This window comes from Gracilinanus agilis, chromosome 2 (genome assembly GCF_016433145.1).
Source record: "Gracilinanus agilis isolate LMUSP501 chromosome 2, AgileGrace, whole genome shotgun sequence".
NCBI lineage: Eukaryota > Metazoa > Chordata > Mammalia > Didelphimorphia > Didelphidae > Gracilinanus > Gracilinanus agilis.
The window spans coordinates 350,469,995-350,596,204 of NC_058131.1; the positions used below are offsets into that span (position 1 = coordinate 350,469,995).

Here is a 126,210-nt window from a genome sequence, read left to right on the forward strand (position 1 = left end):
GGGGGGGGGGGGGGGGGCAGCAATTCAGACATTGCATTCTGTCAAAGGAAATTTTGTGTTGGATTCAGGAAGATGAGACTTGAAAAAATACAGCCAAAGGTCCCCAATGCTGGTCGGCAAATGCCACAGTAGATACAACAAAGTTGTGGTGGTAGGGACAACTAGATAGCACAGGGGAGAGAGCACCAGGCCTAGAGGCAGGAGGTCCTTGGTTCAAATCTTAGATATTTCTTAGCTCTGTGACCCTGGGCAAGTCATTTAACCTCCATTGCCTAGCCCGTACTGCTCTTCTGTCTTGGAAAAGAACTTAGTTCAAGTCTGAGACAGAAGGTAAAGTTTAAAATTTAAAAAAAAAAAAAAAAGCTGTGAAGGTAAAGATCAAACAGGAGAAGTTTCTAGTATAGCCCTAGCTGAAAACTGGATCTCAACTTTACCACCTTCTCTTTCTTTTAGTTTATATGCCTTCTCCCCTTCTCTCCTCCCCTAAATCACTATAAGTGAGAACTAGACTTCAAAAGCAATTCTTGTGGGCAACTAGGTAGCTCAGTGGATTGAGAGCCAGGCCTAGAGACAGAAGGCCATGGGTTCAAATCTGATCTCAGGCACTTCCTAGTTGTATGACCCTGGGCAAGTCACTTGAACCCCCATTGCTTAGCCCTTACTACTCTTCTATCTTGGAATCAATACATAGTGGGAGCAGAAGGCATATGGAGGAGAAGAACACAATAGGAGTAATAGAAGGGGACCAGAGACAAACAAGTTTCAACATTTTGCCCATGTCCTGGAGCATTTGGGAAGAGGATTAGAGGAACTTATAGATCCCACCCTGATGGAAGACAGGCTGGATAATGAGAGTACTGAAAGTTTGAGGAAAGGAATCCAGGGGCAGGACCAGGGCCAGGAAGGAAAGGAGAGTGGGGCAATGGCTCGAGTGGCCCTCTGGGACATTCCATCATTTATTCAGGTGTCTGAGAGTGGGGAGTGGGGGAGTCTCTCCCCATCACCTGGGGAAAAGGGCTGTGGATTGTATCAACCGCATTCTATCCCTCTTCCTCATCTTCTTCTGCCAGACACAGGAAGTAGACAAAGGGCTCGTGTCTACGTTAAACTTCTTTTCCAGCAGTTGCAGCCGGGCTGTGGCGTCAGTCAGCATATCCATGAGAAGTTCTTGCTGGAGCTTCAGATAGTTGTTTTCTTCCAACAATGCCTTGTTCTTGCCCTGGGGGACAAGAGGCTCCCAGTAAGTGGTGAGGTTCAAGGGTTGCAAGTTGGTTCGGTAGCCTCCTTCCATCACCCACTTCCCAGCCTCGAAGATAAAGGCCTGGTCACTGAGCTGAGTTCGAGGAGAACCGTAATTGAGTCCCAGCTCAGCCTGGCGAGTGTGATGGTCCAGTAGGTAGAAGGTGGACATGGAAGAGATTTGGCGCAGTGGAGGCCGCCTGGGTGCGAAACGGCGGGAGAAGTGGTCAGCCCAGAACTGTCGAAGCTGATTCATCAGAATGAACAACGAATTGATGATGGGAGTTCGAGGAGAGGAATCCAGACTGCCAGGGACTGATGGATTCGCAGAGGGAGAAAGGGAGGAAAGATTAGAAGCCCCACACACTGGCCTGGGCTGCTCAGTGGGAGATTGTCTGGACGGGAGCCCCAGGATGGAGATCGCTCCAGCTGGCCAAGCAGCTGGATCCTGGATAAGTACCAAGGGTTTCTGCGGGGAGACAGAGGCAGGATGAGTCATTTCCTGTGCCCTGCAGTTCCCAGACATGGGAAGCTTCCTCTGGGCACTAATAGTAGCCCCTGTTCCATTGCCTTGGCCCAGCACAACCTTTTACTTCCATTCCCCTTACCTTTCTGTTTCCTTTCCTATTTCTGCTTGTGGATAGGGCACTGGACCAGCCATCAGGAAAACCTAGGTTCAAATCCCACAGCAGACACAATCTGTGTGACCTAACCCCTTACAGGACTCAATGTCTTCTAAGGTTCCTTCCAGTTTTTAACCTGTATTATCCTATGATCCCCTGACTTCCTTAGGCCTACTAGCCCTGGGGTAGCCCTGGGGGCTAAGAAGGCTTTGGATTCCTTCCTAAGTGTTCCAATAAGGCTAATCTGGCCGCCTGTGCCATCCCTATCCTAGGTCCTTTGGCTCCTTCTATGTCATCACCATTCCTGAACATTCTCATTTTTTTTATGCCTAGATAACATGATGCTGGGGTTTACAATCGTCTGTTATCTCTGCTCTCAAGAAGTTTATAGTTTCCAGCTTTCTAAAACTCAGGTATCCACCAGAGTTTGGTGGGGACACATCACTCCATGGAAAACCCAATGGGTGCCAGATCACCAAGGAGACACAGATTTTGTTTTAATCCCTATTTTCTAAGTCACTAATCTGTGCCTGGAAGAGCTGGGCTGGAACTGAGTGAATCTCAGTAAGTGGCACTGGTCTCACCGGAGTACTGCCACCTCCAGGAAAGTATCCTGCTGGGTCCCATTCAAGGGAGCCTTTCTGGTGCTGAGTCCACAGAGACTCTGGTTCTGCTGACATGTAGCATCTTTATTCATGAACCAACAGGCAGGACAGGGCCAAGGATGCTCTGGGGTTTGGGCCATCTCCCCAGAAAGGAATGCCCATTTCTGATCCCTCCCTCCATCTGCTCAGGCCCCCTTATAGCTCACCTAGAGTTCACACTTGCAGCTTCTCTCATGGGTCCACACCGTCAGGCCCCAGCTCAGCTCAGCTCAGGTCCTGACTGTCTCACACGACTCACAATGACTGACTGACCACTTACCTGGCTTTGGAGAGTCCACTACAGCTGCAGGGTAGCTGAGGGACAGTCACACTGGGAAGGCCTAGCCTGTCCCCTTCCTTACACCCCAGCTGGAAACATCCCAGTTCTGTACTCCTAACTGCATCACTGGACTACTCTTCCCGAAGCACCCTTCCATCCTGTACCCCGAGGCCCAAGAAAACTGGGGCCTGGAGCTGGGAAAGGAGACTAGAAGACAAGATGTAGTCTTTAAACCTCAGTGGATTTAGAAAAGGAAGATTAACATACATGAAATAAAAACCTACTTTAAGAAACCTTCCCAGCTATGAAGTAGTCACTTGCCTATATCACTCATGGTTTCTCTCCATCCATTTAATGTTTTTTTTTAATGGTTTTATGGTTTAATGGTATTACTATTGGAATTGTAGACTTGGAACTGCAACTTCGAGCTATAGTCATCATTTAATTCAATACCATCACTCCATTTTGTAAAAGGGGAAACTGAGGTGCAGAAATGGGAAGAGACTTGTCCAACATCAAATTAGTGACAGAGTTGAGACAAGACCCCAGGTATCATGTCCTGGTCTCTCTACTATCTCAGGTTTCCCATTTCCCGAGTGTTTGTAGATGGGCAGGAAATATTTGACTAATAACTTAAACTGATGTCCTAAAGTCAGGGTGGGAAGAAGACCCTCATCCAGGGGTATCCTGGTGCCTGTTCTAAGCAGCATCTGAGAGCCCCTTGTTAAATTTTCATTGTAATCATTTACCCCCTCCCCACCCCCACCCCCCCAGGGACTGGCAATGATTACAAATCAGGTCTTGATTGATTATTTTGCTTTTTTTGTCTAGAGTTTGTTGTTGAGTTGCTTTTCAGTCGTATCTGGCTCTCCGTTGACCCTTGCCAAAAAATCCTAGATTGGTTTGCCATTTTCAAGTTCTTTGGTTCATTTTACAGGTGAGGAAACTGAGGCAAATAGGGTTGGTGACTTGCCCAGGGTCATACAGCTAGTGTATGTCTTGAGGTCAGACTTGAACTCAGAAAGATGAGTTTCCCTGACTCTAGGTGCGGCACACAATTGACTTCTCACTACTTAAAGAGGTATTAATAATGCTGATTTACCTCAAAAGAGTATACATTCATTCCCCCCCCCCAAAAGTCCAATTGTTAAACATATATCAACACATCCCTGCCCTCATCCCATGATCAACAATCCATCCTTAGATATAGTGTTGGAAAAAGTTGCACATTCTCCACATTCTCTAAATGCTCTGGATTTCTTGGGGGGCTGGGAAATAAGCAAGAGAGGGCAGAGAAACAAGAAGCTCCTTTTCTTTTTAATTGATAAAACTCCTGTTGCCTCTCATCAGGACAGAGCTGGACACTGAAGGGGGGGGGAAGGAATCTGGTGCAGGAGGTGACCTGCCTAGTTACCTTTGCCAATATCATAATTATTGACATATTCTATGTGTCCCTCCCTAACATAGTCTCAGCAGAACAGCTGGAAAATGGGGCAGAAATAGGTCGTGACTAGATCTAAGCCAAGATAGCTGGCAACTTTTTTTAAAACGAGGTTGGACTTCCTTTGATTCAACCCTGACTTACTCTTTAGGAAAAAGGAACATATCCAAAATAACGTACAATTCCTAGTAGACTCGAATAAGGAACACTCAGGTGGTACAGTGGATATAGGGCCAGGCCTACAGTCAGGAAGTCCTGAGTTCAAATGTTACCTTAGACATTTATTAGCTCTGGGACCAGAGGCAAGTCATAACCCTATTTGCCTCTATTTCCCCAACTGTAAAATGAGCTGGAGAAGGAAATAGCAAACTACTCCAGTATCTTTGCCAAGAGAATCCCAAGTTAGTCACAAATAGAAAGACTAAACAACAGAGCAGAATAAGTACATTAGATCTTTGAAATTTAGGTTGAGCTCTCACCTCTGTTATTTCTTAGCTGCGTAACTCTACGTAAATCACTTAACCTCTCTGGGCATCCATGTCTTTATCTGTAAAATGAAGAGTTTGGACAAGATCAGGGGTTCTTTACCCTTTTTGTATTACAGAGTTTTCTTGGCAGCCTGGCAAAGCCTATGAACCTCTTCTTTATAAAATGTTTTTAAATGCATAAAATAAAATGCAGAAGATCATCACAAAGGTCAACTCTATTAAAATATAATTATCAAAATATTTTTTAAAACCAAATTCAAGGGCACTCCAGGCTCAGAATCCCTAGACTCACTGAAAAAAAATTTTTTTTCCAGTTACATGTAGAAACATTTTTTGACAATTATCTTTTGACATTTTAGGATTTAGATTTTCTCCCTCCCTCCTTTCTTCTCCCTCCTCCCTACCTAAGGCTATCAATAGTCTGATAACAGTTATACCAGTACTTTCATGTAATACATATTTCCATACTGCTCATGTCATGATAGAAGATTCACATTATACATACAATAAAAATCCCCTGAAGGAAATAAAGTGGAAGATGGCATACCTTGAGATACAATCAGAATCCCTGGAATAGTTCTAAAGGATGATTTCGAAAATCCTTTCCAAATCTAGATCCTAAAAATGCAAAAGGTATAAGTTTGGCCTGTAGCCTTCAGGGGGTGCTGAGGAGCTAGTTAGAGCAGCTTTGAGGTAAAAGGGGAAATAATTACAAAGAATGATTTGACTTTACTTAGGTGCACGATATTTCCACTTAGCTCTTTGCTCTCTCTCAGGTAGCCACGTGGGACAGTACTCATAGGGACACCCCTTTCTGGCAAGTAGAAAGGAGCACAAATACTGCTCTGTCCTCTCTGGTTGGGAACTGGGAGATCTACGGAATCTCATAGTAGTTTTACATATGAAATGATTGCCTGTATATGTTGTTGGAGTTATTATTTTTTTAGCCTTATCTTCTGATTTAGAATCAATACTAGAAGTAGGAAGGGCTAGGAATTGAGGGTCAAGTGACTTGCCCAGGGTCACACAGATAGGAAGTATCTGAGGCTAAATTTGAACCCAGGACCTCCCATCTCTAGGTTTGGTTCTCCCCCGACTAGAGTTATTCATAAGAATTATATCCCTAACTTGTAGAAGTCACTTTGGATAGAGTTGCATATTTGCACAAAGCTAGAGAGTTTCCTGAAAATTCATGTGCTTGCAAATGCTCATTAAATACCTGTTTATTCAGGGAACCCAGAAGAATATCATCCACTTGCTTTAAAAGATCTTGAGTTGACAGTTGGAAAGGGGTAGTCAAGTTGCACCGAGAGGCCTTTCCTTTGTGGTCAGCAAAGGGGTTGAGACTGGTAGAAGCCATTTCCAATATAGAAATAAAATCACAAAATCACTATGAAGTCTGCTCCTCCATGTCCTGTGCTCCTCAAATGAAGAGAGGCCCATTTTCCAAGGTCTGGCCTGCATTTTCTGTTCTTCCTCTTCTTCACTTGCTTTCCTTATGGATCAGTTAACACAGGGATCTGACTGGTATCTTTTAGGAGGGTAGCCCTGAAGACATCACCCGCCAGTCCTGAGTTCTCTGGGACTAGTCAGGCTGCTGCTATGACAACCAGGAATGGGTGTGAATCACAGAGGATGCTCATCAATGAGGCAAAGCCCATCAGATCCCTGGGCAAGAGCCTCAGGGCGACCACCGAGATCCCACTGGTTTCCATCTTCCCATTATGTTCTCTGCTCCATACTCCCCGAGTCAGGTCATTTATGGAGCTGGTGGAGCTATGGCTCTTTGGTCACTAGCTGAGAAGACAGGGTCACTTCAGTTAGGGACGATATGGCTAGTGGAGCTGGTCAGATCAGTTGGGTATTTAAAGTTAGGGAGGTTGGTGAGAGCTTGACTGCTACTATTTTAGCCACTAAGGAATAATTTGAGTCATTTGACCTGTTTCCTTTCCCCTTAAGTAACACTCAGACAATACCCATTCTGGGTTATACTGGTTCTAGATCTCCAGGAATAGGAACACAGCTTTGTGTATCAGTGTTACAGAAAACCACAGACAAAAAGGGCAAGTGTGTTGATAGGTCAGTTTGGGCTACTTAGAAAAGAAGCAACACAATTGTTAGTTGCAGGATCATCTGGGCTCCCCCAGAATAACAGACAAAGAGGCTGTTTCATACCGGTGGCTAGGTGACTCGGTGGATAAAGTGCTGAGCTTCAAGTTAGGAAGAATCATTGTTCTGAGTTCAAATCCGGCTTCAGATACTCACAAGCTATGAGACCCTGGGCAAGTCACTTCACCCTGTTTGCTTCGTTTTCCTTTCTGTAAAATGAGCTGGAGAAGGAAATGTCGGGCCACTCCAGGATCTATCCAGAGAAAACCCCAGATGTGGTCAGAAAGAATAAGATGTGACTAAAAACAGCTGAACAACTTTTATATTCAAGTGGATTTGCAGAAGGGTGGCTAGGTGTCTCAGTGGACTGAGAGCTAAACCCAGAGAGGAATGTCCTGGGTTCAAATCGGACCTCAGATACTTCCTAGCTATGTGACCCTGGGCAAGTAAGTCACTTACCCTCCATTGCCTAGCCCTTTACCATTCTTCTGCCTTGGAACCAATACTTAGTATCAATACTAAGATGGAAGGTAAGGATTTAAAAAAAAAAAAAAAAAGATGTAGGGAGCTGTTTCAAATGTACTAATTTTTTACTAAGTAGATCCCAGACCACCAGATTTGAATCTTAGCATGGCTCACTCTTTTTGTGGCCCTGAACAAATAATTTCACTTTCAGGGCTTCAGTTTATTCATTGGAATATAACTCTAGTCTCCAAATCCATTGGTATGATATCTCTCCTCATCTGTAAAGATTGTGTACATTTAATATAAATTATTATATATTTATTTTTAGATTATATTTTATTTATTATCATATATTTATTTATATTTACATATATTTATTATTATATATACACTTATTCAGTTTGAAAACTGATTCTTGATACCAGCCCTACCCTTTGACTGGCCATGCACATGAGGCTACATGGAGTTCTGGCAAAAGTCCCAGAGTGATGTGTTTGGAAGTCAGGCTCCAGGACTCAGGACTCTGACTATCTAATCAGACTCCCAGGAGGAAGGAGAAAAAAAACTGGCTATAACAATGATTTCTTCTGGGACTACAGTTCTTGCTCTCTCTCTCTCTCTCTCTGTCTCTCTCTCTCTCTGTCTCTCTCTCTCTCTGTCTCTCTCTGTCTCTCTGTCTCTCTCTGTCTCTCCGCTCTGGAGCATCTGAACACTGATGGCACTGACCTTTCCTGACTAGCCTAGCCTATCTCTATGAGTATGTATACTGCTTGCAAGCCACTGGGAGCTGGTGGCTTAGGCTGGAGCATAGGAAGCCTGGTTCAGGTGAGCAACTTTTTAGTTAGGGTAAACAGGTGATCTTTCTAGTCTTCAGAGAATTTTATTTTTATTAATTTATTTTTTAAACCCTTACCTTCTGTCTTAGAATCAATACTGTGTATTGGTTGTAAGGCAGAAGGGTGATAAAGGCTAGGCAATGGGGGTTAAGTGACTTGCCCAGGGTCACACAGCTGGGAAGTGTCTAAGGCCAGATTTGAACCTAGGGCCTCTTGTCTCGAGGTCTGGCTCTCAATCCACTGAACCACCCAGCTGCCCCTCTTCAGAGAATTTTAATCATTACAAGTTCAGTGCCTGGCACCTGTGTGAGGGGCAGGGCAGAGTTGGTAAGCACACAAGAGAGAAGAGCTCCAGACTCCACAGTCCTGTTGGGTCCTGCAGTCTCTTTGGGTGGTGTCCAGCTTTGAGAAAGATCTTTGAGGCCAACTCCACTTCTAATTGCTGAAGGGAAAATAAAATTTTGAAATGAATGACAATCTCCATCCATCATGTTCCTGTCCCCAACCTGCTACACCAGCAACTTCAGGAAACTTTGCCTTGAGTGAGATCCAGATTCTTTCTCTTGATTGAGCTGAGTTACTTCACTCCTAAGAGAAGAGTTCCTTCGCTCTGTATTGTCTGGTCCATATTCTCCTATGTACAGTAGGGCTCCTGTATCCCTAAAGGATATATGTCCCAAGACTTCTGTGGATAGCTTAAACTGCAGATATAAGCAAACACCTGTTGACTCCATATATGTGACTTTCTTGTACCCGTAGATGTATAATAAAGTTTAATTGATAAATTAAACATGTAGTAAGACATTACCAACATAAATATAGTAACAATAGAGTTCATTGTACATTATTATACAGTACTGTACAATAGTCCTCCTCTCACTCCGCGGGATATACAGTCCAAGATCCTCCAGTGAATGCTTGAAACCATGGATAGTGCCCAATCCTATACAAATAGGGTTTAACTTACTTTAACTTTTAACACCTGTGTTAACTTTACTATACAGTATTATGTTCTGTCTCCCCCCAACTCCTTTCCTTCAACTCCACACTCCATGACCTCCCAGATCTCCCTTCTCCCTATTTCTCATTGCAGTTTTGTGCAATTTGGCTCACTTGCCCTCCACCCCATATATGATAGCCCTATGGATTTATGGTCTGGATTAATAAAAAACTTGAGTGTCTGCTACAGCTTTGGAATTCTACCTGAGACCCCCAACAACACAACTGTGAAAAAATTAATTGAACCTGTCTGCTGGCTATGCTGTGGTCTTGTGTATGCCACAGCAGATCACTTCCAGCCCAGGATTAGGATTCTGATCCCTACTTTATTTTCATGAACTTTCTTTGGGGTCTCATAGGTCACTCTGGCTTTTTTCCTCAATGTGTCCCTCCTCCTTGCTCTGTAGAAAGGATATAGGTTGCTGAGACCACATCACACACCCTCCACTGGATTTTCTAGAAAACAAGTCTTTTCTTCTTCCTCATTAGGCATTGTCATCTTCTCAGTGCAAGAGTCCAAATTATAATTGTTTTGGGTAGACACTTGGAATTTCATCAGTGTAAGTAACTCCCAGTGAGAAAACTCCTACTGTCAATACAGATCAGCAGTTCTGAAATTTATAGTTTCAGAGAGTTGCCTGAGACACCAAGAGAATAACTGACAGTGTCACTAGAGTCTAGGTCTTCCTGACCCCAACCATAATGCCTCTTATTATTAAAATGGACTAAATACTACATTTCTGTGTTTCCAATCTGATTTGATCCAATCCAACAAATATTTATTACTACATAATTATTCCATGAAAAGTACCTTGGTAGGCACTGGGGTTACAATGACAAAATGGAAAATAGTCCCTACTTCAAAAACTTTACATTCTATTGAGTAGGATACAATATTTAAATTTGTAAGTATTTATAATTTGAGGAGGAAACAAGCACCTACAACAAGGAAGATCAGGAAAGGCCTCCTGTAAGTAGGAGCACCTAAACTGAACCTTGAAGAAAGGTAAGGATTCTAATAGCTATGTGGGTACAGTAGATAGAGTGACGGACCCAGAGCCTGGAAGACTCACATCTCTGATCAAATCTGACCTCAGACACTTACTAGCTGGTGACCCTGGACAAGTCAATTCACCCAGTTTGGCTCAGTTTCCTCATATGTAAGATTTGCTGGAGAAGAAAATGACAAATCATCTCTACCAGGAAAACCCTATATGGGTTTATGAAGATTCAGACAGAAGTAGAACTGATTGAACAACAAGGGAGGGATTCTAGAGGTCAGAATGATGAAGGAGTACATTGGATGCACAGAGCACTACCTGGAGATTCAGGAGAAAGTTTCATCCCAGAGCCTAGCACAATGTCTAGCACATAGTAGACACTAAATAAATGTTTATTAGCTTATTGATAAAAAAAATAAAACCTCATATCCATGTCAGACAAGTTACTTATGTGTCCAAGAGAAGAAAGGAGAGTGGGAACAAAGACCCGTGGGTCACATTCCAAGAGTTGGAATGCCAAGTTCAGGGAAGAGCCAGTAATGATATGTGTTTCTTGATTTAGGCTCCCATAAACTATCATGGTCAATAGTAACAGATTTCAGGCAGCTACTATTCTCTGTCAACCTAAGGGATCAAAGATCCTACGAGTGACTAACTTCACCAGAAATAATTTCTATCACTACAAGAAAATGAACTCCAAGAACAACTGGGTATTTCTATTTTGAAAATATACCAATTCCATGAAGTCTTTATACACAAAAATTAAGTTCATATAATTACAAAATTGTTGCTCTAAAGTCTCCAAAGGGATTAAACCTAAAGTAAGGAATCCAGTCCTGCCCTATGAAGGTCCTCCTACACTGAAATGAAATCCTTTACATAAACAAACTTACAGCAGAAAATTCTCCAATTTAGCAACATTATTATTATTTCTTAGTGAATCTGTAGGCAGTCAATAAGAATTTATTAAACTCCTGATATGTGCCAGGCACTGTGCTGAGTGTTAGGGATACAAAAAAGAGATAAAAGGAGCTCACAATCTAAGGGGGATAGGGAACAACAAGCAAACAAAAACATACAAACAAGCTACATCCAGGCTAAACTGGAAATAATTTAAAGAACCATAGAGCTGATCAAACCAACTGACCAGAAAGAAAATTATTTTTAGTCATTTTTTCAGTTGTATCCAACTCTTCATGACCTCATTTGGGGTTTTCTTGGCAAAGATACAGGAATGGTTTGCCCTTTCCTTCTTCAGCTCATTTGACAGATGAGGAAACTGAGGCAAATAGAGTTATTAAGTGTTTTCCCCAGGGCTGAACACCTGGTAAATGTCTAAGACCAGGTTTGAACTCAGGTGGATGAGTCTTCCTGACTCCTGGCCCAGCACTCTGTCTGCTTTGCCACCTAGATGTCCCAGAAGGACTAAGAGTTTGAATTACTATTCATTTGTCCACCTGTAATAAATATGCTTTAAAGGGATTTTTCTTTTGTGATCTGGACCTAGGCTTTCTTTGACATAAGAACCTCCTTCTATCAATATAGATCCAGCAACTATGGTGTAACTTGTAAGTATTGTAACTTGAGGATACTGAGAAAGAGTTAAGTGATTTGCTCAAGGTTGCACAGCCAGGATATATCAGTTGGATAGACATGAAATTGGGTCTTTCTGACTCAGACCTGCTCTCTATTATGTCACATTTCTAGAATGTCTGGGAGTAAGGCAGTTAACAGGCATTTATTAAACATTTAAAATGTGCCAGGCACTATGCCAAAGGGGATACAAGAAAGGCAAAAACCCCATTTTGCCCTTGGAGAGCTCATATCTTAACAAAAAGTCCTTGAGAGTAGGGAGATTAATTCTTTGTATTTGTAACTCTGGAATGCAGTATAATGTCTGGCACATAGAAGACACTTAATAGATGCTTTTTGGCTTGTTGATTAAAAAATAAAAACTCATACTCATATCAGACAAGTTACTTATGTATCCAAAGGAACAAAGGAGAGAAAGAACCAAGTCTCTTAGATCTGTATGTTCCCTTTGTTGAATAGCATGACACCTTTTGTGAACTTTGACAGATGTGCTCCTGGCTCCAAATGTGTGATCTTAAAATTTATATATAGTTAGAAATAATAGCAACTTCCTCTGCTGCCTTCCCTGACCTTCTGTGCCCATGTACAGTCAGCCTAGAAGAATAAATGATTACCAATACATGTTATCATTCATGGTTGCTTTCTTTGTTCATTCTAGGAAGAAGAATCTCTCCTTTCCCTAAGGGTCAGTTGGGTGGGATGCTGAGTGAGGTACAAAGAAATGGGAAATCAATTCTAGTTATTGACTCCGAAACATGAAGAATTTCCTCCTTGAAACTGTTGGCCGAAACCAGGGCATTTACAAGGGCTCTTACGCCTTCTTGCTTTCAGCAAATATCCATACCGCCCCCTCCCCAATATATTTTTATTTCCTTAAATATTCTCAATTACATGGAAAAAAATGTTTAACATTCATTTTTTTTAGATTTTCATTTCCAAATCCTCTCCCTCTTTGAAAAGGCAAACAATTTCAGGTAGATTATATATGTGAAGTCATGAGAAACATTTCCATGTTAGCCATGTTGGAAAAGAAAACAGACCAAAAAAAAAAAATAAACAGGGAGAAAAATAAAGTAAAAAAGTATGTTTCAATCTGTATTCAGACTATCAGTTCTTTCTCTGGAGTTGGATATTTTTCATCATAAAGACCATAAGGATTTTCATTATTGGATCATTGGCTCAGAATAGCTGTCATACACAGATGATTAGAATAATGCTGTTACTGTGTAATGTTCTGGTTCTGCTCCCTTCACTTTATACCAATTCATTAAGTCTTTCCAAGTTTTTCTGAAATCATCCCATTTGCCATTTCTTCTAGCATAATGGTGGAGTATATGGGGCGTTCGGGGAGGATTAGTGCGTCTGGCATGAAGGCTTGCCAAGTCCTTTTCAGGGCTACTCATCTACCTTTGGTGTCTACCTTTCCTCCAAGTCTCACCCGAGGCTCCCAGAAGCCACAAGAAGCTGTAATATGCACAGCAGCCACATCCTGGTAAAGCCAACTCAGTCAGCAGACTAAACCAGATTGAGAGTAACAGACAGGCTCCAAACCCTTTGACAAATTAAGGGGGAGGATGCCTGTACCAAGCATGTGAAGACTTTCCCCAGTGGGATGGGCAGATGAGAACAATTTGTTCCAGTGGCCATGAAGACGCCTAAAACAGGTGATTTGGAGGGCTCAGAACTTGGTCAGACACAGAAGATGCCAAGGTGCATCCACTGCTTGTCACTCTGACTTATGTCTTCTCACAGGACTTCGATGACTCTGGGAAATAGTGAAGCTAAAGACTGTGCAACTCTACCTCACTTAAATCAAGTTCAAGCACAACCTAAGACATCACTCTATGATGCCATTGGATCTCCTCTAAAAAAAAAGAATGAACAACAGTAACCCTTGTAACCTCACCCACTACCTATTTAATTCAAATTCAAGTTGATTCAATCAAAGCTGTTTGGACTACATCCATATCCATGTTTGTAGAATAAACCTACCACTTAAAAAAAAATTCTTATAGGGGCAGCTAGGTGGCTGGCTCAGTGAGAGAGCTAGGCCTAGAGAGGGGAGGTCCTGGGTTCAAATCTGGTCTCAGACACTTCCTAGCTGTGTGACTCTGGGCAAGTCACTTGACCCCCATTGCCTAGCCTTTACCACTCTTCTGCCTTATTCTGAAGGTAAGAGTTTAAAAAAAATTTCCTACCTTCTGCCTTAGAATCAACACTGTGTTTTGTTTGGTTCTAAGGCAGAAAAGCAGTAAGGGTGAGGCAATGGAAATTAAGTGACTTACCCAAGGTCACATAGCTAAGAAGAATCTGAAGTCAGTTTTGAACCCAAACCCAGGGCTGTCAATCCACTTTAGTCACCTAGGTGCCTCTGCTAATCCTATCACTTGAAGATTACTCCCATCTCCCAGTAAGAAAGTAATGGGAAGGAGCCAAGACTTCCCCTCAAAAAGCAAGCAATGAACTTAGATTTTCAGAATGAGGCTAAATATTAAAAGGGAATAAAGAAGACAGCTAGATGACTCACTGGATAGTCACTTCTAGACAAGAGGTCTTGGGTTCAAATCTGATCTCAGACACTTCTTAGCTGTGTGACTTTAGACAAGTCATTTAATCCCAATTGCCTAGCCCTTACTGCTCTTCTGCTTTGGAACCAATACTTAGTATGGATTCTAAGACAGAAGGTAAGAATTAAAAAAAAAAAAAAAAAAAAAAGGAAATACAGGGCCAGGTCTGAGGATCAGCTGGAGGAAAGGCATTTTTTTGCAGTTGGGAAAGTACAAGGCACAGTGATTGGCATAGTTTGAAGCATTTTAGCAAGAAAGGTTAAACTTAAATGGGTCATTAATCTCATCAATCTGAAAATTCCCTCCACTTTCTCAGGACACCACCTAAACCATGCCTGGCCAACCTGTGCCATGCTAGTCAGTGTCCTCCTGGAAATCTGCCACAAGGGTCTGCCTAACGAGGCCTTTCTCAATTTCTTCTGAAATCATGATACTTATGGAACAATATGGCTAACTGTCATTCCTTGATCTCAAAAGCTCAGCATCTTTTCTTACTATTATCCAACTCTTTAAATGATATTTCTTACTACTGTTCTTCAAATTCCTTATTGGTTATATGTTATAGTCTATTCACACCAACCATACAACTCTGATTGTGCTCAATATATTTTTATTTATGTCCTTAAATATTTCCTAATTACATGTATTTTGATCTTCCTTATCACCACAGTAATTATGGTCAAGTAATTATTTTTTCTTTTTTTTTCCAGCCCATTTTGTGACTTTAATTTTATATAGAAGTTGGGCTCTACCCTTGGGGTAGGCCTCGGGGTGTGTGGGGAATGTCAAGATTTTCATGCAGCTGTTTTCAGAGCTAATTCTGGGGACCCATTAGTTTTTAGGTCTTCCAAGGTGGTATGATTTAGAGAGAGGTGTGGTCACTGCTCTTCAGGCCTGTGGTCTGATCTGTGAATGACCACAAACACTCTTTCACCCTAGAACTGTTACCAGGATCCCTGTTCACTGTGGGGTGCACATTCTAGTGTGCTAGTGCTCCTCTTCAGCTTGAGATTGTGATCTGAGCCTATGACCTGGGTAGCATTTTTCTTTATTGGTTCTTTGGAATAATTTTTTATTTTGAATATTTTCCCATAGTTACATGTTTCATGTTCTTTTCCTCTCCCCCAATCTCCTCTAACCCTCCTTAGCTGACGCAAAATTCCATTGGGTTTTACTTGTATCATTGATTAAGATCTAATTCCATATTATTGATAGTTGGACTAGAGTTATTGTTTAGTGTCTTCATCCCCAATAATATCCCCATCAGCCCACGTGTTCAAGCAATTGTTTTTCTTCTGTGTTTCTCCTCCCACAGTTCTTCCTCTGAATGTGGCTAGTTTTCTTTCTCATAAGTCCCTCAGCCTTGCTCTGGATTCTTGTATTGCTGCTAGTAGAGAAGTCCATTACATTCGATTTTACTACAGTGTATCAGTCTCTGTGTACAACGTTCTCCTGGATCTGCTCCTTTCACTCTGCATCTATTCCTAGAGGTTGTTCCAGTTCACATGTAATTCCTCCAGTTCTTTATTTTTGGAATCATTTTTGATCATTGAGTTGATAAAATTCTTAAGTCTTTCAGAACTGTTAAGTTTTACAGAATTGCTATTACAGTACAAATCATTTTTCTGCTTTTTACTTCATCTGCATCAGATAAAACAAGTCTTTCCAGCTTTCTCTGAATTTGTCTTTCTTTATTTCTTATAGCACAGTAGCTTTCCATTCTATTTATATTCCATAATTCATTCAGCCATTCCCCAGTTGATGAGTACCCCCTTTATTTCCAGTTCTTTGCTACTACAAAAAGAATTGCTATCATTATTTTTTTAATAGAGGACCTTTTGAAGGGGCACAATTCCAAATTGTTATCCAGAATAGCTCACCAATTCACAATTGCACCAAGAGTGCTCTAGTGTGCCTATTTTCCCACAACCCCTGCAATATTTGTCGTTTTCCCTTTTTATCAGTTTTGCAAAACTGACAGATGTGAGATGAAACTTCAGATTTGCATTTACTTATATGTCTCTATTAGCAATTTTTTCATATGCCTATCAATAGCTTGAGTTTTTCACATTTTTTCATATTAATTTAGTAAGCTTGATTTTTTCCACTGAAAATTACCTGTTTAAATCTTTTGACCTTATATCAAGTATAGAATGGATCTTATTTTTATAAATTTAAATCAGTTCTTTATTCATCTTGGAAAAGAGGCCTTAAGGAGAAACTTGCCACAGAATTTCTTTTTCCCCAGTTAACTTTTTTCCTTCTACTATTAGTTACACTGGATTTATTTGTACAAAAACCTTTCAATTTAATGTAATAAAAAATGTCCATTTTAGTCTTCTATTATCTTTTTAATTTCTTATTTTGTCATTAAGTAATCACTTTCTTATTCCTCTAATTTGTTTATTATGTAACTGTTTATATCTAGGTCATTTATATATTTGGAACTTATCTTGATATATACTGTGAGATGTTGACCTTGAAAGGAAAATTGTTTTATATTGCTTTTATATTATTGATCACAAAGCAAGTGTCATATATAAATAATCCTTTAGGTAGATAACTGCAACTATGATTTTTAGAAAGAGACCCAGTTATCATACTAATGTATAAGATATTAACTAGAATATTAACCATGATGTTAGAAAGGTTATAATTTGGTGCATTAGAATATTATAGCAGCTACCTAGATTAAGAGCTTCTGTTGGAGGAATAAAAACTTTAGGTCTTTTTAGTTATCTAGGAATCTGAAACCCATGCAGGAGGAGGTGAGTTCATTTAGAATGATGAGTTGGCCAGATGAGATAATATGAAAACAATCTTCAAATGTCTAGGTGTTGTTTGATCCTGTAAGAGGGAGATTTTTAGGTATTTTATAAATATATATTTAAAGTGTGGCCGCCAGGAATCAAAAATTCAGATTGATTCCATAATTAAAATAGACCCAAGTCAGCATCCAGTTTAAGGTAGTTTATTTACAATTAGGAAGGTAAATGTAAATAATTAGAGAGAGGGAGAGGCTGGTCCAGGCCTGGAGAGGCCTGGACGGGGAGAGAAAGTTAAAAGGCTAATTAAACTAGGTTACAAGCCACAAGACTATAGCAATCAGAGAGGCTATAAGCCTACTTAAGGCAGAGTTTGGAAAAGCCAAGGTAGGCCAAGGAAGTTAGCCTAACTTACCCACGTGACAATTGAGAGTAGAAGCAGTCTGAGGTCTCAGCCGAGCACCTTCGGCCCCAAGTCCAAAGCCGGAAGTCCTGAACTCCTGAACTCCCGAACTCGCTGAACCTACTTTACCAGGTTGTAACCCACGTATTTAAAGAGATAGCGTCTCCTGTCATTTCCTGTGGGCCACCTCTAATTCAAGTGGACCAATGGCAGCGTCTACACTGATTTTGGACTGCCCAAAGGGCAGTCCCTTGTTCTTGATTTGATACTTATTGCCATGTGTGATTAAATTATCTCCCCTCCTCTACTGATGGAGGTGGGGATGATATCATCTTTATGCCTAGGGTAAGTAGATTTTTGACTATGAATGGGCTAGAGTTAATTTCATTTACACAATCCTTTGAAGATTTATGCCAACTACAGGCTCCTTCTAGAGTTGTATGGCTGGCCAAGAAAGGTTACTTTGGCCTAACCCTTCCCAGAAGTAATATGATAATTCTGGAGGATTAATTAAATTTTCTTATCTTAACCTTGTACTGGAAGTTATGACTTCCTGTCAAATATTCCAAACCCTTGTTACTAATTGCTGTAGCATGTTTCTTAATACTATGTACCTTCTGCCTTATTAATGGCAAATGTTAATGTGTTATTTAAAATCACTTGGGATACTTGGAACTACATTTCCCGTGATCCCCAATGGGTTTCCTGTTTTGGATTACGTATTCAAGGTGAGGGACTGTTTTAAAATAGGGGGAAGTGACTTTGAACTTCCTCTTTTAGTGACCTGAGCACGAAGGTACAAAAGGTAAAATGGCTGAGGCAGGAGTTTGAATACTTACAGGCGTGTGGTCTAATGATTTTATCTCTATCAGTATGGCTTTTATTAAAATACTATTCTCCCTTATAATCTCGGCCCTCATCATTTTTAATAACAACACTAATTAATTGTCAAAAAACCTATAACACACTATTGAATATCTAAAGGGGGTTTTTGTCACAAGTTGGGCCTGATGAGACTGCCAGCTTTAATTTATCACAATTAAAATTTGGATCTTTAGCTCAGAATGGTGACCCAAAGATTTCTTTATTTCTTACAATCTAAATCTAAATTTTGCCAGACAATTGTTCAATTTTCCCAGCAATTTTGTCAACTAATGAGCCCTATCCCCAGTAATTGGGGCCTTTGTATTTATTGAACACTAGACTACTAGAAGTTAGTCATTTTAAATCCTTCAAAGACTTGTATGCTATGTCTTGTGTCAACAAACTCTGAGTCTCCCAAAACCCAGTTGACACTTCCTACTTTATAGTAATACAAGTAAAATGATGGCATTAAAAAGTTGGTCCTCTGCTTTCATTAAAAGAATTTTACAGTGGGCAGCTGGGTAGCTCAGTGGAGTGAGAGTCAGGCCTAGAGACAGGAGGTCCTAGGTTCAAACCCGGCCTCAGCCACTTCCCAGCTGTGTGACCCTGGGCAAGTCACTTGACCCCCATTACCCACCCTTACCACTCTTCCACCTATGAGACAATACACCGAAGTACAAGGGTTTAAAAAAAAAAAATTTTACAATTTTAAGAGGACAAGCCAGAGGGCAGCTAGGTGACTCAGTGGATTGAGAGCCAGGCCCAGAGACAGGAAATCCTGGATTCAAATCTGACCTCAGATACTTCCTAGCTGGGCGACCCTGGAGAAGTCACTTGACCACCATTGCCTAGCCCTTACTGCTCTTCTGCCTTAGAACCAATATACAGTTTTGACTCTAAGATGGAAGGTAAAGGTGGAAAAAAAAAAAAAAAGACAAACCAGTTTGTTTTCTAACTGCTCAACTCTAGGCCCAAATCACTATCCATCTGTATTGTCTGTCCCAGATAGATATGCTGATGGGTTTACCCATTCTATAGGTTGTCCATGCAAACTTATGATGTAATCTGGGCAAAAGACATTCTTTATCTCCTTGGCCTTTCCAGTACAGATGGTCAGGCCAAACTTCTTTGAGTGACTACAGATTTCTTCTAGGAGATTCTACAATGTTTTGGGGCTTGATACAATCTATCCTGATGTCTTCACAAAAAAGGAACATCTGAAGAACCTCACCATTCACATGGAATCTCTCTTTGACTTGAACTCTAGACTGTATTGCTTCCATCATTGTGGCAAAACATCTTACTAAGTACATTATCTCCCTCTTTTATGCTTAATATGACTTTTTTTTTTTTTTAAATCAGAGGGTCACTGAATAACTAGTTGGCAAAGTGGATATAGAACTTGGCTGGAGTCAGGAAGACCTGAACTCAAAATATTTGACAGAAGACCAGCCTCAGACAGTTACTATCTTGTGACTCTGGAGAGATCACTTAACCTCCCTACCCTTAGCCTCAATTTCCCTGATTGTAAAATAAAAATAATAACATCTTCCTTCTACCTACATACCTATTGTGCAGAACAAATGAGATAAAGTTTGTCTATTTACCAACTTTAAATGTGCTATGTTGTTGTTGTTCAGTTGCATCTAAGTCTTTCTGACTTCATTTGGGGTTTTCTTGGCAAAGATACTGGAATGGTTTGCAATTCCTTCTCCAGCTCATTTTACAGATGCAAAACAGGGTGAAACAGGGTAAATGACTTGACCAGGGTCACACAGCTAAGTTTTTGAGGCTGGATTTGAATTCAGGTTTTCCTGACTCTAGGACTGGTTATTTATCTACTGTGCCATATAGCTGCTAGCTATATAGATACTAGCAATTATTATTATTATTGAGTAGGGTCATTTCTATCAATCATAATAGAAATGTAGGAGGTCTGAGATACAAAGGCAAATGTTGTGAACACTCTTTGCCTTCAAGAAGTTGACCTTTATTATTATCACTTACAACAAAGCTAAAATAATACATGAAAGGGTGTTCTGTAAGGTAAGACTGGTTGGAGGTCAGATTGTAAAGGTGTTTAAATGCCAGGTGAATAATAATAACAAACATCTATACATACTCTAAGGTTTGCTTTACAAATATTATCTTATTTAATCTTCATAACACCCCCAGGAAGAAGGTACTGTGATAATAAGATTAAATCTACCCTGCCTATCTTTAGATTTAATCACCAAAGGTGAAAACATCTCCATTTAACTCACAAGTTGGGCGGTCTGTAACCCACGTGTGCTAGAGTGAGTGACAAATCAGAATTTACTGAATGCTTCCTGGGCAATCCTAAGAAAAGCATCTGTTGTGATTTGACACATAAACTAAGAGGAAGGCACAGGAAGTGATGCAAAAGAGGCTCCTTTAAAAAGAGAGAGTTGAGTGAGCCAGGGCCTTCTGGTTCTTGCTTGGACATGGAAGAGCCCTGGACCCTGAGACCTTGGAATTCCAAGTGATAAGTGAAAAGACTAACTCTTCCTGAACTTCCCTTAGGGAACTTCCCTTTCAAAAGAGACTCTCTGACTGAAGCTTTTGCTTCATATGCCTCTGGGGCCTTTGGGCCTCAGCCCTAGGCTCAAGGCTTGCCCTTTTTCCAATTGAGGACTAGTTAGATCTGCTTGGGTTAAACCAGGGACCTAAGCGAATTATTTAGTGTAATATTTAGAAATTAGATATTATATAGATATACATTTTAAGGTGTGGTCGCCAGGAATCAATAATTCAGATTGATTCCATAATTAAAATAGACCCAAGTCAGGATGGGTTTTATGGTAGTTTATTTACAATTAGGAAGGTAGAAGGCAGGGAAATAGAGGGAGAGGCAGAGGCCGGGACAAAGAGAGGGTTAAAAGGCTAATTAAACTAGGCTACAAGCCACAAGGCCTTAGCAATCAGAGAGGCAAGAAGCCTACTTAAGGTAGAGAGTCTGGAAATGCCAAGGTAGGCCAAGGAAGTCAGCCCAACTTACCCACATGACAATTCAGAGGGGAAGCTGCCTGAGGTCTCAGCAGAGATCCTTCAGCACCAAGTTCAAAGTGGGAACTGCCTCAATAGGAAGTTACCAACATACTTGAAGAGATAGTGTCTTCCTGTGGGTCCACCTCTAATTCAAGTGGACAAATGGCAGCCTCAACACTGTTTTGGACTGCCCAAAGGGCAGTCCCTTGTTCTTGATTTGTTACTTATTGTCACATGTGGGTAACTCATCTCCCCTCCCCACTAAAAGAGGTGGGGATGACATTATCTCTGGTGGCTAGAGTTTTAACTATGAATGGGCTTGAGCTAATTCCATTTACACATTAGTATGTCAAGCTAATTATCTTACCTTATCCTCTCTCTAAATTTCTTACTTTTTCTCTCTTCTCATTTGTAAATAAACTTCCGTAAAAGTCATTTTGATTTGAGGTTATTCTTTAATTGGGGATTGATAATTATTCAATTCCCTGGTGACCTAACCTTTTAATATTCACCCAATCAAAACTCCTTTTTATCCCTTACAGTACTATTATGATTCCTATTTTACATATGGGAAAACTGAGGCAGGCAAAGGTTAAGAAATATGTTCAGGGTCATACAACTAATAAGTGTCTGATTCCAGATTTGAACTCAGGAACTAAGATTTTCCCGATTCCAAGTCCAACACACTCTCCATCGTGCTATCCATGCCAAGAAGATTGGATATGATGGTCCATGAAATATCTTTAATAAAAGAATCTTAGAATTAGAATGTATTTCACAGGTCACCTCTTTGAAAGATGAACCATGTAACTACAACATCCCTACCAAGTAGTTAATAAGCCTCTCTTTGAAGATATCCAGTGACAAGAAACTCAGTCTATTCCAAACTAATGCATTACATTTATTTTTTTTTATTTTTTTATTTTTATTTTTTTAAAACCCTTACCTTCCATCTTGGAGTCAATACTGTGTATTGGCTCCAAGGCAGAAGAGTGGTAAGGGCTAGGCAATGGGGGTCAAGTGACTTGCCCAGGATCACACAGCTGAGAAGTGTCTGAGGCCAGATTTGAACCTAGGACCTCCCATCTCTAGGCCTGGCTCTCAATCATTACATTTATTTTTAAAAATCCTTTCCTCCTATTTTAAAATCAATACTAAGTATTGGTTCCAAGGCTGAAGAGTGGTAAGGGTGAGGCAATTGGGGTTAAGTGACTTATCCAGGATCATGTAGCTTAGAGTGACTGAACCCAGAACTTCCTATTTCCAGGCCTAACTCATTTTGAGAGAACAGAATAAATCTCTTCTATGTGACAACATTCCAAATATTTTAATATAATACCCATGTTTTAAGTTATATCCATCAAATGTGATATCCTCTGGAAGGTAGAATCAGGTAGCTATATGGCTTAGTGAATAGAGCAATAGGCCTATAGACAATAAGGTCTAGTCTTAGACATTAGCTTTATGACCTTATACAAGTCATTTAAACACTGTTTGCCTCAGTTTCCTCATCTATAAAGTGGGGATGATAATAGCACCTTCCTCAGAGTCATTGTGAAGATGAAATGATAATAGAGGGCAGAGGTGTCAAACTCATAGTAACTACCAAGTGTGACCTAAAGCAGATTAAAATGTAATTGGGAAATAATTACAAAATAAATAAAAATATAAAACAGCACAGATAATGTTAATTTGCTGTTTTCTAAGTAAATATGCAGCCATCAGGAATCTATTTCTATTTTAATTTGACATCACTGATGTAGGACTAGGTGGAGTTCTGCTTCTAACACATTCTTGTTATGTGACTATAGACAAATTACTTTACCTATCAAAGTCTCAGTTAACTCTAAGACAAGAAGTTACAGATTAGTTGCTTCATTGGAGATAGCTTTCACAGAATTCCCCACACTGATGAAATAATAGGCCAGAAAAAATCTCCCCTAAGTTTTCTCTTTTATCATACACAGTTCTTTCAACTGATCAGTTTCAATTCCTTTCGCTAGTTAATTGCCAGATGACATGTTCCAGTTTGCTAATGGGGTTCCTAAAATATAACATCCAGAACTGAACAGAATAGTTAAGATGTGATCTGACCAGTGCAAGTACTGCCAACTCCCTCATTCTGGACATTAGGCTTCTATTAATGCAGGCCAAGACTGCACTAACTGTTCTGGCTGCTATGTCATACTGTTGATTTAGCCACATGATTAGAGCTGTGTATTAGGAAATTACTCTAGAATAGAGTACATAAGTGTGCAGAATAGATTGGAGAGAAATTTGAGGCAGGGAGAGCAATTAAAAGTCTATTGAAACAGCCAAGAATAATAAGGGCCAAAAACAGGAGGTGGCAGAAATGGAGAGTTAACAAATGTAAAATATTTCAGAGGTAAAATCTATAATACTAGTTGACTAACTGGATGTGGAAAAAGAGAGAGGGTCAAAGGTAACACCATATTTAAATCCTAGCTATCTGAGTGAAAGGTCCCACCCCTGACACAAACTAGGAAGCCAGAAGGATCAGTTTTAGGGAAAAGGTGACAAGGTTTAATTTAGACATACTGGATTTGGGGTGTTATAGGACATGTAAGTGGAGGCATCCTGTAGGCATTTGGAAGTGCACCCTTTTAATAAGAGTGTACCAAATGGAAGACAGAGAAATTGGTAGGCATTCCTGAAGGACCATTGTAGGCATACCCTTTTCCAGCTCTATTAACAATAGTTCTCAAGAAAAAGGATAGTTCTTTCCCAAAGCAGAGAGGTATCTTGGGTAACTCAGTATTAGTTTAAGCCAGAGAAGAGGTTCAGGAGAGGACCAAAGTGATAGTGTTGGTTTATATTATAACATAGTCTAAAAAGTAAAGTATTTCAAGGGAAAATATATCTTAAATGTTTAAATTAGCTCCACTTGAAGTGAGAACACTGACCCTGGAATAAAAAAAGTTCTATATTCAAGCTTTGTTCTATAAAAGATTTGTCAAACTGCAAAAGCTCTATATTACTTTGATTCCCTAAAAAAGCCAAAAAGATTACATGAAACTGAAATAACCTAGAGTTGAAAGGAAGAGAAATATTTCCTAATCGTCTCAGCTCCAAAAGCCTGAGAAATCACATCAGGTACCTCAGGAACAAAAGAAATGTGATGAGCCAACTCACTTGAGGGTTTTGTCCAATTATTTGGACACAAATAAACTCAATCCATTGTTTATTAGACCTTATTATGCCAGCAAGGTTTCACTTATAGGGTAGTAAGTACATACTCTGAAGGAGAGTAGGAATCAAAAGGCTCAAGTATGGAAGGAATACATTCCAGATCTAAGATAGGAACCATGCATGGTTCCTAAGGTAGGGAGGCAAGAGATGGAAGGCCCCTATAAGGAAATTATAAAGCCAGCAAGACTGATGTGCTAACACCGAAAACCTCATTGCAAGTCACTTAATCTTTACATTTTTGATCTCCAAGCGACTGTTTCCTACTTGTAAAATGAGTATATTAACCCCATTTTTAAAAGTTGTACTACCTATATCAAAAGAAAGTTGGTTTTGAAACCTCAAAAACGATGCCAAAACAGGTACCATGATTGCCAGTTACAAGGCCAGTGCCTTTCCAGGCCTGTTTTCTGTCAACTTGGAAAAACACAGAAATCTATGAAATGGGCTAATAAGAAAATTGGGGTGAGGGAGGAGGGCAAGTATCATGCTGTACTCTCACTGGAAAGAGAAATGACCCGAGGAAGGCTTGGTAAAGCGAGCTGGTGTTCCGGGCCGGTGAGCGTTTATTAATGCCCACCAGGACGCCACATCCCAGACCCAGGAGCAGCACTGGGCGGGTAGTCTGGGACGCACGCGCGCGGGAAACCTAAGGGGCGGGTTGGGGGAGGGGGAGCTCAAATTCTAGGAAATTTGCGCCACCGCGACGCAGAGTAAGGCAACAGACCCTCTCCTAATCTCCCAATCCCAGCCCTCCACAGGGGGCTGACAGGCGGAGTCCCATCCCACCACCTAAACGCAGTCACCGCCCAGTCTAGTCTATTCATGGCCAACAGTCAGTAGGAAGGGTCTTTCCTCTTTACTCTTGGCTCCCCTCCCCCAATAGCTATTTCCAACCCAATCAGCAGGTACTTCCTGTCCTCCCTTCTAGCCAATCTGAATCCTCCACGAAGAGTAGCCCTAGGGGGCGTGTGGAAAGTTATCTGGAGCGATGGTTACACCAACCAACCGAGTGCTAGCACGAGAAGAGATGGGCGGGGTGAAGGCCCAACAGTGACCAATTGGCACCCAGGGGTTGAGCTTGTGCTGGGCGCCGCGCGCGGTGGGGCTCGCTTGGCGTCCTCCTAGTCCTGAGGCACGTGACGTTCGCTTCGGGCCGATCCGCTGCTGCAGCCGCGGTGCTGGGCGTGGGGCGAGGGGGTGGGAAGTGGCGCCGGCGCCGGCCGCGAGGCACGAGGTGAGGTGGACGCAGCTCCAAGGAGGCCGGGAGATGGGGAAACCGGGGCTTGGGAGGTCGGCTTCACGTCAGGGGCGGAGGAGGGTTGGCTTAGACGGGCCTGGTCGAGAAATGGGGGGAAGAGGCCTGGGGGCTAGGGGCTGGGGCCCGTGTTGGAGTGACGCGGCCTGAGGCCCGAGCTGCTGAGTGGCGGAGCGGGATGGATCTAGGAGCCGGGCCCATGGGGATTTGCGTGGGAGATGAGCGGCCCGAAGAGGGATGCCGGGCGGGAGGTCAGTGGGCTGGGGCCCCGAGGGGGCGTGACCTCTGGTCGTGGTCGCATCCGCGGGCGGCGGCCCAGGTGCCTTGGAGGCCCGCGGGCCCCCGATCTGTTAGCTCATCTTCTGACCGGTCATGCGCGGCCTGGCCCGGCCTGAGCGAGAAGGCCTCTGGGGAGACACAGGCCTGGGGCGGCGCGAGGGAGAGAGAAGCCATCTTCCCCTGTCTGGGCAGGAGCCCGGGAGCGTACCGGACGAAGAAGCCAAATTCTCCGGGGCACGAGGTGGCTGGGGTGTTGGGAAACAAACGATCTCGAAACGGGAGGGGGATGGTGGAAAAGAGGGCCTCGATCTTGGGATTAGGTAACCTGTAGGGAAAGAAACTGCTAGAAGACAGGCCGAGAAACATGTTCATAGGGTTATAAATGTATGTATCTCAATGTATAGCAATTCATATACTTTTTTAACTATTCCAAAGAGTTTTCGAATTTTCTCTCTGGAAGGACACTTTTAGAGGTCCCAGGTTCTATGTTTTACAAATAAGAAAACTGAGGCCCAGAGAAGGGAAGTAACTTGCCCAAGGTCACACAGCTAAGGAAAGCTGGAAATAGATTCTAATTGTCCTAGCTATTCAATACTCTTTAAGCTCACACTGTTCTCTAGGTCCCTTTAGGTGATACAGTACTTAGAAGTAATAGGTTCTCTATTTTGGGCATGACAATTCTTTAAATTCACTGCCTTCCTTAGGCCCATTATGATGTGGGTGCTCTCCTGGAACTTATTGTCCTTAGACTTCCTCTCTGCAATGCCATTTCCCAAGCTTTTTCCCTTTGCAGATGATTTGTAATTTATACCTCTAGACACATTTCCAAGTACCTAAGCAATATCTTCACCTGGATGTCCTACAGGAACTTACCACCCCACAGGCCCAATGCCAACTTTCACCTGAAGTGTTTTCCCTCACCACTATTTATGTTTGTAACTTTAAAAGTCCCCTCAGGATAGCAGCCTTTTTGCACTGGCAGGTGTTTAATAACATGTTTGTTGAATTGATTCAAATCATTGGAGTCAGTCGGTGACTAGGTTTTCTGGAATCCATTCTTAAACTCTTTAGCTCTCTTGGATCTTTCATTCCAGTGCCAAAAAGATCTTTTAAAATGGATCTGGTCATGGCAGATTTGACACTTCCCCCAACCCCCCATTTCTTTGTCACTTATTCACTAGTTGTTTTTTTTTTTTTTTTTTGGTGCCAGACATGGTAATAATACTTCTGACCAAAATGTTTTTTAAGTGGTTGCCTAATGCCTACAGAATAAACTTCAAATTGGCCTGGCGTCCCAAGATTCCAAGCCTGAAATTATCGCATCCACTTTCCCAAACTTATATTATTTTCTAACATGTTGTAATCCAGCCAAATTGGTGTTCTTGAACACACACAGTTACCTTTATGCCTTTTTAAAAGTTAACTCTATCTCCCTAGTCACCTTTTGAAATCCTTCCAGTCTTTTAAAACCCATATTTAAATATTACCTCCTCCTGGAAGCCTTCTTTGATCATATTTTCATCAGAACTCATGACAATTTTGCTTTCTTATTCTTCAAAGTACATATATGATAATTGTATTAAAGCTATTGGTGGTGTATTTACCTTTTAGAGAATAGGCACTGTATCTTTAATTTTATAACTTCCCATACATATATCATTACTCTGTATTAATAGGTGTTTAAGAAATGTTTGGGGAAGGGAACAAGCATTTATTAGGCATCTGCTGTCTGCCAGGCACTGTGCCAAGCATTTTACAAATATCTCATTTGAGAGTTTGGGTACTAGGAATAGAAATTATCAATTGTTTACCATAATCAAATACATTTATACTGGAGTGGGGGAAAACTTGGAGTTGGTGTGGACCTTTTGCCACTAAAAGAGAAAAAGAAGGAAACATTGGGCCATGTGTCTACATTAAAGAAAAAAAAAACATGCTGAAAGGGAAATTCCATATTTGAATTTTGAATTATTATTTTTACTTGGTTTTGAATAGTGTTTTGAAATCAAGTTTTTGGGGGAGGGTCAATCAGTAGTGCAATTAGCAAATATAAAATGGCTCTTGAGCCATATGAGGCAATTTTTCTTTGGATTTCTTTCACTCTAGTCAGAGGGATTGTGAATTGTATGGCAGTTCTTACTTTGCACAATTTAATGTAGGTGAATGAATTATAAAGAAGCTATATGTCCACCATATGACCCTGGGCAAAGTCTCTTAACCCCCATTGCTTAGCCCATACTGACTCTTATGCCTTGGAACCAATACATAGTATTGATTCTAAGACTGGATGGCAAAGGTGTTTTTTTTTTTTTTTTTTTTTTTGTGGTGGTAGGTTTTCTTTTAAAAAAAATATATTTCAGCTTTGGTTAAAAAATCTTAAAAGTAGAATTGAAGTGAGTTGTGTGACTCATTGGCACTTAAAAGTGCATGCAATAAATAAGGTTAAATTTGAGACTTATGGATAGGGCTTTTTTACTTTTAAAGATGTTTGGGGACCTTTAGTATTTTTCTTTTCTGACTATTAATACACAAGTTGTATCTATTGTAAATGCCTTTATCACAGCAAACAGATCCTTGGTGTCAAAATATGGAGACCAGACTTTTGTTTTTGATAACTAGCATTAAATTTGACGAGTGATAATCTTACAGGGCCTGTAGGATTAAGTGGTCCTTGGAGAGGGGAAAATTTTTGCTTTTATTGTGTTAAATAATTTTAGGTAATGTATTTGCCCCCTAAACTAAGGTAATTTTGAATGGTAAGATGGTAGCTGACACTAGGGCTGAGTAATGGATGGATCTTAATGTGTACTAGATTTCAAATTTCAGGGGTGTTTTTGCTTTGTTTTTGTCACTAGTTCATTATTCTCTTCTAAGGTAATTTATCTGGTCCTCAGTTTTTTTCTACAACATAGATGATATGAAATTCAAATCAAATGATAGCTCCAAAAATATTTTGAAAAGCAACAAGTGCTATTCAAATATAAACTAAAGTCACTGTAAGATAGGATAGTAAACCCAGAAAAGATTAAAAATACATGAACAGGGGCAGCTGGATAGCTCAGTGGATTGAGAGCTAGACCTAGAGACCGGAGGTCCTAGGTTCAAATCCAGCCTCAGCCACTTCCCAGCTGTGTGACCCTGGGCAAGTCACTTGACCCCCATTGCCCACCCTTATCACTCTTCCACCAAGGAACCAATACACAGAAGTTAAGGGTTAAAAAAAAAAAATACATGAACATGTAAAGTAAGGTTAAATCTTATATTCATGAAGCATTGGAGGGGGGCGGGTCCTTAAAGAGTAATCAGGTACTTGAATGTGAAATAGCAATGCTACTTCACAAATACAATTGAAAAGAGTGAACAACCAAGTCTTCTATTATTGGCAAAGGCCAATGAAAGGGAAGTGGTGGAAATTGCTGTTGCCGTTGATGGTTGTTAGAAAATGGAAAGGTGTCAATCTGAGAAATGTAAAGGACCCAAGTGAACATAGGGTTCAGTCCTCCCATTTTTGCAGAGAAGTGAACAGAGATCCAGAGGAGGTGAATGACTTGCCCAAGGTATCCAAGTTAAGTGGCAGAGTAGAGATTCAAGCCTCCATCTTCTGACTCTAGATCTCAAACTCTTTTCTTTTATGTATCACTTTTTACACTCATTTTTTTTCTCTTTAAAAAAAAAACTTTTTCTATATTAGTAAGAACTCTAAGAAAATGGCAGGGGCTAAGCAAATGTGGTTAAATAATTTGCCGAGTCACACAATTAGGAAGTGTCCAATATCAGAATTGACCCAGGACCTCTAGCCTCCAGGCCTGACTATCTGAATCACCTGGCTGCCCCCTGAGTTTTATTTTTAACATCACCAAAGTTTCCCCCAGGATCCTCCAGCAACACATTTTACATAACTTTTTTTTGGGGGGGGGGGCTTTTTTGTTTGTTTTAAACCCTTACTTTCAGTCTTAGAATCAATAGAGTATTGGTTCTAAAGCAGAAGAATGTTAAGGGCTATGCAATGGAGGTTAAGTGATTTGCCCAGGGTCACACAGCTAGGAAGTATCTGAGGCCATATAACTGTTTTTAAGAAAAAGAAAAGGAGGAAAAAGTCAAAATTGATAAATACACTCTTGAACTTCCTCTCTCTGCAAACGTTGGGGAATATCTCTTACTTTGGAACTTGTTTAAAAATTTCCAACAAACTTTTGGTGTTTTTTATCTTCCCATTTATGTTGTTGTCATTGTATATGTTTTCTTGTTTTGCTTTTTGACTGTATTCACTATTAATGTAAATCTTTCTGTGCTTTTGCATCACCATCATTCATAATTTCTTACACATAGTAATATTCTATTACATTCTGGTATCACAGTTTGTTAGCCGTTCCCCTGGTGATGACTATTTTCTTTGTTTCCAGTTCTTTGCTATCATAAAAAATGCTGCTATATAACTATTTTGGTGTGTGGAACACTTTGTTTTTTCCTTTATTAAATGTCTCTGCTTTTTATTGGACCCTGAAGAAAGGTTAAGCTTTTGAGAAAATTTCCGGCCCAATTCTTTACACAGAAAGATGTTTACTATTAACCTACTTATCCTTTAACAATAACCAAAATATGATATGGACTAACAACCTTAGAAAACTTCATTTTTGTACTTTTTGGCCCTCTGAGGAAGTTCTGGTATGTTAGAAAGACTGAGTTTCTAGAACTAGCTAGTTACTTTTACTGTACCCTTGAGGACAAGTCATTTTTCATTCCATGAGCCTCAATTTCTTCATTTATATAGTGTGTTAGACTGTATGATTGTTCCTTCAAGTTATAATATTTAATTCTCCCATATTAGCTTGAGATTTATTCATTGAGGACCAAAAAGCTGCTGAAGAATAATTTTTCCTTCTGGTGAGAACCAGATCCTTGTAAATTAGGGAAATAGCCACTTAATAAATAATTGTTGACATTGTACAATGTTTTATAATTTGCAAAGGGCTTATATAGTCATTTGAACTTCACAAAAGTCCTATGAAATAGGTAATAAGGATAACATTGTCCTCATTTATTCTAGATAAGAACATTTTGGTTCAGAGTTAAATGAACTTGTCTGGTGATCACTGGATTGGAGGTTGTCAGTTAAGACACCCCTTACCTGAACAGAAATGCATTCTGTTTACTAAACAGTAATGCTGTTTAAGAGACAGATGCTGAACTCTCCTGCAAGCAGGAAACTAGCAATGAATATAGTGAACTATAATTATCATCCTTGAAAATATAGTTCTATGTTTGTGTTATCTTAGACTTTAAGCTTCCAGTGGGGCCTGTGTTTCTCTTTTGATTGAGTACCTAATTATGTTTGATTTGACAGTGGTATTATCTATGTTTTATTGTATTTTTAAAATTTTGTTAATTTTCCTAATTGCATTTTGTTGTTTCCAAGTGCATTTTGAAGTGTCCATGTTTGACACTCATGTAGAGGGCCAAATTTTTAAAAAAAATCACTTTGTAGATAAGATTAAGTTTTTTTTAAGTCACCTTCACTAGGTCTGTTAATTTTCTGAGCTTCCAAAATACCTTTTTGGTATATATAAAGGGGCATGGGGTGCATTCTTTAGTAGTTTAGATAAACTATAATAATTAGTATTTGTGAGAACTTAGCTTTTTTTTCCCCATGGGAGAAGAGAAGATTGATGTGTTATAAGTGCTGTTTGACATGCCCTTGGAATTAATTTCTAGATTTGAACATTTCCTTTTAAGGAAATCACTTGAGCAATTGACTACTAGGTTGACAATTTCCTTTATAAGAGGTGGAAGAAGTCTTGTATAAGAAAGTAATTTCTAGTTTTGAAATTAAAATACCCAGGTACCTTTATCATAGATCCACATTCAGCCATCTTCTGGTTTTAACCAATCTAGAATTTAAGATGGCCTTGGGATAGAAGCCATATTTTTTTTCATGAGATCTTCATTCAAATGCTTTGTATATTGGTTTCTTAGTTTAGTTGTCTCCAGCAGTGAAGCCACTTTATATACACTTGGTTCAGTCTGGCTGCTTTCCCTAGTTGTTATTTTTATACTTTTGAAGTATATAAGTGCCATTTCTATCTCCTCTAGCCTAGAATGATAATTAATGTATGGGACAAAAGGTGGTGGTTCCACTGTCTTTGATAGATAAAACAATTGTTTTAATTTTTTTTTGCAATTCTTTACCATTATTTCTTCCATTTTTTTCTTTAATTGTCCTTAAGATGACTTTACTTGGGATATCTTGTCAAGTTTATTTTAAACCCTCACCTGCTTCTCTGCCTTATTGACCCCACTCATAATCTTCTGTTATCCTTTGTAGCACTTTACAAAGTAAATGCCAATGTTTCCTTATTAAATAAACTCAAGTTGCTCTCTTTTAACCTCAAGGATCAAATATAAACTCCTGTTAAGCATTGAAAATACTTCAAAATGTGACCTTAGGCCCACCTTTATAACCTTATTTACCTTTTCTCCTGTAGTCCAGCCACACTGGCTGCTTTGCTGTTTACAAGGCACCTTCCTCTCCTGCCTCTGTGCCTTTGTACTAGTCCTGCATGCACATAGTACACTTTTGTATTCTAACTTTATCGGCCATCTTTCCCTTTTTGGCAAATTGTCAGATGTTTGCTGACTAAGGTATTTTCTGGGCTATTTTGGTATCCTTGTGGCAGTTAAATTTCTCCATTAAAAGCATCATAGTCAATGTCAAGGTTTTTGTTGTCTCTTTTTTTTCAATTTACTTTTTAAAATAGTTGAAGGTTAAGGTGATTTACTTGAAGGCCTTTCCCCTCATTTGTCTTTTTTTTATTTTTTTTTATTCTGGTTTTAGCTCTGACTAAGCCAGTGGACTGACTGTTCCTAGCTGCCTCAGGGATAACTCCTACATAATTACCAAGTCTTCTCTTATCCATTAATATATCATCCAACTTGTTCTTTGTGGTGTTATTTGGTGCTCACTATGTCCAGTGCCTACCATTTATCTTCTTGAAGATATGTAGAAGCCTGAGGCTTCTTTACCATCTAAAAGTCTGATATTCTTTTTTCCTAAACCATGCTTTCCACCAAGAGCTAAAGTATCCTTTTCCCAGTTCTACTAAAGCAGTGGTTCCCAAACTTTTTTGGCCTACTGCCCCCTTTCCAGAAAAAATATTACTTAGCCCTCTGGAAATTAATTTTTTTTTCTTTTTAATAGCAATTAATAGGAAAGATAAATGCACCTGTGGCCATCACTGCTCCCCTAGATTGCTGCAGCACCCACGGGGGAGCAGTAGCGCCCACTTTGGGTATCGCTGTACTAAAGCATCCTTATTTCTCTAGTTCCAACCCCCTTGAGATTAATGTTTTGTCATTTTTGTCTTTCTGCTTTTTCCAATGGACCTTTTCCCCCTCTTGCCTTAAGTGGATATGGGTGTTTAGCAAATGTTTGTTTAATTGAAAACTATTTGAAGAAAAGTTCAATCATAATTAGTGGGTAGTCCTTACTGAAAGTTTGCTAACTACCTAGAAATTTATTGTCTAGCATTATTGATTAGGATGCCTCTTTGTGCTGGGTGTTCCATGTTGAGCGGAGGATTGTTTTCATGTCATTGATAAATCAGTATTCAATTTAACTAAATCACTTTTACTGTTTTTCTTAACAGCTAATATTAAAGCATTGTTGTTTTTTTTCCAGTTTCAATGGGCTGAATTAGGAAACTTAAAATCCAAAATATTTTCTTTTTAGAAAATATATAGGGGACAGCTGGGTAGCTCAGTGGATTGAGAACCAGGCCTAGAGACGGAGGTCCTAGGTTCAAATCCAGCCTCAGACACTTCCCAGCTGTGTGACCCTGGGCAAGTCACTTGACCCCCATTGCCTACCCTTACCACTCTTCCACCTATAAGTCAACACACAGAAGTTAAGGGTTTAAAAAAAAAGAGAGAGAGAGAAAATATATAGAGGGCAGCTGGGTAGCTCAGTGGATTGAGAGCCAGGCCTAGAGATGGGAGGTCCTAGGTTCAAATCTAATCTCAGACACTTCCAGCTGTGTAACCCTGGGCAAGTCACTTGACTCCCATTGCCTACCCTTACCACTCTTCTGCCTTGGAGTCAATACACAATATTGACTCCCAAGACAGAAGGTAAGGGATTTTTATATATATATGTGTGTGTGTGTGTGTGTGTGTGTGTGTATATATATATATATACACACACACACACACACTAGATTACAAACAACTGGCAAGGTTTCAGAACACAACTAGTTCATAATTATACATTTTCTGTACGTGACTGATCTGATTATAATAGCCCTAACTAAAGACTTCTAACAAGCCACAGTAATTATTTTGACTCTGTAGACAGTGGTAGAATATATTCCTGGTGAATAAATTTGGGCTTCAATTAATGTATGTTTATGTAATATGCATGTAAACCTAGTGTCTTGGAACTAGAAGAGAACCAAGTTCAAATTCTTGATACAATGTGATCTATGTACAACAGAGGATTACAATCCCTTTCAGTGGTGGTTTCCTTTTCTGAAAAATGGGGGATAATACCACCTATAGGTCAAGGCTGTTATGAAGATCAAATGGTTGGCTATTTTGATAATTATATTTAGGCTTTCCTTTGAAAACTACATAGCACCCTTAAAGTTTATCGTTTGCATAAAAAATGTTTTATAAACCAGTTGTAAGGATGCGAGCTGTTACTATAATGGACTTATAATTGATTCATACAGCTTTAGATTTGGAGGCAGGGATGGAAGATAACTTTAAATCACCTAGTCCTAGCTTACCCATAACTATAAGACCCAGGACTTAAGGTTGCCTAGTAAAAGTACACCCAACTTTAAACCAGCTTTATGTTAAATGTCTAAGTAGAAAGCAAAACATTGGGAAGTATATTCACTTTATATAGAATTCCTAAGTGTGCAGAGGAACTTACTGGATTCAGCAACTTTTCTCTAATATGTATGGAATAATCTGATTTACACAATCTTGACTAAAGTCCCAGTACTTCCTCATGCTGTGAGAGGTGAGGAGTAAGGGAATATTGGGAGATTTTTATCATTGGAGTGAGTGCAAGATTTGGCACAGTAAATATGGACCTAACAGTGGTCAAGGACCAACCTAGCTAAGTACAGAGGCTTAAGCAGAGGGATTAGGTCACAACACATGAATCTGTCTACTTGGTTAGAGAGAGAGTACCCAAACCGTTAAATTTTGAATTTTGAAGAACTGGAAATTTACACAAACTTCTTAATAACCCATTTATTGTGTGAAATGGAGTATATACATTTTGGACACTGTTGTGTGTGAATCAGGACCTTGTGTTCATGAAAGAATAACTTACCTTTTAGTTCTTTTCTAGTTAAAGATCAGTAGAAGTGTTCCTTCTGTGATTGCAACCTTGTTGAGTATTTGTTAGGCGATTTAAAAAATTTGCCATGCCAAAAAGTCATTTCAGCCAACCTGGTAATGAAGTTAGTATTCGACCCTTCCAACTTGTTACAGTACCTGCCAAGGCTTATGCTATTTTGGCCTAGACTTTAGGAATCCAGAGTTACCTTAGAGTGGTGGACCCAAGTAAAGAAGGTAAATTAATCAGGCTAAGACTTAGGTTCATCTGTGGTGAACTGGAGACTTTCTTTGCCAGTTTTTTATCTTTTGTATTCCCTTCACCTCCATTTATACCTTTAGCATTTAGCATTGAGGCCTATCTGGAAAACTGGTTTTAGGAAAATGTGCTTAGCCATGGAAACCAAAATTAAGTGACATATTTTGACCAAGGTTAATTGATTTGAGTGCTTTTTAATATTCTAGCTATTGAAAAAGGCATTTTTTGCCAGAGTTCAGAGATTGTTCCACAGCAATTTAAAGGATTAGCCTTTAAATCTAGATGAACACGAGAAATAAGCTCTATAGATGCCCAACTAGGTGGGGCATTTAAGAACTTGAATCTGACTAAAAAGCAGCAGGGGACACATCCTCATGCTTCTAAATTGATTGGTCAAGACCCTACTTAAATTATATAAAATCATCTAGAGCATCAGGTCTGGTAAGGTATATTCTTTATTGTTTGTAGACTATTGGTCTATTTGTAGTGGAGTAGATGAAATAGACTTAAAAAAAATTCCCATGCTCTCTTGAGATTAAGATGTTTTACCATCATTATTTATGACTATATCAAAATAGCTTTTTCATAAGTTCTTCGGAAGCTAGTGAGGAAATGACATTTGAGTAGATGGTACTTTTTACAGGACTTTTACAATGGAGATTGTGATTTGAACTGTAACTTATAGAGCTGGGAAATCTTTTTATTTTTACTCAGTCTATCTTTTAAAATTGTTTATGTGGTGTAATGAGAACTAGATTGGTATAACCAAGGAGAGATTTGTAATATAAGAAACTCCAAGAGACAGAAATATTTTGTTGTTCTGGGAACTTTGTAGTATCCTTCCTCCTCCCTGGCAGAGTTTAAAAATTAAAAATAAATTAGCTATCCACCGAAAATTAGAAAATTATTTCTCATGTGACTTACTAAAGAAAAGAAAAAACAAAACAAAAAGCAGTTATAATCTTACCTGATGGGGAACCAGTTAGTTTTGGGTAGGATTCTTTCAGTACTTTCAAGAATTTATTCTTCACTCTTTAGCATTCCCTTAAACAACCTTTCCCTTTTTAGCCTTGGGATAAAGTGGAGTGAATGGAATGAAGCCCTTTTCAGTACCTACACTAAAGGCAAAGCATATGTTGGGTTCTTTTTTTTTTTTTTTTTTTTTTTTTTTAATCCTTCTGTTAGAGGCTGGGGCTAGGCAATTTGGGTTGAGTGACTTGCCCAGGGGTCACATATGTAGGAAGTGTCTGAGCCCAGATTTGAACCCAGTTCTGATGCTATATCCATTTTGCTACCTACCTGCCCACACATATGGGATTCTAAAGCAGTTTCTGCACTAGAAGTTTATGAGCTAATAGGGATTGGTACCAGGACAAAAAAAGGGAGTTTTGTAAAAGGGAGAGAATATACCCATATCTAGTTGGAAATAGATTAGGAAAGGCTTCTTGAGGAAGATATGGTATTAGAGCTGGGCCTTCAAAAATGGGGTAGATTTATCAGATTTATCAAGTAGCAGGAAGATAGGAAGGATAATTAGTATGTTTTGTTGGACTAGATCTAAGAGACAGTTTAATAGAAATTTAAGTTTTTTTAAAAAAGCCAAACCTTTTTTAAAATCATCTGCACTAAATGGAGAGTACAAGCTAGCCAAAATGTGATGCAGAAAAGGCCTGGAGATTTTAGTGAATTACAGGCTTAGCATGAATCTGGTGTGATTACATTTGCCAGTAAGGAAAATCAAATGTATTGCTATGGAGGTTGGAAGGGAGGGGACTTTGACTATCTTAGAAAATGACAACTTCATCATGGCTTAAAGATAAATCAAAGTTACATATTCTTTCAGAAATAGATTCCTTATTTTGATCTTTTGAGTTTGGTTCATAGTTATGTAATCTATAATACTAAGTTTTTGTGATCTGTTTTACAATATGTATACATAAAATTGTTTTATGTTTGATGTTGCATTTTCTACCTAGCTTTGTTATGAGTGTGACTATGGACAAATAATTTATTTTCTTGAGGCTGTTTTCTCTCTTATAAAGGGGTTGACCTAGATGATCAGTAAGGTCATGCATGAAAATAAAGAAAAGGTTAAGTTATGCTCTCAATTCTCCCAATTGCCTCTACAGACCATGGAACCAAAGTGGTGGTTATTTATGGTTTTGCTGCTCCTTGGAACAGTGGTTCAGGCACATGATGGACGTGATGATGAAGATGATGATGATGATGACGATGACGATGATGTAATTGATGTAGAAGAAGACCTAGAAGATGGCATTGAAGAAATAGAAGACTCAAAGCTTGGAGATGGTGCCACTCTTCCTCCATCACCAAAGGTTGGAACATCTTTGATAATGCATGTTTTTTCAAAGTCAGCAATATGTATCGAGCATCTATAAAAACAAGTCTCAAGAAATTAAGATAGATTTAAAAAAAAACAAACACAAAAACTTTATCTTTGACCTGCCTAAAGGAAAATATGGCCAGTTTTAAGAGAGTAGATGAGAGACTTATTTTTAAATACTGATGATGTTTAAAGAGATTTGGGTTGGTTGGAAATAAGCAAAGAAAGTGTCATGTCACTTGCCACTGGAATAGGAATATCACTGAGAATTCAGTATTGATTTTTATTTTGTTATTGTTAAACTCAGGTTACCTACAAAGCCCCAGTTCCAACAGGAGAGGTTTACTTTGTTGATGCCTTCGACAAGGGAATGCTGGTTGGGTAAGCATGATTGGGAGAAATTGTTTTGTTTTTTTTAAAACATTTATTAATAATTGTTTTTTAGAAAAGTTAACATGGTTACATAATTCATGCTCTTACTTTCCCCTTCACCCCCACCCCCCATAGCCGATGCGCATTTCCACTTTTTTTAACATGAGCCATTGATCAAGACCTATTTCCAAATTGTTGATAGTTGCATTGGTGTGGTAGTTTCAAGTCTACAGCCCCAATCATGTCCACCTCAACCCATGTGTTCAAGCAGTTGTTTTTCTTCTGTTTCCACTCCTGCAGTTCTTCCTCTGAATGTGCCACCACAAAGAACGCAGCTATAATATTTTCGTACAAGTCTGTTTATCTATGATCTCATTGGGGTACAAACCCAACAATGGTATGGCTGGATCAAAGGGCAGGCAATCTTTTTATAGCCCTTTGGATGTAGTTCCAAGTTGCCAGCCAGAATGGTTGGATCAGTTCACAACTCCACCAGCAATGCATTAATGTCCCAGTTTTTTTTTAACCCTTAACTTCTGTGTATTGGCTCCTTGGTGGAAGAGTGGTAAGGGTGGGCAATGGGGGTCAAGTGACTTACCCAGGGTCACACATCTGGGAAATGTCTGAGGCCATATTTGAACCTAGGACCTCCCGTCTCTAGGTCTGACTCTCAATCCACTGAGCTACTCAGCTGCCCCCTAATGTCCCAGTTTTGCCATATCCCCTCCAGCATTCATTACTCTCCCCTTCTTTCATTTTAGCCAATCTGCTAGGTGTGAGATGATACCTCAGAGTTGTTTTGATTTGCGTTTTCTCTAATTATTAGAGATTTAGAACACTTTATCATGTGCTTATTGATACTTTTGATTTCTTTATCTGAAAATTGCCTATTCATGTCTCTTGCCCATTTGTCAGTTGGGGAATGGCTTGATTTTTTTATACAATTGGTTTAACTCCTTGTATATTTGAGTAATTAGACCCCTGTCAGAGTTTTTTGTTATAAAGATTTTTTCCCAATTTGTTGTTTTCCTTCTGATTTTGACTACATTGTTTTTGTTTGTACAAAAGCTTTTTAGTTTGATGTAATCAAAATCATTTATTTTACATTTTGTAATTTTCTCTAACTCTTGCTTGGTTTTAAAATCTTTCCTTTCCCAGAGATCTGACAAGTAAACTATTCTATGTTCACTTAACTTACTTATAGTTTCCCTCTTTATATTCAAGTCATTCGTCCATTCTGAATTTATCTTGGTTAGGGTGTGAGATGTTGATCTAAACCTAATCTCTCCCATATTGTTTTCCAAATTTCCCAACAGTTTTTGTTAAATAATGGATTTTTGTCCCAAAAGTTTGGCCCTTTGGGTTTATCATACACTGTCTTGCTGATGTCACTTACCCCAAGTCTATTTCACTGATCCTCCCTTCTGTCTCTTAGGCAGTACCCATACCGTTTTGATGACCGCTGCTTTATAGTACAGTTTAATATCTGGTACTGCTAGGCCCCCCTTCCTTCACATTTTTTTGTTATTCCAGATGAACTTTGTTATAGTTTTTCCTAATTCAGTAAAAAAGTTTTTTTGTAGTTTGATAGGTATGGCGCTAAATAGGTAAATTAATTTGGGTAGAATGGTCATTTTTATTATGTTAGTTCGTCCTACCCATGAGCAATCAATGTTTTTCCAATTGTTTAGATCTAGTTTTAATTGTTTGGAAAGTGTTTTTAGTTGTTTTCGTATAATTCCTATGTTTGTTTTGGGAGAAATTGTTTTGAAGAAACATGTTGTATAAATTGAAGTTAGAATAGCATGATATGGAACTCATACCTTTTATATATCTAGAATTTTGCAAAATTATTGCAAATTAAGGTTCCCTTCAACTTTTTTTATTTTGAAGTGACCATTTATCTTAGGTCTTGATGTGTGTATGTGAGAGTTGTTTTATAACTTCTAAATTTAGGATTGTGTAGTTGAAAAAATGTACTTAATAGATTATCTATTTGTCTAGTGTGTAAGTGAGCATTATAAGAGACTTCCTCTCTGTGCAAACACATTAACTTTGTACCAAAAAGGGAGTGGGGTTCAGTAAAACCAGCCAATATTTCAACTGATTCTAACAATAATATATGCAATATTCCAAGTGTTTACCCTCTCATTTCTTCAGTTAAAAAGGGCAATGCTTTTTTCTATTACATTGTTGTTTTACTTCCTTTACTCTAAATCAGTTCATTTATCTTCCCAAGTGTCTCAATTCTTAATAGTTATTGTTTCTTACAACAAGATTAGAATTTCATGCACCATAATTTGTTTGTCCATTTCCCAATTTATGGGAATCTGTTTTGTCTTTACAACTTTACTACCATGAAAAATTTATACTTTCAATTATTTTGGGAATCTTTAAACTCCTAAAGAATATATGTCTAACAGTGAAATTGCTGGGTCAGGAAATCTTTCTAAGAATGGGAATAACAGAAATGTGGATTCTTGTACTTTACCAGTATCATTGTTGGTACATGTATCAAAGATTATCTTCAAGGATTTAACTTGAGCTTTATCTTAATGTTTGTTTGGGTTTGTTTTTGCTGCAGATGGGTTTTATCCAAAGCCAAGAAGGATGATACTGATGATGAAATTGCCAAATATGATGGTGAGAATTCTGTCTTAACAGATTGGAAATTTATGACTTGGGGAAAAAATAATTTCTTGCTTTTGCTTTGCTGTAGCTCACAGGGCAAGTAGTGTGGGCAAAGAAGTTGATCTCTTAGGCAGTAATTTGAGTCTTACTGTATTCTTAACTTCACATGCATCTTTGAGCCTTTGTTTGGTTTAAGAGCATAAAACTCAAAGTTTATTTGTAGCATGATGTGAATAGGAATTTTCAAACACCCGTGACCTCCTAATTGAGAACTAGTAAATGCTTCAACAGTGAAGACAGCCGTAATTGACTTCAGATTCATTATTGATGAAGGGTTACTTAGTTTCATATAAGAGCTTTGCTTTGAACAATAGTAAATTTTTGTGGGAAAAGCACTGGATTCAGGATCTGGAAGACTTGGATTCTGGCCTGTATACAAATCACTTCCTTTTCTGTAACTCATTTTTTGGATTTCCTCATTTGTAAAAAGAAAAGGTTCAAAGGATTTAGAGTTGGAAAGGGCTTTTAGAAGGCATTTAGCCCCATCTCATTTTATAGATGAAGAAACTGTTCCAAGTCATGTGATGTACCTGTAGTAGTCAAGTGACTGAGGAGGCATTTGAACTATCTAAAGCCACCCCTCTTTACACTGCATTATGCCTCTTTCCTAAACTAGATTGGACTAGGTGATCTCTGAGGTTTTCTTGAGCTTTAGATTTTGTTACTTAAAGCAAATAATATGTCTTATCTTGCAGGTAAATGGGAAGTGGAAGAAATGAAGGAATCTAAACTTCCAGGAGATAAGGGGCTTGTGTTGCTGTCACGAGCCAAACATCATGCCATCTCTGCAAGGTTGAACAAGCCATTTACATTTGACACTAAGCCCCTCATTGTTCAGTAAGTGAAAACTAGCCTGATTGAAATTGGAGGTGGAGGGTGGAGAAGGTATTTTAAAAGTTATCTTATTGGCCAACTGGGGTTATTCTTCCCAGTATGGGGTGAATACATGAGCTTTTCAGTCATTTCATTGTCACTTCTAAAGTAAGTGCTTGAGGGATAAGAAATTAAGATGTAATATCTGAAGTGCACGCCTGGGTTGAGTAGACTTTTGACTATTTATGGGATCTGGCTAATTCTATTTACACAATCCCCCCTGATGATCATTGGGTGCCTAGTCACCCCAAGTGATCATGTTACACAAACATCTTCTACCACAAAGGTCCTTCTAACTACAATAGTTAGAGATAAGAGGGAAATGGAAAAGAGAGAAAGCAAAACCAACATTTTGCTAAGCGCGTTGACAAGAAACCAATTGGGGGCAGTCCCCAGTCAGCATAACATGTACAATTAAAGTAACTGTTCAAAAACCCATCAGTTCATTCATTAGTACCCAAAGTTCGTTCTGGATCACTTGATGCAACAAACCCCATCAGTTCAATCAATTGCAACCCAAAGTTCATTCTGGATCTCTTGATTAAATGTAGGTTCTTCAGGCATCTCTCTGCAAACAGTTCATTCTCTGGATTTAAGGAATCAGCAAGTTTCTTTCCCTGAGAATTTTCTCAAACAAAACCAAAAATTAAATCTTGGATATAATAAAAATACGATTAATCTTGGATTTTATAAAAATACAATCCCCCCTGACGTGGGTATTTAGAAAGAAATACCCAGATCAGCTCAATATATACAGTTGAATCATGGGGTTGTATGAGTAAATTCAAAAGAAAAAAAGAAAAAATAGAAGAAAATTGAAGCTTTTGAAAAAGAAAGGCATTAAAATCAAAATCAAATATCAAAAGTTATGTACATAAAAAAATTTTGAAGAAAACAAAATAAAATTATAACAGGCCCTTGTATTAGGGTCTAATCAATTATAATTTCCATCCTACTAGTCTGTAGGATACAATGCAGTAATACTGCACTTACCCATTTGCAGCTAAGACTACAGGAAGTTGCCCTTCTATAAGAGAGAAAAAAGGACCAGATTTAAATGCAAGGGAAGCGTCTGTCATTCCCTTTACTCTCAGGAGTATATGGGTGAGCCAAATAATAGCCAACCTGCGGTACCTGACTGGCAGTGTAGTTCGGAGAGTCCTGCGTCGCAGCTTCGATTCACTGAGTTCAAGTCCTCAGTGTTGGCGTGGGAGTACCTCAATCCCACCTGTATATGTATGATCTCTTTAACCTTGTGCTCCTAGGCACTGTGCAGATGTTCTCAGAAATCCCATTGGATTTGTCGGTCGGTCTTCATGACCTTGTGCTTTCCTTAGCACCATTAATGGCTCATGTGTTCCCTTCTCCTGGAATTAGACAGAAGCATTAATCACAGTCCCATAACATTTAACAATATATGGCAAGTTCTTGGAGTCTAAACCTTGTGAGTAAGCATTAATATTACAGCAATTATATATATATTAAAATTATAGCATTGCAAAAAATAATGAAAAAAAAGTGATTATATGTACTCAAGTACAAGAAATGAGAAAAAAGACAAAATATCAATTATTCTATTAAAAGATATTAGGTAAATCAATAAGAAAATTAAAAATAAAATCAGGGAAAGAATCAAGACAAACCAATGATTCCAAAGTAACATCCACGAGTCCATGAACTGTTATCTCCAATGCAGGTAACAGGAAACAGTCAATCAGGTTCAATAGAAGATGCCCTCTTTACATGTGAGCAATGAATCCAAGAGTCCTTTTCTCCGATCTTTATAGCTGTTGGGGTGGTTATTAAAATTTCAAACGGGCCATCCCACGAAGGCTGGGTTGCGCTGGAAGTTCTTTATATACACTTTGTCTCCTGGATTCAGGTCGTGAAGTGAAAAGTCTATTGGTCCTGCTTGTACTGCAGTTCCAGATTCATGGAGTTCGCGCAGTCTGTGTTGCAATTCCTGTATATAGGAAGCAATAGAAGTATCTCATATGGTGAGATGTGTAGATCTCCCCTAGGTCTGCTTCTAAGATAAAATAGAGCTAGAGGGAGAATTTCAGGCCATTTTAGATGTGTCTCAGTACATAATTTGCCAATCATGGTTTTAAGTTCTCTGTTCATCCGTTCAACTTGGCCAGAGCTCTGGGGGTGATATGGTACATGGAATTTTGGAGTTATCCCCAGGCATGAATATATTTCAGATAACCAAAACGAGGAATGATTTCTTTTAAAAGCACCTTGGCGCTTTCATAGGAGGAATCCTCGAAGGCAGAACTATTGAGGAATAATTCTCTCTTTTGTTGGAACTTCTTTTTAAACTGTTTCCTCCTTCTTAAATGCTTAGCATGGTTTTTTATATAAGCCAGCAGTTTCTCTAGGCCCTCCTCCATATTCTCCATTCTCTTCTCCATCTTACTAAATCTCTCTGATTTAGTGTCATCCAGCTTCTCTGTTATATTTCCTATTTCCTTCTCTATCTTACTAGTTCTCTCTGAGTTAGTGTCATCCAGCTTCTCTGGCAGTTTCTTTTGAGAGAAGTAAAGATAAACTATTCCGCCTACAATGAGTATTATCACACTGACTATCACACCTACATACAGTGCATCAAACAGCCCTTGAAATGTATTGTCTGGTGTTACCTTTCCAAAACAAATCATTGTAACAGTCCATAATATGGACTGGATCCAGAATCTTATAGTTTGAATTCTAGTATTTATTTCCTCAGTAATGCTTCGAAACCACCACATTCTTACTCACAGTAGATATCACTAGTGGGTAAGGTCTTCCTTTCACTAAGGGTTGGGCTATAGAACTAGTTGTATTGTTTTGGGTCAAGACTTCCTTTTGTTCCTGCCTGGCTGAGGACAAAGGCTATAGCCTGAGGCTGAGTACTAGAGATAAAGCTCTTTGAGGGTAGGCAGGGTTTTTTGCCTGAGGCAAAAGTTGGGAGTGTCTTTCAAAAGCTAATTTTGGTTCTGGGAGGCTCTATTGGATTATAAAAGTCTGAAGAATTTCTTTTCTTTAAAGTTATGTGCCTTCTACAGTGGGGGAAAAAGAAAATGGCTTTTTAAATTCTAGCTGGCCCCACCAGACTTTTGCTTTTTCTAAAGATTTTAAAACTAAAAGTACGGTTTGAAATAGAACAGAGTTTTAGCCTATTTGTAGCCTAAAAAAAAATTTACTCTCCCTAATTCTACTAAATAAGTCTAGTGCCTCCTGCTTCTATTTGGCTGCTTTTAAATCTCATTCAGGTGTGCTCCTGGCCTGGCTAGGAGAACTGAGCAGTCCTTCCCAGGTATGGCCAAGGCCTCCTACTAGGCTTATTTCTTTCCTTAAGACAAAGAGGCAACCTAGCTAAATTTTCAGGGTCCCCAGGTTTTTTGATCTCACCAATCTAGCAGCTTTATATCGACCGAAGCTCCACGGCGTGCTGTGAGAAGGCTGACTTAAGGATAGGTATAAAGAAGAATTCAAGAAAATTCAGAAAGATTGAGGAAGTTCGAGAGACCAAGTGGTCAGCCAAATTGTAAGAATTAAAATTTAGTTATTATATCTATATATTAAAAATATGTGGCCGCCAGGAATCAACAATTCAGGTTGATTCCGTAATTAAATCAGACCCAAGTCAGCATCGGGTTGAGGAGTTTATTTAAAATCAGGAAGGTAAAGTAGGGATAAAGAGAAGAGGGAGGTTAGAAGTCTAAATAAATGAAGCTGTAAGCCACAAGGCCCAACAGCCAGATAGGCAGAGTTTAGAATTGGCCCAGCTAGGCCAAGGAAGCCAGCCTAACTTACCCACGTGACAATACAGAGTGTAAGCTGTCTGTGGTCTCAGGAGATGCTTCTTCCTCCAGTTCCAGACGGCAACTGCCCCCACAGGAAGTTCACTCACTTACTTAAAGAGATCGTGTCTTTCATCACTTCCTGTGGTCCACCTCTAATTCAAATGGACAAATGGCAGTTTCTACATTGATTTGGACTGCCCAAAGGGCAGTCCCTTATTCTTGATTTGTTACTTATTGTCACGTGTGGGTAACTCTAAGGGAGGTGGGAGTGACATCATTAGCACGCCTGGGTTGAGTAGACTTTTGACTATTTATGGGATCTGGCTAATTCTATTTACACAGAAGTATTAAAGGATTGCTTCTTTTGGAGAAAGGAAGGACACCATCAGTGTAGGAAATCCCTTCTATAGATATAGATGAACACCTGGCCTCTGACTTACTCCTAGCTGCCTGAGGCACTGAATGTTTAAGCAACTATAGATATCAGAGGCTGGACTTGATTATACCATGGCCCTTTTTCCACCATGCCATGATTCCTCCCCCCAAAATATTTTATTAGTTTTAAAGCTAGAGTGGGTTTTGTGTCTATGTATAAAATTTGTCCCTGTGAGACTGCTGCACTCATGATAATTATTACCCCATCATTATGATTTCCATGGTTGTAGGGCATAAGCTTTGAGATTGCCCTCATAGGTGTGGGGCTGGGATTGTGCTGTTAGATACCCTATAACAAGCAGCATGTACTTTTGAGATTACTTTTTAAATTTGTTTTATGCCAGCAAAAGAGTGCCTTTTTCTCTAGAATGCTTCTTAACATAGTCAGAAAGGGGAAAAGTCAATTTTTAAAGGTCCCCCACAAAAAAATTGAGTGTTACATAATGTTCTGACTTTTTGTTTAAAATCAGGTATGAGGTGAATTTCCAAAGTGGAATAGAATGTGGTGGAGCCTATGTGAAACTGCTTTCAAGAACTCCAGAATTGAATCTTGTATGTATTTTTCATTTCCTTTAACCAGATAGAAAGTTTTTTTCCCTCTCCAGAATCTAGGGATAGGAAATATTTTTAATCATTTGAGAATGAAGACGACTAGGTGGCACATTGGATTGAGTGCCAGTTCTGGAGTCAGGAGATTCCTCTTCCTGAATTCAAATCTAGCCTCAAACACTAAATGTGTCCCAGGGCAAGTCACTTGACCCTGTTTGCCTTGGTTTCCTCATCTGTAAAATGAGTTGGAGAAGGAAATGGCAAACTACTCCAGGATCTTTGCCAAGAATAATTTAAATGGGTTTATAAGAGAGTTGGACACAACTGAAAAAGTACTCAAGAACAGTATTTTTCATTTCCTGCACCAGATGGAAAGAGTTTCCCCCCTACCTCTAGAATCTCTAGAAATGAGACATTTTAAATCATATGAGAAGGCTTATTTCATGAATCTTTTAGAGCTACTGTCAACTTTGAGCAAAACTAATGTTTTAAGATTTATAAGAAGTGGTGACCCTCTGTCAATATGGATGCCTAATGGTTTTTCTATATCTCCTTTTCAAGTTAGAATAGCTAAATAACATTTTACTACATACAACTCTTTTTATAATCAGTGCTGATTACTTTGGATCTTCAGCATTGGAGGTGTCTTTGGAAATGTGTTTAAAGACTCATTGGCCCCTTTGGTTTGCCATTAGTCTTTATTTTTTTACCTTTGACTCAATAGAAATTGAGAGTTAGAGAATTAAACAATTGAAGGGAAGCAGAATAGGAGAGGTGATTGAATCCTAATGGAATCCTTCAAAATTAATCTGCTTTTATCTCCAAAAGGATCAGTTCCACGACAAGACCCCTTACACAATAATGTTTGGTCCAGATAAATGTGGAGAGGACTATAAGCTGCACTTCATCTTCAGGCATAAAAACCCAAAGACAGGCATCTATGAGGAAAAGCATGCTAAGAGACCAGATACGGATCTGAAGACCTACTTTACTGATAAGAAAACACATCTGTATACATTAGGTAACAGCCATAAGGCTGAGTCTGGTGGGAATATCAGAAATCCTCTCTTATTTGAATGGGAGCTACCAAACAAGAAAAGGAATTTAAGTTTAGTAAAAGAAGTCTGTATTGACCCAATTTTTTAGAGACAAAACAGTTGTCAGATTTTTTTTTAACCACTAAAAGTTGAAGCATGACTATTTGAAGAGCAGACTTCTCAAAACAAATGTTTTTCTGAGTGATATTTCTAGTGAAGAGAGTACTAGGTGACCTATTTTAATTCTTTATACTCATCTTATTTTCCCTCGGGTTTTGTTTCCTTTGTTGCTCTGATAATGTTACGGTAAACTTAAATGGTTACCTGCATATGGTAATTTTTCTTGCTAGGCTTTTAACACAGTCTTTGCAGTACTCTTCTAGATGACTTCTAGATTCATCTGCTAGTAATGAAGCATCTGAGATCATCTAATTGAGTTAAGTCAGTGATTCTATTCTTCATTTGACTCTGAAAAGACAGCACTCAGAGCTCCTGTAATTCATTTGTTTAAATGATAAAAATATGCAAGAGTACAGAATATAATTTTTTCACTGGTTTGAAACAGATTTTTTCCCCCCATTAATTTAAAGTTAAGATGAGTAATGCAGTCCCCAAAACTTCTATACCATTTCCCTCTAGAGTTATATTGACTCTTTTGTCTTGCTATGGGGTGTAACAATTTGTGCCATATTAGTTTTAAGTAAGGTAAAATATAAGCTATCCTCCTTTCCCTTTAGATCTTATGTTGGATAAACACTTTAGAATGAACATTATATTGACTAGGTCTTGGGCAGAATGGAGCTGGCTAATAAATAATTGATCAATACAGCCTTTCTGTATTGGATGGGAACCAATAACAATAGGACCATTATATTTTGGACAGTGGGTGGAAGAAATGGTAGAAAAAGCAAAATTCCTCTTAACTGTTTAGTATTTTCCTGAATTTTTTTCTTCATAGTCTTGAATCCAGATAATAGCTTTGAAATATTAGTTGATCAAATGGTTGTGAATAGTGGGAATCTTCTGAATGATATGACTCCTCCTGTGAATCCTCCCCGGGAAATTGAGGATCCAAATGACCAGAAGCCTGAGGACTGGGATGAGAGGCCAAAGATACCAGATCCTGATGCTGTCAAACCAGATGACTGGTAAGTGAGGGCTGAGTGACTTGAAGTACTTTTTTTATTTCTTGGGTAGTCAGTCTTGCCCCTAGTAAATATTTGAATACGGGATGGGGGCTATTGTTATGCAACTTCCTGTTTTTGCTTTTAAGAATTTTATGATTGGAGTTTATCTTGGAATACTTCCATTTTGCATTTTGGAAAACTGTCTCAAGAAAGATGAAATAAGTTTCTGAGGGTCATAGAGTTGGTTCTAGTATCTTAAGTAGGAATAGAACTCGGACCTCCTGTCTCCTGGACTAATCATCTTTCTGCTGTACCAAGGCTGATTCATATTATATTGAATAATTCAAATGTGAAGCAATATAGGAACATTTGTGAACCACCTACTGCTTTCAGTATCAACTTAATTACCCTTTTTCTTTTGGTAAGTGGCCAAAATTTATTTTAGATCTCACTGGCTTTGGAACTATATTTTAGAGAAACTAAACAAAGCTAAATTAAAACAGTACAGTTAATTTGCTATAGTCTTTGACTTTTTCAATTCTGGATGATTTTTTAAAAATCTGTTTTGGTTTACTGTAAAGAACAAGAATACTTAGTACTTTGGATCATTTAATAAATATTTGTGCTGTTCAAGATATTCTTCTAGATGTCTTGAGTTTACAAAGATGAAAAAAAGGAATTTTTGTTCTCTAAAATAGAAGGGCAATATATCAAATGATAAGTGTTTATGTTTACTGTGTGCCAACACGTGTGCACATATTCAGTATGGTTCATATAAATACAAGGATGTTAAGGAATGAGAAGAACATTTACTTAAATTGGGGAGATCAGGAAAGGTTCCATGTAGAATGTCTTGGAGTCAAGATTCTGAGGAGGAAGAATATTGTAAAAATGGAAAGTAAGGTGGCCAGTAGTGTAGGAAGAACAAATTGGGAGCGGTGTGTGCATCTAGGTAACTCAGTGGATTGAAAGCCACGCCTGCAGTCAGGAGATCCTGGGTTCAAATGTGGCCTCAGATACTTCTGTGCGACCTCGGGCACAGTTGCCTAGCCCATAATGCTCTTCTGCCTTGGAACTGATCAATTCTAAGACAGAAAATAAGGGTTTTTAAAAAAATTAGAGGGCAATTTGGCTAGACTTAACAGTATGTTGGAAAAGAGCTGAATGATTTATATATTTAGGCTGAAAAGATAGATTAGGGCCAGATTGTGAAGAGCTTTAAAAGGCTCAACAGAAACAACAGGAAGTCAGTGGAATTTGTTAAGTTAATGACATAGGCTTTGGGAACCCTGTCACTTTGGGAGCTGGGTTAAGTTTTGGATTGGATTAAGAAGAGACTTAAGTTAGGGAGACAATAAGGAAGCTACTGTGAATAGATAAGGTAAGGTGAGATGAAAGCAAAAAAAAAACAAGGTAGCTCTGTACACAAATAGTATAATAGAAGTGTATTGTGTAGAGGGGAGATCAGGGAAAAGTGTTAAGAAAATTAGCACCTGGTTCTGTTACTTGAGCTTGAGTAGTGGGAAGAAGCTACATGGTGTCCTGGAGGGAATACTGCTTTCAATGCTGATTTAACAATGTAAGCCAGTCACTTAACTTCTTCATCTCTAAAGTACTACTTGTATCACTTACTCTACAGGTGGGTTATGAAGAAAATGCTTTGCAAATCTTATATAAATAGTAATGTTATGGCAGATGGAGCCTGAGGTTAATAAGTCTTTAACAAGTAACTAACCTTATATGTGTTTTCCCTCTTACTCTTAAGGGATGAGACTGCTCCTGCTAAGATTCCAGATGAGGATGCTACAAAACCTGAAGGCTGGTTGGATGATGAGCCTGAATATGTATCTGATCCAGATGCAGAGAAGCCAGAGGATTGGTAGGTCTAAACCCCATTCCACCTCCTCCTTTTTTTTTTTTTTTTTTAAAGAATTCTGGGAGCAGCTGGGTGGCTCAGTGGATTGAGAGCCAGGCTTACAGAAGGGAGGTCCTAGTTCAAATCTGGCCTCAGACACTTCCTAGCTGTGTGACCCTGGGCAAGTCACTTAACCCTCATTGCCTAGCCCTCACCACTCTTCTGCCTTAGAACCGATACCCAGTATTGATTCCAAGATGGAAGGCAAGGGTTTAAAAAAATTCTTAGATTTTTGTTGCCATCAGCAGAGTATTTGAACTACTAAAACTACTAAACACAGCACTATAAAACTGGATTGTTTTATACAGCTTCTTGGGCAAAAGCAATGAATATTCCATGTATAGAAGAATATATTTATAATCCTAAATTTTTATCTCTAGGGATGAAGATATGGATGGAGAATGGGAAGCTCCCCAAATTGCAAACCCAAAATGTGAATCAGCCCCTGGTTGTGGTGTCTGGCAAAGACCTACCATTGACAATCCCAATTACAAGGGCAAATGGAAAGCACCTATGATTGACAATCCCAACTACCAGGTTGGTACTAGCCTTATGTTGGTTTGATCTCTTGACTTGACAAATGTTCATTTTGTTTAGAAAGTGGCTGCCTGATGTCTTTGATTCTGAAAATGAATTTCATGTTAATCCTGAGGTAGTTGAATGGTTTCAAAATGTGATCAACTTAGATAATAGAGAATGTGACACTGTCATTTTATAATTTAGTGCAATTTAGGAATGCTTCCTCCAGGTGGCAGTGGTGCCTCAAGCCTGTGGCTGAACAATAGACCAGGAATCAGAAGACCATTGGCACTTCTTTTAAAAAGCTAGCTATTTATTCATGGACAATTAATGTGATCTCTCCTTACCTTTATTTTCCTTTTCTACCTTAAAAATAAGAAGGGAGAGGCCAGCTAGGTGGCTCAGTAGATTGAGAGGCTGGCTTAGAGATGGGAGGACCTGGATTCAAATCTGGCCTCAAGACACTTCCCAGCTGTGTGACCCTGGGCAAGTCACTTAACCCCCATTGCCTAGCCTTACCACTCTTCTGAAAGAAGAGGGAAGGTTGCAGCTAGGTTGGATTTGAGATTCAAGTCTAAAGACAGGAGGTCCTCGTTTCAAATGTGTCTTGGATACTTCCCGCTGTATGACCTGGGCAAATTACTGGATCCCATTGCCTAGCCCTTACTTGGCATTCTTCTGCCTTGGAACTGATATTTAGTATTATTTCTAAGACAGAAAATAGGGTTTAAAATAATAATAATAATAATAATAATAATAATAATAATAATAATAATAATAATAGAGATAGAGGCTCAAAAGAAGCTATGTATGAAATTGTTTTATCTTTTAAAAATTACTTCTATTAAAACAAGTGAACTTCTATAACATCAAGTAATATATTGAAGAGATACATATATTTTGAGCAGCTTTGAGGCAAACAGTCTATTCTGATTCATTCTCTTATTTTTGTTATATTCTCATGTTTTGTTAACTAAAAAGACCTTTGTATAATTATATAATAAAAGTTTTTCAGAATCCTAAAAATACCCATGTCCCTTATGAAGATTGTCTTAAGTAAAAGTTTTATAGCACTACATAAAAAGAACTTGAAATGATTTTTTTTCTTAAAATGATTTTTTGAGGGACAGAAGTAGGAATCTTTGAGTAAGAAAAATCTCAGCACTTTTGAGGGACATCTTGGTTTAATGGATAGGATATGAAATTAAAAGCATAACCTTGACTTCTTTGGGACAAAATCATATAACTTTTATCATTCAAACCATAGAATAAAAGCATTTCCATTTGAAAGATGGGTGATTGTATAGGTGTTGGATGTTAAATTTTTATATAACTTTTTTTCTGTGGTGTATTTCAAGTAATTCAAATCAAATTGGGTAGTTTAAAAACAGACTAAAATCTATTACCTAAGGGTTACTGTTCTAGTGATCTTAAATTCAATTTCCCCATAGATACTGAAACCTGTTTGCTTCTTTTTTTAGAAATACTTGTTTTGTTTTCATGATGAGAGATGATTTGTAGTTAATATATCTGCTTTGGATATTTTTACAAAGGATATGGAAAAGACCTTGATTACATTTTAATTTCCTTGTTATTTCTTTCTAGGGAATCTGGAAACCAAGGAAGATTCCAAACCCAGATTTCTTTGAAGATCTAGAGCCTTTCAAAATGACTCCTTTCAGTGCTGTGGGTCTGGAGCTGTGGTCCATGACATCAGATATCTTTTTTGACAACTTTATTATTTGTGCAGACCGAGCAGTTGCAGATGATTGGGCCAATGATGGGTGGGGTCTGAAGAAAGCTGCTGATGGGGCTGCAGAGGTTGGTGATGTGCTGTTGAGGAGATAAGAGTTCAAGGAAATGTATGGGTCATTCATCAAAATATCCAAAGGGACTAGAAAATTTGAGGCTCACTGTTATTCCATTCAGAGAAGTAACAGTTCCAAAATGAGAGGGGAGATGAAGGCAAATTTAATTAGATCTTCTAGTAGTTAAGGCTCCATTATAGAACTATTATTTGGATTGGTTTAATAGTTTGCTTTTTAGTTGTCTCATTTTTGTGAATTATTCTTTGGAAAGCTACACACTCAAGTCACAGATTGAGGCCTTAATACAGTCTTTGCTTTTAATAGGATAGATTTTGTAGAATTAGAGAAGCAGAATCGAGTGGACTTGTCAACAAGCATTTGTTAAGGAGTTCCTATATGCTATGAATATGCTAAGTGCCTGGGATACAAAACTACCCTCAAAGGGATTTTGTGGAGTGTATGATAATAACCAAAATTTTAAATTGAATCTCTTATGCTTGTATTTTAGCCTGGTGTAATGGGGCAAATGCTTGAAGCAGCTGAAGAACGTCCATGGCTTTGGGTGGTCTATATTCTCACTGTGGCCTTGCCATTGTTCCTTGTGGTCCTCTTCTGCTGTTCTGGAAAGGTATGAGTTTCCTTGGAGGAAATTATTTGGGAAGACACTAAATTTTTGTGGCTTATCTGAAGGTAAAAGTAGGGCTCTCCTGGACAACTTTGGAGAAATATCAAAGCTAAAAGGGCCATATAGTTTCTACCCTAGTTTGGCTCATCAATTCAGGAGGACCTTCCTAATTTAAATGATAATATCCTAGTTAATGCACTGGAAATATGTATACCTTTTGTCAACTTCATGGGGGTTTTGTTATGTTTCAGAAACAACCCAGTGCTGCAGAGTATAAGAAGACAGATGCTCCTCAACCAGATGTGAAGGAAGAGGAGGAAGAAGAGGAGAAAGAGGAGGAAAAGGAGAAGAAAGATGAAGAAGAGGAGACTGAAGAGAAACTTGGTGAGAACACATCAAGCATATCAGATCTGTAGCACTGAATAGTGTCTGTTGAAGCTCAAGATTTAAAGACTTATAAATGCCAACTGATTTAATTTTTAAAAAATATTTTCAGTTATATTTAGGAACAATTTTTGACAGTTGTTTTCTGACATTTTAGACTTAATAATGTGCGTGGCCGTGGTGCGCCCCCCCCCTTCCCCCATGCTAAATAGTCTGATATAGCTTATACCTCTACTTTCATGCAATACATATTTCCATGTTAATCTAGCATTTAAAAATTGTTTTGAAAGAAAATATTTTTATTTCATTAAATACTTACCAATTAATATGTCAAAAAATTATTCATTTTCACAAATTTTGAGTTGCAAAAATCTCTCCCCACTTAATCCTTTAAAAGACAAGCAATGTGATATCTATTATTATACGTGATCAGAATAGCTCAGTCATTCAAAGTCGATCATCATATAATATTGCTGTTACCATGTACTCTATTCTATTTTGTTCATTTCATATCAGTTCTGATAAATCTAAGCAGTTTTTCTGGAACCATCCTGTTCATCACTTGTTTTTCTTCTTAAAAAGAAGAAAAAATTCTTACCTTCTGCCTTAGAAGCAATGCTATATATTGGTTCCAAGGCAGAAGAGCAGTAAGTGCTAGGTAGTGGGAGTTAAGTAACTTGCCATTCTACTTAGGAAATGTCTGAGGCCAGATTTGAACCCAGGTCTTTCTGACTCCAGGCCTGGTAATTTATCCCTATGCTAGCTAGCTGTTCTTTGCTCATCATATCTTATGGCATTTCTTACCTTATTAAAGCATCCTTATCACTTATACTTCCAAAATATCTCTTAGCTGTAGCCATCTTAGTTCAGGCTCTCATTTCCTACCTAAACTATCTATTGCAGTAAACTATATGGGCTTTCTTTTTTGTCCTTGAAGCCTGTTAGACTAATTTTCCTTATGAAGAAATCTCTCTCCTCAAAAGTGTTCCATGATTACCTATTGTCTATGAGATAGCTTTTTTGGTCTTGTATAGTCTGATACCACTGTCCCTTTTTGCTCTCATCTCATTGTTTAGCTCTTTGACTTTATTATATTCTTCCTCCTTGTTGAATTCTTATCCTTCTTTTAAGACTTCAAATGCCGGGGGCAGCTGGGTGACTCAGTGAGTCAGGCCCAGAGACTGGAGGTTCTGGGTTCAAATTTGGCCTCAGACACTTCCTAGCTGTGTGACCCTGGGCAAGTTACTTAACCCTCATTGTCTAGCCCTTACCTCTCTTCTGCCTTGGAACCCAATACCCAGTATTGATTCTAAGATGGAAGGTAAGTGTTTAAAAAAAAAAAATTTCAAATATTGCCATCCCTGACCTCTGCTTTTCATTCCATCTTTATTCTACAACTTCGCTGATGCATTTTCCATGTAATGTCATTATATTTGTTTTTTTGTATAAGCTACATAAAGGCAGGGACTTTTTCTGATTGTAACTTACCTTCTGTCTTAGCATTAATACTAAATATTGGTTCCAAGGCAAAAGAGCGGGAAAGGCTAGGTAATTGAGATCAAGTGACTTGGCCCAGGATCATATAGCTAGGAAGTGCCTTGAGAAGAGATTTGGACCCAGGACCTCTTGTCTCCGGGCCTGGCTCTATAATTTTAACTTTTTCTATCCTTTCCAAGCACCTGGCACAGGGTAGTTTCTGAGCAAGTAATTGTGTTAATGTTTGCTGATTTTGTTTTATTTAGAAGATTTTCTTAATTTCTTTAACTTCTTACGTAGAAGAGAAGCAAAAAAGTGATGCTGAAGAGGATGCAGGTACTGTAAGTCAAGAGGATGAAGATAGAAAACCTAAAGCAGAGGTAAGAAAAGGCCAGTTTGGAGGTAACAGCAATTTTTATTTCTTTGAAATTTGTATTAAAACAGTTGCATCATAAGGTGCACTTAGAGCCTATTTCATTCTGCAGGTAATAAATAGACTAGTTGAAGAGATCAAGTTCTACATACTTTGAGATTGTATAGTTGCAGTACTAATGCTGAAATCAATTTTTACGATAAATGACATGAAAGATATATTCTTTAGTTTTCCTAAGATTTCAAAGATTGCCCTTAATCTAAACTAAAAGTTTAAATTCCTTCCAACAATAGATTCCTTTTCATCCAAAGTATTTAAGTCTGGCAATATTTCACTACAGCTTTACACAGATTAAATAATCCTGTTTTGCAGATGCTGCATTGTCCCTTGAGGAACTTGTCTTATATTTTTGTTTATGCTAATACCTCTCTATGAATTTATCTGACTCCTACCCAGCTTAACACTCATCTTTTCCTTGAAACCCTCTGTGTCCGCCCTAGTGAGGACATGAGAGATACCCTAGTCTCTCATGTATCTGGCATTTGGTATGTGAAGCCCTGTATTGCTTTTTTGGTCCCCAATGTCCACTAAAATTCTACACGATGACTACATGTCAGGGCCTAGCAATCTGGAAAGGTTTTGTTCAAGCATGGACCTAGTTCTCTCATATTGATCCGAGAATAAACACCCATAAATAACAATTATTCAACCTAAAAATTGGTCAATGGCCAGAACAGAAGTCTTTCAGGTCACTGTTATTCAAAAGTGTGTCTCGTATATATCATATGGCCTGTCTCCTTAACTAGATTCTGATCCTTAAGAATATCAACTAAGGGGGAGGCTGGGTTGCTCAGTGGATTGAGAGCCAGACCTCGAGATGGGAGGTCCTAGGTTCAAATCTGGCCTCAGACACTTCCTAGCTATGTGACCATTAACAAGTCACTTAACCCCCATTGCCTAATCCTTACCACTCTTCTGCCTTGGAACCAATACAAAGTATCAATTCTAAGGCGGAAGGTAAGGGCTTAAAAAAAAAGGAATAGCAACTATGTCTTAGCTGTATAAGCACCACACACATAGCCAGGATTCAGAATGCATTTGTTAATGATAATGATGGATTTCTTTTGAAATTCTTTTCAACCAACAGGAAGATGAAGTTTTGAACAGATCACCCAGAAACAGAAAGCCACGAAGAGATTGAAAGAATTTAAGAACTTGATCTGTGATTCCCTTTTTCCCCTACCCTGGATGTGATCCTAGGAAGAGGACCTGGGATACACCTTATATGTTGAAACCCAGAAAAACCTCAAGACTTCACTATCAACAGATTCCAGTCAAACACTATCCACTGAAATTTTGAGCATCTAGCAGTAATTAATTACAATTGTGATATAAAGAACACCATTCCTGTAGAAAGAAAGCGTTTAATGTATGGGCTATGGATTCTGGATGTAACATGAAGCAACTAACCTGGTGGTTTTTTTTGTTTATTGTTTTTGGTTTTAAAATGCTAGAATATTGCCAATCTTCAAGAACTTTGGCTTAATTTAATGTATTAATCTATCCATGGAAAAATAACAGCAAAGTTTAGAAAATGCTAGGTGATGAATTGCAGTTTTTATAACGTAGTTTTTTTTTTTATAAACTTCGATATTCCAAAACATTGAAGTGTCTATGTCCCTTAAAATTGATAATCATGTTTAAAGTGAAGTCATTTGTGTGCATAATATTGATTCCTCTCTCCCACTTTTTCATTCTTCCACTTCAGGAGATTTGAGATTGGGGGAGAATTCCAAAACCATAATAGATACTGTTTGATTAAGCTGTATTAAAAAGAGAGCTATAAAAAAGGCCCTTCTTTTTCCACTCCATGTTGGAAGGAGCATGATTAGGCCACAATATGTGCGTGTGTTGTGTTGCCTTTGGTTGCCTTTGGTTACTACTAAACTCCCAGTATTCCATAGTTGGCACTGAGAATATATAGGAGGTGGGGAGACTTACCTTTGGTACTTAGGCATTCAGGCTTCCCAGGCTGCTTGTCTGGGCTCTAACCGTATGTGGTTTCTCTAGACTTTGAGCACTACTCATTGGGGTTTTCAGGGGGTATGCAAGTGTGTATGTGTGGGGTTTTAACAATTTCTCTTTCCACTCTGTTGATATTGTTTCCCCCATCCCATGCTTTTCCCTGCTGCTATGCAGTTTCTTCAGAGTGCAGCTTGCCCTCCATTGCTGGAAATTATTTGCTCAGCACAGTGTTAAACTTGAGGGGTTATATATAGGGTTAAAAAAATAAATAAATAAAAAAGACCGAAGTGTCTTCAGTGTCCAAATACAGAGTAGAGCATAGTTGATTCTTCTTTTTTCCATTTATGTCTGTAGAGATTACAGTGGTCAGAACAGACACAAGCAGATTCAGATTTGATTTCAAACTGAAAGCATGTGTTAAAAGTATTGGGCTGGACAGTGAAGTTGCCTAGGGTTTTTGTAGCATGAGCTACCTGTTATATATAACTGTTGAATTTTTTCAAGTCTTCATTTGCTTTTCATGTAACAATGCATCTTAAGTACACTGAATGTAGGGGATTCCAATTCAAACAAAAAAGCTTTCTAAGTGGCTTAGTGTATTGCTGGTCTTGGGTCTTTTGGGGGGTGGGGGGTGGGGTGGATAAAATGCAGGTCAGGGTTAACTGAGCATTTACTCCAAAGAGTCAGTGCTTTATAATGACATCACACTCTACTGAAAATATATTGGGAGCTGATGTTGCTATTTTAGCTCTATTTGTTTAGAATAGCTTGAAATGTACTGATTCACTGTACTTGCACTGAATATGTAAACACTTCACAGTGTTTTTATTAGGAACAGCAGGAGGTGATAGAGAGAATTCTCAGAAGGAAATGGTGGTGTCACCTTATTTTGCAGACTATACTACTTCATGACTGGCACCTTTCTTTAAGGGTTGAGAGGCAACAGGTAGAAAAATAGATAATTTTTTCTCTGCCTATTCAATTCTATCTCCTTTCATGTTATCTTGCTCTAGGTCAAAGTGGCCATAACTATAGCAATGAAGTCCAGTTCAAATAAAAACCTTTGTTTAGTAAGGGCCTGAAAGCATGTTTACAGGTTATCTACTTGAAGCAGAAGTATGGGACCATTGCACTTCCAACTAACTGTGTACCTTCAGAACATATTGTGTGCCTCTAGTTGAGTTTTGGTGGTTTTCTTCCTCCTGGGCTATGAAAACTTAGGCTGACCCTGCATTATTTTGTTTCTTTAAATTAGGCATCTTTATGTACCCTTATGTGACCAGGAAATTTTCAGGACTTGTCCCATAGACTCCATATTATTTCATAACAAGTGTTTTTATAAACAGTATCTCTTCCTGGGTCTTTCTCTCCTTTTCCAGTGTAAGGTGAGGCCTCCTTCAATATCTGACAGCTTTGTCATGGGTGAACAGCAGCTCTTTGCACAGCAGCTCAACAAGAGGCAACAATTTAGTTATTTACACTCCAGTTGTCTGGTTCATTAATGTACAAATTCCTGTCCTCCACCAGATAGATGTGCTCCTCAGTTTCTCCCATTCACAGAAAAAAGTGCTATTTTCCATTTGTCAAGCTACTAAGTGGTGTTGCATTAAAGCTACATGTCAATCTCTTCTGCTTTTGACTAAGCTTCTTTACCTTAATTGTGCATGTTTTCTCCTTTGGTGTGCACTATTTTGATTTTTATGGGGGAAAGGGTGTTTTAAAGGCAGTCTTCCCCTTAATTTTACAGCACATTGTGGGAAACAGTTTATAGATCTCAAGTCAACAAAGTATTAGGAACTGTCTTAGGAAAGTTTTGATTTCTAGATAATTGGAATTTCGGTTCAGGAAAGGAAGCAGGGAGCCTGAACAAACAAATAAGCAAAAATGCTTGTTTAGTATTGTTGGTTAGATCATAGAATTTAAATTTTTTATTTTTAATTGTTAATTTGTTTATAGGTAAGGATTTGGAGGGTCAGTGATGTTTTTTTTTTTGTCAAAAAGCAAACCATTGTTTCTCCAAAGCAGATAATAGACTCCAGTTTTAGTTTCTGATACTAGTACTTCTGAAAACTATGCCAAAAGGAAGTTTTTTCTATGAATGGTGGGGTTTTTTATGTTGCTGTACTAAAGGGAGGTGCCTATAAATGCAGGAAGACTGGTTCTTATTACTGGCTCATTTTGTTTTATCTTTAAATGAAGGAAATGGAGAACATTTCCAACAATTTAATAGGAAATCTGCCCTGTGATGTATTTTGTGACCTTTTAAATTGGGAAGAAAAGTTAGTGAACAGGGATGGTGTTATTGATAAAGGTGTTGGTCATGCAACGTATGTTCTTCCTTATGCCTCCACTAGGGCAGTCAATTGGGTGCTCTTAGCCAGTGGCTTTTTTATTTTATTTATCTTGATTTGGGCCCATACAGTCTCACAATGCCAGTATTGCCTCCATAAGTCCCTGAGAGCAGTTTCCTTGTATTGCTAAACAGGAATTGTTCTCTCAGCAACCACTCCCATATCTGTTGTGGAAGGATAATTATAGATGCAATATGCATATATAAATATATTGGATAAGTTATAATGTAACAGTTTACTCTAATAAAGAAAATTAAAATCTATTCAGCTTTTCCCTTTTTATTTCCCATCGGCACCAGACCTGAGCAATTGGAGGTGTGCCTAATGACCCAAGATGGGCACCATCCTTGGAGGCAGAGACAGAAGTTTTTATTTTTAAAGGAAGAAATTAGCAGTCTCAATTTAATGTGAGATAATCATGTCCCTAAACAAAAAATTTGGCATTCTTTTTGTTTCTGCATAGAAGCAACAGCAGTTGTTTTCTGCCATAATTCATTATGCATTTCCGAATGCTCCCATTGGTAAAGAGTTGTATGCATCTTCACAACCACCCCTTTTTGTACCCGGGTTAGGGTTTTCAAAGGCTAATGTTCTTCGTGAAAGAAATTTGTAAATTGACCAACTAGTAAGGAATAGTGCAAACATCAGAATTTACCTTGATATTTGAAGTCAAAGCGTTTTTAGGTTTAGTATATATTGGCATTCTATTAAAAATGTTAATTTCTAGAGGAGTTACATGGGCTTTTTTTTTAAGGGTTCTCCCTCAGCAAAACGAAGTTTTGATTCAGTTCTCTTCGCTTGGGAGTGTTTGGTATATAACAATGGTGGTCCAGCCCCTGAAAAGGAGGGAGGGGGAGGACTATACGCCGGGTTCAGAACAGCTAATCTGGGTCTAGTGGACCCCTGGAAAGCGGGTATTACCTCACTGGTGGGAGGCCGCAAAAAGCTATCTTTTGCATGTGTATTAAGGTTTATTTTCCACCAAAATGACTACTAAGTAAAGAATGACCATCGAGCGACTGGCAAAATCGGGGACTCTGAATACTGATAAGAAAAGAGCTTGCCCTCGCTGGCTACTAACCCTGTCAATCATTTTCTATCTCGCCCAGTTCCTTCCAACCCCCGCTCCCCCTACCCAGACTCAACCCTTAACCTGTCCCAGACCCTCATCTTTTCATTGGTTGCCTTCCTTTTCCTTCTCTTTTCAGTTCCTTTTAAACATGATTTCCGTTCCATTCCTTCGCCTTCTTATTGGTTGTTTTCCTTTCCCTTCTTTTCAGTTCCTTTTAAACGCTATTTCCGTCCCAGACCTTCATCTTCTCATTGGTTACCTTCTTTTCCCTTTCCTCCAGTTCCTTTTAAATGCTATTTTCCAAGCCAAAATTCCGCCCCCTACACATAGCTCAAAGTACGTAATCGCTCTGCTCCTTTTCGGTTGGGTCAACGACCTGTCTATCCACTCATGACGTCGAACGTAAGCTCCGCCGCCGCCGGCGGAGGGTCCGCCCCCTGCCGAAAGCGTCCCGAACAATTTCAAGATGGCGGTGGCGGAGGCGGCGCGCAAAACAATGGAAATAGGGCCGCGGGGGTCGGACGGGCCCTGAGGCTGGGGATTGTGGACTCCGCTAGGGAGACGCGTAGCGCCCGGGCCTGCTGGGCCGCCGCTTCGTCTTCCGTGCGCGGCGCCTGCCTCAGGGTTATGGCCCGATTGTGAGAACAGCCACCGCTGCCGCCGGGAAAGAGAAGGGGAAGGAAGCAACCACAGGGGCCCGGGCCCGACTCGGGCTGCTTGGGTGAGACAGCGGAGAAGGCGGCGCGGCCCGGCGCCCGCGGCGGCCCATGGTGCTGCTGCCGCCCCCCTGCCCCATGGCGGAGTTCGCGATACCGCGGCACAGCGCGGTCATGGAGCGCCTCCGCCGCCGCATCGAGCTGTGCCGGCGGCACCACAGCACCTGCGAGGCCCGCTACGAGGCTGTGTCGCCCGAGCGCTTGGAGCTGGAGAGGCAGCACACTTTCGCCCTGCACCAGCGATGCCTGCAGGCCAAGGCCAAACGCGCCGGCAAGCACCGGCAGTCTGCGCCGCCTGCCCCAGCCCCCGCCGCTGCGCCGCCCGCTCCGGCCCCGGCTCCCGTGGCAGCTGTCGAGGGCACGGACAGCAGCGCCGCAGAGCAGAGCCGCAACAGCAGCTCCCTCATCGCGGTGAGTGAACGAGCAATCTGGCTTCTGCTCCCGGGGGCGCGGCTGGAGGGGGACCCGGCTTCACAGCGGGTTATCGCCTGTTGCCGACCCCGGAGCACCTTCCGGCCGCATTTCTTGGGCAGTGTTCGAACAACCCTTCCCTTTTCGTCTCGAGGCGCAGAAAGCTGCGGGGGAAGGCACCGCTTTGTGCGTTGGGCGGGTGGAGGTGTGAGCCGCAGCAGCGGCTCAGGGAAAGTGACGAAACCGACTCTGATTTGCAAAGGGGAGGCTGCCCCGGCCTAAATCTATGGGGATGAAATTCTGCTAGGCCGGGAGGAGGTGAGACCCCCAGGTCTGTGGGGGAGAGAGAGGAACCTTGGGAAGCGTTCTCCGAAACGTATTCTACAAATGTGTGTCTCTCCAGGCAGTTCCTATAGCTTAGATCGCGGTCTCGAACCCAACCATGCATTTCGTGGAAAGTGGTCTTGGCTTTTTTATTCCCCGGGAATGGTATTGGGTAATGTCTTATTCCATGTTTTTTATGAGGTAGTGAGTCACGTTGATATAAAGCCCTTAAGGAGTTAAAAAAGGATTTTATTTGCAACAATTTCAATGGGGTAGTGCAGATGTTTCCCCCCTCGTTTTACAGATGAAGAAACTGAGGCCCAGAAACTGTCTTGCCCCAGGGTCAGACAGCTAGGAAATGGAGATTGGAACCAAAGCCCTTTGAATGAGAACTGTTTTTATCCCCAAACCAGACCTACATTTGAGAATCTTTTTTCCCACAGACATTGAAGTAGACTCTGAAGAATATATTTTATAAATATCTGACAAATATTTATGTAAATGTAACCTTTCAGCACCAAAGAAAATTCACTGGGAAACTTGACTTTTGACTCTTGGTAGCATTTGACATGTATGTCACAGTTTTGAGACTCCTGTGAAGCTAGGGGCAGTCCTAATGGAGGCCTTGGTGTCATTTTCTGTATGGCTGTAGAGTTTCAGTAGACAATATTAAGGAAACACTACTTGGCGCTTAACTAGGTTTTTTACAGTTTGAATATACTAATGTATAGTTTTATTCTAAAGCAATTGTCAAGGAAATTTCTAATTACATAATTCCCCATTTAGAATGGATGTCCAGTTTAAACTTTGTGTATAATGTGATTCCTACCATGATTCAGTAGTGACAAAGGGGTATTTTTAGGTACAGTTAGAATCTCTAGTGTGAAAGGTAATTTGTAGTCACATTTATAGCCCAGTGTACAAAGGTAATTTATAGCCATATCCTTCAGTCAAGCAGCATATATTGGTGAGCTTTGTTGATATAGAGTTTTATTTCCTCCCTGGAAGAAATAAAACAAGAGAAGAAGCACAGGAAGGGTGTTTTTTAAAAAACAACTTAGTGATTTTAAGAAAGGAAAATGGAAGTACCTATTGAAATTCATTTTTGTGTCAGTAGCTATAATATGTTTAAATTGGTTTTGTTAATGTTTAAGTTCCTAATTTATAAAATGAGGACTTATTGACCAAATTTGGCATTTGTTCAGCACCCTCATTCATATTCTTAACAGGTCACACATACCTGGACCAAAATATAACACAGTGCCTGGAACTGTATTAGACACCTAGAAAATTGATTGATGAATAATTGCTCAGTCATTCTTTTACCTAGTATTTCTCCCTTACATTCCATTTGTATACAGAAGCCAGAATAATCTTTGTAAACCACCTATTTCATCAGAAAATTTGCTGATATGATAATGTTCAAAATCTTTAGTCTGTAAGACTTAAATGTAATCAGGCCACAATCTTACCTTTCCAGTCTTACTTTCTACCATTTGTCTCTTTATCAATCCACCTCCAGCCATCCTGAAATACTCTACCTCTCCTCCCATTTTGCCTTTCATATTCCCCTCATCATTCTTTGCCTATATTCCTCTTTCCTCATTTTTGCATCTCTGAATCCTACTATCCTACAAAGCTTAGCTTACTTCCCATGCTCTCTGAAGCCCTTCCTCACCACCCAGCCCACAGTCTTTCTCTCCCTCTTTCTAGAGATCTTCTGTCCTACTCCAGTCATTGACACCAGTCATGTAAGTAACTTGCCTTTACAGTTTGTATTGGTTTTTGTCTTCCCAGTGAGATTTATAAGCATTTTTTCCCCCTTAAGCCCTTACCTTCCATCTCAGAATGTCTACTGTGTATTGGTTTTAAGGCAGAAGAGTGGTAAAGGCTAGGCAATGGGGTGACTTGCCTGGGGACACACAGCTAGGAAATGTCTGACTCAGATTTGACCCTAGGACCTCCCATCTCTAGGCTTGGCTTTCAATCACTGAGCCACCCAGCTGCCCCCAGATTATAAACATTTTGAGGGCAGAAGTCTTTTGTATCCCCTCATTGGGCCTTGCATTGATGGATCACCTTATTTCTCTTTGTTTCTGTCAAGAAGGATTTTTCTTTTATCAAAGTACAATACTCAGTAAACTAATGCTCCCTACTTTTTCAATAAGCGACTTTTTTCAATGAGTAAAAATTGTTTTAAGAACATATCATAATGTGTATTATGTTGTGGGTTCCTCTGTAATGATACTGTGCAGACAAATACTGGTAAGACTACATGGTCCAGAGAAGCTGGGCAGGAACCTTGCCTGGGAATTTGCATGGACTTCAGGCAAGTTACTTAACCTCACAATGGAGATAATAATACCTACACCACCCAACTCACAATGTTATTAGGAAAGAATTTTTGCAAACCTAAAAGGTTTATTATCAAAAACTTGTTAACATTTATCTCTAGTTAATTATAGGAAAATCATTACAGGCTTGAACACCTTTTAGACATTTTATTTAGACAATAATCACTTTATAGTAGATTCTTAAATATAGCATTCCTTGTTACTGTCAAAATTCATAGACCTCTTCCTTTTCTTTCTTTTTTTTTTTAAAGTCCTTCCTTCCATCCTAGAACCAATACTGTGCATGGGTTCCAGGGCAGAAGAATAGAAAGGGCTAGACAATGGGGTTTAAGTGACTTGTCTAGGGTCACACAGCTAGGAAATGCCTGCGGTCAGATTTGAACCCCAAACCTCCCATTTCTAGGCCTGACTTTCAATCCTCTGAATCATTTAGCAGCCCCTACCACAAAATTTTCGATCTGAAGTTGTCTCAGAAATTGATGATTTGTTTAAAAGGACAATCAATCAAAAATTATTAAGCTCCTATAATTAATGACAGCTACTTTGCCAAGAAAATGAGTACAAAAATGAAACAATCCTTACATTCTAATGTGGGTGGAGATAGAGAGAGACATAAAATGAACAAATAGAAATATCTACAAAGTAAATACAAGATAGTGTGGGAGGGAGGGCACTAGCTGTTGTGGGGGAATTTCGAAAGGTTTCAGGCAGGACTACCTCTAAAAGGAGAGGAACTTTCTGAGGTGGGCTTAAGAAGTTTATTCTAGGCAATGAAAGAAGAGATGGAATGTCATGATTGAAACATATAGAGAAAGTCTGTATTTGGATCCAAAGAGTAATGCCCAGTGAGCTAGGAAAGATAGGTAGGTGCCAGGTAGCAAAGGGTTTTTAAATCTAACTAAAAGGGTTTATAGTTTATCCTAGAGGCAACAAAAACTGGGATTGATTGAGTGGGGGAGTTACATTATCTGAGTTTTCCTTAAGGAAGATTACTTTGTCTTCAGTATGTAAGGTAAACTGGAATGGAGTGAGCCGGATTTGAGAGACTGGGAGACAAATTAGGAAGTGGTTCCAGTAATCTGGGTGAAAGGTGATAGAGGACCTAGATAATGGCTTTGTGAAAAGAAAGAAGAATCTGATTGGCAGAAACTAGACCTGGTAACTAATTTGCTTTCTGGCTAAAAGAAAAGTGAGAAGTCAAGATTAATACTGAAGTTAAAATCTGAGAGACTAGAATAGTGCCTTCTAGGAAAAAATAGAAACGTTTGGAAGAGGGAATTTTTGAAAGGAAAGGTAATGAACTGTGTCTTGGACATATTGAATTTGTTATATCCAGACACCCAGTTTGAAATGTTCAGTAGGTAATTGATAGTGCAGGATTAAAGCTCAATGAGATACGTGTGTATCTTCTGAGTTATCTGTATGGAGATGATCATTAAACTCATGGTGCTTAGAGAGAAGTATTAGTTGGTATCATATGATTGTGTGTGGCCTGTTCTTTGGAAGTGGTGGGTTGAATTCAGTTGGATTATGGATGTGCAGAACCTGATTAAGTGTTATCTTGTCTTTTGGTTTTAAATTTAGATGTCATCTCCTATAAAGAAAGGTCTGTGCTGTGTTGTGTTGATTGTTTCATCCCACTGGATCCAGAGTCATGGACCCTGGGTAAAAGTCTTTGTGATGAGGCCCTGAGTATATCTCTAATGAGAAAATGCATTGGGTTTCAGGTTCAGAAGTTCTTAGTTGCTTGCTTTTCAGACCTGGGATAGAATTATAGAATATCATGAAAGAACACTGGAACTGGGAGTTGGGAGGCCTGAATATTGGTTCTCTTAATTAGTTGTGTAACACTAAAAAAAAGCAAATCACATGAGTTCCTTTGATCTTCATTTTCCTCATGCAAAAATGGGAATACTACTACTACTTGTATCATATTACCTCACTGGAGTAGTAGTATAGAGAAAACCAAAGAGCTTTAAATGTAACATCAGAGATGTTTCTGTTTTTCAGGCTTTCATTTAAGTGCACTTAGTGCTTAGGCAGAACCTATTTTTGCTCCTTGAGACTGAAAACTGAAAGTATCTATCAATTGCTATTGTTTATTTTATGGCAGCTTCTTGTGTGAATTTAATGGTATTTTAATGAGATCCCACTGTGGTTTTTTTTAACCTACTACTTCAGCTCTAGCCCTGACAAGCAAACCTTTTTACACAACAGAAAAGGGGCTTCGCATATGAAAAATTCTTTCCTGTAAAGCCTTTACTTCCTTCTACCACAGATACTACTGTTTGCTTACTTTACTAGCTAGTCCTGAGTCAGTAGCAAATTTCAGATTTTTCTTTCTTTTAAAGCATTTGGAGTGTATTATGGTTTCTTTATAGTTCCCTTTAAAAAAAAAAAAGGGCAGAAGTAGTTCACTGAGAGTTAAGGTTAAGTTGTTTATAGTAGGTCTAGTAGATTGTGGAATTTTGCCCTGGAATGTTCACCTACCTTCATTCTGTAAACAAAAAATAGTAATTCAAAATATTTTAAGCACTTCCTTTTAGTATTGTAATACAAAAATCTTTAAATGGTCTCTTCAACAACTTTTACAATTCTGGGTCTGTGAAATTTATTGGATGTGCAAAGGATAACAAAATTTCATTTTCTCTCTCCCACCTATCTCCACCTCTCCCTCTAAAAAAAATAAAAACGAAACCTTTGTAATAAATATTCACAGAAAAGGAAAATTAATTCCAGTATTGGCCACACACAAAAAAATACATCTCATCCCCACCTGAGTTTATTATAAGAGGAAAACATAGAAAATGAATGGTATGCAAATAAACTCACCATGTTTTTCAAATGGGGAGAACTTTCTAAATAGTTCTACACTGACTCCATCTTTTTTATGTAAAATAGTAAAAAGAGTGGACTACTGTTTTTTAATGACAGATCAGCAGTCATTTAAGGAAGTATTAAGTATTGGGGTGCTCATCACAGAATTTAACCACTTGTTGAATGGATTATATAAACTGTTAAGTTGAATGTCAAATTATTTTGCTATTTATTTCTTGAACTTGGTGTTGAACAAAAAGGATCATCATAATATCATTCTTGATTTGGTGATGATGTCTGGGGAAATTCATTTTTACCATAATGATTTAGAAAAGATTTATGTCAAGAGAAAACTTACTTTCATAGTTCTACATTAAAAAATACAGGATACAAATAAAAAAACCATTAGGTTCTGGTTGTGACCTTTCTTCTTTAAGTGTAATAGTTTTAATAGTTCTGGCTTTCAGAAGCTGCAGAGTATTTACCTTTGCACAGTGGTGATACATTTTCAGTGGTTTGACTTTGATCTTTTAAAAATAAATCAACTTGATGACCACATCATCTCCCCTCTGGTGAAAACATTCAAAGGAAAAGGAAGATAGGGCAGGAGGTGGATGAAGATTATTTTTTTTAATGTGAAAATATGTTAGCAAGGAAAAACAATCCTAAAGTCATGTAGAAAAGATTTTTAAAACGTTAAGGAAAATTCATCATCTTGATGAGACACACTAAATATGACTACTCAATATTAAGCTTCTTTTTGTTCATGGACTAGAGTTGATTAGAGGTGTTTCTAATTCATTTTCCTGTTAAAGCTTGTGATAGTCATAGAAATTAGAGCTTGGAGTGTTCCCAACTGAAGTCCTTGATGATCACTTTACTAAGTGAAGTTTACAATCCGGTGCCACACAATGAACTAATAGTGGCAGAACCACACCTAGAACCAAGGTCTTCAGACTTCAGCTCTACCACAAATTTTTAGTTTTCCTGCAGAGTACCTTTATAACATTTACTCTGAAATGAGCTTCCTGTGCATCTCTAATTTTCACTATACTTTTGCCCAGACTTGAATATGTGATATCCTAGGGATTAATGAAAATGGAAATGAATAAGGAGATTCAAAATATTCCAAATTACCATTAGTTATTTCATTTCCAGTGGCCACTAGGTGGCATAGTGAATAGAGCATCAGGCCTGGTGAGCCAGGAAGAGTTCAAATGTGGTCTTCAGATGCTTCCTAGCAGTGTGACCCTGGGCGAGTCACATAACCCTGTTTGCCTATCACTTACCCTTCTGTCTTATAGTTGTTACTAAGACAGAAAGTTAGGGTTTAAGAAAGAATTTATTTCCAGCTATTACTTTCAGAGAAGAATATATGTAACCAAAAATCCTGAATGCAATACTGATCTAAATAAAAACTAGACTTCCCCCTCCCAAAATCTGTCTTCTAAAAACTGAGAGGAGGCATTAGATGGCTCCGTGAGTTGAGAACCAGATCTAGACACAGGAGGTCATGGGTTTAAACGTGGCCTTGGATACTTCCCAGCTGTGTTTTCCTGGACAAGTCACTTAACTCCCATTGTCTAGCCCTTACCCACTCTTCATTCAACCTTGGAACCAATACACAGTAGTGATTCTAAGAAGGAAAGTAAGAGTTTTTTTTTTGTTTTTTTTTTTACTTCTTGACTTCTCTGCGAATAAATTTTCACCACAGATTGCCTTTTAGCTAAATTCACAATGAAAAATACCAGCAGATCTGTAGTATTCAAGGAATTGTGAAAAATAAATTGATACTTAACAGTATTTCAGATGAAGAATGTAAATTATAAGAATCAATCACAAATAAATATATACACATTTATTGAGTAATTCTGTGAAAGACACTCCCCAGGTGTTAAATTGGGCATGAAGATATGTAAGGTCTGTTGATAAAAAACAAATAACTCTAATATGTGGCAACAAAAAAACAATTTAAAACTGTATACTAGGTAAACATAAAGACTTTTGAAGATTTCTTCTCCTTCAAACCTTATATGCAATAGTGGAAAATGGTGGTTTATATTTCATTTCTTTCTCTTTTTCTACTGTAAACAGGGTTTCCTTTCCAGAATCATGAATTCTCTGCCTTTTCCCATTCAATGATAATGGATATATCTTAGTGAAGTAGAAGGAGCTCAGGAATTGGAATCTGAAGATTTTGTTCCAAAAACCAGCTCTTTTCCTTGCTTTCTATGGGACCCTATGTATGGTTCTTAAATTCTTTGCTTTTTGGTTCTCTTGTCTGTAAAAATTAGGGCATTAGACAGTGTGACTTGATATCCTTTCCAACTTCCTATGAACCTAAAATTCCTTCTTCCTAACTTATGTTCTACATACTAAGCTCTGATTTCTTCCTGATTAGCATTGTTTTGTTTTGTTTTGTTTTTTTTTTTGACTCAACAAATCCATAAATTTTCAAGCTCAGTTTTGTGAATTTTTTTCTGAGTATTTTTACTACCTTTTAAACTGCTTTAAGCAGTTATTTACTAGGTTACCTATTGCTGCATTTGTCTTTTGTCCTGTTGCTTTATACTATACTATAATAGGGAAAAATTAGACATCATATAGATATATATTAAGGTGTGGTCGCCAGGAATCAATCAGATCTAGATTGATTCCATAATTAACAGACCCAAGTCAGGATGGGTTTTATGGTAGTTTATTTAAAAATTTGGGAAGGTAGAAGGTAGGGAAATAGAGAGAGAGAGAGGCTGGCCCAGACCAGCAAAGGCCAGACGGAAAGAGCACGTTAAAAGGCTAATTAAACTAGGCTACTGGTCACAAGGCCTTAGCAATTAGAGAGGCAAAGAAGCCTGCTTGAGGCAGAGATTCTGGAAACGCCAAGGTAGGCCCAAGGAAGTCAGCCTAACTTACCCACATGACAATTCAGGGGGGAAGCTGCCTGAGGTCTCAGCCGAGATCCTTTAGCACCAAGCTCAAAGTGCGGACCACCTCAATAGGAAGTTACCATCATACTTAAAGAAATAGCATCTTTCGTCACTTCCTGGGGGTCCACCTCTAATTCAAGTGGGCAAATGGCAGCCTCATACTGGTTTTGGACTGCCCAACAGGCAGTCCCTTGTTCTTGATTTGTTATTTATTTTCACATGTGGGTAACTCATCACCCCTCCCCACTAAGGGAGGTGAGGATGACATTATCTCTGGTGGCTAGAGTTTTAACTATGAATGGGCTTGAGCTAATTCCATTTACACAATACTCGTAGTAGCTTGTGGCCATATTATAATAGTACTAATAGGAAGCAATTATTGCATTCCTTATTCCAAAGATCTATGGTTTCTTTCGATACTTCCTGCACTAATGCATATGGGGACCACTCTGAACCCGCAGCAGATGGACTTCACAAGTTACTATAACAAAAATAAAAAGAAATGAGCAATTTGTGGCAAACTCTGTGGGGATGAGTGTCTTCATTTTTAAGATAGTCTTTAGGTGACAGGCTTACCATAGTGTGTACTCTCATGGTATAAGTTTTGAGAACACAGACTTAAATCATAACAAGGCACTGCAGCAGTGGAAGATTCTATACCTTGCTCACCATTTAATAGATGACTTTAGTGGGAGAAGTAATGTATTCGTTTAAAAAAAAATAAAATTATTTTCTATATCTAGTTTCTGTGAAATTGACTAATACCTATTCTGGACATCTCTGGATGACATGTCGACATTGATTGGTTTAGACAAAATGTTTACTTACTGGAGATTAGAATCTTAGCATTTAGAAATCAATTAGTGCTTGGCTTTGTTAACTCAAGTTAATTAGGCACCATTCTACAGGTCTGATCCAATCCATGATGTAGTGGAATGAGCATTTGCCTAGTAATCAGTAGTCCCCTGGAGCCTTTGAATTAAATAGTTAATCTTAGGCAAGTTTCCTTATCTTGAAAAAGGACACCTCTCTTAACTTTTAGTGTTATGGTAAGGATAAAGATGAGCAAATATGTGTGAAATAACTCTTAAAAAGAACTGATGTACATATAATGCTAGTCTAAGAACTGTTCACCAAAAAATCGGTCCTTTATTTTTGATAGAGTGATTTGGTGATTATGGAAGTCCTGTACTGCTTTCTGGTTTGATGTTTAAATGAGGCAGAGCCAGAGTCCCATTTCTTTTTTAAAAAAATTTTAAAAGTTGTTTTAATCAGCCATAATCTACCTTCTCACCCTTCAAACTGAGAACACAAGAAAAACAAAATCTATTACAAGCACTAGTTAATGAAAATATTCCCACATTGTCCATGTGCTTTCTCCCTCCTCCATTTGTATCATTCTGATTTCTGATTCCTTCACTTGGGAGATGGATAACATGTTTCCTTATTAGTCCCCTGAAATCTAGATTGATCATTTGCTAATAAAGAATTCAGCATGATGGTATTACATGTCATAATTTGTTTATCTGTTCTCCAATTTATGGTGACACCCTCAGATTCTCATTTACCACCTGAAAAAGAGCTATAAATATTTTTGTACATTTTTAGAGTTTGATTTGCTCCCCTTTTCGTCCTTTTTCCCTGTTGAAATGAAATGTATTTCTGTACCATTGTGTGCGTGTGTGTGTGTGTGTGTGTGTGTGTTCCTTATTTTGATCCATTCAGATGAGAATGTGGGTTGAGTGTCAGCTGATCTCCCTCTCTGAGAGAGAGAGAGAGAGAGAGAGAGAGAGAGAGAGAGAGAGAGAGAGAGAGAGAGAGAAAGAGAGAGAGAGAGAGAGAGAGAGCGCGTTTTCCTTATTTTGACCCATTCAGATGAGAGTGAGGTTTGTGTTGGCTGCCTTCCCTCTTTGTTTCTATAGATGTCTACTTGGCACCCTGATTATGTGAGATAATTTGCCCTAATCTTTTCTTTTTCCTTCTTCCTCCACCCTACTCCCCCAGTATATTCCTCTTCCCTCTGTTTTCCTAAATTATTTTTTTAATCATCAAGACATAACTGAATGATTTCCAGGTCTTGTCCGATTGGACCCTCATTGAGAACTCTTATGATAGGATTCAGAGGGAAAGCCTATATTATCTCCATATTTGAATGTAAGCAATTTATCCTTATTCAATTTAAAACATTTTTTCATTCCTGTTTTCATTTTTATATTTCTCTTTGTTCCTATATTTGAATTTCATAGTTTTACAACAGCTCTGGTCTATTCATTAGGAATTCTTGGAAGTCTTAAAAAAAAATTTTTTTTTTTAAATTAAGGATCCATTTTCCCCTATGTAGCATTATACTCAATTTTGTTGGGCAAGTTATTCTAGTCTTTTAGCTTATATCTTTTGCCTTCTGGAATATATTCCAAGTTCTCCACTTCTTTCTAGTAATAGCTGCTAAATCATATGTAATCTTTACTGTGGCTCCTATGCCACATGAGAGGCAATTTTTTCTTTCTGGAAACCTGCAGAATTTTTTTCTTTTACTTGGTTATGATGTTCCTGGGATTTTTCATTTGGGAATTTCTTTCAGGAGGTGAACAGTAGATTCTATTTTCTGTTTTGTCTTCAGATTCTAAGAAATCTGGGCAGTTTTAAGATTCCTTAAAATGAGATTGGGTAGGCTCTTTTTCCTTTTTTTTTCCTTTTTTTTTCCTTTTTTTTTTTTTTTTTTGCTCACCATGGCATTCAGCTATTTCAAAGATTGTTAAATTTTTTCTCATTGATCTGTTTTCCAGATTTTGCTGTTTGTGCTGATACATTTTACATTTTCTTTCTTTTTAACCTTTTGGCCTTGTTTAACTATTTCTTATACCTCGTGAAGTCATTGACTTCTAAATAATTCAAATTTTCAGGGGAGTTTACGACTTAGGCAAGATTTCATACCTCTTGTGCTAAGTTAAATCTCTTTTTAATTCTTCCATGGCTTTCATTTCTTGTCCATTTTTTCCCTTCAAGTGTTCTCATTTCACTCATAAAAATATTTTTAAACTCTTGCTTCATATCTTCCAAAAATTCTAGTTGTTTGTGCTCCACCTGTGTTTTCCTTTGAGGCATTGTTTATAGATGTTTTGAAGTCATTCTCTCTTTCACTTTCTGTATGTCCTGACCTCCATAATAGATCTTTATAGTGGAATTCTTTTTTGGTTTGCCTATTCTTCCACTTTGGACTAGGGCTATGCTGTGCCACATTTTTGTACAGAAGTTGAATTTCTGCTTTCTTGGGAATTTCATGTTATTCCAAAATCTCAGAGACAGGCAGGGAACATGAAACTATCATTGCTCCCAGAGTTGTCTGATTCAGAGCAGAATTTGATTTCTGCCTCCTTATCTAAGGTCTGAAAATTCCTGACCTGTATTTGGGTTTGTGTGAGAGTAGTCTGCTTCTGGACTCTGCCCCTGTTTGCTAGCTGAAAAGCTTTATTGGTTCAGTGACAGAATTGAGACTCCTTTTTGGTCTGGAATTCCTGCCTTGGTTATTATTCTACATACTGGGCTAGATGCTGAAAGAGAGAGACTGCTCTGTCTGAGCTGGGGGCTGAGGCGTACCACTATTGCTGCTGACTTTTGTACTTCCTTCTTTTACCATATACAGCTAGCTTGGATGGCCGAGGAGTGGGGAGTGTTAAAATCTTATTTTCAGTGTGATTGATTTCCTTTGTAATCCTGTGTAGTTTTTACAGTTAAAAGCATGACTCTGAAAAGGGCACCATCTTGCCAAAGGAATCCATGACCCACAAAAATGTGAGAATTGGCATGATTTTTTAATATTTAAATTATTTTCAGTGATCAAAAGATAATTTCAGTTGGAGCAGGAGATATGACAGATCATCTAGTCCACATTATTCCAGACTGTCTTTTAGCATCATTGGAAATTGGTTATCCAACCTCTGCCTGAAAACTACTCATAATGGGGAATCAATTAATAAGCAAGCATCAATATTTAGTTGGCCCACTCCACTTTTGGACAGCTCAGTTATTAGAAACTTTTTCTCAGGTTGACTCAAAATTTGCCTCTGAAACTTCTCCCCAGGGCTCAGAGTTGTGCTCTTTTATTTCTTTATTTTTATTTTTTAAATCCTTACCTTCCATCTTAGAATCAATACTATGTATTGGTTCCAAGGCAGAAGAGTGGTAAGGGCTAGGCTGGTGATGGCAAGCCTATGACATGCGGCCGCATAAAGAGAAGTATGGGGCTGCATGCCAAGGATGAAACATTTGCTGTAGTGTAGATGACAATTCTACCTATATTAATTTACCCATGTTGTTTATTAATTACAGTTATATATTACAATTATATATTTTTTAATTTAAACTATAAATATCGCAAAATTATGGTTTTTTTTTCTCGAAGTGACACACTGCCCAAGTTATGCTCGGTTTTTTTGGCGAATTTTGACACACCACGCTCAAAAGGTGACTCATCACTGGGCTAGACAATGGGGGTTTAAGTGACTTGCCCAGGGTCACACAACTAGGAAATGCCCGAGACCAGACTTGAACCCAGGATCTTCCAGCTCTCAATCCTCTAAGGTACCCAGCTGCCTCGAGTTCTGCTCTTTTAGCCAAACAAAACAAATCTAATACTTCTTATAGAAGATAGTCCAATCCCTCAGATATTTGAAGACAGTTTTCATGTCTCCACTTAGTCTTCTGTTTTCCAAACTCAGTGGACCCAGTTTATTCAGTTAAGCCTCAAACAACACAATTCTAGTTCTCAATACTATTATGGTTGGCCCCTTCTGGACCCACTCAAGCTTTTTCAGAAAACGTAGCTCCCAGAACTGAATAGAATACTTCACATCCTCTGACATTAGCAGAATGCAACCCTCACTTTAGAAACAGCATAATGGAATGGAAAGAGTCCTAGTTGTAGAGTTCAGGGGCCAAGTTTTAAATCCTCTCTCTGTTAGCTTACAACTTCTACTTCTCCCTGTGCCACCTTAGGCAAATTCTTTAACCTCCCAGGGCTTCAAGCATTCTCAACTATAAAAAATAGGAGAGGGAACACAATGTCTTTTCAGACTCTAGAGCTATGATTTTGTTATTACTATAATAGCAGGCATTTACATAGTGGGTTTAAGTTTTGCAAAGCATTCTATGTATGTTAACTCATTTGATCTTCACAATAACCCTATAAGAATAGATGCTTTTATTATCACCATTTTATAGATATGTGAAGTCTTTTGGATAATTTTGACTTCTCTTTTCCTATGTTTATTCTTTTAGTTTCCTTCTCATTTCTCATTTAGTTTCCTTCTCATTGATAGCATTTCTAGAACTGTGCCAAATAATAGTGGGAGCATCCCTATTGTATTTCTTGGGGAAGATTTTTGTGTTTTCTCATTGGAAGTCAATCAGTAATCATTTATCAATTGCAAAAGACAGTTCTGTCTTCTAGGAGCTCACAGTTTAATGGAGAAAACATCAAATAAATATGGAGAACAAACTATATATGGGATAAGTAGGGAATAATTAAGAAGGGGAAAGCACTAGAATTAAGGGAGGTTGGAAATGGCTTTTTGTAGAAAATGGGCTTTTAATTGGGACTTAAGGAGATGAGGAAGGAGAGCATTTCAGGGGGGCAGCCAGAGAAAATACCCTGGAGCTGAGAGATAAGTATCTTGTTTGGGGAGCAGCCAAGAGCCTGTGTCACTGGATGAAAGCATGAAGTAGGGAATAATGCTCACTTTCAGTTTCTCCCCTCTTCCCTTACCCATTGGTTGGAATAAGATAAGCATATAATAAATGCTTATTAACTTTATTAACTGCTTAAATCTCTTTATTAAAGTTTATTTTTGACATGTAGGATGATGTAGTAGAATAGAATTGTACCAAATTAGGAAATTTAGATTAAAATACCAACTTTCCCTGAGCAAATGGTTGTTTCATAAATCAAACAAAACATACATGTAAAAAAGCATAAAGTAGGAGAGCTAAATGGCTCAGTGAATAGAGCACGAGGCCTGAAGACAGGAAGTCCTGAGTTCAAATGTGGTCTCAGACACTTCTTTACCTATATGATCCTGGGCAAGTCACTTAACTCTCATTGCCTAACCCTTACCGTCTTCTGCCCTGGAACTGATTCTCAAGTATAGATTCTTAGGTAGAAGGTAAGGGTTTTATAAAAAACATAAAAGTGCTATATAAAATATGCTGGCCTTACATGTGCATTTTGAACAGGAAGAGAGGTAGCAAAAAGGAAACAGTACAGGTAGCAATATGGTGCAAAAGAACTTCTAAATATCAGTTCCTTCACTTTTTGTTTCTGTTCCTGGGGATTCATCCCTTCTGGCTGGGCCCCTCTGACCCATCTGACTGTGGCAACATCATAATCCATTTACAGCAATATTATATAAAAGAGCTTTACTGTAGTTAGTCTCCTCATTGTTGAGTTATTCTAACACTCAGTGAGTCAATTAATGTGGTTACAGAAGGCATATTTGGAGAGATATGGTCTTTTGGAGAGATATGGTCTTTCCGAGACCTCCTGCCACCTACCTTGGGCAATCTGCCAAAAACCTTTCTCTATCAGATTTCACAGATTTGCTGGGTTTTTGTTGTTGTTGTTGTTTTTTAAACCCATACCTTCTTAAAATCAATACTGTGTATTGGCTCCAGGGCAGAAGAGTGGTAAGGGTAGGCAATGGGGGTCAAGTGACTTGCCCAGGATAACACAGCTGGGAAGTGTCTGAGGCCAGATTTGAACCTAGGACCTCCCGTCTCTGGGCCTGACTCTCCATCCACTGAGCTACCCAGCTGCCCCCTTAAGAGTTTCTGAGAAACTCTTAAGACCTAGGAAGAAAAAGTATTACTACATTAACACTGTAGAGTACTTATTCTGGGTAGTTAAAATTAAAAGTACTCTATTACAAATTCTGTGATCAGCCATTTGTCTTTCTGCCATACTCCCTCTTTATTATCTTCTCACCTTAATGTATGTGGTCCAAAGGTCTGCCTTTGGCAATTCCTCTCATTCTGGCTTTCACTCTTGCCTCTATGCAGGTAAACTCCAAACCTGTATCATCATTCATGCAGACTGATCACAAACTGTAATAGTTAAAAGGGACCTGAGAGACTATGTAGGCAATCTGATCCTGACAAAGAATCCCTTCTATAACATTTCTTATGTCTCAGCAAATATTAATATTAAGTACCTACTGTGTGCCAGGCATTGAGGACAGATATAAAAGTAGGACAGTTTCTTCCCTCAGGGAGCTTACAGTTTTCTGAGAGGATAACCAATAACATCATATAGACTTTGAAAAATTAAAACAAGTGGGTCAGGGGGGTGAGTCTCTAACAACTAATGAATCTAGAGCTTGAGGGAGATAACACTTGCACTGGGCTTTGAGGACAGCTAAAAATTCATCAAGAGGCAGAGACGAGGAACAGGAGAAGAGGCATAGAGGTCATCTATATCAGGGCTTTTAACCTTTTTTTATGTCATAGACCCCTTTGCAGCTGGTGAAGTCTATGGACCCCTTTTCACAATTATTTTATATATTTGTATATATTTATTTATATATTAATTATATCTATTTATATTTGTAGTATATATAAAATATATACATTTATATATAAAAAATTTTTTTTTCCTTAAACCCTTACCTTCCACCTTAGAATCAATAACTTTGTATTAGTTCCAAGGCAGAAGATTGGTCAGGGCTAGGCACTATCTACTGAGCTACCTAGCTGTCCCCTAACAATAATATTTTTAATCAGCATAAAATGAAAGACATAGAATTACAAAAAAATAATACAGAATTACAGTTATCAAAATATTAAGAAAAAAAGAACAAATTCTTGGACCCCAGCTTGAGAACAAAAGCCCAGAAATAGGATAAGGTGTGTAGCATAAGGGAAGCTCTAACCTGAGGTTAGAGCATAAGAGGAGTAATGCATAATCAGCTTGGGGAAACAGGCCAGAGGCAGACTATGAAGGCCTTTAAATGCTAGAGGAGGTTTGTATTTTACCCTATTGGCAGTGGGTAGCCCCTGAAGACAGATCTGAGCTTTAGGAATATCCGTTTTCATCTGGATAGAGAAGGAATGGAGAAGGGAGAGATTGGATGAAGAGAGACCAGTTAGACAAATGGTTCTTTAGTTTCTACTTTAAGACTTCTAGTGGGGGGAAATCCTCTAACTCGGGGTTTAACTTGTGATTGATTTCAGGGGGTCCATGAATTAGGATGTTCAATAATTACATCTTTATTTTCAGTATAATTGCTTTCCTTTGTGATCATTCAGGAAACATTTCTAAGTGCCTACTATGTACCAGGCACTATACATTTTTTTTTTAAAGGAGGACATTGGCACCAGCCTCCTAAAGGAGGTCCATAACACAAAAAAGGTTAAGAATCCCTGCCTACTTAGTCTGGTGCTGCTAATGCCTTGCCAAGCCTCAGCCTAGGTTATTCCTCTCATCTGTTTTTACTCACCTGTACTGCTGGAAAAATTCATGCAACTGGGCTGGCTGGCTACAAAATTTCATCTCAAATGAGCCCTTACAGCAGAGCAATTCTTTTACTCCTCCCTAATTGATTCTCGATCCCATTCACCACAGAGATTGATTGTACAAACTCTCCTCTCAAGCTGCCCACACCACTCTCTCCCCTACTCTCACTTAAGGATACTTTATTTTTATTTTATTAAGACTCTCACCTTCCCTCTTGGAATCAATACTGTGTATTTGTTCCAAGGCAGAAGTGTGGTAAGGGCTAGGCAATGGGGGTCAAGTGACTTGCCCAGGGTCACACAGCTGGGAAGTGTCTGAGGTCAGATTTGAACCCAGGACCTCCCATCTCTAGGCCTGACTCTCAATCCACTGAGCTACCCCGCTGCTCCCCCTCAAACTTTTCTGAAAGACATTTGGTGATCTCCTTTTTCTACATCTTGGAACCCTTTGGTGTACTCATTCTCTTCTTTGCTTCAATCTCTCAAGAAGAGGTCATGCTTTTTGCTAGGTCCAACCATTATATATAAATTCTTCATCACATGCCCACACATTACTTCACAATCTCCAGCATATTGCTTCTACAATCATTCATTTCCTTTCCTCTCTAATCTTCAATTTCTCTCTAGTTACTGTTTCCTTCCCTTCTTAACAACCTTTCAGAGCTCTCCAAAACAGAAATTATGTGCCAAAGATAAAACTAAGTTGCTATCTCTATGGTCTAGGATACCAGAATCCAGAAGGTTTAAAAAAAAAAAAAGAGAAAAAAACCCAGGAATATCATGACACTCACTGACCCTGATTCAGCACCCCTCTCCCTCCTCCCATGCTACCAGCAATGAGGCCTTACTCACAGATCCCAGGGGCTTGGCATAGACTTATATCACAAAACATATCTTCCCTCCCTCTTTCTGGTGTCTTGGGTCCTTGGAATCTAGGCTGCAGAAGTTTGCTTGGGCCTCAAAAACCAGCTTGCCCATATCCCTGCAGGAGCAAAAGACAACCAAGAGCCTCAGTCTAGAACCGCTGGCACTGCAAAGTTTTGTACTGTTAGTGCCAGGCCAGAGAATTGAGGAACAGAGAGAGAGTGGAACAGGTCACCCAGACAGGACATTATATATGTGGGGGACTATGTAGCACTTCTTCAAGCCTGAGGGAAAGAGCACAGCATCTCCCACAGGGACAACTCTGGTTACCCAAAAGTCAGTTGGGGCAGTAGATCTAAACTAGTGAGCTGTGAATTGCCCAGTGTGGAAGGAGACTGAGATGCTTTGAGATCCACTCCCCAAGGAAACCACAATTAGAGGGGGGAAAGGTCAGGAAGTTAGTGATAAGAAAAATAAGGAGAAAAAAGACTGAAAGCCCCAAAGATTTCAGGCAAAAGAAGACTAAAATATCTTGAACATAGATAAATCAACAGGAAAGACAGTAACCATAGAAGGAAACATTGTCCCCACAGCTAGTAAACAGTTAAGACATCTATGAATAAATGCTATGAAATAAAGAAAAATGATCCAACATTCAATGAGACAGAAAACCCATGGAATTTGAGAACATGGAACCCATAGCACATTAATCATGAGTGGTTTAAAAGAGAAATCAAAATTATGAGAGCAGAATTTATATCTTGCACAGCAGAATAATGCCTCACCAAAAAACCAAAAGAGAACAATTGATTGGGAATGCAAATACACCAAAGTGTAGGACATTCTAGAAGAAGAGAATTAAAAACAATAACATTAAAAGAAAATATGTTCACTATGCAAGCAAAACATACTGAACTTGAAGACAGGATGTAAAGACACAACCTAAGGATCCTAGATCTCCCAAAACAATACAACAGGACAAAAACCTCAATACCATAATGAAGGACATAATAGAAGAGAACTGCCCAGAACTTATGAACATATAAAATGAATTCCAATTCAAATAATTCACAGGTCACCTCCAGGGGGGAAAAAAATGCTAGGCTGCAGACTCAAAGACACATAATGGTTAAATTTAACAATTCAGTTCACAAATAAGTTCTCTAAACCATCAAAAGAAAGATCTTCAAATACAAAGGAAAAGACATTCAGATGATGCAAGGCTATTCCATACCCCCTAGAAAAAGGAGGGATGGGAATGAAATGATGTGTTCTAAAGAACAATGGAGCTCAAGATACAATTTAGTGTGACCTGTTCTAGTAATCTGAGCTTAACAATACAGGACAACAGATGGACTTTCAATAATAAAAATAATTTTAAACAGTTTAAAAAAGAAAACCAAAACTAAAGAGATTTGCCTCTCAAACATGCCAGACAACAGAAGTAACAGGAGGAATGAATAAATGTAGCAGTCAAGTACAATAACAGCAACAGTCAAATAGATAGACTAGTAAGAGACTTTTTTCTAAATGTAGACAAGGAGACAGTGAAAATGGAAATCTTGTAGAGGCAACAGTGAAGAGACAGACTGTGGGTATTATGGACAGAAACTGTCAACAGCTTCCTTCAGATGAAATCAATGTTTGTGGTTGGTGTTTTTTTTTGTTGTTGTTGTTGTTGTTTTTGGTGGAGACTATATTACAACATGGGAATGTACATAAAGAAAAGGAAGGGAGCAAGAGTTTAGATAGGAGTGATGCACCAGAGTCAGATCAGTGGCTAGCAATGAGGAGAAAGAGACCCCAGTGGTCTGAGAAAGAAAAGAGCCTTCTAGGGAGTAGGAGAGGAGATGGTAAAGATTGAAAAAGGGAGGGTAAAGGAAGGAGGACTTACATTGGAGGTGGGAAGGACATCCACTAATTAATGCCCCCTAAGAATAAAGAGAAAGGGGCAGCTGGGTAGCTCAGTGGATTGAGAGCCAGGCCTAGAGGTCCTATGTTCAAATCCGGCCTCAGACGCTTCCCAGCTCTGTGACCCTGGACAAGTCACTTGACCCCCATTGCCTACCCTCACCTCTCTTCTGCCTTGTATTGACTCCAAGAAGGAAAGTAAGGGTTTAAAAAAAAAAAAAGAGTAAAGAGAAATGGTCAGTGAAGGGAGATGAGGACCTTATATTGTATGAGACCTGGCAGATTTGGTGAAATAGATAAATAAAATAAACTGAAGTAAGTAGATAAACTGAACTAAGTAAATAGCTAAGAGAATAGTGAGATAATAGATATAACTGACAGGTCTCCCTGCGGGTTGAATCAATAAATACATTTAAGATGGTTAACAACAGGGAGACAGCTGGGATACACAGTGGGTTCTTCTATTTGTCAGTTTGGGTATCGGGGTAAGGAATTAACAAGGAGAGAGTATTTGTAACTAAGATATTTAATGAATATTGGGTTAGGAATGGAAGTCCCGGGTCAACTGAATCTAAAGATCTTGGGGTCTCCACCCAGAATTACAGGAATGGATAAATCTACTCTAGCAGCTAAACTGACAGCAGACTGCTGGTTAGCAGGGTCTAGCTGTGAGGATGGGGATCTCACATATAGGCCAGTAGAGATGATTTTCCCATCATGGATGTACAGCCTTGATGTACAGCCAATAATCCAAAATCAGGAGAGGGAGAGAGGATGGTCTCTTATGTCCACCACAGAGCCAAACTCACTTCTCAACCATACTCCTTCACCAAGATACTTGATTGTAAATGGTAATTTAATTCACACCAAGGGAAACAGCTTCAGGGATTTTCTGTGTGTCTTCAACTCCCACCATCAGACTTCAGTGAAAGTCCAAACTGACAGTCTGCTCAAAGTTCCAGAATCTGCCTGCCAATCAGTCTGCTCTGCTATGCTAAAAATCCTATATTTCTCTAACCATTGGAGCTTAGAAATTCTACGGGGGGGGGGAGGGGGGAGTTGGAACCCCTGGAGGCAACTAGCACCTGGAGTACTAGGAGAGCATAGAGAGAGGAAGATTTCCAGGCAGATGTAGAAAGGGATTTGGGAGGCAACAAAAGACATATTATAGATCTTGGTGTTGATCTACCTAATCAGAAATTGGGTGGGGCTTACCATGGGGAGCCCTTTGACAACTATAATAATTGATATGGTTCTGGAAGTGAGGCATGTTAGCAAAGGGGAATCTAAGGGGCAAATACTGCATGGCAGTAACAAAAGCGTCTAGGAGGGAGATATGGATGCCTTAGAAGCTTTAACTGCATGAAGAATACAGAAAAAAGAGAGGCCAGATAATTATAGGGATCGTGAATCAAAGAAAGTGGGTCTAGAGTAAACAAAAAAAAGAAGATGGAGGAGAGCAAGGGAAGTTATTTTTGGAAAGGGGCATGGAAAATGAAAATTTAAAACTAAGGAATAATACTAGCTGAAGAGAAGGAGAGGAAAGGGGAATATTAAATGAGAGGAGAGCAGGGATAAGGGGAATAAAGGATAAGCCAGGGGGAACAAAACCACCTTAAAAAATTTTTTTTAAATAACTGAAGGAACATAATGCTGTGTTTACCCCCCAGAAGAGGGAACTTGAAACCGAAAAGTGTCTGCACATACAACATTAATGTGTTTAGAATAAGAAGGGAAATAGATGGAAGGGGGAAAAAGCATTTTATCAAATTTCTCTGATAAGGTTTGGTATCTAAGATATATAAAAATTAGTAAAAGGATATGAAAATAATAGCCATTCAGTAGATAAATAAAATAGTCAAATGATGCAAAAAAAAAAAAAATTCTCAGAACAGCAAAGTATTTCTAGCCAGATGTGGATAGAGCTCCAAAATACCAGTAGTAAGAGAAATACAATTCAAAACAACTTTGAAGTTTCACTTCATATCTTGCAAATTGGCAAAAATGGCCCAGAAATGACAGCAGTCAATTGTGGAAAAATTAATACACTGTTGGTGGAACCATAAAATGGTACAACAGTTTGGAATTATGAAAATAAAGCGACCGTATCAGCTCATCTTTCCAGCCTTAATGTAAATATACATTGTTCCCCTTCCTACACTCTATAACCCTGCCAAAATTGTCTCCTTGCTCTTTTCTCATTCATAGTTTTGCACTGATTCTTCCGCATGCCTGTAATATATACCGACTCAACTCTGCCTTTAGGAATTGGTAATTTCATTTGAGATTTAGCCCAAGCACCACCTGCATGAAGTGCTTGATCTTCTCTCTGTTCTCCTTCCCCACTTCTAGTTCCATACTTCCCAAAGTTACCTTGTAGTTGTTCTGTATATATTCCCTATATACTTATTTATGTGCATATTGTTTCCTTTAATAAGCTCCCTAAGAACAGACTGTTTGATTTTTGTTGATTTTTTTTTTCACCACCAGGACCTTTTAGGAGTGCTTGGCCCTGAGTAGACACTTAAATGCTTATTGATCTGTTTCAGTTTCTCTAGTTGACTCTTTAAGGGTTAGGATCCTATTTTACCTGAAATTTGCATCTCTTCTATCTAATGCAGTGATCTACAGGCATCAAATAAATACTTATTGGTCTAAGCTTTTGAGAGTCAATATGATATACCTGCAAATGTCCTGAACGTTGAATCAGAAGACCTAGGTTCAGGTCCTCCTTCTGACACATACTGACTGGGTGACCTTGAGGAAATCATCGAACTTCTTAGTCCCTAGGTAACCAAGATTCTCAAGTATGAGAGCAGATTTTAACCTGCCTCAGTTGAGGGAGTTTCCTCAGAGTTCCCTAAATCACAAAAATCACAGGTGTAGTCTCTATTTTGTCCCCAATCAATTGACAAGCTTTTATTAGCACCTCCTATGTGCCAGGCACTAAGCATGGTGATGGAGATACAAAGATGTTATTCAGTTGTGTCCAGCTCTTCATGACCCCTTTTGGGGTTTTCTTGACAAAGATACTGGAATGGGGGCACCTTGGTAGCACAGTGGATAGGGAACCAAGCCTGGAGTCAGGAGGACCTGGGTTAAAATCTGGCCTATGATACTTCCTAACTTGCCTACCCCTTGCCACTCTTCTGTCTTAGAATTGATACTAAGACATAAGATGGGAATTTTTTTTAAAAGATACTTGAGTGGTTTGCCATTTCCTACTCCAGTTCATTTTACAGGAAACTGAGGCAAATGATCACATTGCTACTAAATAAATGCCTGAGATTGGATTTCAACTCACATCTTCCTGACTCCAGGTCTGGCATTCTATCCATGGTGCCACCCAGCTGCCCTGATACAAAGAGAAAAAAATAAACCAAACCAGTGATAAGGGAGAACATTCAGCCATGGTAAACACTTTCTGCAGAGGTACAAAGATAAAGGTAGAATATTGTGTAGAAGAGAGAAGTAGGAGGCCATTTTGACTATAACAAAAAAGATTGGAAGAAGAGTATTTAATATGGGATAAATTTGAGAAGCAGAAGCCTGAGGTAATGCTGTCTTCAGAATCAGAAAGATCTAGATTCAAATGCTATTTCTAATATATATTCTGACACTAAGTAATCCCTTAATTTCTCAATCTGGTGCCCTAGGCCTAACAGGTTGGACTTGCATTCACAGAGTTTTTACAGATATGAGATCACAGGGCAGTCCAAAAAAAAAAAATAAAATAAGTTGCAGCCAGATTGTGAAGAGCTTTAAATGCCAAAAAGTTTGATTCTAGAGGGAATTGGGAGCCACTGGAGTTTTTTGAGCAGGGAAGTATCGTATTTAAACCTATGTTTTAGGAATATCACTTTGTCAGATGTAGATGGTGCATTGGGGAGAGAAGAAAGAGAAAGCCAGAAGACCAATTAGGAGATTACAGTAATAGCTCAGGTAAAAATCTAGCCTGAGCTAAGAATGATGGACTTGTGAACAGAGGGAAGTGAAAACATGAAAGAGGTGTTGTGGAATTAGAAATCTCAGGGCCTATCTCCTGCTTGGATAATAGGGTCTCAGGGTGGGTAAGGGAAAGTGAAAAGACAAAGAGATCTGGAAGGTTGTGGACCATGGTGACTGAGGGAACGATGACCCCAAAAGAAATGGATAAGTTGGGACAGCTAGGTGACTCAGCAGATTGAGTCAGGCCTAGAGTCGGAAGGACCTGGAGTCAAATCTGGCCTGAGACATTTCTTAGCTGTGTGGACAAGTCACTTAATCCAGTTGCCTGACCCTTACTGCTCTTCTGCCTTAGCACTTAGCACTGATATGATACTTAGTATCACTTTTAAGATAGAAGGTAAGAGTTTAAGAAAAGGAGTAGGTTTGATAGGAAAGATCATGAGTTCTGTTTAGATATGTTTGAGATGCACAGCTCTTGCTACATAGTAAATTCTTTATAAATGCTAAATGCTTTATCTAGGTGTCTATACTAACTGAACAATCCAGTGGGAAAAGTTGAATAGGCATGTTGGTAAAGTGAGTCAGGAGAAAAACTAGGGCTAAATAAATAGATCTGGGAGTCCTTTGCAGAGATAATAATTGAATGCATGGGAGTTGATGATATCACAGAAAGAAAATTCAGGACAGTATCTTGGAGTCCACTCATAGGGCCCAAGGATGATCAAGCAAAAGGGATGATTTGATTTCAGAGCTAAATCTATCTCCACTCATAATTCTAGGCGCCGGTTGATGTTTTCATTGGCCCACTGGTTTGTTGAACTTTATGCTCAGATTCTCTACCTTCTTTTAACTTTTTGTGCCATTCACAAACACTTAAGCCTGTTATTTCATCTCTACAAACTTCTTTTGCTTTGTTAAGTGTCTCACAAAGGTAATGTCACATAAAATTTGATACCCTTTGCTTCAAACAACACAAGTTTCACCCTCATAAAATGGATTCTTCTTCTGTTAATCACAACAGCTAGCATAAGACTGACTTGCTAACACTGAAACTACTGTTGCCACAAGTTTAAATGTGTCCATACTTTGACCATTCTTCCTTTGTTCTGCTTACACTAGAAAATCAGTTTCATTTTAGTTGTGGTTGATAGTAGTGGTGATTTGACTTTAATTTTTTTACTTTAACAACTTTGTTTTGCTCTTTAACTGTTATTTTAAATCTCTAATAAATAATTTTCAGAAAAATGTAATGACATGGCAGTTTATACCTCAGGTATTGCCAGGCCCTCTCAAAGACAATACACCATCCTATTCTACAGAAATTCAAACTTTTTCATTATTTTTAGTTCAACCATTTTTTTTTATTAAGTGCCTCAAATGTAAGAGGCACTGTACTAGGCCAAAACCAAAGCAACCCTTGCCATCAAGAAGCTTTATTTTGTTAGGAGAAACTGGAGGGGTGGGGGAGAGTTGTGAGAGTGGGGAGGCTGAAGGATATACTACATATACTCAGATGAGAAATAAAAGGTAATTTGAGAGGGAATAGTGTTAACCAGGGAAGGCTTCATGGAAGAAGTAATACCTAATCTGAGCATTGAAAAAGGGAAGCTAAGAGGTGATTGGTGAGGGAAAGTGAGGAAGAAGTTACATCCCATGTGTGGAGGATAGGCCTGTAAATGTTGGAGATGGAAGATGGAATGCTAAGTTGAGGATATGCAGCTAGTGATCCATTTCAACTAGGAAGTCAGATTTGCCAGGGAGAACAATGATATAATGGAAAGTAGATTGAAGCCAGAATGTAAGGAACCTTAAACTCCAACCTCAAAGGAGTTTCTATCTTATTCTAGAAGTAGTGGTGAATCACTGAAGGCTTTTGAGCAGATGGAATGGTGTGGTCCAACGTCATGCTTATGGAAAAAATTTTGAGCAACTTAGTAGAGCATCAGTTGCAAAGGGGGAGACTAAGCACAAGTAGGCCACTTAAAAGTCTTTTTAAATAGTCCAAGGAGAAACAATGAAAACCCAAAACAATGTGATGGCCAAATGAATGCAGAGAATGGAACATTATGTGAGAGACATTATTGAGATGAGAAGATTTGGCAACTAAAAGTGGTGAAGGAAAGGTTAAAAGTCAAGGGTGAGTAAGAGGTTGTGAACTGGGGTGTCTGGGATGAGGATGGTGCCCGAAACAAAAATAATGAAGTTTAGAGGAAGGATAGGTAGCAAAATGATCATTTCAGTTTTGGATATAATGAGTTTGAGATGCCAGTGGAACCTGCAAGTGGAAATTTATAGAAGCAGTCGGCACTGTGGGAATTAATTCAGAAGAGAGACAACATATATAGATACGGGAGTCTTCTGTGTAGAGATGATCATTTAGCCCATATGTTTCCTCTGCTGATGATCACCAACCAGAAAATGTAAAGTCAGAAAAGAGAATCCAGGACAGAGCCTTAAGGAGAGATCCACACTTAGAGAGTGAAAAATAGGTAACGTACCAACAAAATCTAAAAGGAAATGATGGGGCAGCTAGGTAGCACAGTGTAGAGTGCCAGACCTGGAGTCAGGAGGACTCACTTAACTCCAATTGCCTAGCCCTTACTATTCTTCTGCCTTACTTAAATATTTAGTAAGTATCAATTCTAAGACTGAAAGGTAAGGGTTTTTTTTGTTGTTGTTTGTATTTTTTAATGGTTAGGAGAATGGGAGGCATATCCAGGAGGTCAGATTAAATGGTCAGCTGTAGAAAAAGCTGCTGATGAGAAGGGAATTGAATAGAACAAGAATTTATTGAGTGCCTACTACAGTATATAATAATAATCTCATTTACTGAGAGGGCAAGGAGGATGAGAACTGAAAGAAAAAAATGGATTTAACAAGTAAGACCATGGATAACCTTAGAGACAATAATCTGTTGGTAGTGGTTGTAAGTTACTAAGAAATGATCGCTGAAGAAGAGAAAGCCACTCTTTTTGGGATCTTGGCAGTGAAAGTAAAGAGAAGACCAAGAACCCATTCATTTAAAGGAATGGCAAATGAAATTTATTTTTTAAAAGATAAGAAAGACCTGGGCATGTTCTTAGACAGCAGAGAGGCCTGTAGTAAGGAACAAAAAGTTTTTGGCACTTAAACTGTGAGGTTTATTTTGCTTTAGATTGGACGTTCTTAACCAGGGGTCCATGAATTTGTTTTTAAAAAATATTTTGGTAACTATTTCAACAAAATTAGTTTTGTTTGTAATCCTATGCATTTTGGTTTTTTTCCATTTAAGAACATTACTCTGAGAAGAGGTTAATTGGTTTCACCAGATTTACCAGAGTAGGTATGTATCCATGACAACAAAAAGGTTAAGAACTCCTGCTTTACATTGAACAACTATTCCTAAAGTACTAAGGAAATGAACATATGGTAACACCTCATTTTTCTGACTAACCCCACCACCTGAAGGCTTGCAGAATGCTAGGAAAGCATTGAAATAGAACTCTCAGCTGACAAGTTTGGAGGCACATATACCACATGCTAAAATTCATGTACTTTACTCATAGGAGAGTTGTCCAAAGACTACCCCCTAAAGAGTTTCATTGACTATTATTTGACAACCAACTGTCACATAATCTGTTATCAAACTTCTCATCCCACAGCCAATTAGTAACACCCAGCTAGGAGTGGTTGGTCCTAATAAACTCGTGGTAGGAAACCAGTGTAACAGAGGCCAAATTATGTCCAGGATTCTCTCTTTTAAGTGGGCAGGGCTGTATGTAATATTTTATAAGATTTATATCCACAGTGGTTAAAGTAAAACAAAATTTTGATATTTGCATAAGTTTCAGTCACTTGGAAAAATGGTTTATGTAGAACCCTTCTGTCCTTCCTCAGTGAATTCCAAGTACATAAATAAACGAAATATTGCTGTACATTTTTTTTAATCTTTTGCTTCTGTCTTAGTATCAGTTCTAATACAGAAGAATAGCAAGGGCTAGGCAATGGGGCTTAAGTGATTTGACCAAGGTCACACAGCTAGGAAACATCTCAGGCCAGATTTGAGCCCAGGTCCTCCTGACTCCCCAGGCCTATCCACTGAGCTACCTAGATGCCCCAATATTACTACACTTTTTTAACAAATTTAACTCAAAGCCCAAAAAGCTTTCCATTAAATATAATTTTCTAGTCAACATGCCCAGATTCTATTCCATTAGTAGCTGTTATAGGAACTATCTTAAGAGATGTTATGGGTTGGAGAAAGCTTCATGGTATGGGTTATTTAGATCTATTAATAATTGTCTCCGCCCAGTGTAAACACCCATTCGGAGATTCCAGCATAACTGAGCAGGTTTTTCTTGTGCTGCCACTAGTGGGTGGGGGTGTTTGTGCTTGGCTGAGGGACTGCCTCTTAAAATTTGTAGCTCTGACTCATGACTGAGCCACGTGGATTTCATAAATGAGCTATTCTTTTAGTTTCATACTTGAGAAGAGCAAGTTAATTTTGGAACATTTCTCAGTCATCTGTGGAGAGACCAAAGACTGAACTGCATAACCTCTTGAGCAGAACCCCACTTTGCAGGGACTATTGGGGATGGGGCGGGCTCTCCTATGCGGGGGGTAAACTAAGTACAGTTCTCTCATCTTAGCTGAATCCAGAAGCCAACTCGTTTCACCAGTCTCTTAACAATCCACATCACAGATATTTCTGCATATCATTTATGCTCTGGTTACTTTTAAGACCCCACATTTCAGCACAGGAAAAATCTAAGCTTCCCACTTGTCTGTTGTGTGAGAATTTTTGTGTTTTCTTAGTATTTATAATAAGCCCCTTTGAGTTCAGTAAAGCCCCAAATCCCACTTTTTATTTTCTTTTAACGGGCCAAAAAAAATAACCTTTCCTCTCCTGCCTTACAACTCTTTCAGGAAATGGCATTAGATAGAATGAGCTAGATATCTACCTTTTGAACAGATTTTTTTTTTTTAACCCTTACCTTCTTAGAATACAGAAAAGTGGTAAGGGCTAGGCAGTGGAGGTTAGGTGACTTGCCCAGGGTCACACAGCTAAGAAATGTCTAGAACCAGATTTGAACCCAGGACCTCTCATTTCTAGTCCTGGCTTTCAATCCACTGAGCCACCGAGGTGCCTCCTGAACAGAATTTTAAAAGCCACATATAGCATTAATGAATTCTTGAAGAATGATATATGACATAGTTTGTGGTTTTGTAGTCGCTGTCGCTGTCATTGTTATCGTCATTGTCGTTTTTATCTTGTTCTTCCAGTTAATACTTGACCTATTCATACACCATACTCATGTACTTTTCCTAGTGCCAACAACCAACTGTATGTTTCCTTTTGGATGTTCTGCTTTTGCCTCCAATACAAGTTGTGCAAACACCTCCACTCCTATCCCCTTTTTCAGCTTCTCTGTCCCCGTCAGTGATTTCACTTCTACTCTTATCACCCAGCCTCAAAAGCCTAGAATCACCTCTAATTTCCTCATGGAGTCTCCCTCTTAGTTCTAAGGACCCTCAGAGGCCATCAAGTATCAAACCAAACTTTAATAATCACCTCTTCTGCAATATCCCTGACCTCACTAGAAAACCTTTAGTGAGGGAGGAACCCAGTACTTCCTGAGTCACTTACATTTAAATCACCCACATTTCTCATTGTATCTTTCCCTCTTCACCCTCCCTGAGAGACATAATAATAAAGAATTTAAAAAGAGTTCAGCACAACCAACCACCATATCAGATAAGTCTGACATTATATTCATTGTTCCATACCCATAGCCTTGATCTCTGCAATCAATTTAATGATCATTCTTTTGCATTTTTTAAAAATAGTTTATTTTTAACATCCTTTTAAAATATTTTTTGAGTTCCAAACTCTTCCCTCTCTCCAATCCATCCCATCCCTTCGTACAAGCCTATATGATATGTTATACGTATGAAGTCATACAAAACAGTATTTCCATATCAGCCATGTTTTGTATCCTGAGGTGCCCCACCTCCCAGCAAGAAAAAATTACACTTCAGTCTGCCCTTAGGGTTCATCAGTTCTCTGGTGGTGGATAACATTTTTTATCATGAGTTCTTCAGAATTATCTTTGATCATTATGTTGATCAGAGTAGCTAAATCTTTCATAGTGGATCATTGTTCACTATTGCTGTTACTGTGTATAATGATCTCCTGGTTCTGTACCTCACTTTGCATTAGTTCATATGAATCTTCTCAAGTTTGCATTGTTGTTTTTAATTGTTATGCCTTTTTTGTTAGTCACGCCTTCTCAACTAGATTATGAGCTTTTTGAAAGCAAGACCAGTTTTTCTTTTCTCTCTGCCTCTCTGTATTTGTCAGTGCTGGATGTATATTAGATAATTAATTGATTTTTTTCTTGGATTTTCTTTTCCAGAATAGAATTAGTCTATGGAAAGAGGCCTTTTTTTTTTTAATTGTCTGTTTTGGTCCCCCAAAATCTGTCTTCTTACCTTCCCAATGCCAATCTTGCCACTGAATGAGAACAGAAGAAAAACAAAACCCATTACAAATAACATGTATAGTTGATCAAAAAGAATTTCCATATTGGCTGTGTCAAAAAAAATTGTAGTTTTTTCTAAAGGTAGTTTTATCAGCTAATTGTAAAGAATGCACAGGTGACCTATGAGAAATTTGAGCAAGTATTTCCTCTTCAGTTTTGAAAGTGCTGGTTATGACAGGCTTTATGGCACAGTTGTTAAACTTTATCTCCCAAGCCAGCTTACAGCCTAGCACTAGTAGGCATTAATAACCAATTTGCACTAACAGGATGTGTTGTTCAAAAAGTTTGTATGTAATTTGTTTGTAACCAGGAATCTGTTGTCCCACAAAAACAGTATTTTGAATATTTCCAGACAAGCCCCCACAGTCTTTTAAAATTTTTTTCTAAATCTTAATAGTGTTGGCAACATTTTCATAAGAAAATCAATTAAAATTTCAAATTGCAACACAAGAGAACCCCCTTTTTTTCCTCTTTCCACATCTGGACATCCAAGAGATTCCCCAAGCTATCATGGTTTTCTCCTCTCCACTATTACCACTGACAGACACTACTTGTCTGCTGCAAATGGATGGAAAGGTAGAGATGAGGCAGTGTTAGCCCATAGTCCTCAGCATAAAGGGGGAGCCATCCAGCTGAGCGTGGAACTGCTGTTCCATTATCTATGTTAAAAAATATATATTTTTAAAATTTTATATAATTCTCCCCAATTACATATAGAAAGTTTCCAACATTTTAAAAAAGAATTGTGAGTCTCAGATTCTCTCCCTCCCTCCATCCCCTCATGGCAAACAGTCTCTTATAGATTTTGTGCATAGATAGACATGCAATCATGTAAAAACATTTTTCCACTTGATCCCTTTATGGAAGGAAACTCAAGCAAACAAACAAAAACCCCATAAGAAATAAAGTAAAAAAAAGTTTGCTTTGGTCTGGATTCAGACTCCATAGTTCTTTTTTGGGAAGCAGACAACAATAAAAGATATTTTTAAAGTGTTCTATTGATGAGTCTTGCCTGTGTATTGGTTGAGAGTAGAATATAGGAAGATACAGAAATATGGATGCCAGGATTTGAGTTGCAGAATCCTACGAAGTTTGAAGTTCAAAGTCAATTCATTCAGAATACAAGTAGCTTCCTGGAGGCAAAGAGTAGCATATATGCCAGTACTGGCCAATTACTTCCTTATTCATGTACAGCAATTAGTTTCCTATGGCCTTACTCAGCTTTTTTTTCTTATATTGTAGTGTACCACTCTCTATCCTGCCCAGCCTCCAGCTCTGGTACAAGCTCCTCTTTTGACAGAAAGTTTGTTCTTACCCAGACTGCCTCATCTACAATAAGTGGTTATTGTTTGAAAGATGGTACTTAAGGTTCAACAGATACCTATTTTAATTTGTGTTCCAGAGATTTTTCACAGTTTGGAGAAAATGGTTGGGCGCGTGGCTGAAGTAGATTGCATTTTGGCCTTCTGAGTTGTTGCTTTGGCACTTTCCAAAGCCTATCTAAATCTGTTTGCATGTGGTGGTTGAGGGAGTGGTGTCTCATAATGGTTAGGGCAAAGGAGGATCCTGTTTCTAATCTGGGCCCAGCGGCTGACTCATTATGTTACTTCAGGCAAGTTCCTTAGGTTTCAGTCATCTCTCGGAACATGAATACTCAGCTACAGACTTGCTACCAATCTGTAAGGTTTATTAATAAGCCAGGTTTTCTTAGGTACGTGTTTTTCCCCCAAAAGAGAAGGGGACAAGAATGGTTTAGAAGTGAGAAGATATATTCTTGTATATCTTTGTAACCAGTCAGGTTGGTGGAGTTTTGCCTGCCTGGAGAATTCTTAGACAGTGGGTTGAAAAAAGGTCCCGGTTTTGGAGCCCGTTGAGAAGCCCTGCCTTTCTGTGTCCTCCCCACTAGGTGGCAATAGTGAACAAGAGAACCCAGTTTTGAAATAAGGCAACTTCTCTCCACGTTCAGAAACAGAGCGTACCTGAGTCTTCTGGAGTTGGGTATCAGAATGGCAGAATATTCGTGTAGTCCAACCTATATGTGAACAAAAAAGTCTCCCCTATAACATGCCTGAGAGATGCTCACCTGGCCTTTGCTAAATGAAGAGATATTTGCATTTTTGGACAGCTCTAATTACTAAGAAGTTTCTACTTCCCTCAAACCTAAAATTAAAGTTTTCCTCTTTGTAACTTCCATCTCTCAATTCTGGGCATTCTTTCTGGCTGCCCCTTCTTCCTAGAGGGCTCTTCCTCTTCTCCAACTACTAACCTCCATGGCTCCCTTTAAGTCCCAACTAAAATCCTGCCTTCTCTACAAGAAGCCTTCCCTACTACAGCCTCTTAATTCATTCCAGTGCTTTCTCTCTTTTAATCATTCCCTATTTATCCTGTATATGACTTGCTTTGTATATATTTGTTTGCATGTTATCTCCCCCTGGCATGCTATGGTTGTTCAGGCATGTCTAACTCTTTGTGACTCTGTGAACTGCAGCACACCAAAGGTGAGGTTTTTGTGGCAAAGTGCTGGAAGAGTTTGCCATTTCCTTCTCCAATGAATTTAGGCAAACAGAGGTAAAGTGATTTGCCCAGGGTCATGCAGCTAGTAAGTATCTCAGTTTGGATTTGAACTCAGGCCTTCTTGATTTTTAAGCCCACCACTTTGTCCACTGAGCCACCTAGCTGCCTACTTGGCACATAGTAGGTACTTAATAAATATTTACTGAATGAATGGATGCCCTCTTCAGCCCATTCTCAAGTCTGTCATTGTTCTTACAAAGATGAATTGAACACAGTACTCATGATATAATCTGAATAGAATATTATGAAACTTGCTCTCTGGTGTAGGCTTACATAGATCTTGCTTCTCAATTCAGCCTAAGATTACCTTAGGTATTTTTAGCAGCATATTACACTATTAATTCATGTGGAACTTTTGGCTAAATATGAATCCAGCCAAAACTGATAGCTTTTTTAGCTAAATTATTCTCTAGCCATACTTCCCTTGTCTTATGAAATTGATTTTTTTGAGTCCATTCAATTGACATCTATTTTTTATCTCAATAATTGCCATTTATTCAACATTTGACCCTGAGGATCATTTAAAAAGAGTTCAATTTCATTTTAACAACATTTAAAAAGTTTTTCCTGTATATTTCTGTATGCTCCGAGCTAGAAGGGAGAGAGGAATACAAAGTTGGAATGAGACATGCTCTCTTTCCATCATGATCATGGAATATGAGATAATAAAAATAATAACTATAACATATATAAAACTTTTATTATGTGCCAGGCAATGTGCTAAGCACTTTATAAATATTATTTCATTTGATCTTCAAAAACAATTTTTGGGACACAAGATAGAGTGCAAGGCCTGAAGTTGGGAAGACAGCTTCACAGCTGGCCTCAGACACTTCCTGGCTGTGTGACATTGGGCAAGTCTCTTAAACTTAGGCCAGTGATGGGCAACCTTTTGAGCTTGGTGTGTCAAAATTCGCCAAAAACCCTCCAACTTTATTTATTTATTTAATTTAATTTATTTTTTTAAACCCTTACCTTCTGCCTTAGAATCAATACTTTGTATTGGTTCCAAGGCAGAAGAGTGGTAAGGATTAGGCAATGGGGGTTAAATGATTTGCCCAGGTTCACACAGCTGGGAAGTGTCTGAGGCCATATTTGAACCTCGGACCTCCCATCTCTAGGTCTGGCTCTCAATCCACTGAGCCACCCAGCTGCCACCTCAAAGACTCTTAATGATGAATTTAGCTTTCATTTTCTTGGGCTTTTGTGGGGAAGGAGAAAATTGCACAGTGAGGGTCCATAATTTTATGCTTCTGACACTTCTTGTAATGGTAGCTTGAATCTGTTTTTTCTCTTTTTTCATGGTACATTTCTTATTTTCCCAAACCAGAAATTGAGTCAAGAGAGTACAGGGGAGTATTGGAGCACTAATTTTTTTTTCTAGTTTTCTCTATTTTTACCATTCTCCCACATTTTAATAGGGATTTTATTAGAGTTGTGTATACACATCCAATAGCACTTTTTCAAGGTCTTTCTATTTGTTCTTCCCTTAATCTTCACAGCAGTCTTGTAAAGAGATTGTTTATTATTAAGACAAGACTTCAATTCCATTCCCAGCATAGCTCTTTAATAATCTTTTCTCCCGTTCTTAGGTTCCTGAATACATATTGTTTAGGTCAGTACTTCTAACTAATAATACCTTCCCCAGCTATCTCTCTCTGGAAATTCATCTTCAAAATCCCTTTCATGAAGCTTTCCCTAGTCCTCAGAACTCCATCCTAGTTAGTGCCTAACTTATACTAGTATTCATTTATGTGGCATTTAACCTCCACTTGTTGAATGGAACCCATTGCTTCATATGCCATAACTGAGTCAGGATGTGTTAATGGCCAATCTGGCGCATGACCATGTAGGTACTTCATCGCAGAATAAGAACTATATCATACTTCCATTAAAGGCTGAAGTTTCAGGGAAATTGTTTGAGTCTGACAAGTATTTAAGCCACACTCACTGTATCTTGTTTCTTGATCTAATGGTGACCTCATGCATAAATTTCTGTTTCTATATCTGGCTTCCTGCTTCCTTATAAATTCCTCACATTTAGGTGACGTTGGACTTCATCCTGGGCTGTCCATCACTTGAACCCTCGTTCAGACATCTCTACTCTCTTATCCTCAAGATGAAATTGCCCCAACTTGTATGGGGTATCTCTCCCTCTGCCTAGATAGTGGGCACTCAGTGAATGAGAATTTTGTAGAAAACAATTAGTTGGGGAAGGTAGCACATCTACTCAGGAAACAGCTGAATAATACTACAAAACAATGTGGCCTAGTGTTAAATCCAAGGGGCAGACACATGGGATTTCAAGGGAAAGAAAGGTCCTAATGGACTGAGGTTGTTGGGGGAGAAAGATTTAAAGGAGGAAATCTAAGACTTGAGCTAAGCTATGAAAGATAGGGGTAGGATTCGAACAAGAGAAGTATAACATGGGGAAAGGGGATAAATAGTGAGCAGAGTAGCCTAGATGGAGTGGGAGGGCCCTAATTAGAAAGAAAGAAATGTGATTAGATCAGTGCAAAAATGTAAATTTGGGAGGGGGTGGGGTCAAAAATTTAGGATCGGTGCCTAGCAAGATAATCATTTATATTAATACTTATGTTCATTAATGGGGTGGGGGTGGCAGCTCTGATGAATTACTACAACAAAGACTTAGCACAAGATGTTAAATATATAATTATTTAAAATCTCTTTCAGCAACTCCATGAATCAGTGAAAAGAAATCGGGATAATGCTGGCTCCCCTCAGAATGGAGATCAACAAAATGGCTATGGAGAAATGTTTTCTGTGCACAAGAAACCACGCCATGAAGATACTCTTGGGGTTAGCGTCTCTTCCAATGGGATGCCTCCCTTGTCTCCACTGCATCAGCTTGACAAGTCTTCTGGAGGAGATGCCTTACAGCCCAATGGAAAACATTCCCTGGGACTAGATGCCATCAATAAAAAATGTCTTCCAGATCCTAACCTACATTCAAATGGCAGCAGTAATGCAAATGATTCATTTCAAATAAATTTGAATAAAGAACTGAAACAAGAGCCTGTAGATGACCTTCCTTGTATGATCTCTGGAGCTGGTGGTTCTATTTCTCAAAACAACTTAATGCCTGACCTAAACCTTAATGAGCAAGAGTGGAAGGAGCTCATTGATGAACTCAACAGATCAGTGCCTGATGAAGACATGAAGGATCTATTTAATGAAGATTTTGAGGAGAAAAAGGATACAGAGACTTCAAGTTCAGCTACACAGACCCCATTGCCACAAGACATTAATATTAAGACTGAATTTTCTCCAGCAACCTTTGAGCAGGAGCAGTTAGGATCTCCACAAGTAAGGTCCACGTCTTCAGGGCAAACTTTTATTGGGTCATCGTCTGTAGCCGTGAGTACAACCTCTCCGGGTATAGGTGGCTCTCAAACTGGCTTCCAGACTGCTAGTCAGCCAGGAGCTGAAAATCCCAACCAGACCATGATGCAGGCATCAAATCAGTCTCAGAATGTACAGAGGCCTCTAGCCAGTGTATTATTATCTGGTCAAGGCTCTGGAGGGAGCAAAGAAATGTCCTCAGCCCACCAGCTTCAGCAGATAGCTGCCAAGCAGAAGAGAGATCAGATGCTTCAAAACCAACAGCAAGCTCAACAGGTTCACCAGCCGGGGCAGATGACCAACTGGCCACAATCTGGTCCTTCTCATAGTCCATTAGCTGTCCCCTACTCAGTAGAGAACCCAACCAGCCCTTCAGTTTACCAGCAAGATTTCAATAACCAGAAACTCATGATGTCCAGCATGACCAATAAGAGTTCTCCTAGAACAGGAGGAAATTACCTCCAACCAAGCCATGTAGGCCTGCTGCCTCACCAGTCAAACACTTTGAACCAGAACTCTGTGACTGGCCAAGGGTCCCTGCTTGACTATGGCAATACCAAACCTCTTTCCCATTACAAAGCTGACTGTGGACAAGTATCTGGCCAAAATAAGGCACCCATGTTAACTTATCTGCCACAGCAGCTGCCTCATATGAATGAAGAACAAAACCCATTGTTCATAATGAAACCGAAGCCTGGAAGTATTCCCTACAGGCCACTGGTTCCCCATAGCCAGGTAAACAGATTTGGATTTGTGTTCCTCAGTAATAAGACAAACTATTGAATAGTTTGAATAGTGAATAGTGGGAAAGAAAGTGAGGGCTTCAAAGGCAGCTTTGGGGATAAAGAGAAGAGAGTAACTGCTCTCAATGTAGAATATACTGCTGGCTTGTCTGAGTTGACGAATATCCAATTTATGAAAATCCCAATTTGCAAAACAGATAAATTAGGAAATGATCCCTAACTTTTAAAAATATAATTCCTTTAAGTAGCAAGCTTCCCAGTGTATTTAAAGTACAATTAAACTTGCACAAATTAGCCATACCCATTTCAAAAACACAAACTGTTGGATCATATCGTTGGTATTTCTCATATTCTGTGGTTTCAGTGTCAGTAATTGTGGCTCTTGATAGATAAAAATCAGATTGGTAAATGCTAAATTTTGTCTTCTTAATTACTTCAGTTTATCCTAGTATTTCTGATCTCTAGGCACATAATCCCTGTTTGGGGTGGGGGGGTGGGGATTGTTTGTTTTTTGGTAAACACAAGCATTTTAAGGTATTCACTACCTGAAGAACCTTTCCTCTGGCTCAGTATGAAATGTGTTGGTACCATCACTCAGCCTATCCTGGTTTATATGATCCTACAGACTAGGAAAGAGAGAAGCAAGCCTAATGGAGTGTTCACATTTGTTTTTACTTGACTTACGTACTTTTTAATCTTTCTATTCACTGTTTAAAATTTTTTTAATTCTCTTTTTTCCAGTGTGCCTCAGCTTAAGTATAAGATTCTAAGAAACAAAGGATGTAATATTATTCAGTGCATAGACACTCTTCATGGAATATTCTTTATGAGAATAAAATTAATAGCCACCCCACTCAGTTGAACAATCAATGCAACTGGTAGTACAAATGACCTAGACCTGGAGTCAGGAAGACCTGAGTTCAAATCCAACCTGAGATACTTACTAGTTGTTTGACCCTGGGCAAATTACTTAACCTCCATTTGCCTCAGTAATGAGAATAATAACAGCACCTACCTAGCAGCATTATTGTGAGGATTGAAGATCAAATGAGACAATGTTTGTAGAAGACATTTAGTATACTACCTAGCACATAGCAGGCTCTATGCAAATGCTCGTTCCTTCCCCCTTCTCCCTGGACAGTTAAATGGACATTTTAAAAGTCAAACTACCTCACCTACCACTTTGCTTTGCATCTCTCAGGCCACATTTTCACTAATTTGCAAACTCTGAGAATGTAGAGACTGTGTATCCTATCTAAACTTTATACTTTATATCTCTACCATGTTCTTGACACAGTAGGCATTTAATAAATGTCTTTTGAATGAAGACTTTTTAAAGTTTGTTCCAATTCTTTGTGGAATGTAGTTCCTCTTGAGCCAAGGATTTTTTTTTTTTTAAACAAATCCATTAGCTTGGGTCCTGCTTTCAGGATTGTTAGGAAAGTAAATTATTCTCTCCATACCACAGATATGTTTCTTAGCTTATTTTTCTAAAAGTCTTAATTTCAGTCCAATGATCTAAGTCTAAACCTGGCAGAGCTTACTTCAAATTCACCCATAGATTTGGAGTTACTTTAAAAGTTTTGTATTGCATTTTTTATAGTAAAGTTGCACTAATAAAAACCAAGATGAAAAGCCAGAGTTCCTTCAAAACTTTCTCCTTTAAACAGTAGCTTAAAAGCTAGAATTTTTCTGGTCACCTTCAGCATTCATTTGATTTGAGGTCCAAGATGTCACAGAAAATTCCCATTGAATAGTGATTAAATCATCTTAAATGCAAATCCACTATTAAAATTGCACTTTTATCAACTTATTTATGGTCATCCTATTGGAAACTTGCTCTATAGTACCTGATGCATGAAAGTGGTCACATGTACACTCAAATGCTTAATTTTGTTTTAATAAAATGTCCTTTAAAATCAGTCATTCTGTACCTTGGGAACCAAGCCTTCCTTCACAGTCCCAAGGGTGCTTGTGCTTGATTGAAAGTCATCTATTCTTATCAGATTTTCTAGATTCTGCCGTGTCCCTAACATGTAAGTGACATCTGTTTGGCAGGACCAGAACCCTTCAAACGTTCCTCGGGTCCCAGCATCTGTGCCAGCATCGAGTGTTGGCACTCAGCCACCAGCTGTATCCATGGCAAGTAGCCATGGCACTGCCGCCTATCTCAACACCCAACAACAAGCAGCAGCTCTGAAGCAACACCAGCTGCTGCTAGACCAGCAGAAGCAGAGAGAACAGCAACAGAAACAGTTGCAGCAACAACAGCAGCATTTCCTGATAGGGCAGAGACAGCAGCAGATTCTGGCTGAGCAGGTAAATAGGAGGGACTGTGCTGTAACTCAGGGGCCCCAGATTCACTTCCAAAGCCAAGATGCAATATTTAGCATTCTGTGTGTGTGTGCTTGACCAGGCAGATCATTGTATTTTAGATTTAAAGCTTCCATTGTCAAACCCGTCACTTTCTTAACTGAATCCTCATGGGCCCTTACTCTCCAGGTCCATTGCATGGACTCTTTATGGAAGTGGAGACTTGCGTCATACTACACACAACCAACTACCTTGTGCTTAGAACTATGAGTGAGTTTTTCTATAGGCCAAGACCCAGACACTTTAAATGAAGTAAAAATTGGCTACTTGAACCTGATGGTTGGTGTGCCCCATTTCTCTCACTCCCCCCATCTTGATGATCCCTGTGATTATCTATCTTACTTATGCTGCGTAAGTGAACATTTTTCAAGGCTTCTTAATATATCACTAAGATATTTTAAGTGGAGCTAAGTATCAGTGTTTTAGGAGAATCCAACTTTTCTAATTACTCAGTCTTTCAATCAAAAAGCATTTATGAGGAGGCAGCTGGGTGGCACAGTGATTTGAGAGCCAGGCCTCAAGACAGGAACTCCTGGGTTCAAATGTGGCCTCAGATACTTCCTAGCTGGTCACTTAACCCCCACTGCCTAGCCCTTACTATTCTTCTGCCTTGGAACCTATACACAGTAATGATTCTAAGATCGAGTTTTAAAGAAGTGTTTTTAAAAAGGTGGTTTTGGAAAGGAGGACATTTATTATCATTGTAGTGGTGGGGGTGGGTGGGAAGAACAAAAAGATGAAACAGTCCTGGGGGAGGGGGACCACAATTACCTACCTACACACACACACACACACACACACACACACACACACACACACACACACACACAGCTATAAAGTGAATAAATACAAATATATGCAAAATAATTCAATCCAAAGGTAGTTTGCACTAGCATATAGAAAGGATCAGGAAAGGTTTTATGTAGAGAAAGGATAGTAGTTGAGCTGGGTCTTCAGGGAAGAAAGGGATCCTTTAAAGTGGAAGTCATGAGAAAGTGAATCCCAAGTAGGAGAAAGTCATTGCAAAGGCATAAAGGCAAGAGTGTTAGGTCTGAAGAGCAGAGAGAAGGCCAGTTTGGCTGATTCAGAAAGTTCTGGACGGACTATAAAGTCTGGCAAGGCAAGAACGTTGGGATCCAGTTATAAAGAACTTTAGAAACTGAACGGAGGAGTTTATTAGAGGTATCACATGGTCTTTTAGCAGTGTTTAGCAACCCATAGATACCACATCAATTCTAAACATGCTTTTCCAAGGTTTTAACTCTTATACACTGCTAGTTTTACTTTTAAAGTTCTGTCTACCTGGCCTGTGACTTACTGTTCCCCCAAATATGACTTCCCTTCTACTTTCCAAAAGAAGCTACCACTAAGGCCTAAATAAAAGCGAAAGAAATAGATCTTTGTTATATCACCAAAGTAGCCCCAGAGCTTCTAGTCCAGAAGAACCATGAGGATATTCCATTTTTGCTTTGTTTTTTCCTTGCCTTATTCTGCTTACTATTGATTTTTTCTTTCCTAGGAGAAGCAGCGTCAGGAACAGCAATTTCAAAGACACCTGACCAGGCCTCCACCTCAGTACCAAGAGCAAAACCAGACCACTTACCAGCAGTTCACAGGTGAAGAGAGACTTAATATTATTAACAAAAACAATTTGGGAGGGGGATGCTAGATGCTAGAATTCTCTGGATATGTTAATTCTTTCAAGATCATAGACCTAGAGCTGAAAGAAACTTCAAGAGGCTATTTATTTATAGATGAGGAAATATGAGGCACATGGATGTTAAGTGACTTCACCAAAATCTTATCAGATGTGGAATTTGAACCCAGATTCAAGGTTATATCATGGTACTATGGAAAAGCACTAACTCTGGAATCAAGAGTTCCTAGATTCAAATCTCACACATTGATACTTAACTACTCATGTGACCCTGGGCAAGTCACTAAATCTCAGTGGTCTCAGTTTCCTCATCTATAAAATGAGAGAATTGGGCTAGATGACCTCCAAGGCTCCTTCTGGGTCTAGACATAACCTCATGGTCTCTGCTGCCAGAGGCAGCACTTTTCCCTCTGTTGAGACCTTTTATGGATTTCCTAATCATTTTATGTCTTTATATAAAATTTTTCAGTAGCTCCCCACTACAGGCTTGATAAGGTATAGACTTCTTGACTTTCAGGATCATCCATGATCTGCCTTTAGCCTCTTTCCAAATTTCTTTTTTACTATTCTTTCTCACTCAGTAGACTAAATAGCATCACCTTCCCAGCATCCTCCATTCTCATCCCATTGTCTCTCTCATCTGTATGCCTTTTCATGGGCCTGGAAAGACCTCTCCATTGTCTCCATTCCCTCATTTTCTGTCTTCTAAAGACCCTTCCTTCAAGGCTCTGTTCATATCCCACCTTGGGAAATCCTTCCCTGATAAACACACTCCGTGAAAGTCATGGCCCCTGTCTCATACTCTTCTACTTTTCTTGCCTTCTCATTTCCATTTGCCTCACTTTCTATATCTTAGGTATTGCAGGATTTGTCTTTATTTGATTATAATCTCCTTGAGGGAAAGAGCCTGTGTTGTGTCTGTGTAACTGGTGCCTTGTAATTGCTTAGTAAATGTCAATTATTATTGGATTTCTTTTTAAAAACCCTTACTTCCTATTTAGAATCAATACTGAGTATCCATTCCAGGGCAGAAGAACAGTAAGGGCTAGGCATTTGGGGTTTAAATGACTCGAACAGGGTCTCATAGCTAGGAAGGGTCTGAGATCAGCTTTGAACCCAAAGACCTCCTTGTCTCTAGGCCTGGTGCTCTATATATTGAGTCATCTAGCTATTCTAATCATTAACAATATTGCCTATAAAAAGTTTATAATTCCAGAAGGTTTTGCTTTCAGTGTATTTTGAAGAGGCTACTGAATTTAAACAGAGAGATATAATTTTTTTCCCCCTGGGCCCTTTCTATGAGCCCTTGACTACCTCGCTAAGAACTCATATGTTCTCAGAGCAAAATAATTTCTTGCTAAAGTATTTTACCTTCCTGGGCCTGAGGAAATTGCTTTGTTTCTACAATATATGCTAATAACTGGCTCTATGGTGCAGAAGTTCAAAAAAAGTCCAGAACACCACAGTGTGGCTGCTGAGAAATGGGAAAAAGACTTTGCTGAACCCCCTCCTCAAAGAGGGTCCCCATAGCACCTGGCCCTGGCCTCATGTCAGAGAGGCAGAAGATATAATATGGGGTATGAGTGCCAGGCAGATTCAGTCTTAACAGGAGAATGAGCTTTCCCAGTGATGAGTTTCTTGGAGAAGAAAGGCATGATGGACAGGTCTAGAGAAGTCCAGAAGCAACAATGATAGTAGGAAATTTTGGAAATTTGGCCTCTCTTGGAGTCAGATGTTGGAGAGAAGATAAAGAGACACAAACTGTTTGCAAAATTAGTCCCCAGATAACACTGGAAGTATTTCCATCTGGAATACTTTCTCTGGATTTGGCCTTTTGTTCTCTAGGAAGTCCTCCTGACCACTCCCTGCACAGAGTCTACAGGTATCCCTTCCACAATAAAAAAATTAGGAGCACAATCTGGGAAATCCGCTTAATTTTTTGGCTCTCTCTATGTACCAGTGAAGAAGTTCAAATTTCTTATTTTTCTTTTTTGGGGTGTTTACAGTACCTTATTATAAAATTTGGGGTTTGGGTCATAGGCTATTTTATGCATTTTTGAATGTCTAAATTTTTTCTGTGTCATCTGTTGACCTTCAGATGTTGTCTCTGACTTCTGCAAAACTCCCATTTAATTTCTTAGGCCAACCTGAGATATATCAAAACTATAATAGGGAAAGTCATGTTGTGGAAGGGTTACCTGTAATCTCTTCCTGCCTTAAGTGCCAAGGAGCCCTTGACCTCTGCACAAGCTCTTGGGCATTTACAGGCTGCCTGGCATTGTTTTATCTTCTTTCCTCATTTAAATAAAGAGTAAACTCTTGAAGGACAGACCCATATATTGGACACTCAACAAACTTGATATGGGGCAGCTAGATAATTCAGAGGAAGATAGCCAGGCCTTGGAGATAGGAGGTCCTGGGTTCAAATCTGATCTCAGACACTTCCTAGCTATGTGACTTTGGGCAAGTTGCTTAACCCACATTGCCTGTCCTTATTGCTATTCTCTCTTAGAACCAATACTCAGTATTGATTCTAAGACAGAAAATAAATAAACTATTGTAATTTAAGAGTTTATGAAGAAAATTATCTATTTTGTCTTTCAGCATCATCAGCTGCCATGGCTGGAGTGAATAGCTTGGGTCCATCCAACTCTGGTAGCCCCCGAATGTTTCCTCAGATTCAGATTGGACCTGGACATGCTTCAGTTTCCTCCATTCCTTCAAATCCAGGCCAGCAGGAGCGAAGTGTGGCTCAGTATACTGGTACACAGAGCCTTCAGAGAGGAAACCTCTACAGTGTGGCACCTGGCATGACTCAGATGGTCCCTCAGCACACACCTCAGGCCTCCAATGGGCACGCCCACATGCCCCGGCAGCCCAGCGTTGGCCAGAGCAGTGCAGTTCCTGCTAGCTATGGTCAGAACCCCCTGGGGAATGCTGGGCTTCCTCCACAGCATAGTAAAGGGGCCCTGAATCCTACTTTATCTAAGCCCTCATTGCCCAGAATGCCAACAGCTGTGGGAGCCCCAAATCCCTCTTGGCAGCACCAAGGTGTGCCTAGCATGAACAGTCAGCCACAGGGGAACAGCAGTGGGAGTCCTTTCCCTGCCACCTCCACTTTCCACATGCAGCAGCCCCATCTGAAGATGACTAGCCAGCAGTTTCCCCAAGGAGGGCCTCAGGTGAACCTCAGTGCCAGCCGGCCAATGACATCCATCAGCTCTGCTGTGTCGGGGCAGATGATGACCTCCATGAGCACACAGCAGAGGACGAGTGCGTCTGCCCAGCAGCAGGTCCCCTCTCAGCAAGTCCTGCCTGGGATGAACCCGGCAGTCCCAGACTTGACTGCATTCAACCAAAACCCAAGCCAGCAGCTGGCAAACCGAGCCAGTCTACACTGTGGGCAGGGCTACCAGGTGAGGACAGCAAACCAGGAGCTACCTTTTACCTACAGTGCTCCACCGGGCAACAGCGGATTACAGAATCTTACTGGTGACACAGATCTGATAGATTCTTTGTTGAAAAATAGGACTTCAGAAGAGTGGATAAATGATTTGGATGAGTTGTTAGGAACACATTAACATGGAGTTCAGGGTATCCTGTTTTTGCTACAACCTACATTTTGGTTCTTAACATCAAGAACTATTGGACCAAAAACCTGTGGCATTGAGGAGCTTTGAAAGTGTCTTGTAAACGGCCAGGAAATGGACCTCTGTTGCTTCCCGTTGAGCTTAAATGCCCTATTCTGATGGCAGCTGCGGTCTGCATGTCATAGGAACACTGCATGTGGGAAGAAGTTGCACATTCAGACAGGTGGGGCCCATCAAAGTGGGCTTCTTCTGTTAGTGCTGTCACATGATGGGGAGAAAAACAGCTTTTTAAAATGTACATTTATATTGAAAAGACCAAAAATGTAGTATTGGACTGGAGGGAAAAAATATCAGTGCCATTTTGTTGATGAAACCCAGTTTCCCCCTCCATTTTCCATATTTTTAGATGCTTTATTTTTTTTTAATGGTTTTGTAGCCAGATTTTATGCAATTTGTTTCATGAAGATGATAAAAACACATTTTGTCAAATGCTAGGTTAGGTCAGTTGTGATAATAGCAAATCTGGAGACTTGTCATCCTGTAGTTTATGGCAAACCTTTTATTTCCATTAAGAGGAATGAGGTACATGTAAGAGAAAACCAGTATTTTTCCTTAATCCACCAACATCTCCAAATCCACCTCATTTCTCCTCATTTCTGGCTAAGACTGGTGCGTTTGGGCACCTAATGGTGGGAGGTTTCTGCTCATTGTTGAGATGAAAAGGAAGAGCTAACATCAAACTCCTGATAGGTTGCTGTTGGACTTCCTCATGGCCACCACCTTCCATAGTTAGATGTCGTTGCCAATAACCACTCTTGAAGGACACTGAGCCCTTCTCTCACTTGTTTAAAGAGAGACTTTCTTTTGAGAGAGAAAAAAGGTTTTTTGTTTTGTTTTGGTTTTACTTGTCTTTTGTTGTTACTGTTGTTTTCTAAGGCTTGCCCCATCCCTGTCCATTCCCAACCCCCTCCTGAAAGGGAGCTCCTTTGCTTCAGGTGATGGATGCTGTGGGTTTAGGTAGGATTCTTGTGACAGAGCCCAGAAAGGAAGCTTTTGGGCCCAAGAAGATCGAGGCAGAAAACTCTTTACCTAGTGTCATAAAAGCAGAGGGAAGTCAAAATAACAGCTGCTTCTGCAATGGAAATAGATTTTTGGTTTGTGTTTTGCTCTTCTCTTGTCATTAAAAGTCTCCCTTTAAACACTTCTTGGCTGGAGTGACCGAGGACCTACCTGTCCCCAAGAAAATTTCAATTCCTTTTGCAACAGATGCTGCCGAAGGAATAGCATGAGCTTAGTGGAAATCACCAAAGTGATCTCTTGAGGGTTGGTTCATTCAGGGTAAAAGAAACAGTGATAGTATTAGAGGTTTGGGATTCTTAGTTCTCGTGTGTTATCAGGACCTCCCTCCTTTAATCCTCTTAAAAATGCTTTTTAATTAAACATTTAATCATTTTTAATTTCCCAAGAGCTACAAACTTTCACCCCCTTTTCACTTTTAGTGAATGATCTTTTTGGGTATTCACATTGGAATTCCAAACTCTTGGAAATGCCCTAGCCCAAATATACAGCTCTAAGGAAGAAGAGGAAGGGTGCCGCTCCCCAAATGGCCTGGGACCAGAGGAGAATACAAAGAAAGGCTAGTTTGGGAGCCGTATACATGGAAGGAACACAGACATTATCAGACATTTGTATTTTATTGCTGTATCTACAGTTCCTTTTATCAGACAACTTGCACTTTAAAAAAACAACCTGCTTTTTATTAACACTAATATTTTCTTTAACCCTTTCTATATATGCATATGAATTTTTCTTTTTAAGTCCCACAAACATGCATTGGGTAGATTGCAGTGACTTCAGGTCCTATTCAACAGATTTTTGGTTGTTGCCTGATGGGGCAAGTTAATGGAAATGTCTAATGAAGGTGGATGCCTCCCTACCACCACATCCAGGTATTAACAGCAGACCTTCCCAACTGCTCCGTGGGACCCCTTTCATTGGTTTAGAAAACAGCAGTGGAGTGTTGGGGATCAAATCGAGAGTCAGAGAACATGGCCTTTCCGAAGGTCATCCTGAATTTAAGCCTAATCTTTGTTTCTCTGGGCTCCGGCAGCATTATTGTTTTTTGTTAACTCCAACAGATGTGGTTGAAGGTCATGACATTCAAAGGAAAACTTTCACGCAGAAAATCTCTTTGTCATTTTCCAGGACAGGGTTTAGAAGAAGAGATTGTAGTAGCATGGAAATGTGGTGGAAATAGTTACACCACCAGTGCCTTTGTCTTATTAGGGATGCTTGGGACCTCAAAAATTCAGCAATAGCCATGACCCTGCAGAGGGTGAGATTCACCATCTTCCCTTTGAAATGCCCTAAATGAGGAAGGAGCTGGAAGATCCAGACCCTCCCTCCCTGCTTTTCAGTCCCCTTAATTCTTCAGAAATTAAATTTGGCTCTCGAATGCCAAATAAGCCAGAACAGCCAAGTGGCTCTCCCCACCCCACCCCCAGTTTGTTATTTTCATAAACTGAAAGGCTAGGTTAGCTGCTTTGGCCCCTTTACTACCAAAAATAGAGCAGTCCGTGTCTGTGGCTGTCTCGGGCATTGGCCGGAGCCGAACAGCCCGTGCCCTCTCTCCTCTGGCTGAAGGGCCTCTGTTTGGGGGGAGGGCCAGCGCTGCTGTCCGGCTGCTCGTCCATTGCCTCAGATCTTAGACGTGTGGCTGTTTAGATTTGCAGTCAGGCTTCTTGTTTGCTGCAGCCTCATAGCAATAAGATGCAACTCCTGGGGGCCCCCCAGGGAACTGCCCGTGGCTTTATTTATGAACTCTCTCGTCAGGAGCAGGTAAGGAGAAGTAACGTCCTTACCTGCCAGAAACCAAGACTCAAATAAAACGGTGCTTAGACTTTTGTTATACACATTTCCTTTGTGTAAATAAATGTTTACAGTTTTATATTGAAGATGGAATAAGAGTTAGAACTTTTGACTGTATATTTTTTACTTTTTATAGATTTTAAAACTGTATAATTCTTTATATATGTGTTGGGGGGAGGCGGGGGAGTATGGGAAGTTTTATGCCTGTAAATGGAGAACAGTCAAAATTGATGCTAACCTTTTATGCCCTGTTTTTGTATAAAGATCCTATTAATCCCCTGAATCTCCCACTTCACTTAACTCTGGCACACACCAAAAAGAGAACCTTCACTTTCCTGTTTTATCATTATATGAAATAATAAAAGTATTTTACTAGTATGAAATTTGGCTGCGCTTTTTGCCTGAATGTGCACCCATATTCCTCGACTTCATAGTGGCATGCCTCATGATGTCTGGCCTACTGTGACTAAATCTATATGGAGTTGGGTTCTTTTTTTTAACCCCTTACCTTCCGTCTTAGAATCAATACTGTGCATTGGTTCCAAGTCAGAGGAGAGCTAGGCAATGGGGGTTAAGTGACTTGCCCAGGGTCACAGCTAGGAAGCGTCTGAGACCAAATTTGAACCCAGAACCCCTGGCATTCCACGGAACCACCTAGCTGCCCCTGGATTCTTTCCATATGCTTCAGGGTACAGCCTCTTCTGCTGTAAGGTTGCAGGTCAAAGTTAGGGTGCCTAGGAGTGAGTCTACAAAGTGTTTTATATTTGCAGAATGCTTAATATGACCCCCTTGTGGTAAGTTCTTGAGTGAGGTTAATCTTACAGAAAGGAATGCAAGCTTTATTTGTCCCTAAATAGAGAGAAGTATTTTAAATTGGAAGAAAAGACTCATGGCAGGTTGGGAGAGACTACAACTGGCCTCAAGAATTTGAAGAGTAGTCAACGTGAAAGAAGGATAAGGCTTGTTCTATTTGGCCTCCAAGGGAAAATCCACGAGCATTGGGGGAAGGCAGAGAGGCAAAGACTTGATGCCAGGAAAATCTTCCTAACAAAGCATTGAAGAGTGAGTTAATCGGGGCAGCTTGGTGGACACATCCTATCTGTGTGACCCTGGGCAAGTCACTTAATCTCATTTTGCTTTAATCCACTGGAGAAGGAAATGGCAAACCACTCCAATATCTTTGCCAAGAAAACCTCATACATAGCATTGGTGTGCTCTGGTCCATGGGGTCACATAGCTGGACACGACCAAACAACAATGTGGTCTCTCGTGACTTCTCTAAATGCAGCAGTCCCAGTTCTTTGAGTTTAGTCCTTAAAGGAAAAGGTATGGAGAAGCAGCCTTCCCCCTCCCCCCCCATAGAGCCCACATTCCTCCAGCCTTCCTGGGCCCATCTGCACTCTGCTGTTCAGGACGCCTTTGGGTCTCCTCACACTACTGACGTGTGAAGCTAGCAGCTCACCAGGCCTCCCAAACAGGCTTCATGGGAAGCGGTATAAGCTAGGTCTGCACCCCACCTCCCCATCAGATAGCCTGACCCCCCCCCCCCCCCACCATCTGCACAATAGAAATGTCAGCCATAATGCTTCCTCCTTGACAGCTTAGTATAGGAGGGTGAGCAATCCAGCTCATCAGCGTCTTTGGGGAACGTGGCTTGGATAGCCGAGGTACTAGCAAACTGTCCCCTCCAGCTTCGTGTTATCTGCCATCTGGAACGTGCCTTCTCTTGAAATTGTTGCTAAAAATTGGGAAAGGGGGGCAACTGGGTAGCTCAGTGGAGTGAGAGTCAGGCCTAGAGACAGGAGGTCCTAGGTTCAAACCTGGCCTCAGACACTTCCCAGCTGTGTGACCCTGGGCAAGTCAGTTGACCCCCATTGCCTAGCCCTTACCACTCTTCCACCTAGGAGCCAATTCACAGACGTTAAAGGTTTAAAAATTAAAAAAAAAAATTGGGGAAAGGAACAAGATTGGGAAGAGAGTCCCAGAGACATTCCAACTGAAACCTCCCTCCAGATTGGCAATTATCCATTAATTGTCTTTCTTTGGGTCAAGTGTTCCAAGCAGTTATGAATCCATTGTTGTACTGTTGTTCCACCCACATTTTTTCCATCATATCTACAAAGAGGCCATGAAAGACCACTGAGGTCACAAGCTTTTCTAGAGTTCAAAATTTTGAATTATTTTCCAAATTCTCCCTTTTTTTGAAAACTGGAACAACTATTTCCAGATTCAGTTTTTGCTCATTGCTCCTGTCCATAATTCCTCCAAGAATTCCTCAGACATCTCCATGGGTTTTTTTTTTTCTGGACCCTGGGATAAAATTATTCTGTCTCTTATTATTCTGCCTGTTGAATTAATCAACAAAACTTGGCACCAGATTGGATTGGGTGAGGAGAAGGTGGACGACCAGAGTCAAGGATAGTATCTCTAGGTTACAAGCCCTGGTAACTTGGAATATGGTGGTATCCCAACAGTAGGAGGGAAATTGGCAGACTCAGAAGTGGAAATCTTTAAAAAAAATTAGAACTGGGGGGCAGCTGGATAGCTCAATGGATTGAGAGTCAGGCCTAGAGATGGGAGGTCCTGGGTTCAAATTTGGCCTTGGTCCCTTCCTACTGTGTGACTCTGGGCATCACTTGACCCCCTTTGCCTCTAGCCCTTACCACTCTTCTGCCTTAGAACCAATACACAGTTTTGATTCTTAAGACAGAAGGTATAGGTTTAAAAAGAAAAAAACAAATTAGAACCAGACACATAAATCCAAGAATTATCTGCTTAGAGATGATGACTAAGTCTGTGGAGCTGTTGTTCATTCAGTTCAGTCATGCGACCCCATTTGAGGTTTTCTTGGCAAAGATACTGGAGTAGTTTACCATTTCCTTTTCCAGTTCATTTTACAGATGAGGAAACTGAGACAAAACAGAAGTTAAGTGACTTACTCAGGGTTACCCAACTAGTAAGTATCTGAGTCTGGATTTGAACTCATAGTCTTTCTGACTCCAAGTCCAGTGCTCTACTCATTTTCTGTCGACATCTATTTATCATCTCCAGATAATCTGATAAGGACGGCTTAGTTGATAAGAAAGTAAGGGGCATGGGAGACGATCTTTCGGTTAGCTCATGCTGCTGCTGCTCCGAAGTGCCATTGAGTCACAAATTTATTATACATGAAAATTCAAAATCCCTTTCACCCAAAAGCACAGGGGAAGTTTTTACATTTTCAACATAGATAATACAAGAGGCTTCAGAAACTTCAAAGTGTATGGGGGCAGCTGGGTAGCTCAGTGGATTGAGAGCCAGGCCTACAGACGAAGTCCTAGGTTCAAATCTGGCCTCAGATACTTCCCAGCTGTGTGACCCTGGGCAAGTCACTTAACCCCATTGCCTAGCCCTTACCACTCTTCTGCCTTGGAGCCAATACACAGTATTGACTCTAAGGTGGAAGGTAAGGGTTTAAAAAAATTAGAAACTTCAAAGGGTAAATAAAAAAACCAAGCTGAACTTTCAGCTAGCTTATTATCAGCAAGCTGAGTCTGGGAATATAGCCCCCACTGGAGGAGGTTTTGTCTAGATTTGACCTTGACTGTCTAAAACCAAGCAATTGTATTTCTTACCAAAGGAGAGAATGTTTACCTCTTGACTGCTGGTTTGCTAGGAACTTAAAGTTTTCCAAGAAAGCTATAATGTTTTTCAATAAGAAAAGGTATGGATCATAAAAGGGGTCAAAAGAGGAGTCTCAGATTTTTATCTATTTGAGGCTGTTTCTCTTATTGGCCTCCCACACTTTTCGACACCTAGCTGCCCCTGTGGGAGCTAACGGTAATCAAACAGTAAAAGGGGAGAAGAAAAGCAGGTCCAGGACAGAACTTTAGGGGACATTTAGTTTGACCAGATGTGAAATGAATAAAGATCCAGCAAAGGAGACAAAAAAGAAATAACCAAACGGAGAGAAGAAGAACAAGGAGAGAGTGATGATTGTGAAAACCTAGAAAGAAGGAAGTCCTGATGTGGGCTGAAAGGTTCCCCCACACACACACCCTGCCAAGTAGCTGCACGACATCAAAAGCACCCGGAGACAATAACTAGCTGATCAGCACGGGCCGCCTTTCAGAGAAGACATAGAGGCTGCTTAGATTCACAATTAGGAGAAAACTCAGGCTTTAGACCTGACCTAGGCCCTTGGGTGGGGGTCTCTGAAAAGTCACTTTCCCAGTCACACTAGGGTCAAAAATGCTCCATTTCCACATTCACTGCCCTCCTTAGAGTCTGGGCAGAAAAGAGCAAGACTTGACTGAAAGTTGTCCTCAGGGTTAGCATCCCTTCTACATTGCACTTTGTTACCCTGGGTAGGCAGAGTGAATCGTGGGTAAAGTCATGAAGACCAACTAAAGTGACATCGGTTGCTTGGAAACAACAGGGCAACAACTGCCCAAACGAATGACTCCTTCCTTAGTCACTAATCAAGATAAAAAGCATTTTCTGAAAACCCCTGACCACTTTGCTTACTATACTAACCAGCTAACTGTCTAGACACTCTGTTTCTATATTCTCTTCTTCTTATTCTCTCGTCCCCTTGCAAGAGAGTCAGTTTGAGTTGTCCATCAGTTCTTTGGATGAGACTCAATCAGCCCTGCTTACATCAGTATCAAAAAGAGTAAATCAGGGGCAGTCGGGTGGCTCAGTGGATTGAGAGCCAGTCCCAGAGCTAGAAGGTCAAATGTGGCCTCAGACACTTCCCAGTTGTGTGACCCTGGGCAAGTCACTTACCCCCATTGCCCAGCCCTTCCCACTCTTCTTCTGCCTTGGAGCCAATGCACAGTATTGATTCTTAGATGGAAGGTGAGGGTTTTCATTTAAAACATAAAACAACAATAATAAGAGGATGATCAGCAGTGTCAAAGGCTGCAGAGAGATCGAAAGGCCATGAGATTTAGCAATTGAAGAGATCCTGAATGATAAAGTCTGAAGGCAGACTAGAGAATTAAGCAGAAAGTGGAGCCGCTGATTTGGGTCGGCCTCCTCAGAGAGTTTAGCTAAAGAGAGGTGAGATATAGGGCAACAGCTACCAAGAAGGCTTGGACCAAGGGAGGGTTTTTGAACATGAAGGAGGCAGAGATATCTGTAGACAGAAGAGAGGAAGCTAGCAGACAGGGAAAGACTAAAGATGAGTAAGACAGTGAGGAATGCCAGAGGGGGCGATCTGCAGGAGGACAGAGGAGAGAAAGCCATCACTTGTGCATTTCTGTAGGGGGGGTTGCCATGGCAAGGAGAAGGATCCCCTCTTTGTGTGCCACAGGAGCGAAGGAGGAGAGAGTGCAGGAAGCGATACGCAATGGGACGAGAAGACAGAAAAAAAGGGAGTTCTCCGGTGCATGGCCTCGTTTTTTTCAGTGAAATATGAGGCAAGATTTCTCAGTGGAGAGCAAGGTTGGAGGGAGAACCATGGGACGTTTGAGGCGGGGATTCAAAGGTCTGGAATTGCTCGAGCAGGTGGGAAAAGATTGCCTTGCTGCAGTGAAGATTATGTGGTATAAATTCGTTTCTTGGTTTTTTTTTTTTTCCGGTTTTGCTCAGCAACACATGAAGAGGAGGAGAGGCAGGGGACAGGAGGAACGAAGCAAAGCTGAGGCTTGGCAGGGCGAGATCAGGGATGGCATAAAGGCCAAGGAAGGGACTTGAGAGAGGAGAACGGTACCCGTTTACCAGGGAGTCCTACCTGGAAAAGATGGAGGGTGTAGCTAGTGCAGGGGTGGAGGAACTGGAGGTCATAGTGAAGATGAAGAGTGGGGTTGCGGGGTGTTAGAGGGAAAGGCAGAATTATGAGCAGCTAGAGGAACTTCAAAGTTCATGAACGTGGAAATGGAACTGAAATAAGATAACTACTTATTAATTATTATTAAATGGTAGTATTAAATATTATGGTTGATATTAAATATCATTAATAATTAATACTAGCCCAATACAATACCCTGTTTAGTTTCACTGCAGGCCTCACCAGCAGAATGACAGTTATAACACAATCTGACTGCTTCTTGATCTTGTAAACAATAAATTGGTTTATTAACTATTTTCAACATAGGAAAGAGAAAGAGAGCCAGGGAATGGATTCCCTAAATCTAATTCCTCTAGTTCTCCTCCCTCCAATCTATGGATTTCTCACAGAATCCTCTTCTTGCCTTCTTGCTACCTCTTCTACACTTTCTGTCTTGAACTCCAACGCTATCTAGGTTCCCGACCTCCCCGCCCTCCAAACGTTGATGGTGGACGAGTTTAATGGTGCCTCCGAAATAGGGTCAGGTAAATGATGGGGTCCCCCTAGTGGGCCCAGCCAAATACGGCCAACCCTTCACTTCCAGGCAGGCAGGTCACTGGACTCTGGTGGACTTCTCGGCTAGGATGAAATTCTCTTATGTCACTGAATCACAGGAACTCAGCTGATGAAACAAGTGAAACCAGCGTGGACAGGCTCTCTCTCTTGAAGACTAGATTGGGTGGATGATTCACAGGAACAGGGCCGATGGCTTCCCAAAGAAAGTCTTGTAACCAAGGGCAGGAAGTGCTCTCTCCAGACTCTCCCCCCAACTGTCTCTGTGAGTCTCCATTTATTTATTTGTTTATTTGTTCATTTATTTATTTATTCATTCATTCATTCGTTTGTTTGTTTTTAATTTTTATTTTGAGTATTTTCCCCGAGTTCCATATTTCATGTTCTTTCCCTCTACCCCAAACCTCTAACCCCCCTTAGCCAAGGCACAATTCCATGGGGTTTATACATATATCATTGAGTAAGACCTAATTCCATATTATTGATAGTTGCACTAGTGTTATCGTTTAGTGTCTTCATCCCCAATAATATCCCCATCAGCCCATGTGTTCAAGCAGTTGTTTTTCTTCTGTGTTTCTCCTCCCACGGTTCTTCCTCTGAATGTGGCTAGTTAAGTCCCTCAGCCTTGCTCTGGATCATTGCATTGCTGCTAGTAGAGAAGTTCGTTATGTTCAATTGTACCACAGTGTATCAGTCTCTGTGTACAATGTTCTCCTGGTCCTGTGTGAGTCTCCTTTTATGCATTCCTCACACTGTGGGGAATCTCTCCCGTTTAGTTCCACGCATGAGCCGACCTTCCTTCCGCCACGCCATGCATCCGACTTCTGCAGAAGGTACCCCCTGTCTTCTCCCCCTCTCACTACCCCCTTTGCGCAGATCAGAGCTGCGCACAGGGGTGAAGAAGGCAAGCCCCAAGGTACCTCCATCCCTGGGTGTAGCGGAGGTGGGGCGGGGGAGAAGCACCCCAAAGTGAGGGTGTTTGATGGAGACTCAACAGGGCGAGGAGGGCGAGAGGGGCATCGCCGGAGAGGAAAGAGAGCCTGGGCAAGCTGAATTCACTGAGGAAGGAAGGAGGGAGAGTCGGTAGATAGCGGCTATCGGAATCTCTACGCAGAAAATAAGAAAAACAAGACCAGTAGTTCTGCTTCCTCTTGTCACTGGTTTAAAACTGCCCCAAGCAGCTGGCCTTCCCTTCCTTATTCTTGTTCTAGATCCCAACATAACCCAAAGAGCCGTTTGTTTGGTGCTTTGCATTTCTTGTGAATGTTTGCTGAATCTGGACCTTAACATCATTATTAATGGTATTCTTGCCTTTTTATGCCACTCTTCTACATTTATCTTTGGTTAGGGGGTGAGGGGTCTGGATGGGGGGGTCAGAAAGAACTGGGTTCAGATCTCTCGGCAGACACTTATTAGCTGTGTCACCAGGACAAATCGCTTAATAGCTCTGTGTCTCAGTTTCCTAATCTACAAAATGAGGGGCTTGGGATGTCCTGGCCACAAGGGCTGTAAGTGGCTGGAAGAAATATAACAAGATGTACAAAACAGACGAGCTAGGGAGGAGGAAATGGCACGGACAACAAAATGTCGCCTAGAATGGCACTCAAACTTAGTACATCTTACTATTTGAATTGAACTGCCAGAAATTTAGAATGAACTAAGTAGGAAACAACAATTCCATGAGATAAGAAACATGAAAACAAAATAAAAAGATTGGCACCACAAACACCACCATCACCCCCTGACCAAAAAAAAAAAAAAAAAAGAAGAAAATATAATGTTTCAGTATTAAAAATAGCTGACCTGGAAAATGGGTTGAGGAGGAATAATCAAGAAGTATTGTACTGGGGGCAGCTGGGTAGTGGATTGAGAGCCAGGCCTAGAGATGGGAGGTCCTAGGTTCAAATCCGGCCTCAGACACTTCCCAGCTGTGTGACCCTGGGCAGGTCACTTGACCCCCATTGCCTAACCTTACCACTCTTCCACCTATAAGTCAATACACAGAAGTTAAGGGTTTAAAATTAAAAAAAAAAAAAGAAGTATTGTACTGGGGAGGGGTGGGGAAGGGGTGGCTAAGTGGCTCAATGGCCAGAGCATCAGGCCCCAGGATGGAAGGTCCTCCGCTCAGAATCTGGCTTCAGACATTTTCCGGTTATATGACCCTGGACAAGTCACTTTACCCCAGTTGCCTAGCCCTTATCACTCTTCTGCCTTGGAACCAATAATTTTTTTCTATGACAGAAGATATGGGTTTAAAAAAATATTGCCCTCCTTGAAAATCATGACCAGAAAAAAATAGGATATCAGAAATGAAAACTGATCAGATTTCTTAGAAAGAGAAAATAAATATCAAATAAGTTTCAACAGAATATTTAGAAGTTGATCAACTACAAATAGGTTGGATTTATATGTTACAAACATAATAGAGTATTCCAATAACAAAAATGAAAAAAATGATTCTATTAATTGCCATTAGAAAAGCTTTTGGTAAAATCCAAATACCCTTTTCTGTTAAAACACTAGAAGATAGAGAACCAAAGGAATTTTTCCCTAAAAAAAAAAAAAGTCTCAAAAACCAAGTGCCAAGGGCAGCTGGGTAGCTCAGTGGAGTGAGAGCCATGCCTAGAGACAGGAGGTCCTAGGTTCAAACCCGGCCTCAGCCACTTCCCAGCTGTGTGACCCTGGGCAAGTCACTTGACCCCCATTGCCCACTCTTACCAATCTTCCACCTATGAGACAATACACCGAAGTAAAAGGGTTTAAAAACAACAACAACAAAAAAAAAAAGTGCCAATATCATATGTAAATAAAATCAACTTCCAGAGATCTTTCTAATAGGCTCTAGGGTCAAACAAGGATGCTCATTATTATTATCATTAGAGCTAGAAATGCTAACTATAGAAACAAGATAAGAAAAAGAAATTGAAATCTAAATAATAAACAGGCAAAGAGGAAACAAAACCACCACTTTTTGCAATTAATGTGATGATCTATCTAGTCAAGAGTTAACTAAAGGGGGCAGCTAGATACCTCAGTAGACTGAGAGCCAGGCCTAGAGACAGGAAGTCCTGGATTAAAATTTGGCCTCAGACACTTCCCAGCTGTGTGACTCTGGGCAAGTCACTTGACCCCCATTGCCTAGCCCTTACTACTCTTCTGCCTTGGAGCCAATACACAGTATTGATCCAAAGACGGAAGGTAAGGGTTTAAAAAAAAAAGTCAACTAAAAATGAATTGAAACAATATTTTATTGCTGCAACGGTGCAGATTATAAATAAATCCACATAAATCATCAGTATTGATGTACATTATCAACAAAATCCCTCAGGAAGAGAAGGAAAGATAAATTTCATTTAAAACAACCACAGAATGTATAATCTATCTGCCAAGAAACACATAGGAATGAATACAAGTACCAAAAGACCTTTACACAAATGAAAAGATCTAAATGATTGGAGAAATATTCATTGTTCATAGGTAGACCATAGCAATATTTTAAAATGACTGCTTCTTAAATGAATTTACTTATTCAGTACCATATCAATCAATGTGCCAAAAGGATTATTTGATACAGATAGAAAAAATGGTGAAATTCATTTGAAGGAACAAAAGATCTTCAAAGAATCTCAAGAGAAATAATGGAAAAAAATGTAGTCCTAGTAGTTACCAGATCTAAAAATATATAAAAAGTATTAGTCATCCAAATAACCTGATAATGGTTAAAGATAGAGAGGGCCAGTGGAACAAATTAGGTATATATAACATCCAAAAGGCAGCATAATTTTGAATAAATCCAAAGATCCCAACTATTGGGATAAGGATTCATCATTATTCAACAAAGGCTGATGGGAAAAGGAAAGTAGTTCGGCAGATATTGGTTATAGGCCAAGATGTTATATAATATATGAAGATAAACTCCAAATGAATACATAAATTATACATAAACAAATTAGAGGAGCAAGGAAGAACTTACCTTTTGGAACTATAGATAGAGGGGAAAAATCACGACCAAACAAGGGATAGAGGAGATAACCCTTCTTAAGTTTTTGTATAAACAGAAAAATGCAGTTACAGTTAGAAGGGAACCAGGTAAATAGGGAAAAATGTTTGCAGAAAATGTTGTCATTCAAATCTCAAAAACAGGTCCAAGACATCTCTAAGAAAGTGTTTCAAACTTATATGAAGAAAAGTCATTTCCCAATAGATAAAGTATATAAACAGGCAATTTTCAAAGGAAAAAATCCAGGTTATCCATAAACATGAAAAACCACTTGAAATCACCAATAATTAGAGAAATTCAAATTAAAGGAACGCTGAGGTTTCTTTTCATAGCCACTAGCCTGACAAAGATAACCAAAAAAAAAATAAAATGAAAAATTTTTGGAAGGGTTTCAGGTACATGAAAAAACTGTCAGTAGAGCTTTCCAGTAGATATTCTGGAAAGCAACTTGGAAGCATGCGCAGAAAGTCACTTCTGATACAACTACTATTATGTAATATAGAAAATAGCAGGATGGAATTCCTGCAGGATACAGGGTCAAGCCTCACCCAGAATTTTCTATATTACGATTAGGTCTATACCCCAAAAAAGATCAGAGAAAGAAAAGGGCTTATAGGTACAAAAAAATTTATAGTAACTCTTTTTGGAGTGGCAAACAACTGTAAATTAAAGGGTGCCTATCTGTTGGAGAGTGGCTAAACAAATTGTTATATGAATGTAATAGAATATCATTTTGTCATAAGAAATTATGAAGTGGATCGTTTCAGAGAAAGCGGGAAAACCTGTATGACTGATGCAGAGTGAAGTGAGCAGAACCAGGCAGATTATACAATAACAAGGTAGGGTTTGTGTGTGTCTGTGTTGCTCATACAAGTGTCTATAGGGGTCTATTTCAATGCAACCTCAAGTGGGGCATGAACAGATATCTTGAGGGTCTTCCTCTCCCACTCCTCTCCAAGGGAGACTTGGATTTCTGTCATGAAGGGAGTGGGAGACTTGTGGCACAAGTCTGACCACTCTGGTTCTCTTCAGAAAGGAGGTACCAGACTAGAATTATATTTATTTACCTCCCTAAATATCGTTAGTGTAAGGAAATCATTTTTAGGTTCAAACTTCACTCTTCTTCACTATTCCTTAATGAAGGAGTGCCCCAGACTAGCCACCAAATGCCAGACCACACATAGAAAAGATATATAAATCTGTTTATCCTAGCTATTAACAAGAAGTCAGAGAAGTTATGGAGATCAGAATATGTTAGAAAATATATCATGTGAATGAGTTTTCCCACTGGGAATTAAGGTATTGCAATCTAGCCAAGAGGGAAAGACTTAGTTCTCAACCAGGAAAAATTCCCCATTCTCTAATGTGGTAAGCTGAGCATAGACACTTAGCTCCTTTATATGTTGACTTCTTCCCATTCTTTCGTGAAGGTATCTCTTGAAGAAAAATCTAGAACCAAGTGTCCTTCCTCTCCCAACTAGAAACCAGAAGTCTAAGATATCTCCTCTCCCACACTCATTAATCCTGCCCAGAACACCAAGTAACCAGTCTTCATCATAAGAAGAGCCTTAGGCAAATGGACTTGAGCCTCTGGTTACAGAAAGAAAAACAATTTTGAAAAACTTAAACTGATCAATGCCACAGCCAACAGATGGGACTCATGATGAAACATGCTACCCACTTTTGAAAATAATGGAGAAATTGGTTTTGCTTGACTTTGCACATGTTTCAAGGGCTCTTTTTTCCCCCTCTTTCCAGTGGGAGGCTGGTGGGAGGGAAAGAAGGATTAGGGATAGATTGATCATTAAAAAAAAAAATTAAGAAGAGAAAGAAAAGAAAAATGGGCCATAGATGGACTTTTTTTTTTTAATGTAGGGTGGAGAATAGATGGAAGATCAGAAAGAAGCACAGACAGGAAGGGCAGCTTTGAAAGCTACCGGTTGAATTTCCTATGCACTTAGAAAGAAAAGCAAGCTATGCATGATAGAGAGCTGTGGCTCCATGTGCAATCCTCTTTTTCTGTCTACTATGCATTTGGAAATGACAATTTTTTTTGGTGGTTGTTAAGTTCAGAATAAAAAAATATTTTTAAAAAAGAGAAGTAGAGGGAGTTAAAAGGAAGAACATATGTTCAGAGGTTGGCCTTGGTAAAGTGAAGGGTCAGAGACTGGAAGAAAGGAGGGCAGAGGAAAGGGTTATGTCAAGGAATTTTGAGATGAAAAGGAGAGACAAAGCAGCTTAAGTCAAATTGCTTCAAGTTTCTTAGTAACATAAGAGGAATAGTTGTCAGGGGAGAGAGAGATAGATGGAGGGTGGGGTGGGGGGGCAAAGGGGAGACAGAAGGACAGACAGACACAGAGACAAAGACAAAGATAGAGAGGGTCCGAAGCAGAGACAAAAAGAGAGAGGAAGTGGCTTGGAAGATGACTTATGGAGAGTAGAGAAGGTTTGAAAATAACTTCTTTAGGGTCATATGAAAAAATGCTCCAAATTATTATTGATTGGAGAAATGCAAATTAAAACAACAAGAGATACCACCTTGCCCCATCAGATTGACCAAAAAGAAAAATTATAAATGTTGGAGGGGATGTGAGAAAATTGGAATACTAATACATTGTTGGTGGAACTGTGAAATGATTATAGTCATTCGGAGATTAATCTGGAACCACAGTCAAAGGGCTATAAAACTGCATACCCATTGATCCAACAATACCATTCCTGGGTCTATAGCCCAAAGAGATCAGAGATTAAGGAAAAGGAACTACTTGCACAAAAATATTTTTAGCAGCTCTCTTTGTAGTGGCAAAGAACTGGAAACTAGATGGATCTCCGTCAATTGTGGAATGGCTAAATGAGTTATAGTATATGGCTGTAATGGAATATTATTGAGCCTTAAGAAATGATGACCAGGATGAATTCAGGAAAAAAGTTGGAAAAACATTTGCTTGATCAGGTGGTTCAATGGGGACATGATTAGAGACGTAGACTCTAAATAATCACCCTAATACAAATATTAATAATATGGAAATAGGTCTTGATCAATGATACATGTAAAATCCAGTGGAATTGTGCATCGGCTATGGGAAGGGGGTGGGAGGAGGGAAGGGAAAGAACATGAATCATATAACCATGGGGAAATATCCTAAAATAAATAAATAAATAAATGATTTTTAAAAAAAGAAAAAAAACTTGGAAAGACTTTGATGAATGGATGCAAAGTGAAGTAAGCAAAACCAGACAAGTATATACAGTAACAAAAATATTATATGATGATCAACTGTGAAGGACTAAACTATATTATCAGCAAAACAAGGTTCCAGAATAACCCCAAGGGCTCGAGATATACAATACTATCCATAGTCAAGGAATCAGATTGCAGATCAAAACATGCCATCTTCCACTCTATTTCCTTCACAAATTTTTTATTGTATGTGTGATATGTGTCTTCTGTCACAACATGAGCAATAAAGAAATATGTATTGTATGAAAGCACTAGTATAACCTCTACACCCTTTGGGGAGATGGGGGTGAGAGAGAAATTAAATCAAAGAATGTCAGAAGACCATTGTAAAAAAAAAATTGTTTCTGTGTGTAATTTTAAAAAATAAAATTAAAAAATAACTTCTATAGGGGATAAAATAGGAAATCAATTAGGGGGAAATAAAAGGAAGACTTTGCTTCAAGGAGGGCCTAACTGAAGTTGGATAGCATGAGCGTATAGTGTGCTTGGTTGGCCTAGTGCTGGGACTCCTTCCAGCTCTGTCCAGCAGCCATGAGTCAGACGCAGAAGGGTCAGAGAGTGGGAGGCATTCGAGGCTGAGGGTTTCTGAGGGATGGGCAGTAATAAGACAAGGGAAGATGAGGCCGAGCAGGGATGGTGGCCTGAGAAATGATTGAGGGAATAGGTTTAGGAAGAATGAGGTGGAGAGAGAAGAGGAATGATAGGAGGTTGTAGTTAAATAGAGGAATATCAGGATTTTTCATGAAAGAAATGGGACCCTTGTGGGTAATGGTGAGGTCTGGCGTGCATTTGTTTCAATGGGTGGCTGGTGAAGATCGTGGGATAGAAGGACGCTAGCAGTCGGAAGATCAGGGAGTAGCATCTGTGGAATGCTGAAGTCTTCTGGTATGTGGGGAGGAGAGAAAGACTGTGAGGCAGGGACTGAACCCCTGGGAAAAGAGGGGAGAAGGGAGCCAGTGCGTAATAGCCACCGTGGTATGGATTGGGTAGAAAAAATTCATTTTATGTACTTCAGAGGAGAGGCTTCTGAGGAAGGGTAGTAAAGGGACAGTCTGAGGGTAGCCAGGAGGCAGCTGGGTGGTGTGCTGGTTAGAGCACCAGGCTCAGACACTCACTGGCTGTGTAACTCTGGGCGAGTCCCTCAATCCTGTTTGCCTCGGTTTTCTCATCTGTAGAAGGAGCTGGAGGAGGAAATAGCAAACCACTACAGGATCTCTGCCAAGAAAAGCCCAAATGAGGTCGTGATGAATCAGACAGGTCTAAACAACAACAAAAGCAATGGGGAGCAAGACCGTGAGGGGCCAGAGGAGGGGAAGAAGGTCCAGCCCCAGCCTGAGAAGATGGCCAGATACTAGCTCTCATTGCTAAGAGATGTGAGACGCCCAGGACGAAGGAATGAAATGAAGTTTGGACACAGTGGCTGCTGAGAGACACATGGTGGGAGGACTGGTGGGTAGCAGAAAAATAATAATGGAGGCTTGTCCTTGTGGGGCAAGGGTGTTTAAAATGAAGTTTATCTCTTTTTTTTTAACCCCACCTTTTAGAATAAATTTAATTTTTTTATCTCCATAGGATTCATTCTTGTAAAAGAACAATTCCACAAAACCAAAACCCCCGAACACAAACCCAAATAAACTGAAGTGAAAAGTCATGTTTTCATCTGCATTCCAAGTCCTAACAGTTTTCTCTGGAGGGGGAGCACATTCTTCATCATGAGTCCTTTAGAATCATCTGTTAGTATAGATACTAACTATATATATACTATATCATATATATAATAAACTATGTATTACTATGGTAACATATTACTATATAAAGTATGTACTATATATACTAACAATATATAGTATACTAACATAGTTAAAATGAAGTTTATTTTTTTAACCCTGCCTTTTAGAACAAATTAAATTTTTTTTATCTCCATATGATTCACAGTAATAGCTGTTAGTAGCTAAGTCTATCACTAAAACCCTACCTTTTGTCTTAGAATCTATATAAAATATGATTTCCAAGGCAGAAGAGCGGTAAGGATTAGGCAATGAGAGTGAAGTGCCCAGGGTCACACAGCTAGGAAGCGTCTGAGACTAGATTTGAACCCAGGACCTCCCTCTCGGGCCTGGTTCTCCATCTACTGAGCCATCCAGCTGCCCCTAGTTCATCATTTTTTTAAAAAACAAGGAATTCTCGCGCACATTTGGCATCCGTCCACTGAACCCCTCATCTGGCAGGTAATGCAGTGCCCGGCATTTAGCAGGTGTTTCATAAAAGCGGACGGATGCCTGGACAGCCCCCACACCGACCCCCAGAGTTTAATTATTCCTCCTGGAAGCCTTCTAGAAGGAGGCGAGTCTTCCAGGCCCGAGGTGGGATGTGGGATGGATGTCAGGGGGTCTAGCGGGGCCCGGATCGATTGTGAAGGATTCTCCATCCCTCAGGTGGCTCCTTGCAGAAAGCGGGAAGCTCGAAGGTCCTTGACTGACTAAGTCTCCGGATCCTAGAGGCGGTGCCCCGGCGGAGGCGGGCTTGGAGGCGCCGGGAGGGGGCAGCCAGGGGGCCAGCTGAGGCAGGCGGGTGGGCGGGGGGCTCTATTCCCCGGCCTTAAGAGCGCGCGCTTCCCGGCTCCAGAGCCTGAGAAGGGAGTGGGAGGCGGCGCAGCAGCGGCTCGTCCCGCATCCGGCCTCCCTCAGCTGTCCCCTGGGATGGGCAGCCTAGCAGGGAAGCCGGGGGGGGGGGGGGGGGGGGG

General features: G+C 39.6%; 3 protein-coding genes across 4 annotated transcripts; 2 read left to right on the forward strand and 1 right to left on the reverse strand.

The window, feature by feature from the left end:
* Positions 1-1,000: 1,000 nt before the first annotated feature.
* CBY3 (chibby family member 3) lies at positions 1,001-1,471 on the reverse strand. Its single transcript, XM_044659811.1, has one exon. It carries the CDS (start codon positions 1,409-1,411, stop codon positions 1,001-1,003), a length of 411 nt encoding a protein of 136 aa, XP_044515746.1. The 5' UTR covers positions 1,412-1,471.
* A 24,206-nt stretch (positions 1,472-25,677) lies between these two features.
* On the forward strand, positions 25,678-57,650 carry CANX (calnexin). 2 transcript variants are annotated; one of them, XM_044664395.1, is made up of 15 exons: positions 25,678-25,770; positions 37,801-38,007; positions 38,323-38,396; positions 40,972-41,030; positions 41,774-41,915; positions 46,645-46,726; positions 47,552-47,744; positions 48,719-48,908; positions 50,653-50,766; positions 51,183-51,339; positions 52,927-53,142; positions 53,638-53,757; positions 54,006-54,138; positions 55,915-55,994; positions 57,135-57,650. In XM_044664395.1, the coding sequence occupies exons 2-15, from the start codon at positions 37,804-37,806 to the stop codon at positions 57,186-57,188; spliced, it is 1,818 nt and encodes a 605-aa protein (XP_044520330.1). In that variant the 5' UTR covers positions 25,678-25,770; positions 37,801-37,803; the 3' UTR covers positions 57,189-57,650. The 2 variants fall into 2 exon arrangements, with proteins under 2 accessions (XP_044520330.1, XP_044520329.1); XM_044664394.1 differs by having other exon boundaries at positions 25,694-25,770; positions 55,918-55,994.
* Positions 57,651-62,202: 4,552 nt separating this feature from the next.
* Positions 62,203-107,024, forward strand: MAML1 (mastermind like transcriptional coactivator 1). Its single transcript, XM_044664397.1, has 5 exons — positions 62,203-62,562; positions 98,002-99,405; positions 101,472-101,732; positions 103,306-103,402; positions 106,048-107,024. Exons 1-5 carry the CDS (start codon positions 62,203-62,205, stop codon positions 107,022-107,024), a joined length of 3,099 nt encoding a protein of 1,032 aa, XP_044520332.1.
* The last annotated feature ends 19,186 nt before the right edge of the window (positions 107,025-126,210 follow it).

Excerpts from the sequence above, each read along its gene's own strand:
- MAML1 (XM_044664397.1), top strand. The coding sequence starts at position 62,203 with ATGGTGCTGCTGCCGCCCCCCTGCCCCATGGCGGAGTTCGCGATACCG. Across the intron at positions 101,733-103,305 it reads AGCAGATTCTGGCTGAGCAG|GAGAAGCAGCGTCAGGAACA; the intron begins GTAAATAGGAGG and ends TTTCTTTCCTAG. Across the intron at positions 103,403-106,047 it reads CACTTACCAGCAGTTCACAG|CATCATCAGCTGCCATGGCT; the intron begins GTGAAGAGAGAC and ends TTTGTCTTTCAG.
- CBY3 (XM_044659811.1), bottom strand. The coding sequence starts at position 1,411 with ATGTCCACCTTCTACCTACTGGACCATCACACTCGCCAGGCTGAGCTG.
- CANX (XM_044664395.1), top strand. The coding sequence starts at position 37,804 with ATGGAACCAAAGTGGTGGTTATTTATGGTTTTGCTGCTCCTTGGAACA. Across the intron at positions 46,727-47,551 it reads GAACTCCAGAATTGAATCTT|GATCAGTTCCACGACAAGAC; the intron begins GTATGTATTTTT and ends TATCTCCAAAAG. Across the intron at positions 54,139-55,914 it reads GGAGACTGAAGAGAAACTTG|AAGAGAAGCAAAAAAGTGAT; the intron begins GTGAGAACACAT and ends CTTCTTACGTAG.